Source organism: Brassica napus, chromosome C2 (genome assembly GCF_020379485.1).
Source record: "Brassica napus cultivar Da-Ae chromosome C2, Da-Ae, whole genome shotgun sequence".
NCBI lineage: Eukaryota > Viridiplantae > Streptophyta > Magnoliopsida > Brassicales > Brassicaceae > Brassica > Brassica napus.
The window spans coordinates 8,942,156-9,085,669 of NC_063445.1; the positions used below are offsets into that span (position 1 = coordinate 8,942,156).

General features: G+C 33.6%; 10 protein-coding genes, 3 non-coding genes and 7 pseudogenes across 15 annotated transcripts; 11 read left to right on the top strand and 9 right to left on the bottom strand.

Annotated features, from left to right (window-relative positions):
* Positions 1–9,007: 9,007 nt before the first annotated feature.
* Positions 9,008–12,072, top strand: LOC106429186 (annotated as a pseudogene).
* A 3,116-nt stretch (positions 12,073–15,188) lies between these two features.
* Positions 15,189–16,771, top strand: LOC106429155 (annotated as a pseudogene).
* A 5,987-nt stretch (positions 16,772–22,758) lies between these two features.
* Positions 22,759–28,228, top strand: LOC106429190 (putative FBD-associated F-box protein At5g56440). Its single transcript, XM_013869925.2, is given in 2 exon segments — positions 22,759–24,493; positions 27,262–28,228. Coding segments are annotated over 2 exon segments (1,278 nt in total). The 5' UTR covers positions 22,759–23,881; the 3' UTR covers positions 27,928–28,228.
* Positions 28,229–29,982: 1,754 nt separating this feature from the next.
* On the top strand, positions 29,983–32,013 carry LOC106429145 (F-box/FBD/LRR-repeat protein At5g56420). Of its 2 annotated transcripts, none has more exons than XM_013869884.3 (4): positions 29,983–30,136; positions 30,365–31,234; positions 31,312–31,446; positions 31,515–32,013. In XM_013869884.3, exons 2-4 carry the CDS (start codon positions 30,380–30,382, stop codon positions 31,788–31,790), a joined length of 1,266 nt encoding a protein of 421 aa, XP_013725338.1. In that variant the 5' UTR covers positions 29,983–30,136; positions 30,365–30,379; the 3' UTR covers positions 31,791–32,013. The 2 variants fall into 2 exon arrangements, with proteins under 2 accessions (XP_013725338.1, XP_013725339.1); XM_013869885.3 differs by having other exon boundaries at positions 30,120–30,264.
* A 150-nt stretch (positions 32,014–32,163) lies between these two features.
* Positions 32,164–34,094, top strand: LOC106429149 (F-box/FBD/LRR-repeat protein At5g56420-like). The gene is made up of 4 exons (XM_013869890.3): positions 32,164–32,285; positions 32,584–33,420; positions 33,508–33,636; positions 33,704–34,094. Exons 2-4 carry the CDS (start codon positions 32,584–32,586, stop codon positions 33,974–33,976), a joined length of 1,239 nt encoding a protein of 412 aa, XP_013725344.1. The 5' UTR covers positions 32,164–32,285; the 3' UTR covers positions 33,977–34,094.
* Positions 34,095–34,351: 257 nt separating this feature from the next.
* Positions 34,352–38,841, bottom strand: LOC106429158 (50S ribosomal protein L6, chloroplastic). The gene is made up of 3 exons (XM_022696404.2): positions 35,611–38,841; positions 34,833–35,135; positions 34,352–34,759 (listed from the first exon to the last, which is right to left on the bottom strand). Exons 1-3 carry the CDS (start codon positions 35,643–35,645, stop codon positions 34,387–34,389), a joined length of 711 nt encoding a protein of 236 aa, XP_022552125.1. The 5' UTR covers positions 35,646–38,841; the 3' UTR covers positions 34,352–34,386.
* Positions 38,842–38,907: 66 nt separating this feature from the next.
* LOC106429159 (probable FBD-associated F-box protein At1g32375) lies at positions 38,908–42,034 on the top strand. The gene is made up of 3 exons (XM_048747134.1): positions 38,908–40,341; positions 40,431–40,562; positions 40,663–42,034. The coding sequence occupies exons 1-3, from the start codon at positions 39,490–39,492 to the stop codon at positions 40,900–40,902; spliced, it is 1,224 nt and encodes a 407-aa protein (XP_048603091.1). The 5' UTR covers positions 38,908–39,489; the 3' UTR covers positions 40,903–42,034.
* Positions 41,092–47,559, top strand: LOC106429160 (annotated as a pseudogene).
* A 5,626-nt stretch (positions 47,560–53,185) lies between these two features.
* Positions 53,186–55,302, top strand: LOC106429173 (probable FBD-associated F-box protein At1g32375). The gene is made up of 4 exons (XM_013869911.3): positions 53,186–53,397; positions 53,499–54,463; positions 54,557–54,688; positions 54,773–55,302. The coding sequence occupies exons 2-4, from the start codon at positions 53,591–53,593 to the stop codon at positions 55,049–55,051; spliced, it is 1,284 nt and encodes a 427-aa protein (XP_013725365.1). The 5' UTR covers positions 53,186–53,397; positions 53,499–53,590; the 3' UTR covers positions 55,052–55,302.
* Positions 55,303–60,048: 4,746 nt separating this feature from the next.
* Positions 60,049–61,080, bottom strand: LOC125582148. Its single transcript, XM_048748691.1, has one exon. It carries the CDS (start codon positions 61,078–61,080, stop codon positions 60,049–60,051), a length of 1,032 nt encoding a protein of 343 aa, XP_048604648.1.
* A 634-nt stretch (positions 61,081–61,714) lies between these two features.
* LOC106429184 (probable FBD-associated F-box protein At1g32375) lies at positions 61,715–65,878 on the top strand. The gene is made up of 3 exons (XM_013869920.3): positions 61,715–63,869; positions 63,963–64,097; positions 64,197–65,878. Exons 1-3 carry the CDS (start codon positions 63,012–63,014, stop codon positions 64,473–64,475), a joined length of 1,272 nt encoding a protein of 423 aa, XP_013725374.1. The 5' UTR covers positions 61,715–63,011; the 3' UTR covers positions 64,476–65,878.
* Positions 65,879–69,907: 4,029 nt separating this feature from the next.
* On the top strand, positions 69,908–70,297 carry LOC106429191 (putative B3 domain-containing protein At4g12617). Its single transcript, XM_013869926.3, has one exon. The coding sequence runs from the start codon at positions 69,908–69,910 to the stop codon at positions 70,295–70,297; it is 390 nt and encodes a 129-aa protein (XP_013725380.1).
* Positions 70,298–74,262: 3,965 nt separating this feature from the next.
* On the top strand, positions 74,263–76,796 carry LOC106429185 (annotated as a pseudogene).
* Positions 76,797–81,309: 4,513 nt separating this feature from the next.
* Positions 81,310–81,393, bottom strand: LOC125582867. The gene has a single exon (XR_007320308.1). It is a non-coding gene; the product is annotated as a small nucleolar RNA SNORD24 (small nucleolar RNA).
* Positions 81,394–81,424: 31 nt separating this feature from the next.
* LOC125582813 lies at positions 81,425–81,493 on the bottom strand (annotated as a pseudogene).
* Positions 81,494–84,635: 3,142 nt separating this feature from the next.
* Positions 84,636–84,719, bottom strand: LOC125582866. Its single transcript, XR_007320307.1, has one exon. It is a non-coding gene; the product is annotated as a small nucleolar RNA SNORD24 (small nucleolar RNA).
* A 73-nt stretch (positions 84,720–84,792) lies between these two features.
* LOC125582812 lies at positions 84,793–84,869 on the bottom strand (annotated as a pseudogene).
* Positions 84,870–85,408: 539 nt separating this feature from the next.
* On the bottom strand, positions 85,409–85,482 carry TRNAI-AAU. Its single transcript has one exon. It is a non-coding gene; the product is annotated as a tRNA-Ile (tRNA).
* A 2,860-nt stretch (positions 85,483–88,342) lies between these two features.
* Positions 88,343–93,709, bottom strand: LOC106429177 (expansin-A14). 2 transcript variants are annotated; one of them, XM_013869916.3, is made up of 4 exons: positions 93,181–93,709; positions 92,897–93,063; positions 92,274–92,586; positions 88,343–91,731 (listed from the first exon to the last, which is right to left on the bottom strand). In XM_013869916.3, exons 2-4 carry the CDS (start codon positions 93,033–93,035, stop codon positions 91,422–91,424), a joined length of 762 nt encoding a protein of 253 aa, XP_013725370.1. In that variant the 5' UTR covers positions 93,036–93,063; positions 93,181–93,709; the 3' UTR covers positions 88,343–91,421. The 2 variants fall into 2 exon arrangements, with proteins under 2 accessions (XP_013725370.1, XP_013725369.1); XM_013869915.3 differs by having other exon boundaries at positions 92,897–93,050; positions 93,181–93,708.
* A 31,201-nt stretch (positions 93,710–124,910) lies between these two features.
* On the bottom strand, positions 124,911–140,461 carry LOC106429164 (annotated as a pseudogene).
* Positions 140,462–143,514: the final 3,053 nt, after the last annotated feature.

Here is a 143,514-nt window from a genome sequence, read left to right on the forward strand (position 1 = left end):
AAAATAAAATCAGAAACGTATTTGCCACTGAATAAATATTAAGCACCACAAAGATAGCTAGCATTTGGACCTGCAGCTACAGCACCGACATCACAGGTTACAAGAGCAAGATTAGGCTTCTTCCCTGACGCCCGTAATCCAGCATACATACCAGCAGCGGTAACTCCACCAGCTACCTAAACAAACAAGAAAGATTCAATCTTTCAAACTTGTAAGAGAATCAAGAAGATCTCTCTACCTGTTTCCACGAGCCTTCAGGTAGAGATATTGGAGCTGTCTTATATGTTACCAGACGCCTCTTCTGTGGTTGTTGCCACTGTGAACACTCTCAATTCTCGCCGATGAGACGCCATAAAGCTCCGAGACATGGAAAAAAACTCGAAAGTGTTAAACTTGATTGTTTATCGGTGACCAATCACGCGCAGAGGGTAAAGGGGTTGCTCGAAAGAGAGGGATAGAGAAAGAAGAGACCTTTGGAGTGAAGAAATGGGGAAGCTTGAGGACAGAGGAGTGGATATGATAACACAAATTCATCTTCTTTCTTGAGAACAGAGGAGGGAGAATGAGAGTGTGAATCTAGAGAAGATGGTGGTGAAGAGCGACAGAGGAAGGCGGAGTAGTAATTACAGAAGGCGGATTAGGGTTCCTAAGTTTCGATTTTGAACAAGGTGACGATGGTGTTTTCGATTAGAGAAGAACCCAGTTCGTTCATCTTTTACAAAAACTAGTCTGAGGTTTACAACTGAAGCAGATGGAAGAAGAAGGTAGATCGATTCAAGTAAAAACAAAAAAAATTGTGTCGTGAGTGAGAACAAAAAAAAAAAAAAAGCAGCCAAGTGTTTTACTCTAAAATAACTTTTCAGCTAAAGTATTGGTTTTCATGTTCCCGCTTAATGAAATTTTTTACTAGCGCGATTTTAATGCTACAATAGAGTTGTGATCCGATTTTAACATTTTTGGTAGCAGTTTGTGAAATCGTGCTATCGCAAACTGCTACTGATACTCATATTTCTTGTAGTGTATTGTAACCTCGCTTTGAAGTTGTTTTGCTGTTGTTGCGGATTATTTTCTTTATTAGCCCCGTCTTATCTCCATTCTGTCTGTTGGACTGATGGCCAGGACGTACTGTCGTGTTTTGACGGCGAAAGCCTCGTTGAGCATCTCCCCCCGAAGCTGAGCTTACAACCTTACAAAAAACTGTACTCTGCATCTTCAAAACCGCCAGCTTGTGGTCTGTCAAACTCACAAGTTCCTTCATGCGGATAACCTCCTTCATTTCAGATTTAAGACCGTTGAAGAACACCTTGATCAGATTATTCTCATCAATCCCTGTAACTTGGTTTCTCAAAGCCTCAAATTCGTTCACATAGTCGACAATATCACCCTCTTGCGTCAAACAGAATAGCCTCGCTGCTGGATCATTGTCAATGGGACCGCCAAACCTGTCTAACATCTGCTTGGTGAACTGCTCCCAACTCACAAAAGGATCACTGATAACTTCGCCGTTGAACCACTGTAGAACTGGTCCTTCTAGACTCAGAGAGACTAGATTCAGCTTCTCATCCTCGTTGTAGTTCCCAAATCTAAAAAAATCTTTCAACACGCGAGATCCAATCGAAAGGCAAAGGAGCAGAGAACTCAAGCATTTCAATCCTTCTCAACATCTTATCGCGATTTGCAAGAGTACCATGGATTCCCCGATAACCTAACTGTGTTGGAGATCTTTCCATTTCAGAGATAGGAATCGGTACCTGATCGATTTGAGGTTCCGACGTTGAAGCAATCTCCTTCCCCGGTCACTGATTGAATATCGCTGAATCCTCCAATCGAGTCAAGACGTCGGTGATATGGTTCATCTGCTTCTCGATTGCCTCGAATCTTGAAGTAGATTCGATCGCCATCGTTTCAATCTTCTTCTCCACCGAATCGAGCTTCTTCGTCGTCACTTGATCACTCTGAGCTAACTTCTCATAGTTGTGCTTGGCCAGCTCCAACTCATCTTGAATCTGATGGATATCCATCGATTTCGATGCATCTGTGGGTATCGTCTTCTCTCGATCCCCTCCGTTACACGTTTCCACCATTCCGTCACTTCGCGGTGGTTTCGATCCTCGCTCACCGCACCAATGATAGACTCTCGATCTATATAACTGAATAATATTGTACTTCTTATTGAATCAAAAGAGAGATACAACTTTGATTGTGGGAAGTACTCAAGCTCTCATAACGAACTAAGTACAAATCACCAGTCTCATAACAACTGTGAAGTAAAGACTCATAACGTCTAATACATTCAAGATCAAAGCATAATCAGCTCAGCTCAACTACCACTTCTATTTATACTTCTACTCTTCACCCAATAACCGTAACTGCAAAGACTCCACTTCAAATAGAAGTTTTCCCTTCCTTTCTTTATTCTTAATCTTCACTTCAATACTCCTTCTCTTCTACGTCTAACACTTCTTTGCCTCTCTTCTTTCGATAATAAACCTTCTTGAGTCTATCATTGATATGGTTAAAGAGGTTTTGTCTCAGAGCATCTTTAAAAAAACACTATCTGTTTTATTTTAGAGTTTGCAAAATTCTATATATGAAGTTTCAAAATATCTTTATATTTGTCATGATTAATATAAATTCATAAAACTTTATAAATCACTAGTATATATATATAAAAATATTACAGTAATATTAATTAATAAAATTTTACATTAAACTATAAAATTCTAAATAGTAATACATAATCTATATTATTAAAACTGAAGTACTTTTTGATACCGTTTGAAAACTTAGATAATAGATTAAATTAAAGTTGTTTGGAAACAAAGATAGCAGATTAAATATTTTTTTATTTACATATTTAGTCATTGTATTTCTTTCTCATTTACAGATTCTATCGTTTGGAAACTTGGATAGCAGATTAAATGAGAATTGTTTAGAAACACGGATAACAGATTAAATATTTTTTTTATTTACACATTTAGCCATTGCATTTCTTTCTTATTTACAAATCTGCCACTTCACTTAAAATCAAAAATTTAAATTAATTAATTGCAATGAATTGTTATTTCTTTTTCCTGAAAATAAAAACACAAACTGTAATATATAGTAAATATTATATATATTAATATGCTACAATACAATTTTCAAGAAAACCAAATATCATAAAATTAATAATTCATAAAAACCTACTGTAAAAAATTAAATCATTTTTAAATAAATAAACAAAAAAATCAGTAGGTTAATATATGAATATTACAATTACATCAAATTGAATCAAGTTATAAAATTATAAATATAATATTACGTACAGATAAAAAATTATTATCAAACATCTATATTATAATATAATATATTTTACTCTAAATATATTTTACAAAACATAAAAATATAAATGGACATTTTATAAAATCAATAGTTTATAAATTTACATTGAACACAATAAATCCACCACGCGGGTCAAGGTCTAGTTAGGTATTAAAGTACAAGCAAAATATCATATTATTCCATAAAATTATTTCAGTAATGATCCCCTTTCGATTAAACAAAATTTGTTTGAACAATATTTTAGAAGTTCCAAAGAAAATTTACTAGACTATTAGTGTCGTTGTAATATTTAATTTTGTGCAATAATTATGTTTTCATGGATCTTTTCAAAAAAACTTTTTTTACTAAGTTTTTTAATATTCGTGTTGTCTAATTCTAGTTTTATAATATTATAAATCTCTTTTTAAATTTTTTATTTAATTTTATGTGTAAAATCAATTTATAAAAATAAATTTGAAATATTTATGATATACAAAAATTTTAAAGATTAAAACGATAAATGAGAAAATATTTATGAATCATAAATGTGATGTGTAATTAATTATAAGAACCAAAATGCAAATAAAAAGATAAAACTTTAAATTTAGAGTTTTAAAAAGTGAAACTTCATATTTGAAGTTCCTTTTTATAGAGCAAAAAACTATATATTTGAAGTTATAGAGTGTTTTTTGGAGATGCTCCGAAGTTAAAGAGTTGACGTTGCGGAAGAGATGGGTTTTGGCTCAGGGTGTGACTACTTTTGCTGGTTTGGCTTCTTACCCGTTGGATACAGTTAGGAGGAGGATCATGATGCAGTCTGGGATTGAGAATCCGATGTATAGTAGCACGGTGGATTGTTGGAAGAAGATATATAGGAGTGAAGGGTTGGCTTCTACCATGGAGCGCTTTCGAATATGTGTAGGAGTATTGGTTCGGCTGCAATTTTGTTTTGTATGATGAAGTGAAGAAGTTCTTGAATTGGAGAGGGGATCTAAGAGGTAAGCTCTTATATATGAATCCAAGTTAGAAGTCAGGAGAAAGAATGATTTTATTTGTTTTGATACTGTTACACGTTAACAAGGAGACAACATGTAGAGAGAAAGATTTTAGGTGATAGTAAAATTTAGGATTTGGCTGGAACACTATGCGTCTTGATTCTTTTCTTTCTTGTTATAGACTTTTTTGTGTATGAGGAGTAAACAGAAGGAACGAATGCATTTTGTAAATAAAAGAGCATTTATTTTGATTTTTCATTATGGATAAGGTAATAATGAGAGTAATAAATTTACCATAATGAGATTTTACCTGATTGGCAACTTTACAGCATAACCAGGAGTAATAAATTTTCCGCCTATATTAGTTGCGCTAACGATGCCATCCAAATTGAAACTGCTTGGATGCTTTTTTTGTGCTGAAGCACTTGGAAGTTGCCTCCTGCAACTGACATTTGTTCCACTTTGACAAAGCCAATCATTACTCTTGTTCTCTCATTATCTTTTTGAACTCTCTGTATCATTGTGAAGTTGGATGGTTTATGATAGGTGTGTGTATATGTAAGGGACATGCCTTCAGCGAGTGCTGCTCTCAAAAATACAGCTTCATGATATAGGTTCATCCGACAATGATTGAAGTACTTGGTCAATCACTCTGTAAAATTTGTTATAATTACCTGAAACGAATCACGTTCAAACCTTTCTAGCTTAGTACTAATTTGTTGATATGCTCATGATAATAGACGCTATCAACTATGTGCCAATTTTGCTTTGATCTTACCCAACAACGGTTTATAATTCATCCGCAAGTTTCCTAAATCAGATGCCAATTGTGATAGAACATTCATGCAGATGACATAGAGGTAGAGAGACAGAGCATAACCTTGTCTTAAACCTCTTTTGCTTTAAAAGTATGCCGCAAGCTTATCAAGTTATCATTAACTTGAACCGAGAAAGATGGCACATATTTTTATGGGAAGTTTACTCAAATATACAATATTTTAGGACAATGGACTAGAACCATACAGATCTTTTTTTTATTACTGGCATTTTTTAAATACCAAACGTGCCCTTTTTTTACGTTATGAGAAAAAACGTATTTACAAAAATGTCATTACTTTTTAATGCCACGTAATAAAAAACCCGGCGCCACGTAGGAATTCGGTTCTGTGTTTTCATTAAGTCGGCCGTAAAGAGCTATATACGTCGTTACGGCTGAGTTATTGCTACGTTGCGCCTGAATTAAAAAACGCGGCTGACTTAAGAGAAAAAGGCTGACTTAAGAACATAAATCAGCTGTTAGTTACAGCTGATTACAGAAATCTGGTAGATTTATGGGATAACAGCTGACTTACGTACACAAGTTACGGCTGACTTATACATCGGCGGTTTGATTTCTGTAAAATTTGGCTGAGTTGTAGTTAAGACACGGCTGAGTTATGTTTCCACGGCTGAGTTAATGAACATCGACTGGCTGAGTTATTGAATTTACGGCCGACTTATGAGATGTTGATACGGCTGAGTTATATTTAATCAGCCGTCATTGGATGGATTAATAGTAAACTCAGCTTATTTACGGCTGACTTATTAGCGAAAGATTAATTACTAGAATATCATTTGTTTTACGGCTGATTTATTTGACGATATGGCTGACTTAAGATTTTTCATCCTAATTACAGCTGATTTATTAGCGAAAGATTAATTACTGAAATAGTATCCACGTTTCGGTTGACTTGCATTGTACATGAGGGCTGATTTATTTAGGCTGAGTTATATATTCGTTTGGCGGCTGATTAACCGATTTTCCATGTCATCCGCCATGTCATCAATTCGGATTTGCCATGTCATCACTAATGTTACAACAATAAAATAAGGGTCTATGTTATTCTTCATTCTTCATCTTCTTTATCTATCTTCTTCAACTTATTCTTTATCTTTCTCTGAGATCTTATGGTTCTGGTAATTATTGTTTCCGCAACTGGGTCTGAAAACATAGATTTTTTAAAATTGAAAATCTGAGACAGATCTACTACAGTCGTCGTCGTTTTCGATGATGATCGGTTAAAGAAGAAGCTTCCTCTCCTCCAGTTTCATGTATGGCGGTCCTATATCCTGCTGCTCCCTCTCTCATTGGATTTGTCGTCTTGCAGAAGAAAAAATACTCAAAGAGAGAGATGAAGAAGCTAAGTCCCGTAAATTGTAAGAAAAGAAGAGAGTTGAACAAAAAAAATAAGAAAGTGAGAGAAGACGAAGAAGATGATGAATTTGAAAACTGAGTTTACATGTTTGATGACTCAGATGGTGCGTCATCTGAATATGATAACTTTAGTTCATACATTAAGTCTCCAATACATACGTTATGGCTGAATTATCCTTACGTTACGGCTGAGTTATGCATATGTTACGGCTGAGTTTATAATTTTTATAACTTTATAGTTTTAGGGTTTGAAGTTCAAATTTAAGAAAAGATTTAAGTTTTAATATTGTTTTCAAATGATTAACTTTATCATTTTTATAACTTTATAATTATATAGTTTAGGGTTTGAGGTTCAAATTTAAGAAAATATTAAAGTTTTAATATTGTATCAGAGTTGAGGAATGAGTTTGTTTCCGCCCAAAATATTTTGTTCCCGTCCAAAATACGAAACATCGCGAAACAAATTACACTTGACGGCTGGCTTATAGCATTCAGATACGTTACGGCTGAGTTATGCATACTTTACAACTGACTTATGCATACGTTATGGCTAAGTTATAATCAAATTATGGCTGAGTTATGCATACGTTACGACTGAGTTTATAATTTTTATAACTTTATAGTTCTATAGTTTTGGGTTTGAGGTTCAAATTTAAGAAAAGATTAAAGTTTTAATATTGTGTTCAAAAGTTAAACTTTATAATTTTTATAACTTTATAGTTCTATAGTTTAGGGTTTGAGGTTTAAATTTAAGAAAATATTAAAGTTTTAATATTGTGTTCAGAGTTGAAGGAATGATTTTTTCCCGCCCAAAATACGAAATGTCGCGAAACATATTACACTTAACGGCTGAGTTATAGGAACATTACGACTGGCTTATACCATTCAGCTACGTTACGGCTGAATTATGCACATTTACAGCTGAGTTATGCATACCTTACGGCTGAGTTTAATTATAAACCAACCCGAATCTATAACCTAGAAACAAAAAAGCTTGCAGTCGTGTCGACAAAATCTAAACCTAACTAAACCACCGCGTGTTTCTTCCATATCACGAGAGCCGGGAGGTCAGGTCATTATTGTCTTCTTCCTTCGCCACCGCAGTCTCGTTACCACGAGAGCTCCGACGTCTTCAAGCCACACAACGGTTTTGTTATCTCCTCCACCATCAAGCTCATCTGCCTTATCCACCTTCTTCCAGTAACAATAACAAATTTAAAACACAGAGAAAGAGCGCGAGAGATTGAAAGAGAGAGAGGTGACCAGTTTGGTGACAAGCGGTGGTAGTGGCGACTACGGTGAAGATGGAGACCGGCAAAAATGGATCTGAGAAACAGAAACAAGGACGACGTTGGCAAGTATAGATGGCAACGAGCTCAATATCCGTGACGACGGCGAAGATCAGTCTTCTTCAACACTTTTTTTTTCTCCGACAATCTTCTTTTCTTCTTTGATGTTTCTTCTTCTCTCACTTCTAAGATTTACAAACCAAATATACTAAGGCATAAGAAATGAATGATAATGTATGAATCTCTCTTGTTTACAAGACAGAAAGTTAGAGAGATGAAGAAGATCTGGAACTGTAAAGAACTCTCGAAGGAAAGAGAAGAAGAGAAGGAGACGTCAAATAGAAGAGATAAAGTGAAGAAAAAATGCATTTTAAACCATTAGATCAAAACTAATCAATGGTCAAAAATTGTAATCATTGTACTAAAAAATCTAACCAATGAAAAAGAAGTTAGAAGATAAGCACTAGATGGATTTGTAGCCCTTAGATTTAAACAATCAATGGTTAATATTTTAATTTTGATGGTTAAAATTATATTTTATATTAAAGTGTATTTTTGATAAAGCTTTAAATTTTAAAACTTGGATTTTATGATTATATGATGATTTTTTGATGTATGGTTTAAATATGAAGTTTAAAGTTTAGGGTATATAACTGAATGAGTTTAGGGTTTGGTATATAGTGTTTTGGGTTTCGATTTAAGATTTAAGATTATATTTTTAAATAACAAAAATATTAGAGTTTTAACATTTGTAGTTTGAATTTAAGGTAGATGATTAATTATTTTTTAAAAAAGTTTGAAGTTTAATGTTTTATGGTATAGTTCAAAGTATGTGGTTCAAGGTTTAGGGTTAAAGGTTCGAAATAGATATGGTTTGAGATAATATTTTGAAAATATTTAGCTTTATAACTTTATATTTAATATTTTTAGTTTAAATTTTAATACATTATAAAATATTATAATTTTATATCGAAAATATTGAACCTTTAGACTAAAATCAATCAATGGTCATGAAAAAAGCAATATAATTTCTAATTTTAGTTATTTTCAATTTGTTTTAAAAATTGCTTAAACTTAAAAAATGTAGTTACGGGTTTAAATCAAAATTTAAAATGGAACTTTAAATTAAAGATTTTTTTTAAATGATTAAAATTTGAGTTTAACTCAAAACTACATAAACTTTAAACCTAAACCTTAAACTTTAAATAATAATAAAAATATTGGATTTAATGTTCAAAGATAAACTTAAAATTTTTATAACTTTATAATTCTATAATTTATGATTTGAGGTTTATATTTAAGAAAATATTAAAGTTAGAGTCTTGTAAGTCAAAATTGTATAAGTGATTGTAAGAGAACATATATCTCAAGATCAAGTTAAAGTCTCAACTTGAAGTTTAAGAAACTATACACATTCAGTTGATTTATATTCACTTGATATTGATAAGATGATCTTCAATATAACTTCTTAAAGTACTTGAATTCAGTTTTCCGATTTTAGGGTATGTTTGAGGTATTGCTGATTTATATAAACGATACGGCTGAATTATCTAAATGATACGACTGAGTTATCTAAACATTTTTTGATTTTAGGGTATGTTTGAGGTATGGATGAGTTATGTAAATGACACGGCTGAGTAGTGTAAACATTGCATAAATCAAACACACAATACATGGGTGAGTTATGTTTTTTACATAGAAAACCAAAAATACAGGTTTTCTGCACCATTCCGGTATTCGTCCATGTATCCAAGCTTCAATGAACTCCTCTGTGTCGTCTCTGCTGAATCTGTCACTTCTTTTCATCTCCTTCATTTTCTTTTTGTTCATTTTTCTCTCACTCAGATCTGAAAAAAAATTAGATTATCCAAATATGGGTATGAAATCACAAACAAACTTAATTAAATACATCCCACAATTGTCGATCTGGGTGTTTTTTTTTAATGTATTTGTCTTTTCTCCTCGGAATGCACACTTCTTATAGCTAGGTTTTCGGAGATTGGCGGAAAGTAACTCAGCCACAACTGCATATATAAACGAAACTGCATATATAAACCAGCCGTAAAAGAAAAGTAACTCAGCTACAACATAAATTAAAACTCAGCCACAAACTCGAAAAACGCAGCAGAGAAGATGATTTCGGGCGATTACAGCGAAAAGTATTTCGTAAAAACGATTGGAGACGACGATTTCGGGGAAGACGATATCGGAGAAGACAAGAGAGAGGGTTAGTTCGAGGAATACGGAGTAAACACAATGTCGATGACGATTTCAGAAAAGAGGCGGTTAGAGTTCCTTTAGTTATTCGACGATGTTGTGCTGTGTTGTTGTGTTTTTTTTTTTCAATGTTATGTAATTAAAGAGATGGTTGATTGTTTTCTATTACTGATGTGGATACTTAATTAGTGATGTGGATTTAATGTTTAAAAATAATTTCAATTAAAAAAAACTAACCAAAGGCCTTTATTGTCATTTACTAGGGGTATCCAAACACTCTAGTAATTTTTAAAAGATGTATACCACTTTAGTAATAAACCAACTTTTTTTATACATTTTAGTAATTTTCTCTATTTTTATTCATATGGTAATGCTTTATCAGCTTGTTTTCTACACACTTACCCCTAAACATATTTTTATCCATGTTTTATTTTTCTTTGGGTATTTATAATGACAATTTAAAAATTCTTTGGGTATTTTTGGATCAACGTTGTTCACATCTAAAGTTTGTGCTAAGTTATAAACGCCGTGGTATACGGTGATGGTTATATCTTTATTTTATTTTCAGTTATTAACTTATTATCTCTTCTAAAGAATAATGGGAAAAACATCAGTTAAGTTTAGTTTGATCGTGCGTTCTCATCATTACTAGGGTTTTCGACCTAGAGAAAAAGCGAGAAGCCTTAGCCATTTTCACCATCCGCAACAAAATTTAACGAAAACTTATTGAAGGGGCTAGGTTTAGCAATGGATAGGTTGAGTCTATTACCAGATGACTTGATCTTTAAGATACTCTCTTTTTTTCCATCGAAAGCTGTAGTGACCACAAGCCTTTTGTCAAAACGTTGGTGTTCACTCTGGAAACACGTCCCAAATCTCGGGTATTCCGATCCACATATCGAGAGTGAGTACTGGAGAGCTTCACGTTTTATAGACAAGTTTTTGCTACTACAAGACAACGCTCATGCTCTACAAACTTTGTATCTATGCGTTAATCGGTCCTGTCCTCCTGCAGACATTGAAACATGGGTTGGTGTTGCAGTTTCTCGCGGTGTGCGCGATATTCTGTTTTACCAATATAGTAGAACCTGGTACTGCCCCATACGGTTTCCTAGGAGCTTGTATACATGTGAAACCCTAGTGACTTTAAGTCTACTACACACCTTCATAGTTGATGTTCCTTTGAATATTTGCTTCCCGTCACTCAAGAGTTTGACACTTGAATCTGTGGACTTCCTTCTTAGCGATGATGATATCGTTCATCGCCTTCTATCTGGTTGCCGTGTCCTTGAAGACCTAAAAGTGGTTCGATGGGGCTATGACATATTGAAAACTTTCAAAATCATGGTTCCTTCGTTGCAAAGATTAACAGTCGAGGATGTTTTAATAAATGGTAATCCAGTTCCAGGACCTGATGCTGGGTTTGTGATCAAAGCTCCTTGTTTAAAGTCTTTAGCGATTACGAGCAAGTTTGGTTCGTTCCACTCACTAGTGAAAATGCCATACCTGGTGAAGGCTAACATAAAGCTTCAACATGGAGATTCTAAGAATCTTCTCGGATGTGTTACCTCAGCCAAACACCTATCCTTATGTTTAAAACAACGAATGGTAAAAAAAATAATATCTACTTTTGTTTGTGATTACATATCAATAATTATTTAGCACTTACTTATGATGCCACATGCAGGATTCGTATCCAATAGGCGACTTCAGTCAACTCGTGTCTCTTAAAGTCTGTACATGCTCTTTAGACTGGTATCGTCTTATACTCAGCCGTGCCCCTAAACTCCGAGTTCTCAGATTCCAAGGTCAAGCAAATTTGCTTCCATCTTCATACATAAATGATCTTAAGAAATGTTACAGCAGTTCCGAAGATGTCCAGACTCAGTGGGAGCGACCGAGTTCTGTTCCTGAATGTTTGATTTCGAGCCTCGAAACTATCGAGTGGATTGATTACAAAGGAACAGAAGCAGAGGACAATGAGGTTTTGTATTTGGTAGATAACTCTGGAGGACAGCTAAAGACAGTGGCTGTTACACTCTCATAGTCAGCCACCACTAGCGGAGAGAGCTGAAGTATTTGAGAGAGAACTCTAGAAGACTGCTAAAGACGATGACTGTTTCAAAATGCTGGTAGAGCCTACACGAAGGAGTTTTAACAAATGACGGTTTAGAGATATAGAATTCTACTCGTTTTTATTCTTGGAGAATTATTAGTACTTAGGTTGTTTTGATCATACTTCAAAAGTTTTGAATGATGGAGCGCAAACTCTGTTAATGAACATTTAAAAGAAAATTCTACTTTTAAATGTTTTGATCATAGTCTGTACACATTTGCATCTCTATCCCTAGTATCTTATGTCAGCTTGTACACTTGGAGCAATGCACATCTACAAGTGGGTTACTTTTGCACCTGCTCGAATGTATATGTTCTCTTTGTTTTGGTTCTCACTGATCCGATTAATATAATGCCTTTCCTTTTCACTCTAGTCTTAGAAACATTCTAACTAGCTAGTGGATGCGTCCATTGGATCGGTGGGACTTGCCGAGCACTAGTCCAGAATGTATGATGTCCTGAAGCATTGGGTGTGTTTGAGGACGGTGAAAATAACACCCATAATGAATCCAAGTGCGAGGAAGAGAAAGACATGCAAAATTGTGTTCGACTAATGAAGTTTTATGTGGGAATAGAATGTTCCATTTGCACTGAACTGCTACGAGTAAAGAAATATCCTAAGAAATGCTGAAATAACTTTCTTACTGATGTTGCTTTGAAGACTTTGTAACATTGTTAGCGATTCTTATGATACTGTAGTTTTTTTTGTATCGAGAGGTAATCCAAGCAGGAAGGTTATAACCAAAACAGAGGAGCTGTCTAGCGGATCAAGTCATCTCGTAGATAACACGGAAACCCAACCTATGTATTTAAATAACTGACTTTTTCAATCTCTTGTATTTTGTGTTTTTAGCAACTGACGCATTGAATGTCTGGAAACTTGAAATCTGATACGGGTGTATCTTGTTGGATCAAAAAACAGCCAAAAAAAGGTAGAAAACGTTTATTAATGATGAAATACTTGGTTACAAGCTGGAGAACGGTGGAGTCTCTCTCACCTCCCCTTCTTCTGATCATAATTATAAATGACTTCTTAGGGGTATTTCCAAGCCATGAGATTATGTTTGTTTTATTTTAAAATCTAGATTTGAGGTTTGGATTTGAAGGATGTGGTTTTGACCCGCACTTCGAAAATACTAGTTTTTCGAATATAAACAAAGTTTAATATGAATCAGTATTTTGAAATTATTATATATTTATGTTACAAAGTCGTATTATATTGAAAAAATGAATATGTTTAAAACTTTATAATTTATGAATTATTTTATTTAAGATTTTTGTATGTACACTTTTATGTAACTATTTTTAGACCTGACATATTATCCGGATCCGAAAAATCAAACTAAAATTGACTTAAAAATTTAGGTTTGGTTCAGATCCAGGTCCATGGTAAAATACCTATTTGGTATTATTTGGACCTGCAGATCTCGGTTTGAGTCTGGGTTGGATCTCGGGTCTCGGCTCAAGTGGGCCATACTCGAGATCCGACCGGGTACCACAGATCTCGGTTTGAGTCTGGGTTGGGTCTCGGTTCGAGTCTCGGTCGGGTCTCGGTTTGAGTGGGTCATGCTTTGGGTAAAATTTGGGGGGTGGGGGGAGTTTGATATTTGAATATTTTTGGGAATTTGTTTGAGTTTTTGGGTATTTTTGAGTTTTCACATATTTCGAATCTTTTTTGGGTCTTAAATATATGGACCTATTACGTATTTGAAAATTTTGAAATACTTAATTGAGTCTAAATGTCTAGGACCTAAAAGATCTAGATCCGAAAAAAAACAATTTGTACCCGACCCCAAGATCTGAATGCACATGTCTACTCACTCTCATTATATTTTGTGTGCATTTTATAAGAGTTATATTTGTTGAGTGGTGAGACATAAGATTTACTTGACAGATTTTTGACTAATTTAATAGTATAAATTTAAATTTATTTTAACTCATAATTTTTTATTATAAATACTCTTTATAAAATCGATTTAAAATATTTAGAGAAACATTATATCACATTTCATGAGGAGTAATAATATAATTCAGTTAAAAGTATTTAAAATATTATATGGTTAGCCCTAAATTATTTAATGATACGATGAAAAAATAATTATGCATGGATCGAGCATGAGATGACGTAGAAATATATATATGTGAAATGATAATTGATGATTAATTAAATAATAGAGACAAATTTATATTTAATTTGATAGATTATAAAATTATTTTGTTAGATACCAAAATTGTAGGAGTAAATAATAGGAACGATTATATTTTATTAATACTGATATTTTTTTTTGCTGATTAACGTAAATATTGTTATAGAAATATATGGTAATATATATTGTTAGTCTAAATTTAAGATAACTTCAAAATATTAGTAGTCTAATGAAATGGTATAACAATTTTTGTAAGTAGATATTTTAGGATGATTTTCTTTCAATAGTATAGATGAATAAATATTAAAATTTTGAAATAATTTTGAAATGAATTTTCAAATATTAAAACAATATTTCAAATTTTAAAACAAAATCTCAAGAATTTTTTTTATAAAAAACATTCTTGTTTAAAAATGTATAATCCGAAAACTATAAAGAGAAATTATTATTTTTTATTTATTTAAAATGGTATCGCTCAAAACAAATGTTTGGTCTACGAAGCCACACATTATTTTGAATATACGATTTCACTTTTGCTGATGTCTAAATGATGTGTATAAATGTAATAAGTTGGTTGGAATTTTATTTTTTTCTATTATGATGTGTAGTTTCTAGGTGATTGTGCACAGCTGTTCAAGAGCTTGGACATCTCATTGCAAGGAGGAAATAGAAGACTTATCTTCAATGAAGCAACAATGGTGATTCAAGATGTCCTTGTTTTAGCTAGACTGAACAATTTTACTTTTAAGCATGTTCCTAGAGACTATGTTCATCATGTTGATCAGTTAGCAAAAAGAACAAGGATAATGTCTCAACAATATGTAATATCCTGGCTTTAGACCATTGTAACTTTCAAGTAATGAATCAGTTGACAAAAAAAAAAAAAAATGAGGTGTGTCGTTCTCTTGAGAGACAGTTGTGCTGTGCTGTGCTGATTTGACGTCAAGAAACATTGTGCAAAATTTCATGTATTTTTTTCATTTGGAGAAATTCATGTATTGTGGAAAACTTGTTTGTGTAGTAGGCCCATAAAATTGTTTAACCGACCCTGGAAGGCTATTTCTCTTTCTTTTTTCAACTAGGATTTTTTATGGTTTGATTGTGCGTTCTCATCATCATTACTAATAAGATTTTCGACCTAGAGAAAAGCAAGAAGCCTTAAACCTGCATTCTTCATCATCGGCAACAAAATTAACGAAGATTTTGAAGGGGTTAATTAGGTTAGCAATGGATAGGATGAGTCTGTTGCCAGATGACTTGATCTTTAAGATACTCTCTTTAGTTCCATCGAAAGTTTCAGTGTCCACAAGCCTTTTGTCAAAACGTTGGTATTGTCTTTGGAAACGTGTCCCAAATCTTAGGTATTCCGATCCATATAGCGACAGCGGGTACTCGAGAGCTTCAGGTTTTATTGACAAGTTTGGCTGCTGCGAGACAACACTCATGCTATAGAAACTATGCGTCTATATGTTAATCGGTACTGTCCTCGTATAGACATTGAAACATGGTTTCGTGTTGCAGTTTCTCGAGGTGTGCGCGTTCTTCTGTTCAACGACTGTAGAACCTGGTACCAGCCCATACGGTTGCCTAGGATCCTGTATACATGTGAAACCCTTGCGACTTTAACCCTAGTTTCAGCTGTCATTGTGGATGTTCCTTTGAATATTTGCTTCATGTCACTCAAGAGCTTGAGTCTTATATATGTCGACTTCCCTAGCGATGAAAGTGTTCATCGGCTTCTATCCGGTTGCCGTGTCCTTGAAGACCTAAAAGTGATTCGAGACAACAATGAAAACGTGAAAACTTTCAAAATCATGGTTCCTTCATTGCAAAGGTTAACAGTCGATGATGTTTTTATATATGGAAATCCAGTTCCAGGACATGATGTTGGGTTTGTGATTAAAGCTCCTTATTTAAAGTCGTTAGCGATTACTGGCCAGTTTGGGTGGTTCCATTCACTAGTGAAAATGCCCTACCTGGTGAAGGCTAACATAAAGCTTCGACATGGAGATTCTAAGAATCTTCTCGGAAGTGTTACCTCAGCCAAAAACCTATCCTTATGTTTAAAACAACGAATGGTAAAAAAATATATATTTATTTTTGTTTGTGATTTCATATCAATATTTATTTAGCACTCACTTATGATGTCACATGCAGGATTCGTATCCAATAGGCGACTTCAGTCAACTCATCTCTCTTAAAGTCTGTACATGCTCTTTAGAGTGGTATCGTCTTATACTCAGACGTGCACCTAAACTCCGAGTTCTCAGATTCCAAGGTCAAGCAAATGATCTTAAGAAATGTTATGGGGATTTCCAGAGTGAGTGGGAGGGACCGAGTTCTGTTCCTGAATGTTTGATCGAGCATCGAAACTATCGATTGGATTTATAACAAAGGAACAGAAGCAGAGAACTCAGAGGTTTGTATTTAGTAGATAACTCTGGAGGACAGCTAAAGACAATGTCTGGTACACTTTCAAATTCAGCCACTAGGGGAGAGACATACATGTAGGGATGTTAATATGGGCTCAGCCTAATAGGGTTAGCCCTAACCCTGCAAACTCATTTGTAACCCTAACCCTCATTTTTTAAACAGGGTTTAAATAGGGTTGGCCTTAATAGGACCAGGGTTTAAAATCTAACCCTTTTATTTTGATTCATACAACTATTATACAATATTTAATAATGTTTTTCATCAAAAAAACTTAAAGTCGAGTTTTCTCACCAAAAACTGAACAACGAAATTTTCCGTCGAAACCGCAAAATCGAGTTTTCAACTAAAACAACAAAATCGAGTTTTCCTTCCAAAAACGCAAAATCGAGTTTTTCGTCAAAACTTCGAAATCGAGTTTTTCCGCCAAAAAATCAAAATCGAGTTTTTCGCCAAAACCTCAAAATCGAATTTTCCCGTGAAAACGTAAAATTAAGTTTTTCTGGAAAACCCGTACAACTCAATTTCACGGTTTTGGCGGGAAAACTCAATTTGCCGGTTTTGTAGGGAAAACTCGATATTCGGTTTTAGTTTTGGCGGAAAAACTCGATTTTGCGGTTTCGGCGGAAAAACTCGATTTTGCAGTTTTGGCGGGAAAACCTGATTTGCCGGTTTCGGCGGAAAACTCGTTTTTGCTATTTCGGCGGGAAAACACGATTTTGTAGTTTTCGGCGGGAAAACTCGATTTGCCGGTTTCGGCGGAAAAACTCGATTTGCCGGTTTCGGCGGAAAAACTCGTTTTTGTGGTTTTGGCGGGAAAACTCGATTTAGCGGTTTTGGCGGAAAAACTCGATTTTGCGGTTTTGGCGGAAAAACTAGATTTTACGGTTTCGGCGGGAAAACCCGATTTGCCGGTTTCGGAGGAAAACTTGATTTTGCTGTTTCGGCGGGAAAACGCGATTTTACAGTTTTGGGGGGAAAACTCGATTTGCCGGTTTTGATAGGAAAACTCGATTTTGCGGGTTTTGCGGTTTTTGCGGGAAAACTCGATTTTGCGGTTTTGGCGGGAAAACTTGATTTTGTGGTTTTGGTGGAAAAACTTAAATTAGGTTTTGGCGGAAAAAACCACAATTTTTTTTTGACGGAAAAACTTTATTCTTAGTTGTGGAGCAAAAACTCGATTTTGCGATTTTGGGAGAAAAACTTTTGATTTTGATGCTCAACAAATTGGAGGAAAGAATCATATCATACCTTAATTTTTTTAGTTTTATCTTTAAAATTTAAGAACAAAAATAAATGAAATATTTTTTTCAATTAAATGAGCTAACCCTGGTACCATCCCTAACCCTTGATTATAATAGAGTTAAAATATGGTTGGGTTAAAATAGGACTGAGCTTATAATAAACAAAAGAGGTATGGCCCTAACCCTGTAGTTAACATCCTTACATGCATGATACGGGTAGTTCTAACAAATGACGGCTCAGACAGAGATATAGAATTTTCTACTCGTTTTTTATTATTCTCGGAGGTTTATTAGTACATAGGTTGTTTTTTCTTACATAGGTTGTTTTGATCATAGTTTTACAAGTTTTGATTGAAGGAGCGCAAACTCTGTTTTCAGAATTCTGATGAACATTCTAAAAATATTCATTTTTTTTTTGTTTTGACCATGATCAATGGTTCTACTTTTAAATGTTTTGACCAAGCATGAAGGTTATAACAGAAACAGAAGAGCTGCCTTGCGAATCATAGATAACATATAAACCACATCTCTGTTTTTAAAAGACGACTTTTCTCATTCTCTTATTTGGTGTTTTTAGCAACTGAAGCATTGATCTTCTCCAACAACGGATTATAATCATCCGCTTTATTAAGAGAAATATTCTCAGATAACGTACCAGAAGTTTTCCTAAATCGATGCCAATTGTGATAGAACATTCATGCACATGACATAGAGGTTGGGAGAGAGAGCATAACCTTGTCTTAAACCTCTCGTTAGGTATATAATTATCACAATGTAAAACAAATAATATTTCTAAAGTTTGTAGATATTAAAAAAATTAATGGTATTAGATTAAAAAATTACAATTTTTTTTAAAAAAAAACTACACAAAATTTGAAAAAAAAAAATTAGTTATAAAAATTATAAATTATAAAAATATAATTAATTAATATTTCGAAAATTGTAAAGTATTACTATAATTTTATTCTACTATTATATTATTTGTTGTTATATTAATGATGATATAATCAATTATCATATTCTAAAAAACTTATCAAAACTAATAATCAACATTAAATGTAAATGTCACAATTAAGTTCAACTCATATCATCATTGTCATCATTTTTCATTCAATGGTCATAACACATGGCAAATCACTTGAGTTCCAAATAATGTTTAAGGGATGGTATATTCAACGATATAATGAAATAGTTTCAAGAGTTATCTATATATATTCAACGTTAATTTTAAAATTATAAGCTTTAAATTTAACAATATACAAGATTTTGATCCGCGCTTTAAAAGCGCGGGAGATGTTATTTAAAAGACCCCGATAAGAATGATTATATAGTTTCCAATTATTTTTATTTAATATAAACCGGATTTTATACAAATTATCGAGTTTATCGTTTAGACTGAGATGTTTTGGTTTCATTTTATTGTGTGTGTAGGTCAAAACAATTGTTAATAGTATTACTATGTGTTTTATTAATTTTTAACCTAATTAGTTAAAAAATTCTAGTAATTGTATTTTTTTTTGTAAAATAGATTTAATGTAATTAATATTTTAAACTATTTAATATTTGAGATTTAAATTCTATGATTGACCTTTGAATGATTTTGACCTTTTAATTTAGTTCAATGATTATAATATTGTTTTTAAAAAGCTTGAAATTAATTTAGTTTAATATAATTACATATAATGTTTAAAGAATAGTTTTCTATATTTATTTTGATAGTACCTAGGTTAACAATTCTATACAAGTTTATTTTTTTACAATGTATCATGTTTGTACAAATCAATACCTTATTGTGTTTGTATATATCTGAAGAGAATTTATATACCGGGTGTCAAATATATAGAGTTGAAATATGACTTAATGGAGACCTTATTATGTGTGTGTGTATATATAAGGTTGTGTGCTTTTCTAAATATGTCTACGTAGATAAACATGAAGTTATATTGTTGTAAACCAGTGTTTTTAAAACCGGACCGACCCGATGGTTGGACCGGATTCGACCATGAACCGGTTATATAGCCGGGTTGGTCTAGTAATTGGTTCGACCAAGAACCGGCCACATAGCCGGATTATATTTCAAATTTATTAAACCAATAAAAACCACTAAAACTATCAAAAATCTATAAAGCATCCATATAAACAAGAAACTAATTTATATTTATAATATTTTATGTTCAAAATTGATTAATATTTTAACTATGCATCATGTTTACTAATATTACTTTTATATTTAAATACTAAAAAAAAATTAAACCATATTATTGAACCAGGTTTGACCCGGTCGAACCATATTGAACCGTGACCCAAAATATTTCCGGTTCAGCTTCCGGTCCGGTTTTAAAAACACTGTTGTAAACTAATGTCATAAAGTATGAATAAATGGGCATAATGATTATATAATTTTAAATGGGCAGTAAACCCTTAAACATGCTTAATGAATATCTCGAATAGCTTTGGAAAAAAAATATTTTGTAGTTATAAATATCCTAACGGCACAGTTATAAGGGTTTAAGGGTTTTGTTTTATATTATGGAGATCTCAAAAGAGGATATTGTTTTAATGGTATCGATATATATTCATTTAAGTAAATAGCAATATTTGATTGGTAGTTAATACTAATTTTTATATATTTTAAATTAAAATAAAAAAAACAATGGCATGACATTGTAAATAATTTCAGAAACTAAGAAACTAATGGCAGAATCCTATTTTTAGTTTACTTGGATCATATTTAACCGTTCTATCAGAAGATCCTTGCTTATCATTAACTTGACCAGAGAAAGGTGGTATATACGGTCAGTTTTGCAGGGTCCATATGGTACATGCACGCGTCTTTTATCAGCTTGTTTTCTACACACTTATCCCTAAACTACTGCGTTTAGTCTAGTTTACTGTTGTCCCATCTTGTATTAAGGGTATGACTGGTTTTCCCGCTACCACCCGCAAACGCAGCTTTTGCGGTTGGTAGCGGTTGTTGGCGTTTTGCAACAATCGCTCAAACCGCTCCAAATCGCTCCAAATCGCTCTAAACCTCATAAATTCAAAAGCTGGTTCCAGCTAGCGTTTGCGGTTGCGGGCGGTTGCGGGAGGATAATTTTTTTTTCTAAAACAATTTAAATACAAAAATAAAAATATTCAATAAAAATTTAAATTAGAATTATAAAAATACTAAAATATATCTATTATATTTTAATTAATATTATAAAACTTTAAAATGAAAATTAATATTATAAAACTTTAAAATGAAAATATTTTCTATAATTTTTAAAAAGTTTAAACTATAACTTTCTAAATATAAATTTTATATTTATTATAATATTATTATTTTTGATATTTTATAATGATATAAAATGTAAATATTGTTAATTTATTATTTAACCGCTGTTGCGTTTGGTAGTTAACCAGTCATAAGTATCCTGCAAACGCACCAATTTCTAACCGCAGAACCAGTCGTATAAATCTCTTAAAACCGCTAGAAACCGCAACCACCCGCATCCGCAAACTCCCGCAGCCGCAACCGCAACCGCTGCGGTTGAACCAGTCAGGCCCTAAGTCTCAGTGCCACTAACACTCTTAACACAATGTGTTGTTTCTGATGATTTAGTCCAGAGTCTTATCTTTTAATCAGGAAAAGAAAATCATGAATTTTCTATTTCTAACTCAAAAACTTCAGATTAGAAAAAGAACGACAAATTGTTTCCCAGGTATTCTACAAACAACCCACCAGTAGGTGGCATAAAAATCTCAAAAGATCAAACCATATTGAAAGTTAAAGAATAAGCTGGCTGGGAGGTAGAAATCAGCAAACTGATTAATTGCGAGCAAGAAGAAATGCAACAAAACCTTCAAGCACCGGCTTCTTTACTTAACAAGTGATGGAGCCAAGATGGACCACGCTAAGCAATGTAAGATTGGAGACGATGGTTCCGGGACTTCCGGGTCACAAACTGCTCGGGATTTCCATTTTTTTTTTCTTTGGGTATCATAAACATTATTTGATAAATGATTTTTTTTTTTTAAATTGTCATGTGTTATCAATAGAAAAATATGACATGACTTAGTGAAAATAATGACGTGGCATGAAGCTAAATGTAATATGAATATTTACATTTGATTTATATTTTTGGTAATTTTTTTAGAATATGATAATATCTCATACATTCATATAATATTAAATAATATAATAGTACAAATAGAGTATAGCAATATTTACAATTTTTGAAATATTATGTAATTTTATCTTTTATAATTATAAAATTTTTATCACTAAAATTTTCTTCAAAAATTATCTCATCTTTTTAAAATATAATTTGAAATTGCAATACCATTAATTATTTTTAATATCTACAAATTGTAGAGATGCTATTTAGTTTTACATTTGGATAGTTATATACCTAACCAGATTTTCTCTTTTTTGTCATATCCAATTTTTCTCTTAATTATATACAATTTGATTTGATATATTGTAACCAAATATAGATAAAAAATCTATTCAAGAATATAATTTTAAAAATATACATATCTATTCATAGTATAAATTTAAAATATACAAAAATATTATTAATTTTATCATAATTTTTTCGTTTAATTATATCAAAAAATTAAATTTAAATATTGGTAAACAAATAATAAAATCTAAAAATTAACAAAATTTTATTTTTAAATATCATTTATTTTTATTTTTTTAAATAAAAAATCCACCATGCATATGGTGCAGGAAAACACATAGTTTATAATGAAAATTTTAAAAATTCTTTGGGTATTTTTTGGATTAACGTTGTCCACATCTAAAGTTTGTGCTAGTTATAAACGTCATGCAAAAATTCAGTGAAAAAAAAGTCATAACGCCGTGGTGTACGGTAACGGTTATAGCTTTATTTTATTTTCAGTTATTATCTCTTCTAAAGAATAATGGGAAAAGAATAATGGGAAAAGAATAATGGGAAAAACGATCAGTTAAGTTTAGTTTGATTGTGTTATATTTGGTTCATGTGTCCTCATGCAATGGCGATGTGGAGATGTTCAGGTATTTTACCATCTCATGTGTTTACTCTTAATGTGAAAGATAATTTACAGGCCTTATTTGGATCCATGGAGTCCTTACATGCGAATGAAAGCATAAGACAACTGGTGTTTTGGATCCTATGGCTATTATGGAAGTCAAGAAACGAATTCATTTTCCAGAAGAGAAACCTTCATCCTATAGAAGATCTTCGACGGGCTATCGATGCAAATACTGAATGGTATAGGAATGTTGTTCTCCCTAAATCTGGACCACAACAACAAATTGTGAAATCTTCAAAATGGGAACCTCCACCAATAGGTTGGCTTAAGTGTAATTTTGATTATAATTCTGCCTCTGAAGATACAATGGATGGGGTTGGTTGGATTTTAAGAGATGATTTAGGAAGATTCTTGGGTGCGGGAAGTGTTCAAGTACAAAAGATGCAGACATCTTTAGAAGGGGAAGCTTTAAGTTTTCTTATAGCTCTTCAACAAGTTTGGGTTCGTGGTTTGCGAAGAGTGTGGTTTGAAGGAGATAACCAAGAGCTGTGTACAGCTATTAATCAAGTTAAAGACCATGTGGAATTGGGGAATTTGCTATGTGATATACGTCATTGGTTACAACTTTTTCCGGAATGCTCACTGGACTTTGTAAATAGGGAAAAGAATTAGGCGGCTGATGCTATTGCTTAAAATGCTATTCATCAAAGTGTTTCTGCTCTATTTTATCATTTGCCTCCTGTTTGGCTAATTAATTTCTTGTATCAGCCTTTTACAATCTAATAAAATTTATGTGGTTAAAAAAAAAAGAGTTTAGTTTGATTGTGCGCGTTCTCATCATTACTAGGGTTTTCGACTTAGAGAAAAAGCAAGAAGCCTTAACCTTTTTCACTATCGGCAACAAAATTAACGAAAACTTATTGAAGGGGTGTTAGGTTTAGCGATGGATAGGTTGAGTATCTTACCAGATGACTTGATCTTTAAGATACTCTCTTTTGTTCAATCGATAGTTTCAGTGTCCACAAACCTTTTGTCAAAACGTTGGTGTTCACTTTGGAAACACGTCCCAAATCTTGTGTATTTGGATCCACATATTGAGTGTGAGTACTGGAGGGCTTCACGTTTTATCGACAAGTTTTTGCTACTACGTGACGCTCATGCGCTAGAAACTATGCATCTATATATTAGTCAAAACTGTCCTCCTACCGATATTGAAACATGGGTTGGTATTGCAGTTTCTCGTGGTGTGCGCGATCTTCTGGTTTTCCGGTGTAGACCATGTTTCAGGCCCATACGGTTGCCTAGGAGCTTGTATACATGTAAAACCATTGCGACTTTAAGCCTTCATCAAGCCTTCATAGTTGATGTTCCTTTGAATATTTGCTTCCCGTCACTCAAGAGTTTGTCTCTTGAATTTGTGGAGTTCCCTAGCGATGAAACCGTTCATCGGCTTCTATCTGGTCGTCGTGTTCTTGAAGACCTAAAAGTGGCTCGATGGAGCCATGACAATGTGAAAACTTTCAAAATCATGGTTCCTTCATTGCAAAGATTAACGGTCGATGATGTTTTTATAAACACTACTACAAGAAAACAGCGGCATACTGAGGGAAAAAATCGTCGGTATGTCGTCGGAATAACACTATTCCGACGACATACCGACGAAAAAAATCCTCGGAAATAACTCCTCGGAAATTCATATTTTCTCGGAAATTCCTCGGAAATTTCCGACGGAATTCCGAGAAAACCCTATTTCCTCGGAATTTCCGAGGACCACAAGTTCGTCGGAAATTCCTCGGAATATTCCGAGGAAGATGTCGTCGGAATATTCCGAGAGATAAATTTCCTCGGAATATTTCCGAAATTAAAAAAAAAAATTATAAATTTATTTTTTTAAATTGAAATTCGAAAATATAAAATTAAAATTGAAATAGAAAACATATTTAAAATACAAAAAATAATAAAATAGTTTTTATAAATAAAAAAAATGTTTTATAAATACAAAATTAGTTTTAATAAATATGAAATCATCTTTTTATAAATACAAAATAGTTTTTATAAATATAAAAAAATAAAATAGTGTTTATAAATCAAAAAATGTTTTATAAATACAAAATTAATTTTATAAATATAAATATTTTTATAGATATGAAATCATCTTTTTATGAATACAAAATAGATTTTATAAATACAAAAAATAATAAAATAGTGTTTATAAATCAAAAAAAACATTTTATAAATACAAAATTAATTTCAAAATGTGAAATCATCTTTTATAAATCCAAAAAACGAATTTATATACAAAGAACGGTTTGTATATTTAAAAATAGTTTTTATAAATACAAAAATAAAAAAATAGTGTTTATAAATCAAAAAAATGTTTTATAAATACAAAATTAGTATTAATAAATATAAATATTTTTATAAATATGAAATCATCTTTTATAAATCCAAAAATCGAATTTATATACAAAAAACGTTTTGTAAAATCGAATTTATATAGAAAAAACGTTTTGTAAATACAAAAATAATGAACAATTTATAAAAAAAGTTCTAAATCAATTCAACACAACCAAATCACAATTCTAAACCTATTACACAACAAATCACAATCCTACCCAATCACCCTAACAAAAATCTATCAAAAACCTTCTAAAATCATCAAATCTACTTAAAAACCTAACAAATAGGACCTAAGAGAGTGAGATATGGTCCTTACATGATTTGAAAGAGAATGGAAAGGATTCGCCGGAGAGATCGTCGCGAGAGAAGGTGGAGAACGCCGGAAGGAGAGAGAGATCGCCGGAGAGGAAGAAGAGAGAAATGGGGAAGAAGATGAGTTTCGAGTTTATAAAACCTTGGGTCCGACAGGTATTTTCCGTCAGAATTTCCTCAATATTTTCAATTTCAATTTTCGCGAAATATTTGGCGGCTTGTTTGCCCGGTTAAATGAAAATATTCCGAGGAAATTCCGACGGCCACTTAAATATCCGTCGGAATTTCCTCGGAATATTTTCATTAATTCGAGAAAAAAGAATATCATGTGCATGTATTTCTATTAATTTATATTGTTCCTCGGAATCTCCTCGGAATATTCCGAGGAAATACCGAGGAACTAGTGTTTGGGGTTTCAAAACATCAATTTTTTTTGCCGTATTTCATTTCTTATACAATTGTAATGCATACCATTGAGGATTCTTTGTATAGATGAGCATAAACCATGAAATAACAAATTTCAAAACGAATTGTAAGTATTCCCTTTACCGTTCATTAAAGTGTATAAGTGTTTCTCTTATGTTGTGGGGATTTCGTTCATACAATCGGAAAAGTGTTTATTATAGGGTAAGGAACAAATTTTTGACTTCAGAATGAACGTAAGAAACTTAATACGGGTTATATAGGTGTTATTCAAACCGCAAAACGTTGTTTTCGGTTTAAAAACCCTATTTCCTCGGAATTTCCTCGGAATATTTCGACGGAATTCCGAGGAAGAAAAGGGTTTCCTCGGAATTCACTCGGAATATTCTGAGGAAATTCCGAGGAACTAGTGTTTGGGGTTTCAAAACGTCAATTTTTTTTTAAAGATCGATCGATGGATATATGTCCAAAAACGCATCGATCGATCACTAAGATGGACCAAAGCGTAACAATGTGATCGATCGATGAGATTATCCCATCGATCGATCGAGGATATCAAGTGTTCCTCGGAATTTCCTCGGAATCCGAGGAACTAGTGTTTGGGGTTTCAAAATCTCGAATGTTTTTTTATAAACGGATCGATCGATGGATTTATGTCCAAAAACGCATCGATCAATCACTAAGATGGACCAAAGCGTAACAATGTGATCGATCGATGAGATTATCCCATCGATCGATCGAGGATATCAAGTGTTCCTCGGAATTTCCTCGGAATATTCCGAGGAAATTCCGAGGAACTAGTGTTTGGGGTTTCAAAATCTCGAATGCTTTTTTATAAACGGATCGATCGATGGATTTATGTCCAAAAACGCATCGATCGATCACTAAAATGGACCAAAGCGTAACAATGTGATCGATCGATGGGTATATGTCCAAAAACGCATCGATCGATCACTAGTTCGTCGGAATTTCCTCGGAATTTTGTAAAATCCCTATACTATTTCCTCGAAATTCATCGGTCTTTTCCGAGGAACACATTTTTCCTCGGAATTTCCTCGGAATATTCCGACGGATTGATATTTCCTCGGAATTTCCTCGGGAAATTCCGAATTTGGGTTTCCTCGGAATTTCCTCGGAAATTCCTCGGGAAATTCCGAGGATTTCATTTTCCGTCGGAATGTCCGTCAGAATACCGATGTTTTCTTGTAGTGAAATGGTAATCCAGTTCCAGGACCTGATGTTGGGTTTGTGATCGAGGCTCCTTGTTTAAAGTCGTTAGCTATTACTAGCAAGTTTGGTTGGTTCCACTCACTAGTGAAAATGCCATACCTGGTGAAGGCTAACATAATGCTTCGACATGGAGATTCTAAGAATATTCTCGGATGTGTTACCTCAGCCAAACACCTATCCTTATGTGTGAATCAGGATTTTTATCCAATAGGGGACTTCAATGAGCTCGTGTCTCTTAAAGTCTGTACTTGTTCTTTAGTGTTGTATCGTCTTATACTCAGACGTGCACCTAAACTCCGCTTTCTCAGATTCCAAGGTCAAGCAAACTTTATTCCAACTCCCTACCTAAATGATCTTCAGAAATGTTACAGCAGTTTTGGACAAGTCCAGAGTGAGTGGGAGGCACCGAGTTCTGTTCCTGAATGTTTGATTTCGAGCCTCGAAACTGTCGAGTGGAATGATTACAAAGGAACAGAAGCAGAGAACAAAGAGGTTTTGTATTTGGTAGATAACTCTGGAGGACAGCTAAAGACAGTGGCTGTTACACTCTCAAAGTCAGACACCACTAGGGGAAAAAGACACATGATACTGGTAGAGCCTAAACGAAGGAGTTCTAACAAATGACAGCTCTGAGATATATAATATTTTAGTCGTTTTTATTATTCTTGGAGCACTATTTCAGTATTTACGTTGTTTTGATTGATGGAGCGAACTCTGTTTCGCTATTTCGGATATTCTACTTTTAAATGTTTTGACCAAGCAGGAAGGTTATAACCGAAACAGAAGAGCTGCCTTGCGAATCAAGTCATCTCATAGATAACATATAGACCACATCTATGTTTTTTAAATAGCGAATTTTTCCATTCTCTTTTATTTGGTGTTTTTAGCAACTGAAGCATGAATATCCGAAAACTTGAGATCATACTATTATTGGTTTATATATTTTGATTGATTTAGAAATCCATATAATATTTATAAATCCAAGTAAAATATGCAAATCCGGAGGTTTCCCTCAGATTTGAGTCTTTGTATTTTTAACTAAAAAATCCAAACAAATCTATTCAAATCTATTATTAAATCAAATATATTAGTAAATATGTGCGATTGAATAACACTTGATTTGATATAGAATTTATGAATCATTAAACCAATAACACATGATTTTAATACAGATTTGAAAATCATAGAACCAATAACCCTAGATTTATTTCGGATTTTCAAATCCATTAAAATACAACAACCAATAACCCCTAAAAGACCCCAATAATGAGACTCCAATTGTAAACAGAAAAAAAGTGTTTCCAAGTGCAAAGCTAAGATATATGCTAGATAATCTACATATATTCTTATTTAAACAGAAGCTGAGACATTGGTGATACTCTAGACATAGATTTTAACTCCTTTACCAACTTACCTCTCACGCTTTGATATGGGTTTTAATGTGAATGTGGCTTTCTTTAAACACTCTGAGTTTGAAAAGATGTACCTCGCGAGTTCTCTTTCTTCTTCAGATCCTCTATAATCTTTCCACTTAATTATATGTAGATGGAACGACAAGCATCTGGGAACAAAACTCGGTTGGTTCCTTGACAATAAAAGCACCCCGGGTTCACATCCTGTGACCTTGATCCAAGCACATCAAATTCAAGAACTGGAATAAAAAATAAGTATAATGCAAATAGATATTGTATTGTTACTTACAGAAGTTATATGTAGAAACCTAAGGTTGGGAGACTTTTCGAGAATACGTAGAAGTTGATTCGACCAGCCAGTAGCTCAAATCGCTGAAGCCTAGAGATTAAAAATAAACCCGGTTTTATCTGGTTTATCCATTCAATAATGGTTTTTTCGATTTTTGACAGTTTGATATGATTGTTACCGGTTCAACTATTTTAGATTTTGTTATCAATCTAATTCAGATATACTTTTGGTTCATGATTTAATTTGGTCGACCACCAATCCGAGCCAAATTTAAAAATTTTGTTCAAAACTCAAAATAAACTGAATTAAATGACACAAAATACAAAAAAATAAAATAATAGAACCTAGATCTAGAAGACTACCAGGCCCGGCCTGAACTTGTAAAAAAACATTAGGCCGGAAGCTTAAAAAAATTTGGGCCGGAAAATGATTGTAATTACAAAGAAACGGAACCATGAACGGCAACTTGCATACTCTGCATGTTTGTCCGGTTGAACTAATGAAACTATTGAAAAAATGAAGGCCGATAATTTATGTATTTTAAAAACTGTCGAAAGCTGGTGCTTTCTGCTTCCTCCCAGGGCCGCTATTGAAGACTACTAATATTTCAAGATAATTTTAACAATTTAGAAATTGAAGTTGATGTGTTATTGTTCGGTGCTACGATATAACTTTTTTAAATTAATACTATATAAATTAATATACAATAAAAATCTCTATAAAATAATATAATTTTATAGTTTCATATTGAATTTTTTTGTTCAATTAGTATATCGCTAAATTTATATTTTTATAAATTAATAAAAAAAATTATAGTTCTGGTGTACTCTTTAACATTATTAATTTATAGAGATTTCACAAAATAATTTGGTTTGATTTCTCGCTTCCAAAACAGATCCAAAATCAAACCGGCCTGTGAACGGATCCAAAATAGATCCAAAATCAAAACCGGCCTGTCACTATTGCCTCTTTTACTTTTTATCGCACAACTTTGAGAAAGAGAGGAAAACTCCCACACAAAGATAAAAAAAAAAAAAAAAAAAAAAGGAAAGAAAGAGAGCGAGAGAGACTCTACACAATCTTGCAGGAATCCACACATTGGGTTACCAAAGCAACGATCTTACTGTAAATCGTAAGTTTTCTTCTTTTGCTATTTTCTTGTCATCCGTGTGGCGGTTTTGAACCAAAATGTTCCCTTTATTGGTTCTAAAGGTCCTCTAGGTCTCGAATCAATTGATAAAAATCGTACCTTTATCAAAGGTTGAATCTTTTGAAAGGTTTCTTCTTCCAATGTTTGGGATTGTGATAAAGTTGTCTTCTTTAAGATTACCCACAACTTCAATTTCATTTCTTTTTGCAGGTGATTCTGAAAAAAATGGATGATTACAGGGATAGGATCAGTCGGTTACCAGACGACTTCCTCTTACAGATACTCTCACGTCTCCCGACAAAAGATGTCGTGGCGATGAGCCTCTTGTCCAAACGGTGGCGGTTTCTCTGGACACTAGTCCCCAAACTCAACTTTGACCTCAGGCTTCACGACAATACATGTCCCAAGTTCACAAAGTTCGTAGACAGGTCTTTGCTGCTACACAAGGCTCCCACTTTAGAGAGTCTCCGTGTCAAGATTGGTTCCATCTGTCATAACGCAGATGTAGATGTAGGCGTGTGGGTTAGAATCGCCGTGGACCGTGGCGTGCGCGAGCTTGACATCAGTTACTGCCCTGCTGAAGAGCCTATAAGATTGCCTAAGTGCTTGTTCCCTTGCGCGACGCTTGTGGTGCTGAAACTAGAGAACATGAGCCTTGTTGATGCTTCTTCTTACGTCTGCTTTAAGTCGCTCAAGACTCTGCATCTTCTTGATGTGAAGTACTTTGATGAGCAGTCGCTTCCTCATCTTTTGTCCTCTTGCTCTGTCCTCGAAGATTTGGTTGTGCAGAGATGTCCTGGAGACAATGTTAAGATCGTCTCTGTTAACGCCGCGTGCTTGAAGACTCTCACTTTGCATAAGTCTTCGCAAGCTTTTGAAGGGGACGACGATGGGTTCTTGATCGCTGCGCCTAAGCTGAAGCGGCTTGACATTGAGGATTACTGGGGTGGGTTTTGTGATATTGAGAATATGCTTGAGGTTGTTGAGGCGAATGTTGATGTTATTTATAAAAACACTGAGAGGATTCTGGGGTCTCTCACCTCGGTTAAGCGTCTTGCGTTGTGTCTGATGACTTCAGATGTAATCTCTCTCTCACCTCACCTCGGTTGCTTAGTGATTTGATTTATTGGAGTTGATGTTCATCTTTCAAATTGCAGGCTGCTTATCCGACTGGTACAGTCTTCTCTCAGCTTGTTCATCTAGAGCTATGCACATGTGCGCCGCGGTGGTGGGATCTACTCACCAGAGTGATTGAAGATTCACCTAAACTACGAGTTCTCAAACTCCGCCAGGTACATATTAATTAACACAAAAAAACACAGTTTCAGTTTTTGTTTATTATTTATTTATTTTATATCAGAAACATATTCGGCGAACCTCTAGTCCCGGGGCTAGCTGGAAGCAGCCTGTGTCACTTCCCAAGGGGTTGTCTCTTGAGACTTTCAAGTGGGAGCTGTACGAAGGAACACAGATGCAGAAGGAAGTGGCGAAATTCATCTTAAAACACGGTATTCGATTGAAGAAAGTGATTGTCTCTCCCAAGCCAAGCAGTAGTCTGCTTGAGAAACATGAGATGCTCAAGGAGTTGTCATCTGCTCCGCGCGGTTCTAGTACATGCAAGCTCTTGTTCGACTGAATATAAGAAGAGAAGAAATGAAGTTAAAGTCTGTCCTGAGAAAAGCTTTGTTAGTATATGTTTACTTATCATCGTTTTGATTGTTGCCTTCATTAATCTGAATGTTATAACCTCTGAATGCCCTTTGTTAGTATGTGTTTAGTTAACATCGTTTGGATTGTTGCCTTAATTAATCTGAATGTTATAACCTCTGAATGCTTTTGCTCTGTATTTTGGTTTTATCCTTGTAAGAGTCTCAAAACTGCTAAGAACATTCCTAAGGTAAGATATATTACAACAAACAAAGTGTTTCTACTGATCAAAATCTTCTTCAACACCTGCACATGATAAAGTCAAAGTTTACTTCTAATATTCTCTTTATTTATTAATTAAATATGAAAATAATAATAAAAAAGGACTAACATGTAGTTTAAGATTCATATCAAGAAAGACCTCATCAATATCAAGATTCATAGATCAAGTCTGCAAATCTATCAAGATCGGATTATCATACGAGTTAAGTTTGTTTTTTTTTTCTTTTTTTCAGTTTTGTGAATCTTTAATCCAAATCTGTTAAGACCGGATTCAAGTTTAAGATCATATGAGTTTGAGATTGGTTTTGTTTTTTTTTCCCGTTCTGTAAATTCTATATCCAAATCTCATCTCATCTATGGTCATTTGTTTATTTCTGTAAAATATTCAGTTGCTATTCTCATCTACTAGTTTTTTTTTTAACCGGCTGATTCAAGCAAACTAATGCAGTGTTTGACTTTTTTTTTTTTTTTTTTTTTTTTTTTTTTGTTGAATTTTACAGATGGATAGGATCAGCGAGTTGCCTGATGCATTGCTCTTGCAGATACTGTCTTTGGTTAAAACCAAAGAACGTGTTGCCACGAGTCTTCTCTCAAAACGATGGGAGACTCTATGGATGCTGGTACCTAAACTTGACTTCCATCTTGAACGTGGAAGCGACTCAGAGTTCGTTAACAGGTCTTTGCTATTGCATAGAGCTCCGGTTCTTGAAAGCTTTTCTTTAAAAGTTGATACGTTTCAAGTTAGTCCTCTAGACATCGGATTATGGATTAGAACCGCGGTTGATCACGGTGTTCGTGAGCTAAAACTAGACTATACAGCTAATGAAGATCCTATCAGACTACCTAGGAGCTTTTATACTTGCCAAACACTCCTTGTCCTAAAGCTTAAAAACGCAAATCTTGTCGGTTTTTCTTACAACAACTCTTCCTCTGTTTGTTTTCAATCTCTCAAGATCTTACACCTTATGTCGGTGACATACTCAGATGAGAAGTCTCTTGAAACCATTTTATCAAGCTGCTCCAGTCTCAAAGATTTGGTGGTGGAATGTTGTCCTAACGACAATGTTTTCATTTTCACTATTAACGTTCCTTCGCTACAGAGTTTGTCTCTGAACAGATCAGCGAAATATTATCGAAAAAACTGTCTTGGGTTTGTGATTAATGCTCCTTGTTTGAAGTACTTGAACATCAGAGATTATCGCGGCTCCTTTTGTTTGGCTGAAGATATGCCTGAGCTTGTGGAAGCTAATGTTGAAGCTGGTTATGACAAACTTGATGAGCTTCTTGGATCTCTCACTTCAGTCAAGCGTCTTTCGATATGTTCAACCAAACTCAATGTAATCTAACTCTGGTCTCTTTAAAACATTCTCTCTTTCTGTTTAGCCAGGCAAAGAGATGAGACAGTTTCTCTGTGGTTTACGCAGGCTCCATGTCCTACTACCTTTCAACAACTTGTGCATCTAGAGATATGTACATGTAAACCAGAGTGGTGGAATCTACTAGTGTGTCTGCTCACAGCAACTCCTAAACTACGAGTTCTCAAGCTTAAACGGGTAAGTCTATAGTTCTCATGTTTCCTTGACTTGGTTCGACGATTTAATACCAAAATGTTTATTTCAGACACATAAGGATTGTAGCAAAGGGGGGTGTTGGAACGAACCGGGATCTGTACCGGATTGCCTGCTAACCAGTCTTGAAGATTTTGAGTGGAGACGTTACAAAGGAACCAAAGATCAGAGTGATCTCGTGACTTATATCTTGAGGAGTTCTTGTCATTTGAAAATGGTGAAAATCCTCACTGAGGCAGATGATCCTGAGGAGCAACTTGAGATGATTAAGAAGTTAGCATTCTCCCCTAGAGCATCAATTACATGTCAAGTTGATTTCGACTGAAAAAAACATTCTCTATCCCTAATCCATGTAATGAATGATCCAGTTCAGTCTTTTTATAGTCTGTATGCATGTGTGGATAAATGATTGATGTATCTTTGTTTATACTTGGTCTGTATCACAACATAGTGATTAATAAAGATTAAAGATTCTCACTCTCTAGCGCTTTGTTCCACTTTTTTTTTATTCTTTAGCTATGTTCTTGCCTTGGGAGTCAAGTCTCATAATGGAAGAGATGATCTCTGCTTTTAGATGCCCACAACTTTAGAAGAAATTTAATTAAACCAAAAAAGGCACCAGACATTGGAATAAACAGACAAATATATTCGTTTCGTCTTAACATTTTTCACACACCGAATCAGCATTGAGATAAGGAAACATACATATAGATAAGTAGCTAACAATATCAAAGATCACTTCAGTTTTCTATCTTTTCCTTTCTTCCTGTGAACAATCTCATCAGAATAGCACACTCCAATACGCTTGTATGGCTCTGCTGGCCTCCATTTCCTTACCGTAGCAGCAAACTGCCCAATCTTACACTTGTCATATCCACTCACTATGACTATCGTTATCTTAACTTTTTCACCTTTACCAAAAATTATAATCTTCTTATCCACTTTCACTTTGAGACTATCTGGTATCTCAATCTTAACCGGGTGAGAAAACCCAAGATTCAACACCAATTCTTTTCCTTGGACCATCGCACGATAACCAACACCTTTGAGCTCAAGTGTTTTCTCAAATCCCTTTGATACTCCCACAACCATGTTGTCAGTAAGCGTCCTAACATTAAAAAGGGATGTCAGCACTAAAATTAAAGTCTTTTTGGTTGAAAAAGGCTAAGAGTTTTTGTAACCTGAAAAGGCCATGCATTTCTTTGGCTCTTCTAATTTCCACGGTTTTTCTGACCCTCAAGAAACCGGAGTCTTCTTCGGTAAGCTCAACTTCTGGTGGGTAAGTTAAAGCGAGTTCTCCCAAAGGACCCTTCACTTTCAAGTCTTGACCTTGCAATGAAATGGTTACATTGGACGGTACAGCGATTGGCTGCATTCCTATCCTTGATTCTTTGCGCTTGGTGGTCTTAGCAGAGACACCCACTTGAGCAAATGGGGTGGTTGAGACATTGAGTAGACTTCTTCTGTCGCCTAAGAACCCTGACCTGAAAAACAAAGGGAGCTTATATATATCTTCAAAGAGATAACGTTCTTACAAAGTAATCGGACCACAAGATACTCAACTTACAAATATAAAATTCCAGAAAGAAAAAAATATCAAGAAAGTCAAAAGTGAGAACTGACATATGAACTCCATTCTAAATATATACTTGAGAAGCTTTTTTTTTTTAAACACTGAGATTATGTTAAAAATGAAGGATACATGGTGATATTCATGGATGAAATACAAGAAAGGGTAAAAGGAAATAACCCTAAAGACTAAGCCAAAACACAAAGGCCAAAGGACAACGAAGGTCCTTGGAGACAACAACAAGCCGGCGAACATAAACACATTCCCGGAAGCCAGATAAACCATAATATCTAATAAAGCAAAAACATACTAAACACAAGCTAAGTAAAGCAAACAAAACCCTAGTGAAAATCAAGAAACTATAGTAAAGATAAGGATTTATGGTATACCTTGGTAGAAAACAAGAGAGGAATGAGGAAGCCATTGCTTTCTAAAAAGATTGTCTGAGGAGTAAGGAGCTCTCTCTGATCTAGAAAGAGAATAGTGGAGAGAGTTTATGAGCCAGTTAAGGATTAGGCGAGAAGATATGTTGTGACGCGACGTGACGTGCATGTGTGGGAAAAGGAGACAACGTAAGACTGTGTCTCGATTAAGGAGACACAGCTGGTAAGCATATTAAAAAAAATTAAACAAACTAAATTAATAAATAAAACTAGGCATGGGCGTTCGGGTACCCGTTGGCGTCCGGATCGGGTTTTTCGGATTTTCGAGTTTTTAGATTTACGCTCCTAGGTTTCATACCAAAATTTTATTAATACAGATCGGGTTCGGATAATAACACTTCGGGTTCGGTTCAAAATTGTATTGCGTCTTAAAAACCTTAAAGTAATCATATATCGTAAGGATTTGGGTTATATTGGTTTGGTTCGAATATAACCGAAGTGGAAAAACAAAAAATTTGAAGCAAAACATAAAGAAAACATCTAAATTAAATAAAAATTAATCTATCACACATAAAATTGACAAAATAACAATAAAATGTTAAATCAAACACGAAAACAAATATTATTTGTAAACGATATGTATTGCATTATAGAGAGTAGACTTTTTATTTCAATGAGCAAATTATAATATACTTATTTATAACTAATTGTCTACTTAAATTATTTATTAAAATTTTAATATTTATTATTATATATCATATTACCACAAAATATTGAATTTAATAATTGAAATACTTATATATATTTCAAAATATTTATATTAACTATTAATTTTGGATTTTTCGGATTATCCGTTCGGGTTCGGTTAATAACATTTCGGGTTCGGATATTTTTATACCACCCTACAATACCCGTTCGGATATTTTTACATTTCAAGTTGGATAACGGATCGAGTTTTTCGGTTCGGGTTCGGTTTATTTTGGATTCCGGATTTTATGTCCGGCCCTAAATAAAACTACACTACTACACAATCCAGGTTTAAGCCCACCAGAAAATTAAAGATATGCAGCTCTGCTAATTAACAGGCCGTCAGAAAAATTAAAGATAAGTAGACGTCGTATTGTGAGCAGTAAAAGAAAAAGCGCAAGTAAGAAAAAGCAGTATTGGTGGAGATTAGTTAATAAACCACAAAAAGATATCCCGAGTTTGAATATTTCAGTCAGAATACTGTTAAATGTTTTAAATGTTCCATGACTTTTGTTCTGGCTCATCACATTGTTCTTTTTTTTTGGTGCTGATGATTCAGTATACTTTTAACTCTAAAAAGTAAAAACTTAAAAAATTTAAGCTGAATACGCGATTTAAGCTGAATACAGTGACTTGAAATTGTAAAACAGACCCCTAATGAATGAAACATCTTAATAAGTTATATCATTGTTTTTTTTATCAAGGTTTCTTATTTTCTCGGAAACTAAAACAGTCGGCATATTGTTAAAAATTTGCAAGTATATTTTGGTTTCAATTGGCATATGGATGAACATAACCGAATCTAAGGTTGAAGGACAATTTTTCAACAACTTGTTCATCTAGAGATATGTACATGTAAACCCCAGTGGTGGAATCTACTAGTGTGTCTGCTCACAGCGACTCCTAAACTACGAGTTCTCAAGCTTAAATGGGTATAAAACCGTTTCTGTAAACTTATCATCTCTCATGTTTCCTTGTCTTGGTTAGACGATCTAATACCAAAATGTTCATTTCAGACACATAAGGATTGTAGAAAAGGAGGGTGTTGGAACGAATTCGGTTCTGTACCGGATTGCCTGTTAACCAGTTTTGAAAAAATTGAGTGGAGACAAAGGAACTAAAGATCAAGAGTGATCTTGTGACTTATATATTGAGGAATTCTTGTCATTTGAAGATGGTGAAGATATTCACTGAGTCAGATGATCATGATGAGCAACTTGAGATGATAAGAAGTTAGCATTCTCACCTAGAGCATCAATTACATGTCAAGTTGATTTCGACTGAAAAACATTCTCTATCCCTAACCCATGTAAATATGTAATGAATGAAGAATGATCCAGTTCAGTTTTTTTTTTTATAGTATGTGTTCCTGTGTGGATAAATGATTGATGTATCTTGTTTATACTTGGTCTGTATCACAACAGTGGTTGATAAAGATTAAAGATTCTCACTCTCTAGCTTTGTTCCACAATGTTTTTATTCTTTAGATATGTTCTTGCCTTGGGTGTCAAGTCTCATAATGGAAGAGATGATCTCTACTTTTACATGCAGAGAACTTCAGAAGAAACGTTTAATTAAACAAAAAAAATTCTTATAGTCAAGATATTAAATTTTTATATTTAATTGTAATTTGGTTTATATTAAAATTTTATTTCATGATTATTTCTGTAGCAAATTTTAGTAACTAAATTTAACTATATTTGTAAAATTAGAAATTATAAATAACGAAACATATAGATTTAGTTATAGTTTTGTTTTTATAATGAACTCAATCGAATTTGGTCGAATCATATTTATCCATAAGCTTTTAGCCTTTTATGGTTCGGTTACCCATCCAAATTTAAAAACATTGTTTTGAATTAATGAAACTTCTTATTTCCGGTGCAGCCTTTTGGATTGATACTGATTCGCTTGAGTTGGGCAACCTTGATTCAAAATTTTGACAAATAAGAAAAAAAGAAGAAAAGAAATGAAACTGGGAAGTGGGAACTACTACACGTAGTTACGAAATACTCTCTCTCTTTCAAAATACTTGATGTTTTAGGTGAATACACAAGAATTAAAGTATACTCTTTTTCTTAAAAAGTAACATTAAAAATATAAAGTAAACCTAATTCAACCAATCATAAAAACCACTATAAAACATCATTGGTGACACAGTTTTCTGTAAAACTAAAACTAATATAAAAATATCAAAACATCAAATATTTTGAAACATTTTAATCTCTCCAAAATATTATCTATTTTGAAACGGAAGGAGTAGCTTCTGGACGGTTGGATCTATATGACTCAAAATTTTGAATTAACAACGCAGTTAAAAGTTAAAACATACTAATACTACATTCGTTCCCGAAAGTAAGATGTTTTAAATTTTTTTCTTGTTCCACAAAGATAGATTTTCTATATTGTTAAGGTACTTTTTTATACTTTTGAGGAACATTAATTGAGAATATTTGAATTGATTAAATTTTATTGGTGGAAAGTTATTGGAAAGTGTATAAGAAAGTAAAAAATAAATTAAATTATAAACATTTATTAAATTCTTAATAAGCCTGCATACTCTAGAAAATCTTACTTTCAGGAACAGAGGGAGTATTATGTTTCGTATGCTTTGTGTTCCCAATGGCCGCTAGAATTAAAAGTTTTTTATCTTTTCTCGAAGAGAAGCTAGAAGGCCTTTAGCCTTTAGGGGAATAGGTCACATTTAAAGAGTCGTTGATTCTCTCTTTTTTAATGGAAACTTGAATCAAATTAAAATATTTGAGCAACTTATCATTTTTTGGGAAATTGCACCATTCAAATTAAGGTTTTCCATATATTGTAAGAGGAAATGGTGTTCATAGCCATTACCGTCACCGGAGGGGTTTCTACTTTCCAGGTATTTTCCTATTCTATGAATATCCTGATTTAAAGAAGTAGCTTCGTCAACAAGCTGTCGATGAGTTTGGTTTTAGTTCCTTGTCTTTAAACTTTGGGGGGGTTTGTGTACCACGCAGCTAGGACTTGCTTCGACATTCTGTCGTTTCTCATGACTGAATTATCTGTTTGGTTTAACACACATACTCACAGTTTCACATCCCTGGTTCGTTTTTAATGTTTGTAGGCTTAGGTGTCTGGTTTGCGGCTTCTTGCTAAATCATGGATAGGATAAGTCAGTTGTCTGATACTCTTCTATTGCGAATACTGTCCGAATTGCCTACCGCTAAAGATGTTGTGGCGACTATGGTTTTGTCAAAACGTTGGCTTCCTCTGTGGAAGTCAGTGCCACATATTGACTTCGACGACGATAGCTATGAAGACACTGATACTGGAAGGTTTTCGCGCTTTGTTGACAGGTCTTTGATTCTGCACAAGGCACCGATTGAAACTTTGCATTTCGAACTTAGTCAAACTTCTACTGTCGCTGATATTGGAATATGGATTGAAATGGCTGTTCAACGCCATGTGCGAGACTTGAGTATCAATATCGACTGTACTTCCAGTACAACTCCAGTTACAGTTCCAAGGAGTTTATACACAGGCTGTGGAATGCTTGTGAACTTGAATTTAACGAGTGTGACTCTTACGGATGCTTCTACCTTGCCTTCTTTCTCAACCCTCAAATATTTGTACCTTGTATTTGTGAAGTACCCCGGTGAGGAGTTTGTCAGGAGGCTTTTATTCAGTTGTGGTGTTCTTGAACATTTGTATGTGGAACAATGCTTTGATGACAATGTTACCATTTTCACAGTTAAGGTTCCTTCCCTCAAGAGTGCAATTTTGCATAAAACACAAGACAGATACATTGATGATGAAGATGGATTTGTGATAGACGCTCCTTCTTTGGAGCTGTTGGATGTTTATAATATTACAGGCGGGTTTTGTACCATTGAGAGTGCTATGCCTAATATTGTTAAAGCAAATGTTATCGTTAATCATGGTCCTTCCGAAATTCTGAGTGCTATTACTTCAGTGAAGCGCCTTTATTTATGTTTACCATCATACTCAAAGGTAAAATATCTTCTCGACTACGACTAAAAGTATGTAATTTTCCATCATTGAAAACATGTCTGCTTAGCTCTTTTTTTTTTGTATTGCAGGATGCATATCCTGTTGGTAGTGTCTTCCACCGTCTTGTGTGTTTAAAAATATGCACATCTGAGATAGAATGGTTCAATCTACTTATGTGTGTACTCAAAGATTCCCCTAGTTTAAAAGCCCTCAAACTAGAGGTATATTATGTACATTTCATCCCAAAATATTCAGTTTTATTTATTATTATATCTGTTATGATCTACAATGCTGTGAATCTGTTCCGTCAATTCGTCCCAGCTTTTTTGCGTTCGTGATGAAGAACAGCGCTCCTGTTGGAATGAACCGAGTTCAGTTCCTGCATGTCTGTTATCGAGTCTTGAAACTTTTGAATGGGTAAACTATGAAGGAACCGAAGAAGAGAAAGAAGTAGTAGCATTCATATTAAGAAGTGGAAGATGTTTGAAGAAGGTGAATATCTCCTCGGAAACCACGACTCCGACTAGAAACCTGTCAGCTTGCACTCGTCTCAAGCCATGATCACAAGTCCGATCACATATATGCTTATTAATATTTTTGATATCTTTTTCTTATTCATATTATTTGAGGGTTTTGAATTTTTTATTGTTCTTGCTTTATTGATCTATGCCTATTAGAAAATTCTAATGATCCATGTCTTCTTCATCATATCCACATGATAAAGTCAAAGTCTACTTCTAAAGCATACACATGAAAACATGGACCCTGGTTCCTAAACTTGAGTTCGATCTTGAATGTGGAAGTGCCTCGGAGTTCGTTAACATGTCTTTGCTATTGCATAGGGCTCCTGTTCTTGAAGTCTTTTCTTTAAAAGTTGATATGTTTCAATTTTAATCCTCTAGACATTGGGGTTTGGGTTAGAACCGCGGTTGATTACGAACATGTTCGTGAGCTAAAACTTGACTATTCTGCCAGTGAAGATCCTATCAGACTACCTAGGAGCTTTTATACTTGCCAAACACTCCTTGTCCTAAAACTTAAAACGCAAGTATTGTCGGTTTTTCTTCCTCGGTTTGTTTCCAATCTCTCAAGATCTTACACCTTCTATTGGTGACATACTCAGATGAGAAGTCTCTTGAAATCATTTTATCAATCTGCTCTAGTCTCCAAGATTTGGTGGTGGAGTGTTGGCTTAACGACAATGTCTTCATTGCCACTATTAATGTACTCATACATGTCAAGTTGATTTCGACTGAAAACATTCTCTATCGAATGAACAATCATTTTCTAGCATGTGTACATGTGTAATGATTGATGTTCCTTTTTTATAGTTATCGCACATAGTGATTCATAAAGATTAAAGACTCTCGCTTTCTAGGGCTTTGTTCCACTACGTTTTTACTCTTTAGTTATGTTCTTGCTTGTCACTATTCTTCAGTTCTTGATTACTCAGAAAAGCTGGATTATTTGGATCCATTTGGTTGACTAAGTTTGGATTTGGTTTGTGGGTGTGAAATATGATCAATGCTTGGTTTATACAAAGTCCGGTAAAAAATTTCCTATACGTGAGCCTTGGGGGTCAAGTCTCATCGAGGAAGAGATCATGTCGGCTTATACATGCCTACTAGAAGAAACGTTTTAATAAGGTGACATTCTGTTGTTTGACGTTTCTATAAAGTCAATTTTTTTTACAAAAAAAGTATTGTCATTTTTTATTGATCAAAATCCTCCTCACCGACTCCACAATATTTCAATCACTTGTAGAGTCTTATAAAGTCGAAAAGGTATTAAAATGTAGTGATTATCTATTGATCAAAATCTTCCTCACCAACTCCACAATCAATCACTTTGTAGGGTCTTCTAAAGTCTACCTTAAAAAGAATAAGTATGAATTGAAGACACGGCTGCTTCCTCATCCTTCCGATAAAGTATTCCCTTCTTTGTTAACTTGCATCTTTTTTTTTTTTTTTTTTTTAAAAAAAAAAAAAAAAAAAAAAAAAAAAAAAAGATGCAAGTTAACAAAGAAAGGGAATACTTTATCGGAAGGATGAGGAAGCATCCAGCTATAAAAGAATAAAACACAGTCTAGTGTAACATCCAGCTATAAAATAAGCCCTTTATCAAAAAAAAAAAAAAAAACATCCAGCTATAAAAGAAACTCTCATCAAAAGTTCATGATTCATTAACCAAGTATGCAAATCTGTTAAAATTCTTTACCATCATGTGAGTTCAAATTTGGTTTAGCTTCTTTATCAGTTCTTCCAATTTCTAATCCAAATCACACCATTCAAGCAAACGTATAGAACTGGATTTGTCTTATTTTTCTTCTTTCTTTCTGAATTCTTAGTGTTAACACCCATCATGGTTTTGTTGGTTTTTTTATAGATGGATAGGATCAGGCAAAATATCTTGTGGCCACTAGTGTTCTGTCAAAACGATGGGAGACTCTCTGGATGTTGGTTCCTAAACTTAAGTATGATGTTGAATATGAAAGTGATTCACGGTTTGTTAGCAGGTTTTTGCTATTGCATAAGGCTCCGGTTCTGGAAAGTTTGTGTTCGAAGATTAATAAGTTTCATTATAGTCATTTAGATATTGGGATTTGGGTTAGAACCGCAGTTGATCGCAGAGTGCATACTCGAGAGATTGAATATCCCACTGGTGAAAATCCTATCAGCCTACCTAGGAGCTTATATACTGCGAAACACTGACTGTCCTAAACATTACTAATGCAAGTCTTGTGGACATTTTTTCTTCTTCTTCAGTTTATTTTTGATCTCTAAAGACCTTGCAACTTCTATCAGTGAAGTACTCAGATGACAAGTCTCTTGAAACCCTTTTGTGCAGTTGCTCTAGTCTTAAAGATTTGGTGGTGGAATGTTGTCCTGATGACAATTATTTCCATTTTCACCATTAAGATTCATTCCCTTGAAAGATTATCTCTGGATAAATCATCGAAAGAAGCTTCCGAGTAAATTGTCTAGGGTTTGTGATCAATGCTCCTTCTTTGAAGTACTTAAACCTCATAAGATTATCGCGGCTCTTTTTGTTTAACTGAAGACATGCCTGAGCTAGTTGAAGCAGATCTTGATATTGTTTATGAAAAACTTGATAAGCTTTTGGGATCTCTCATTTTCGTCAAGCATCTTTCAATATGTTCAACCTATTCCAGTGTAATCTTCTTTTCTCTTTAATCAAATATGGTTTTAAGTTTCTTTAGCACAATTGTAAAGCATCATAGGTAGAGAGATCACATGATCAAGTGACCCTCAGGATGAAACTAATATTATATATTGTAGTTTTTGGACTTATGGGAATAGGAGCTTTGGCCTAATAGTTAATGATACTTAAATTCAAAAGGATTCTTTTATTTGAGCAGGCTCCCATCGGTACAATCTTTCTTAAACTTGTTCATCTAGAGCTATGTACATGTGAACCAGAATGGCAGAGTCACTGGCGTGTATGCTCAAAGTTAACCTAAACTAAAATGGCGAAAATCCACGCTATGTCAGATGATCCTGAAGAGCAACTTGAGATGCTCGAGAAGCTATCATTCTCTCCCCGAGCTTCAGCTACTTGTGAAGTTGATTTCGGTTGAAACTGATACGTATGAGGGGATGAGGTGGCACTCACGTGAGCACATAACATTTCACATGGGGAGGATGCTGAGCTGGCTGCTCTCCAACTTGCTGAGCTGGCTGCTCTCCAACTTGCTGCTTACTCTTTCTATTTAAGCGGTAGTTTGCTAGAGAGAAAGGTTAACGAGAGTTTGAGTGAATAATCAGATAGAGAGATGTGATTAAGAGTGATTTGTGATTAGGTTTCTCTTGTAAAATCAGTATTTCTCTTTAGATCATTGTTTTTACATCTACACGTAACAAACTTGGTATCAGAGCAAGCTACGATCTGGAAATGATGGTACTAGCGAAGATGACTGAGATGGAGATTGACGAACGATTCACGGCGCTGGAATGGACGGTGCAGAGGATCGGTTCGTTTGAAGAAAAAATGGAGGAGATGAAGCGGCTTTGGGAAGAGAACGTGGAGCGTCTAGAGCGTCTCTGGACTAAGAAGGAAAAGTCGATAGGCATCAGTGAAGAGAAAGCTCAATCCCAGGAGATAATCACGAGCCAAATCAAGTGACGATCCCTCTACTTTTGCAATGGATCAAGTGATGGATCGATCACCACAGTGTGTGAGGAATCTGACACCGTTGGTTGTGGAGCAACAGCCGGAAAGGAACACAGTGAAGTTCCGAGAGCCGGCCATGGTTGTCCAAGAGCGGGTGAGCAGATCTTCATATCTGGGGTGTTTTGAGAAGCGTTTGATCGAAGTTGTTGGGGAGAGAGGTCTCTCAATGGAGAAGTTGGAGCAAATGAATCTACCGGAGGAGAAGATCTATCTCTCTAATGGTGATCGAATGGGGCTAAATAAGAAGGAAGATTCATTAACACAAAGTCACATCAACAGGAAAGAAGAAGAGCAGTACGAGGGAGAAGAACAAATGGATGCTGTGATGAACTCGTATGCACGCCACATGCTCGATAAAATGCACCTGAGAGGGAAGAAAGTTAAAATGAAGAAGGAGTTTACTCAGTCTAAGGGATGGAAATACCAAGATGAGAAGGATAACTTAGAGATGGCTGAATTTCAGAGGAAGAACAGGTCTAGGATTCAAAGAAAGAGTTCAATGAAGTGTTGGAAAAGAGAAAGATGTCTATTGCTGTCTACTCACCAAAGATGCAAGCTGTTGAAGTTCATAGAGGAGAAGAAAGGAGGAATGAGGATGGAGTGTGGTACGGAGATGATTAAGGACGTACATAGCTTAATGAATGCACAACTAGCAAGTAGATACATCATGGTTAAGAAAAAGCGTACCAAATGGAGGAAATGCAAGTTCAAACACAAGCAAAGGAAGCAAAGGAAAAATATTGAGGAAAGGTTTTTAGTCTACTGGAGTGGGAAAGTGATACAGCTAAATGGTCTTGTGAAGCTAGAAGGTGAGCTACGACCAGCTGCCATTATGAGAAAAGGAGCAAAGTTGAAATGTGTAGCTCGTGAGAAGCTTCTCTCGGGTAACCAAACTCTATTCTTCAGGAATATTAAACTGGTGTAGGGTTCCCTTAGAATGAACTTCAGAGTATGGTGTAAAATAAATCATTGTGGAAGAGTTCGCTTGAAGAACAGAAAATGGTTGAAGTTGAATGATCTTGAGAAGATGGGGTCTGAGCGGTTGCTGGCTACATATACAAGGAGGAGAGTCGAGTGGAAATACAAAACAGTGAAAGTTAATTCAAAAAGGCTAGGAAACCAGATAAAGAGTGTTCATGGCTGTGCACATACAAGTCGTAAGGTCTTCAACCGGAGAGGGAACTATCAGTGGATAACTACGGTCTGTGTGGTTGGAGGAAGGCTGTTACTGATGGATACAAAGGAGCAAGCTAAGACAGTAATGGAGTTGGGAAGGAAGGGTATCAAGTATAACCCCTTAAAGCAGATCAACAAGAGAGCTAATCTGACCGCTTGCCTATGGAACTCTAAGCTTGAGCATGCACTGTCTACGAAGATATTCAGGTGGTGTAAGAGAAGACATTGTAAGGAAGCCTGCTTGTGCTGTGTAAAACTGCCGCGGTTACAAAGTCTGTTGAAGCATGATGAAAAGTTTTTCTCCATCAAAATGGAAACGAGAGACAAGTCAAAGCAGGGGTGTGTCGGCCTTGAATTTGTGATGATGATTTATCTCAAGGGAATGATGTGTGCAGTGATGTTACTGTGTTATATGGACGTAGATAAGCAGTCCCGAGCGAGCAGAAAGAGAGAAAAGTCTCCAATTAAGTACATCGGAAGGAAAGTGAAATTTTGTGAGGTCATGAAGGAATGGTGGGCTCAACAGCTTCATGAGTTGCTAGTGTCTACTTTCAGAGGAAAGAAAGTCCCCAGGGAAGGGCCTCTGTGAGGAGCCAAGAGGAAATAAAAAGTTGCAAGTACAAGAGGAAGAAGGGTAGTGAAGTTCTTTGCGAGTATGCAACTGTTTTTAATGCAAAGGTGGTTGCAGTGGGTATGGAAGGAAAGGACAGGTCTGAAAGGCAAAAGAATACCAAGGAAGAGAGGAATGATAGCTGTCTTTGGGACCATAAGATATGGTTGCTCAAGGTCACTCAGCAGAAAAAGAAGAAGAAAATAATCAAGGCGAGGCTGTTTGCTGCTGTTACGAGGAGGACACCGGTGTCAAGATTTAAATATATGGGTCATGAAAAGTCTCTCTCACTGGTCACCATGGAACTGCCAGAGTTGGTGATAGGGAAGAAGGATCATAAGGCCAAATGCAACATGAGATATTCGTCAGTGAATTTCATCAAGAAAAAGTCTCTCACAAGCGGGAAGAGAGTTAAAGTCAGAAAGAAGCTGATCTATAATGAGCTATGTTTGGATGAGAGGCTGTCTCCACCAAGAATGTCAGGGAAGAAGGCGAGTTCTAAGAGCTTATGAAGTTTTGTGTTCTTGTTACACGTTCTTGAAAACCAGATTATGGAATCTGCTTCACCTCGAAGTGATGTTGAGCACAATGGTCTTGAGGCAGTGCACGGAAAAGGTAATCAGAGATCTTATTGGCAGATTTGGCATATGCTACAGCAACAGGGACAACACAAGTTCCTTCTAAGCGGCAAGAGAGTGAAGCTTCGAAGATAACAGAGAAAAACAAAGCTTTGTGAAAAAAAGGAGAAACGTGTTGAGCTGTTCTTTGAATTGCTGTCATCAACAGGCCAAAAGAACACCAAAAGAGGGTACCATGAGAAGATGGACAACCCCTTATCCTTGGTGTTGAACAATGCTTATGAGATGATAGGAAAACAGAAGCTTGAGACTTGGAGCAAGGAGGTCAGCTGGAAAGAGGTAACAAGGAAACGCCTAGAGGATTGGAAGGTGTTCGTTGTTTCAACCTTGAGGACAAGGTTGATTTCAAAGAGGGCGGTAATGATACGTATGAGGGGATGAGGTGGCATTCACGTGAACACATAACATTTCACATGGGGAGGATGCTGAGCTGGCTGCTCTCCAACTTGCTGTTTACTCTTTCTATTTAAGCTGTAGTTTGCTAGAGAGAAAGGTTATCGAGAGTTTGAGTGAATAATCAGATAGAGAGATGTGATTAAGAGTGATTTGTGATTAGGTTTCTCTTGTAAAATCAGTATTTCTCTTTAGATCATTGTTTTTACATCTACTCGTAACAGAAACCTACTCCCGTTTTCCAAATAAAATGTTATCAGCCCCTTGGATAAGTCACTGATGTTCCTTGTGAGTCAAGTTTACTAAAACAAAACAAAATAAAAAGCTCTGTTTTTGAAACCTATTTTCTTGTGCTCGATGATTCTCCACAACTAGAAATTCTCTAGCTCGACCAAGTCGGGTTAGACCATCTAAATACAATGAATTCATGAGCTTGAGCAGTACCGAATATAACATTGACATAAAGAGACAAAACATATATAGAAGTTGATAAAAATATTAAAATCACTTCTTTTTTCCATTTTTATATTTCTTCCTATGAACAATCTCATCTAAATACGAGACTCCATTACCCTTGTACGGCTCTACCGGCCTCCACTTCTTTACCATAGCAGCAAACTGCCCAATCTCTCACACTTATCATATCTACTCAATATGACCATTATTGTCTTAACTTCTTCACCTTTATCAAAAAAATTTAATCTTCTTATCCACTTTCACTTTGAGACTATCTGGTATCTCAATCTTAACCGGGTGACAAAACCCGAGATTTAAAATAATTCTTTTCCTTGGACTACCGCACGATAACCAGCATTTCGTTGGCTCTTCTATTTTCCAGTTTCCACGGTTTTTTGTCCCTCAAGGAACCGGATCTTTTTTTATCAAGGTTTCTATTTTTATAGGAAACTAAACAATCCGAAAAATATTGTGCAAAATTTGTAAGTATAGGTATTGGCTACCTGGCATATGGATGAACATATGATCGACATTAGATCTACGCTTCAAGGACAATTTTGTTTTACGAAGTTTGTCTATGAAGATCCGGTTATTCGGAACTGAAAAAAGGGCAAATCTCCAAAATAGCACATTTCTAAGTTTATATCACAAAAATAGCACTCAAAAACTAAAATGACCAAAATAGCACCTTTCTAAGTTTATTCTTTGAAAATTTTAATTTTTTTATTTTTCAAAATTTGAAATCTTATCCCCAAAACCTCAGTTCTCAACTCTAAACCCTAAACTCTAAACCCTAAACTCTAAACCCTAAACCCTAAACTCTAAACTCTAAACCCTAAACTCTAAACCCTAAACCCTAAACCCTAAACCCTAAACCCTAAACCCTAAACTCTAAACCCTAAACCCTAAACCCTAAATCCTAAACCCCACCCTTTAACTCTAAACCCTAAGTTTGTGACTTTTGATAAAACATTAAGTGCTATTTTTGTGACTTTTGACCTTGAGTGCTAGTTTGGGAACAAAAACTTGATTTAGTGCTATTTTTGTTTTTTTCTCCTGAAAAAATGTATGGAAGCATCTTTACTTAGATGAATATTATTAACAAGAGTCATGCTTAGTTTATGACTGGCGCGGTTTTACTGAATTATAGGAAATCATGAGAAAAAGAGAGGAACGGTAAAGAAAAAACTGGTGTCACAAATATGTTTTTTAATTGGTAATAAAAGTCATGGAACATTTAAAAAATTGTGTGCATTTTCTTGAAGTTTATCGTGTCCTTTTTTTTTGAAAGAATTTTAAATTTTATTCTAATAAAAAAAACTTATTACAGATTTTGCACTGCCTTATTCTCTAAACACAAAATCTATAAACTTCTATACAATATTCAAAACTCCATTAGCTTCTGCCAAACCAAAACTCCATTGCCTTCTCATATTTCTCACCCTTCTTCCTCCTCAAAGAAGTGATCCTGTTCCTGACCAACTTATCCAACCTAGCAACTAGACAAAGAGCGGGCAAAGAGGGATCGCTCACTCTTCTCACATTTCGTTCATGCCATAATGCGTATGCAACAACTTGAAAACAGTAGCGGAGAAGAAATGTCAGTCCTACCATGAAATCCATTCACCACCAATTGGACCACACTAGACCAATCATAAATCCTTCTGCTACCCGCTAGGTTCTTGATAGTCTCCAACCACACTTCTTGTGAATAATCACACTCAAAAAACAAATGGTCTCTGGTTTCAGGTGCCATTTTACACAACCAACAGGTAGATATAGCCTGAGGGTTCCACCTTAAAAGCATGTCTCCTGTCGCTAGTCTATTTTGTATTGCAATCCATACAAGAAAAGAGAGCTTTGGAGTAGCTCCAGAAAACCATGCACCTTTAAACCAAGAGACTCTCGACGACTGAGCTCTAATAATGTTCAAGGTTTGCGCCGTGGAGAAACCTTCTTTGAACTCCCCATATTCCCTCCTCCAAAATCAGACATCATCCTGTTGATTAAATCCTCTGTTTTTAAGCACCCTAACTTCTTTATCAATCATCTGAAGAATAGAATTTTTATGTCTCTTTGTTCGGTATAACTGTATAGCACTCTCCACCGTACTAATTATAGGAATACCCAGATCCATTGCACCTCATTCTCCTGTTAGCTCAATTAAACTTCCCAGCGATGACCAACTATCAAACCAGAAGGAAGTCATAGAGCCACTATTAACATCCATTCTCGACATCTGTTTAGCCAGAGGTCTTAGTTTCAATAACTTCTTCCACATCCAGGACCCTAATGAGCTCTTCTCTTTGACACTCCAATAAGATCCCTTCCTAATAAGATACTTCCAAATCCATTTTACCCATAACGAGGATTTTACAGATAGAATACGCCAAATTAACTTCAAACAGGACACTTTATTGGCTTCAGCTAGATTCTTTAGTCCTAAACCTCCCTCTTCTTTCGGTTTACAGACATCAACCCAAGCTATCTTAGCTTCTTGAGAAGATAGAACCGGCCCGGACCAGAGGAATGCTGAGCAGATACTATTAATCTCTTGAATACATTGGCTTGGTAATCTGAACGCTGACATCCAAAAGGCCGTGATACTGTAAAGTACAGATCCAATAAGTTGAAGCCTACCTGCGAAAGTCAGATGCCTCGCTGTCCAAGAAGAGATCATATTCCTTATTCTAGAGATGAGTGGACTGTAGTCATGAACATTCATTCTCTTAGTAAGCAGTGAGAGTCCAAGATAACGTACCGGAAGAGTACCAGCTTCAAAAGGTAATTGCTCCAAAATAGCCTCACTATCATCTGTTTTAACCCCAGCCATATACAGTGACGACTTCTCCAAACTGATATTAAGGCCAGATATCCTTGCAAACTCTTGAAACACAGCTAGAATACCCTCAATAGAAGACTTCTTCCCATCAGAGAAAATCAAAACATCATCCGCAAAGCAAGTGTGTGTCAAGCTTAACTCCTTGCAGTAAGGATGAAAACCTATTCACTTTTCTGCTGCAGCCTTATCTAAGAGCTTTGATAACACTTGCATACAGATTACGAAGAGATATTGAGATAAGGAGCAACCTTGGCGCAAGCCTATCTTACTGTTGAAATAACCGGCCAGTTCCCCATTAACCTGAACTGAGAAAGAAGCCAACTCGATGCACTTCTTGATCCATACTATAAACTTCTCCGGAAAGTTCAGAGCCGCAAGCACTGATAACAGAAAGACCCATTTCACCGAATCAAACGCCTTAGACACATCAATCTTCACTGCACATCGCTCTGTTACCGAATCTTTATGATAACTTTTCACAAGCTCCGATGCCAGAAGAACATTCTCCATAAGTAACCTGTCTTTGACAAACGCAGACTGATTCAAAGAAATGGATAAAGGGAGCAGACCTTTCATGCGATTTGCCAAGATTTTGGAGATGACTTTATAGATCACGTTACAGCAGGATATGGGGCGATAATCCTTCATAGATATAGCATCAGTCTTCTTAGGAATAAGAGCCAAGATGGTAGAGTTAATACCTTTTGGCAAGAAACCTTTATCAAAAAATGACTGGATCGCTACCACGAAATCCCCTCTAACAATACTCCAAGACGCCTTGAAAAACTCGCTTGTATACCCATCTGGCCCCGGAGATTTATCTACAGGCATGGAGAAAAGGACTCGCTTCACTTCCTCCTCTGTGACACCTCTCGTTAACATACTCCTATCTTCCTCAGAGCACTCATAGTTTAGAATCAACTTCAATTCCTCCACACTAGCTTCTCTGAAATCCAGAGGAGTGTGAGTTAAGAAGTTGTAGAAATGATCTACAGCTTCTTTTTTAATATCTTCTTGAGTATCTGCAATCGATCCATCCAACCTCTTTATCTCTCTTATCGAATTCCGAACCTCCCTCACTTTAGCAGCTCTGTGATAACTCTTATTGTTTCCATCTCCCACCTCTAACCAATGGATTTTGGCTCTCTGGCTAATTACTCTTTCTTCCAGAGTAGATAGAAATAACCATCTTCTATATGCAGCAGCCTCAGCCTGAATATTAATCTGATTAGGATCTGCCAGAGTCGTCTCTTGAGCTACACAAAGTGTTTGAAGAGCATCCCTTGTCTTCTTTATGATTTCTCCAACTTTCTCCTTACTTAGACTCTTCAGAACTGGTTTCAAAGCCTTAAGCTTCTTTGATAACCTGAATAATGCCGAAGTAGAATTAAACAGAGGTGCAGTCTCCATGTAAAAACCTTCAACCCGCTGAATAAAATTTGGCATATCAACCAGAGCATTTACAAATTTGAACGGCTTCTTCGGTTTCATTAGCTCTGACTTAATTATTATCCTGCATCTCTGGTGATCCGAGCAACCTCCAGCCTCAAATATGCAATATGATTGAGGGAACAACCTCATCCACACTTCATTCATCAATGTGCGATCCAACTTCTTACATATGACTCCATTTTCCCTTTTGTTGCACCATGTAAAACGTGGCCCTTGATACGACATGTCTATCAGAGAACAATACTTCACAGTGTCCTGAAACTCCTGCATTCCCAAAGAACTATGAGGAACATCCTCCACAGAATGCTCACATCCATTAAGAATCTCATTGAAATCCCCCTGCACTATCCAAGGAAATTTCCTTATCAAAGGAGAATTCTGGTGATCCTTAAGATCCTTCCAAAGCTCCCTTCTTTCTTCCTCCAGATTGAATCCATATACAAATGAACATAAAATCTCATCTACTGCTTCCTCCGATAAAACAGAACACGTTATTAACTGCGCACTCTGAAAACATGGAGTAATTCTCACCATTGGACTCCATACTACCCATAGTCTACCCCGACGATTGTACTAATAATTTGTAATGTAAGACCATCCAGGAAAAACATCCTCCAATATCCTCTTCGCTTTATTCTCCTTCACACGCGTTTCAATTAAACACTCAAACTGAAACCCACACTTCATTACCCATTCCTTAACTATCTTATGCTTAGAGAATTTATTAAAACCCCTAATATTCCAGTAGAAACCAGACATATATACACTTTCCGTTTCTAATTAGATGAATTTATAGAATGAGTATTTTATTTCGGTTGTTTTAGATTTTTAGTGTAAAAAACTAATAAAATAATTAATTAATTTTAAAAAATAAATTAATTGCTTTGTATTCACTCTTATGAATATCATTAATTTTTGGTAATTAAATACTTTGAATAAAAATAATATTTTCCTTAATATGTGTGTTTTAAACTAAAATTTCATTTAAATTGGAACGGAGGGAATATAATATTATTGAAAAATATATAAAAAATGAAAATTCGGTTGAATGGGTAGACCGGTCTGACCAGCCACCTAGAAACAGTACCAATCCGCGACGGTCCAGCTCTCAAAACATTGGGATTTTAGGGTTTGTTACAAAGACGTTCTTGGCTGTACAGCGAAAGACTAGTGTTATTTGTCTTCTGACTCTTCGTCTTAAATAATTTGTATTTGATCTGAAAAGAAATGAACCAGTTCGTGAACTGATTAGTGTTCGTACTAAGCATCTCCGGCGCGCGGCATTTCTACAGTATCCGGTGTGTTTCCATTTCTTTATCTACTCTTTAGGATTTTTGATTGTCTCCAGTGTTATTTGTTATTCTCGGCTGCTTACGACTTATATTTTTGTTGGTTCCAGCGAAAATTACAGAGAGATTCGGAAGCAAAAGCAGCTCAGTAATTTTTTATCCGTTTTTTTAATATCCATAAAGCTTTAGGATCTGAAGAAGAATGGCTCATAGGGATAGGATAAGTCAACTTCCTGAGGAGTTACTCTTGAGAATACTGTCCTCACTGCCTGCGAAAGATGTGGTAATCACAATGGTTTTGTCTAAACGATGGAAGTTTCTATGGATGTTAGTGCCAACACTTGAATACGATCACGCTACGTACCAAAACGCTCAAGGCACTAGATTCTCGCGGTTTGTTTACAGTTCTTTGCTCCTACACGAGGCTCCAGTTCTAGAAACTTTGCGTTTAAAACTTGATCGGGAGTCTGCTACTGCTGTAGACATTGGAGTATGGGTTAAAACCGCTGTTAAACGCTCTGTGCGCGAGTTAGATATCGACATTAACAGCCCTTCGATTTTGACTCCGGTCACACTTCCATGGAGCTTGTATGCCGGAGGATGTAAAACGCTCGTGGCGTTGAAACTAAGTAACATGACTCTTGTGGACGCTTCTTCGTCCTTGCCAGCTTCTTTCCCATCTCTTAAAAATTTGAGCCTCGTGAAGATGAAGTACCCGAGTGAGGAATTTATCAACAAGTTTTTAGCTAGTTGTCCTGTTCTTGGCGACTTGGCCGTGGAACAGTGTAGTGGTGACAGTGTGACCGTTCTCGCTGTTCAAATACCGTCTCTAAAGAGTTTATCATTGCGCAAACGACCAGACACGGATGATGACGAAGCTTATGGTTTTGTGATAGATACTCCTTCTCTGTTGAGCTTTGACATTGTTGATCATTGCGGTGAGCTTTGTGTCGTCGAAAGTAATATGCCTGAGATTGTGTATGTGAATCTCGACATTAATTATCGTCGTCCCTGGAAGATGTTGAGTTCTCTTTCTTCAGTCAAGGAGCTCGAGTTATGTTTAACATCCTCAAAGGTAAAATGATGTTTATATTGTTTCACCATCTTCATATCTCAGTTTGTTTTAGATATACTCAATCTGTTTGCATTATATTTCCTTATTATGCAGGAATATCCTGTTGGTATTGTCTTCCACAATCTTGTACATTTAACGATATGCTCATGTGAGACAGAGTGGTTGAATCTACTTTTGTGTGTGCTCAAAGATTCACCTAAGTTACAAGGCCTCAGGATTGAACAGGTATAAACTTGTATATCATAAAGCCAAAATAATTCAGTCCATTTATGATGAGATAATTAATGTGTTGTTCTTCTAACATCTCAGTACCATAACATTCGAACTGGGGAACAGCGGCCCTGCTGGAAGGAACCAAGCTCAGTTCCTGGATGTGTGTTAACGAGTCTTGAAACTCTGGAATGGGTTAAATACGAAGGAACAGAAGAAGAGAAAGAGGCAGCAGCATTTATTTTTAGAAACGCAAGATTTTTAAAGAAGGCAACTATTTCCTCTTCATCGACGGATCCGGTCAAGAAACTTGAGATGCTCAAAGGGTTGTCATTTCTATCAAGGTGTTCAAGTTCCTGTCATCTGACATTCGACTGAAGTCACTAGATCCTTAAGGGTAAATTAAGACATATTCAATAGTCTAAATAGAAATCTTTTCGTTTGGGTTCGTTTGCTTTGTGTTCCCAGTGGTCCACTGTTTCTGCTTTTTGAGAAACACAAATTAAATATGAAGATCAAATCCTTAAAAGAGTCTTTAATTAGGGGAAATTGCCATATTTAAAGTGTCTTTGGTTTTCCATTTTTTAATGTAAATTTGAATCAAATTAAATATTAATTGAGCATATATATTTAAAGAGTCCTTGATTTTTCTTTTTATTAAAACTAGTATTTTACTTTTTACTAAAACTAGGCGTTTCGTCCGCCTATGCGAACATAGTTATTTATTAATACATTATTTACTAATTAAAAGATTATAATGATAAATTATTATTTATGTTTACTTTTTTAATCAATTATTATTTATATTTTAATTTGAATGTTCTTACGTATAATTTTTTGAAAATTTCTCACTTATTTACTATTAATATGTAAATCTTAAAAATCACTCAACATTATATTTCTAATTATACAAAATTAAGAATTTTACTTCATTAATATTTAGTTATATATGCTTTCTGTTTTTCTTTATTTTTAACTTTTTATTAACTAATATTTTTCAGATAACAACACAATATATATGGATTATCTTTTTATTTAAAATATATATTTAGATTTTGGATAATTCTTATTATTATTAATTTTAACCACTTAACTAATCAAAATAATTTAAATTCATTTTTATTTTGTAGGTAATTTATATATTTTATACATTAAGGATATAAACGATATTAATCCCTATAACTTTTAACGGAGCTCAGATGCAAAAAAAAAAAATTTAAAGAGTCTTTGATTTTAATTTTTACTGGAAATCTGAATCAAATCAAATTAAAAAATTTTGTTTCTGTTGTGAATGAAGAGGGGAACTTGTGTGTATTATTAGGTCGACCAACTGGTCTTTATATACATATGGTAATGACGGTCTAAGTACTGGATCGACATGAGATCGTACTTATCCTTAACTAGATAATGACTAGCAATACGTAAGATAAACACCAACTATAATGTAGATAAACACAAGAGTAGATATGCGCCAATATGATCTTGCGGATGGGCTTGGCCCGTCTTGCTACACGGGCTGATAAATGGGTCGATCACTAAATGGTTTATAACACTCCCCCTTGATCGACACATCCGGTCAAGGTTCATTCATGCTTTGGATGTTGTCTCATTAAAACCTCTCTTGACAAACCCAAAACCCAATGTGGTAAAAGGGAAAACAAGACAGGAAAAAGAGTACAACACATGAACTCCCCCTGATGAATGCATCACCGAAGATCCTTCAGTCGACGCATGCCTATCTTCCATATGAGCTTCTTGAACGTTGAGGTTGGTAGTGACTTGGTGAAGAGGTCGGCTGAATTCTCACTCGAACGGACTTGCAATACTTGGACCTCTCCTGCCTTCTGAAGCTCGTGTGTAAAGAAGAACTTAGGAAGAATATGTTTCGTCCTATCTCCTTTAATGTATCCATCCCTAAGCTGTGCGATGCATGCTGTGTTATCCTCGTATAGGATGGTCGGTGGATCATTTCCTTTGATCATACCACAAGTGGTACGAATATGCTGTGTCATGGATCTCATCCATACACTCTCACGGCTGGCTTCATGCATGACTAATATTTCTGCGTGGTTAGAGGATGTGGCTGCCATGGTCTGCTTCATGGACCGCCAGGATATAGCTGTCCCACCGTGTGTAAAAACATAACCAGTCTGAGATCTAACATAATGTGGATCAGAGAGATAACCTGCATCAGCAAAACCAACTAAATTTTCCTTAGATTTGTCAGTAAACATAAGACCCAAGTCTTTCAGACCGAAGTATATGTTTAATCCCGTTCCAGTGCCTTTGGGTCGGACAGGAGCTGAACCTAGAAAGTAAGTTCACAGCAAAACAGATGTCTGGTCGTGTGTGGCCAGCTAAATACATCAGAGCTCCTATGGCACTGAGATAAGGCACTTCGGGACCAAGGACTTCCTCATTTTTCTTCTTCGGACCAAATGGGTCAGTGTCCGGACCAAGACTTCTCACGACCATGGAGCTAGTCAATGGGTGAGACTGGTCCATATTAAATATTTTGAGTACTTTTTCTGTATATGCCTTTTGATGCACAAGAATTTCATCTTTCATATACTCAAGTTGCAATCCCAAACAAAACTTTGTTTTTCCAAGATTTTTCATCTCGAATTCTTTCTTGAGATATTCAACAGTTTGGGAAATTTCTCCAGAGGTTCATAGAATATTTAAATCATCTACATATACTGCAATGATTACAAAACCCATTATTGAACTTCTTTATGAATATGCATGGGCAGATCTGGTCGTTTTTGTATCCTTCTTTCAGGAGATATTCGGACAGTCTATTGTACCACATTCGACCTGATTGCTTTAATCCATAAAGAGACTTGTTCAATCTGATACAATGTTGTTCTCGAGAACTCTCTTTGTTTTTCAATTCAATACCATCTGGAATTTTCATGTATATCTCATTATCCAGTGGACCATATAAGTAGGCAGTTACAACATCCATTAACCGCATATCAAGACCTTCTCTTACAGCCAGACTTATTAGAAATCTTAAGGTCGTAGCATCCACCACAGGGGAATAAGTTTCCTCATAATCTATTCCTGGTCTTTGTGAGAATCCTTGTGCAACAAGTCGTGCTTTATATCTCACAACTTCTCCTTTCTCATTTCTTTTTCTCACAAAAACCCATTTGTATCCCACTGGTTTTATGTTGTGAGGTGTCCGGATGATCTGTCCAAACACTCCTCTCTTTTTCAGTGATTCTAACTCCACATTAATGGCTTCTTTCCATTTCAACCAATCTGGTCGTTGCATACATTCTAGTATAGATGTGGGTTCTAGATCCTTATTATCCATCAATTCGACTGCTACATTATAAGCAAATATATCATTCATGTCGACATGTTTTCTGTTCCATTTCCTTCCAGACATGACATAATTTATTGAGATCTCATTATTGTCAGGAACTTCATTACCTTGATTCTTAGCGTCCCAAGTATCTTTTGGTGGTACATGAGTTTCCTTTTCCATGTCTAGAGTTTCCACTTTGTCGGATTTCTTTGCACTCTTTCTTTTCCGAACTTCTTTGTCTTTGGAACCTACTGGTCTACCACGTTTCAATTGTGGTTTAGACGTAGTAGCAGCCTGATTATGTCCATCACGGACATCAAGTCTTATTGGTGCATTTGCAGCTGGTATGTATGACTTGGTTACTCTATTTGGGTCAGCAAAGGAATCTGGCAATCTGTTAGCTAGCTCTTGAAGATGTATAATCTTCCGGACTTCTAGATCACAATCTCTAGTCCGAGGATCCTGCCATGTTAAGGATGTTTGATTCCATTTTATATCCTGTACCAGCTTACCATAATCTCCCCCTAATGCTGGATACTGGGATTCATCAAAATGACAATCCGCGAACCTGGCCTTAAACAAATCACCTGTTGTTGGCTCTAGGTACTTAATAATAGAAGGGGAATCGTATCCAACATATACTCCCATCCTCCTCTGAGGTCCCATCTTTGTTCTCTGTGGTGGTGCTATAGGCACTTGGACGGCACATCCAAAAACTCTTAGATGGGATATATCTGGCTCATGACCCGTTAGTAGTTGGGATGGCGAGTATTTGTGCTCACTAGATGGCCTGATGCGAATTAGCTCAGCTGCATGTAGTACTGCATGTCCCCAAGCTGATACTGGGAGTTTGGTATTCATTAAGAGTGGCCGGGCAATCAGCTGGATCCGTTTTATAAAGGATTCAGCCAGGCCATTCTGAGTATGGACATGTGCTACAGAATGCTCCACACTTACCCCCATGGACATACAATAGTCATTAAAAGCTTGGGAAGTGAATTCACTTGCATTGTCTAGACGTATAGTCTTTAATGGAAAATCTGGAAAATGTGCTCTCAGTCTTATTATCTGAGCCAGCAATCTTGCAAGTGCTAGATTACGAGTTGATAGGAGACAAACATGTGACCATCTTGTGGATGCGTCAATCAGGACCATAAAATATCTAAATGTCCCACAGGGTGGGTGTATTGGTCCACAAATATCAACTTGTATTCTTTCTAGGAAATTTGTCACTTCCTTATTCACTTTGGTACGTGATGGCTTAGTAATTAGTTTCCCTTGTGAGCATGCTTCACATGTGATATTCTTAGGGATAACTCTTTTTGTTTTCAAACTGTGACCATTTGAATTTGATATGAGTTTTCGCATCATGTTCGAACCGGGGTGTCCCAGCCGATTGTGCCAAAGAGTGAACTCTTCTTTGAATTCTTTATTCAAGACGGCATTAGCCTCAACAAGACTGGTCTGGGCATAATAAAGACCAGTCCCACACGCAGGTATAGTCTCAAAGACTTTCTTATTGCCTTGGGTGATTTTATAAATCTGTAGGAATTCTTTACTTCCTTCACCCATTGTTTCGATGTGGAAACCATTCAGTCTTATGTCTTTAAAGCTCAATAGACTTCTGTTTGAGCTAGGTGAGTACAAAGCATCTTCAATCTCAAGATGTGTACCTTTTGGCAATAAGATATTGGCGTGGCCATAGCCTTCAATTAAGCTAGCCGTGCCAGCTATAGTGGTGATGTTAGCTACCTTATGTGTGAGATGTATGAAAAATCGTTTGTCTCTCAAAATGGTGTGGCTGGTGCCACTGTCCACCACGATTGTATCCATTCCACTTTTCATTCTTCAAAAACAATAATCATAAAGTTAATGAACAATAATAAAATTTTCAGAGATGGTATCTTTAATGATCTAACTCTTAGGCATATGAGAAATGAAAAAAATTTATTCATTCATAAGGATAAAGTTAAATCCAAAGCCAAACACTGATAAACAATCTTAAAGAACACCAAATCCAGGAGAAAACAATAAAAAAAACGATATGAATTTTAATTCCTTATTTCAGTATGTCTGAAGTTTCAAACTCCATGTGATCAACTTTGTCTGACTCGTGCTGGTGATCATGGACGTCTTCCAAGTCATCATCATCATCATCATATCCCGGGTCTCGAACCATGTTAGCTTCCGGGTTTCTTTTTAAGCTCTCCATGTAAAGCTCACACAAATGCTTAGGAGTTCGGCAATTCTTTGCCCAATGATTACCCATACCACATCTGTGGCATCGATCAGCTTTGATCTGTGGTTTAAAAGACACACTACGGCCTCGGCCACGACCACGGCTAAAGCCGGGTGTGGTACCGCGACCACGTCCTCGCCCGTGTGCTTTAAAAGAACCACGACCTCGTCCTTGACTTCTTCCACGGTTTGGACCGGGATGGTCATTGTGTTGGACAAGGTTACTCTCTTTCTTTGGCTCTATAGCCAGCTTAGAGATGTCGGGTAATGGAGCTGTACCAGGAGGTCTCATCTCACTGTTTTTCAATAACAGTTCGTTGTTAGCTTCAGCCAACAAGAGACATTCTATCAACTCAGTATATGTGGCGAAATTCCTCTCTCTGTACTGCTGTTGCAATACCATGTTGGTTTGAGGAAACGTGGAGAGAGTTTTATTAAGCATCTCTTCCTCGGTTACTTTTTCACCACATAACCTTAACAAGGACACAATTCTGAACAGGACTGAGTTGTACTCGTCTACTGATTTGTAGTCCAAGAACCTTATGTGTTTCCAATCATATTGAGCCTTTGGAAGCAACACCGTTTTCTGGTGGTCATATCTTCGCTGTAAAGCGATCCAAAGGTCATATGGATTTTTCATGGTCATGTACTGAGTTTTCAAGTTCTCTTGGAGATGGTGGCGTATCATGTAGATAGCTCTATACTTGTCTTTGTCACTGGAATTGTTGTCTTTGGTGATTGTGTCACCAAGATCTTTTGATCGCAGCATGATCTTTGCATCAAGCGCCCATTCCAGGTAGTTGTCACCATTGCTTTTCAAAGCACTGAAATCAAGATTCGCAATCTTTGACATCTGAAAAATATTTGTAGTTTATCCTCATTAGTAAGAAAATAATCGGATCATTCACATACTCTTTCAGTCGGATACAAGCAATGCAAGTAAATAACAATATTTTTTTCAATGATCCAAACGATTTCATGTATATGCAGGAAGGTAAAGTTAAACCTATACATCTAGGATAAAGTTAAATCCATTGCATGAAATCTGATCAGTTTTATCAATTTTCGACATGAAAGTAAACTAATCAGTATGAATGATCTATCCTAATCAGATGATTTCATGTGATATGCAGGAAGGTAAAGTTAAACCTATACAAAATCGAGATAAAGTTAAATCCATGCATGAAATCAGATTAGTATACATTTTCAAAAAAAAATGCAATCATTTCTTACTTTTATTTGTTTTCGATATTTATCAGATTAAATATAATGATTTGATAATGCTAGTATATCAGTAATAATCTGAAATTTATTTATTTTCAGATAAATACTAGCAATTCCTATTCCTAGTAGGATTAGGAAAAAAAATAAATCGATATTTTTCTGATAAATGCTGAAAATCCTTTTTTTTTATTTAAGATAAAGATATAAGGTTTTTCAAAAAAAATAGGAAAATCGGATTAAAATATATAATATATTGTTTTCAGTCGGGTTTATAAAAAAAAATCGGATTTATCTTTAAAAAAATTCAGATTTATCTATAAGAAAAATCAGATTTATCTTAAAAATATTAAAAAAAAAATTCTTTCAAATTTGAGACAGGTTCTAGTCGATTTCAACATATCAGAGAAAGACTTTAAACATTCAAGAACAAGTTTCTAATGCAAGCAAACAATCAGATTAAGTTGATGCAGCGGTCGGATATGTAAAAAAAATTGGTGTAATTGTCAACCTAAAAGGTTCTAGCAATTAACTCACATCAGGAAGATTAAAAAAAATCAAACAAGCTTAAACAGGGTGAAACAAGACGAGACTTAAGCTTTGAAAAATAGATTAGGGTTTTAGATTTTATTCTGCAAAGTCATACGGCTAGATGTAGTTGTATGTATGCGGCTGAGGGTTTAAATCCTTTTTGGTTTTGTTTTGAATTTTCTGAAGATACCTGAACCTTTTGTGATGAGTTGAACGGTCTGTGAGGAGAGAGAGCTGCTGCTGGTTGCTGACAGAGAGAAAAGGAGGCGACTGGAAGAGCTTTAGGAGTCGCCGGAAAATAGCAAGAGATCGTTTGGTTTCTAATTTATGGGTGGTGGATTTTTGGAAGGGTTTAGAGACAAGGTCGTGCTGATAACGTGTTGTTAATGAAGAGTTAATGAAGAGGGGAACTTGTGTGTATTATTAGGTCGACCAACTGGTCTTTATATACATATGGTAATGACGGTCTAAGTACTGGATCGACATAAGATCGTACTTATCCTTAACTAGATAATGACTAGCAATACGTAAGATAAACACCAACTATAATATAGATAAACATAAGAGTAGAAAGGCGCCAGTATGATCCTGCGGATGGGCTTGGCCCGTACACGGGCTGATAAATGGGTCGATCACTAAATGGTTTATAACAGTTTCATATATATTTCAAGAGGAAGAAGGTGTCACGGGAGGTTTCCACTTTCTAGGTATTTACCTATTCTATGTATCTCTTCTGATTCCAAGTACAAGTACTTGTTCGATTTCAAAGAAGTCATATTGTGAACAATAGTCTGAAGCTTTTAGCTGTCGATGAGTTTGGTTTTGTTTTCTCTTTAATCTTTGTGGTTTGTGTACCACGCTAGGGTTTACTTCGACCTTTTTTTTCCAACCTTGTGCTGTTTCTTATGACTTATTTGTTAGTTTCATGAGAAATACACATACTTTACGATTTAACATTCCTTGTTTGTATTTTCAATGTTCTTAGGTTTTTCGTGTCTGGTTTGGGGCTTCTCTTGCTTTGACAGCTAAATCATGGATATGATAAGTAAATTGCCTGAAGATCTTCTCTTGAGAATACTGTCAGAACTGCCTACTGCTAAGGATGTTGTGGCCACTATGGTTTTGTCAAAACGTTGGCAGCCTCTTTGGAAGTCAGTGCCAAAACTTGTGTTCGACGACGACGACGATAGGTATCAAAATATCGATACTATAAGGTTTTCGCGCTTTGTTGACTATTTTTTGATTCTGCACGAGGCACCGATAGAAACTTTGCATTTCGAACTTACTCAAACTTTTGATGTCCTTGATATTGTATTATGGATTACAATTGCTGTTCAACGTCGTGTGCGTTACCTGAAAATCAATATCGACTGTGCTTCCAGTACAACTCCTGTTATACTCCCAAGGAGTTTATACACATGCTGTGGAATGCTTGTGACTTTGAATTTAACGAGTGTGACTCTTACGGATGCTTCTACCTTGCCTTCTTTCTCAACCCTCAAAACTTTGAGGCTTTTATCTGTGAAGTACCCCGGTGATGAGTTTGTCAGGAGGCTTTTATCCAGTTGTCATGTTCTTGAAGATTTGGAAGTGGAACAATGTAACGATGACAATGTTACGATTTTCACAGTTAAGGTTCTTTCCCTCAGGACTGCATCTTTGTATAAATCATCAGACAGATGTACAGAAGATGAAGATGGATTTGTGATATATGCTCCTTCTTTGGAGCTATTGGAACTTTATGATTATAGTGGCAGTTTTTGTATCGTTGAGAAAGATATGCCTAATATTGTAGACGCAGATGTTTTCGTTAATCATTACCCTTCTACGGAAATTCTGAGTTCTATTACTTCAGTGAAGCGTCTCGATTTATGTTTATCATACTCAAAGGTATTAATTATTCCATCATCAGAAAGAGTGTTCCTGTGAGAAAACATGTTGCCATTAATATTGCATGTTTTTAATTCTGTTTTCTTATTGCAGGATGCATATTCTGATGGTAGTGTCTTCCACCGTCTTGTGCATTTAAAGATATGCACATGTGCGACAGAATGGTTGAATCTACTTATGTGTGTACTCAGAGATTCCCCTAAGTTAAGGGCCATCAAACTCCGACAGGTACTTATATTTCATCTCAAATCATTCATTTTTTCTTCATTGGTTTTTCTGTTGTTATGATCTGTAACGCACTGCATCTGTCCCGTCATTTGATACCAGTGTCATGACATACGTGATGAACAACCGCGCCCCTGCTGGAATGAACCGAAATCAGTTCCTGAATGTTTGATATCGAGTCTTGAAACTCTTAAATGGGTAAAATATGAAGGAACAGAAGAACAAAAAGAAGTAGCAGCATTCATAATAAGGAATGGAAGATGTTTGAAAAAGGTGGCTATCTCCTCGGAAACCACTGCCTCCGACAAGAAACTTGAGATGCTCAAGGAGTTATCTTTGTTCTCTAGGCGTTCACCCAACTGCCATCTAGCATTCGACTGAAGCTTTACATCTTGTTGGTTCGTTTTGATCTGAATCTCATCAGATATGCTTATTACAGTTTTTGCTATTTTTCTTTTCCCTTTCTTTTCCTAATTATTTGAGGGTTATGAATTTCTTATGTTTCCTCTTTATTCTCTGCCTAGAAGAAAAATACATAAAAGCATCATCATCCCTAGTAGTCAAGAAGAATATATGCGTACGTTTTTTTTTTTTTGTGGCAATGACTGTCGGGTCCAAAGATGTTATTTAGCAATTTAACTATACACTAGACGTTGACTCGCTCGACGGCCCTGATGTTTGTAAGAATTTTAAAATTTAAATTTTTGGTCAGAATATTTTGAAATGAAAAAGATCAAACAAAAGCTAAAATGAAGATGTATGTTTTTTGGTTGTCAAACATAAACAAAATCTGATAAAGCGCTTGGAAGTTAACATAAGTTTGCACAATTTTAAAGGGCTAACATATTTTTCTAAGAACATAAATAATTAGTTACAAATTGTAACTGCAAGAATATATAATCGTACTGTTCTTTGCTGTTACACGAGGCTCCAGTTCTAGAATGTTTGCGTTTAAAACTTGATCGGGAGTCTGGTACTGCTGTAGATATTGGGTATGGGTTAGAACAGCTGTTAAACGCTCTGTGCATGAGTTAGATATCGACATTAATACCCCTTGCATTTTGACTCCGGTCATTACTTCCATGGAGCTGGTATGCCGGAGGATGTAGGATGCTTGTGACGTTGAAACTAAGTAACATGACTCTTGTCTTCCTTGCCAGCTTCTTTCCCATCTTTTAAAAATTTGAGCCTTGTAAAGATGAAATACCCGAGTGAGGAATTTATCAACAAGCTTTTAGCTAATTGTCCTGTTCTTGAGGACTTGGCAACATGTTTTCTCAAGAAAGTAAAATTTTGTCATTAGTATTTTTTCATATATATCCTCTTAGAAAAATCTAAGAAAGTAAAATTTTGTTGTTAGTGTTTTTTTCAACGATTTTCCTAGTTTTAACAATAAAGTATATAATTATTATATAAATTGTACTATTTATAATTATATCAAGGTTATAAATATATGTTTTAATACAATAAAACTAGGTGTTTCGCGCGCATGTGCGGGCATAGAGATTTTATAATTACTTATTAATACATGAATTACTAATTAAAAAATTACAATTTTAAATTATTATTTATGTTTTCATTGAAAATTCTTATCTATTAGAAATTTTTAAAATTCCTTTGTACACTATATTCATTATTAATAGATAATATATAAATCTTAGATATACTCTTTCAATTATATAGAATTAATAATTTTACTTAATATTTAGTTATGTATTTTCTGTTTTTAAACTTTTAACCATTTTATTAAAATATATATTTTGCATAACAACACAATATTGTTCCAAAAAAAGGATAACAACACAATATATATAAGAATTATCTTTTTACTTTAAATATATTTTTAAATTATGGATAATTTTTATTTTTATTAATTGTAAGAACTTATCTAATCAAATAAACACTAAATTCGTTTTTTATTTTATCTAATTTATTTAATTTATTCATTAAAGGTATAAACGATATTAACCGTGCTAACTTTTAACGTGAGAGCTTCGTTGTAAAAATTTACTTTGCAAATAATAGTACACATAAGTCACCAACCGATGTTTTGCAGGAAAAATAGATTTTTCTTTTTTCTTATTGTAGAAAGAATCAAGTAACTAATATAAATATTTTACCTTAGTAATTATACTATGTAAATGATAATATACCAAAATATACTTTACTATTACACATGTTAGGGCCGATTGAATAATAAAATATCTATATATATCACTAATACTGTATATGTAAAAATATTTAACTGAAACACTATAGAATATGTATGTAAATTTTGGATTCAAAAGTTGATAATAAAATAGATAATCTTCAATAAATGTGAATAAAATAAAAGGAAGAAAACCACAGCATTTTAAAGTCACAAACTCTTAATTACAATCACCCACGAAAATTATATATAACCTTCCTTCCTCTCCGCCTACATCGCATTGCAAGGTTTGTAACACTTTCGGTTTTTATCGGTCTGGAGAATCAAAACCATCAAATTACATAGATACAAACCTATGTAATCTCCTGTATATTAATTGAGGATCTTTTAAAAAGTTATAACTTAAATTTTGTAAAAATTTAAAAAAAAAATTCATCCTATGTGACACTTGTATATGTCTTCTAAATCATATTTCAAAGAATTCTATAGCATCTAATATAAACTATAGTTTAAAAATTATACTCTCTAGCAAAATAATATTTCGCAGGCTATAGTTGGTCACATATATCAAATCTTTATTGTTTCGCAGGCTTTTCTTAAATAAAACCTACGAAATTACCTAATGTGATTAAAATATATATATAGCAATTAATAATTTTAAACAATAAAAATTTGATAACAATCTGTATACTTTTTATCATTTTTGTTTATTTCTTTATTATTAAAATAAATTACATAATTACATTAATCATATAATAAAAATTCTAGATTTTTTTGTATATGTAGTATTTTGAATTTTTCAAAATGAGTATAAATTACTAAAACTGTTAAAAGTCTCACATAAACTTTTATGATCAAGGTTTAAATTTTTTCTATATTAAGATAGAATGATTTTAATTTTGAAAATGTATACTTATATATTTTCTATATTATGATTTTTAGGATGCCAACTTTTCTATATATTTCATATCATTTCAATTAAACTATACATCATATGAAAATGTATACTTATATTTTGATATTTACATTGAACGTATATTGAAAAGTTAATATTTTAATTTTGAAATCTTCATTGTTTTTTTAAATGATTATAAATTATTGACATTATCCCACATTAAAAAAAAATCATTGGCGTAAGCTTTTGTTACACAAATATGCAAATAATCATAAAATCATATGAGTATAAACTTCATTTAAGAAATATATGTATTAAAAGTGTACTATATATATGTTAATATCATTTAAATTTAATTATATATCATATACGATAGATAAGATTAATTTTTTGATTTATTTACCCTAAAATGATTGTGAATAAACAAGAGTGATAGTTTGATTTATATTCACACGCCAATTTATTACATAATAGTAACTGATTTCTCAGTTATTTAATATATATACTTATTATTTTATTATTTCATAATATGCAGAAAAACATTAAAAAATATATATAAAATATTTATTCTGCAAAAGGTGTAGATGTTAACCTAAGTATGTATCTCTTTAATTATTTTAAATCATAAGCATTTTCTAAATCTCATGTCAAAACAAACAAACGAAATGAGAATAAACTTCAAAATTAATATTAATATCGAACAATAACCAAAATGAAAAAAGAGAAAAATATAGAAGATATATAGGATTGACACGTGAACATAAACTTCTCATAACCATAATTAGTTTTTAAATTACTAAATCATGATATAAAACCGAGCTGACATAGTTTCATTGTAATCAAATAGACCCGAAATTTTTCGACCTAAACGTTAGGTTCTTATGCGGTAAGTGATTTTTTGACCTAAAATTTTATTAAAAATTGGATCAGCTCATCGCTAAACAAATTATGTAATTAACAAAAAGTTAGAAAAATTGTTTAAAGACCAAAATATTAATTCAATCAAGAATATAAATTTATCTTTCTGTATAATATTGTTTAAATAATTTTTATATAAATTTATCTATCCTAGTTGATTAATAAAACTTAACAGTATGATTATTTCAATCATATTTTATATCATGATTTACAAAAATCAAAACAATACGATTAAACCAGTAGCATGTATTTGGTTCAAAATCAAAACTTATCATTTATTAATTTCCTAAAATAATTGGCCTTCCACAATTTATTCCTATATTTTAGCAAATCATCATAACCCGTTTGATACCAAATCAAAAACGTTACTAGCACAAGATTTTTTTTTGGTTTTTAATCTTGCAATTCATGCTTATAATCATGTCATTTAAAGTGTATACTAGAATTAGATCCGCATGCTCGTGCTGGTGTTTGATTTAACTTTTATATAAATTGATATTTGTTTTGTATAAATGGTAGTATAGATATTTTAAACTTTTGTTTGTATTAAATCATTGTTTTAAATGGCATTTCTAAACATAATAATAGTTTATATTAAGTAATTTTATTTTTCTCTTAAATTGTCAACTAAATCACACATATTTTTTTGTCATATCTATTCCATTATTAAAACTGAAGTACAAATAGAACTAACCATATTTTCAACAGATTTATTATATCTTTTATTTCTTTATTTTCATTCATCTTGACTATTTGATTAATTACTATTTTCCAAATAATCTAACAGGATTTATTATATAATTACAAAACAGATCTTAACTATTTTAATTATTTAATTATATATTTTACATTCTTTTCTCACACTTCTTAACTACTTCATTTGTTTTACGTGTTAACTATAATAATTATAAATGTTTGGATAAATAAATTTTGTATATGTTTACATAATCAATTAGGTATTGGTATTCATGTATATGTTCTGTTAAGGATCAGTTCTTTTGGGTATCGAGTTTTTTTGGGTTTTGAAATTATATTCCGCTCGGATATTATAAATTTTTGGGTGGAGTTAAAGTCGGGTTTTCTAGGTCCGAGTGGATTTGGTTCTGATGTGTAAAAATCTAAAACTAAACAAAACAAAACTTATGTATTTAAAAGTGCTATTAAACCATTTATAAAAAATAAAATTAAAAACAACACCCGCACGTCAAGCTCTAGTAAACTTTAAAGCTTCAACCCCTTTTTCATTTGATTTGATATAGTGAATTGAGAAAAATCTAAGAAAACAAAATTTTGTTATTATTTTTTCAACAATTTTATTTTTCACAATAAAGTATATAATTATTACATAAATTGTAATATCTATAACTATATCAAGGTAATAAATATGTTTTAATACAATAAAATAAGTTACCAGCAGATATGTCTAACAAAAAAATGGATTTCTTTCTATATTTTCTCGGATATTGTAGAAATAATCAAGTATATAATATATAGTTTTTACCTTAGTAATTATACTATGTAAATGATAATATACCAAAATATTCTTTACTATTACACATGTTAGGGACAATTGAATAAGAAAATATCCATATCATTAATATCTGTCATAATATTAACTGAAATACTATAGAACAATATAAAATTTTGGGGATTTAATAGTTGGTACTAAAATATAAATGTTCAATAAATGTGAATAAAAGAAGTGGAAGAAAATCACATCATTTTAAAGTCACAAACTCTTAATTACAATCACCCACGAAAATTATTATTATTATATATCTCCCTACACCCATAAACAAATTCTTCAATACAAACCTTACATAGAGCTTTACGAGCAAAGAATAAAGAATCATGGCCAGAATTGTGGAGTGTCGAGACAAGCCGTTTGATCCAAACAACCAATTGAACATCCTGATAACGTTGAAAGAATCAGACACAGGCTCGAGTGTTACGATAACGATGCCCAAAGAGTTGGTAGAAGCCAACTTGTTTCCTTGGTGGAGTAAAGATCGTTGTGCAGCATTGTCACGACATAACGCGGTGCAGTTCGTTGATCTGTTCGATTACGATTCAAAGATCACAACAACTCATACCCCGAGAAGAGAACGTGATGGAAATTTCAAGTTTTGCGGTTGGGGTTCCATCCTCGCAAAAAGAAGTTTCAAGACTGGCGATATTATTGGGTTTTGGTGGGATAAATATCACGATAGACTCAATTTTGAACTACTCATGGTTGCTTAGTTGATGGACCGTATCTTCGCAACATCCTTTCTCGAATAATTTATTGTGTTCATTATATATACCTTCTTGTTTGTTTCTGAGTATTGAAGGTCTTGTAGTTCTTTTAGAGATATTCTTTAAGAGACCATGCATGGCTTTATAGATAATATATTATAAGAACTAAGAGCACCTCCAACCATAAAAATGATAATACGAGGTTTTTATTAATAAATTATTAGTATTTTTAATTTAAATTAGTTATGTTTTTTAAATTAAATTTATAAAAAACAACTGACCAATGATTGATAAACAAGTGTGTTGCACTATTTTTCATTTGGTTCTTAAAAGTGTATGTTTTAGAACTTCTCTAATTTCTCTTTCTTATTATTCATTTATTTTTATTTTTTTCTTGTGTTAGAGAACCCATCTAAATACCTCTAAATACCTCCAATAGAGGTGCTCTAATATCATTACTGATTGTAGATTTCCTTAACATTCAAACAGATTCTGTTTGTAATACATGATACATTATCTTACTTGTTTATGCATATGTACCATAAAGAAATCAACAGAACGGAAACATTAATATCTCCAACTATATGATATTTTGCAGTAACGAATAAGAATTAACCAACATGAAACATTAATATCATAATATATAAAACTATATGATATTTTCTAGAATATTATTATATATCTTTGTGATCATATGATCATTCGTTTCTGTTCTATATATACTGGAGTAATGCTCAAAGTTAGTTTTTTAGGAGTGTTTTCAACTCATCTCCATAATTCTCTTCGAATCACTTTTTCATAGAGATGAATTTTACTTTCACTGTAAGTATTTAATATTTATCTATTACAAAGATATACATTAGAACAATATTATATCTATGATAACATTTCTTATTTTCTTAAAAAAAATATATAGAAATGTATTGAGATGGTCTAACATCCTACGCAGTTGGTTAATAATGCTAAAAACTCAAAGAATAATCTTTATACAACTATGCAACTACTAAAGAATAATCTTTGAGTTATAAACGACAAATAAAAATAAAAATATTTTAATTATATTTTAATGTTAATAACTATTTAAATTGATTAATTTCAAAAATAAATCACAGAAAGATTTTAAAAATATTTTGTTTTTTTTTTTTTTTTTGTCGACTTTAAAAATATTTTGTTAGAAAGAATTATTCATTTCTATTTCAAGTTTAAAAATAAAAATATAAAATTAAAGATTTATTTTATGTGTGGTTTTTTAATTTACACAATCAACTTTAAATGCTTTTGTCATGTAACATTACAATTTATGTCACTCATTTTTAACACCAACCTAGTTTCCTTATTAATGGTTAAAGTTTTATTCACACCACTTTATAGATGAAAGTTTTGACCTCTTTATTCATATAGTATATGTAGCCAACTGTTAAAATTATTTTAAAACAAAATTCCAAAAAAGGTTGTAGTCTTTATCTTATTTTCAGATATTTTAATTTTAGAGATATATTCATGTCAAATAAGTTATATATAAGATCTTTAGTTTTCAAATATGCTTGATATCTACTAAATCAACAAACCACACCAAATCTGAATTACAAACTAACTAAATACCTCGAAATACGACCTTTACTATGAATTTATTTTGCAAGTATAATATATCATAGTTTCTTTTTAAAAATATTTTTCTCTTTTTAGCATTATCCCAAATAACTTATCTGTTATGTAGTTGCAAATAAATTAAATCTATATATTATATATATATTTGAAATTTAGAAATAAACAAAAAAATATGTAAAATAGTATTGTTACATAATAACGTTTTCAAAATAAATTTCATTACAAGAATACAAAATTTATAAAATGATGAAATTAAATAAAAATTATAAAATTAATCTATGCAGAATATAAACATTTTGGTTTAGCCATACGATATGTCATTAAAATATTGAGCTACCTAATTTTTACACCAATATAAATATCAGTAGTAAACTCATGACAAATAACAACTACCAGTGAAATGTATTACATATCATAAACATTATATAGAAATAATATTATAAGTCAGCTAAACATAAGTAGGATAGAGTTAGATAATACATAACACTAAATTATATAAATTATTGAAAGTTTTTGTTGTATAAACTAAAATATTTTAGTATAGAAAAAGGCAAAATCAAGTTAATTATTAAACTTAATGTTATAATAAGAATATTGGACTAAGATTTTTTGGAAGATTCTTCTCATGGATTTAGGAAATTCAAATAATAATATATAATTATTGTTAGAATATTATTAGGTTTATACAATAGTATATTGACAGTCCAATTTAAAAAACATATATTAAAAAATCACACCTGAAAAAAGTTGTGACTTTTATTTTAATATGTAACTAGATTTTGATCCGCGTTTTCAAAGCGCGGGATAATAATTCGGTGAAAACTTTATATAAGAGCATTTTTTCATAACATCTGTAACCCGAAATCCAAACCGAACCCAAACAAAAAAAAATTGATTCGTACCTAGACTAAAATGTAAGAATAAGTCTCGTAGGAAGGTAAAAAACATATCCATACCCAAAATATTATTAGCCAAACCCGAAGAAGTGCACCGAAGAGGTGGCCACTGAGAGGATAATTATCGAACCTATTTTCTTAAAAGTATAGATAGTTATATTAAAATTTACATGAATATATTTTGTGAAGATAAGATAATTCATTTACATAACTCGCTCCATATTAATTTTATTTATACTTTTATACTATTAAAACAGAAGTCATGACTTCTATCACTGTGTGATTTTTTTTTTAAATCGAAGTTCCCTAGAAAATCATATTTCATTTATTCCAATTAACATTTTCGCATCATTAAAATATCATATCTTATATGATCAACACATATAACAACTTCACTTTTTTAATTTTATTTTTAATTATTACAAATTTGCTGACAAAAAATCTAAAAAATCCTACAAAATATTTAAATATTTATGGGGAAATTTCATGTTTACCACTTTCATGGTGCCATTATTCATCTTTACACCACTAAAAGGACATTTTCAAAAATATTTTTTTATTAAGTGGCAAAAGACTTTTATACTCTTGTTCTATATATAATAAATAATTACTTTTAGAAAAAAATTATGTTTTCGAATTATACTTTTTCAAATTCGAACTTTTTATAAATTGTTTTTTGAATTTTTTTTTCGAATTTTTTTTTTTCAAAATTTCTTTTTAAAATCGAAAATTATGTTTGAAACTATTTTTTATTTTTTATATTTTTAAGTATTTATTTATATATTTATTAGAATCCTAAATTTCACATTCCGAAAAAGCATAGTAAGTTACGAACTTTGATAAATACAAATAACAATGTTTTTTATTTACATATTACTCATCAAATAAAAGAGAAACAAACACATCCACATGAGAAGATACAAGAGACAATCCCGACAGACACAAAGGCGGCAACAACATCTCCACCTGCTCGCTCCTCTTGTCATATGAAAATAACTTACATGTCCAATGTCAACATGTCAATGTTATTGTCTTCTTATGAGAAATACATAAATTCGTTTAAAACTCATTAAGGCTCAAATACTCAGAATTGTCACTCATTTTATAGTTATTTCTACAAGTCTTCATGTATTTGTTTTAAAGGTCCGGTAAAAGAACAAGTTTAAAAATAAAAAAAAAGATATGACAAACATAATAAGGATAATAAAAAATTATTACTTAATACACACAGTTTATACAACTAAACTGGAGAAAAAATATCCAGAAACAAAAGGTACTCTAAACAACTTTAATATAATTTATGTACTCTCAACAGTACAAAAAACAAATTAAAAGGACAAACAAACAATAAGTCTCAGTGACACAGCAAGCAACACTACGAACTATATCAATCACATTACTAACACAGTTTAGTCCTTCATAAGTGGAGAACAATGCATACACAGTTCATCATCACAACTCTAACTCTATAACAAAAAAAAAAATTGAAAAACAATGATCAACCCAAAACGCAAAATTCACAACTACAATAACCCTAGCAAATATTGAGATGAAACAAGAACTCTGTCCACAACTCCGCGCTTGCGCGGGGCAATGCCCCTAGTTGAATAAATATAATGGTCCAAGCTAGACTATTTGTGAGTAGATAAAAAGTGTTTTTGTTTTAATAGTATTGATATTTATTTTAAGGACCTTATCTTATATCATACCAGAATTATGTGGCCTATTATATTGGTTAATTCATGTTTATCACAACCATGTGAAAGTGTTTTTGATTCGAAACTCAAGTTCATTGGAAGCCTTTTCTTTTTCTTTTTAGCGAGGCCCAATTTGATCAAACAATAAGATGATGAGGTTAAAGTGAAATCCGAATATCTAATATGCCAAAAAAAAAAACTTGAGGGAACAAAAAGATTGCATCCATAACAAAATAGGGTTTCTTATACTACTTAGTTCAAAAAGTGTCTACCATCGGATGAGTTCATTTTGTTGTCGTGTAGTTTCAGTCTTTCTTTTCTGGCTTTGGTTTAATTTGATAGCTTTGTTGCTTAGGGCTTCGCGGTGAAATTGAGAAAGCTAATGGACAGGATCAGTTTCTTGCCAGATGATTTTCTTTTGCAGATACTTTCACTGCTTCCTACAAAAGATGTCTTGACCACAAGTGTTTTGTCTAGACGATGGCGATATCTTTGGAAGTTGGTTCATAAACTCGAGTACACCTATTGCGACAGGAACGCTGGCCATGGGAGATTTGTGAGTTTTGTGGACAGATATTTGCTGTTAAGCACAGCTCCTGTCTTAGAGAGTTTGCAGTTCAATATCCGTAGGAAATGCAGCGACATAGAGATCGGGTTTTGGATTAGAACTGCAGTGAAACGAGGTTTGCGTGAACTCAGTTTCGACTATTGGCCTCATAATACTATTAATGAGCCTAGCAAATTGCCTCAGAGTTTGTTTACTTGTGGAACACTCGTGGTACTTAAACTCACCGATGTATCGCTTGTGGATGTCACGTTCCCGGTTTGTTTTCAGCTCCTCAAGACATTGCAACTTAGTTGTGTGATTTACTTAGGCGACGAAACTCCTCAAAAGCTTTTATCAAGCTGCAAAATTCTTCAAGAGTTGGACGTGAACCGAGTAAAGAATGACAATGTGACAGTATTTTCTATAAAAGTGCCTTCTTTACAAAAGCTAATCTTCGATGGAAAATGGGGTACTCATGACGGCATTTCTGAGTTTGTGATGAATGCTCCTTCTTTGAAGTTCCTAGAGATCAATGATTGCAGTAACGAATGTATGGTGGAGAAAATGCCGGAGCTCGTGGCTGCAAATCCTGAAGCTATCTATTGGAATACCGACAATATACTCAGTTCTTTCACATCAGTTAAACGTCTCTCGTTATGTTTAGCCGAAGAGGTAAAATTACTTTTATTTGAAAGTAGAAATAAAAAAGTGTAACAATTTACGTAGCTTTTTTTAATAGTCGTTTGTGATATTATTGTAGTCTCCTTTTCCTACTGGTGAGATCTTCCACCAGCTTGTGGACTTGGAGTTTTGCACATGTGAAACGGAATGGGATTTACTTATGTATTTTCTCAAACATTCTCCGAAACTGCGAGCTCTCAAACTCAACGAGGTAAAGAAAACTTAACATTTACAACTTTTTGGGTTTTTGGCGATATCATCTCATAGTATATAATACTGGTTGGTTTATTGTATATTCGGAGATATGGTGGTATTTTTGGAGCACGAATAGATCATTGGGATGAGCCAAAGTTCTATTCCTGAATCGTTGATGTTCAGTCTTGAAACTTTGGAGTGGACAACTTACAGAGGATGGCAGGTAGAGAAAGAACTCGCAACGTTTCTCTTGAAATATTCAAGGCGTCTAAAGACAGCGACTATCTCACCACAACCCACCAGTTTGGAGAATAAACATCGAATGCTCACGGAGTTGGCACTTTTGTCTAGAGGTTCGACGACATGCCAGCTTGTGTTTGGATGAAAGTCTGAAACCATCTCATTTTAAAAGCAGTTTGTTTGCATCTCTTAAACCATTTGCTCTGTTTATCTCATTTGTCTTCTCTATATTTCATAGTTAGAATGATTAGTCGACATTCACTGAGTTTTTTCTGAAGTTTTTTTTCTTCTTTTTGACTTGACATAGATAGAGTTGCACCAATAATACAACAGTCAAAATGTCCAAGTGCTTAAGGACACGGATTTGAAATTTGTTGGGCTTCGCCCGCGCAGGTTTGAACCCTGCTTTGATGAAAGTTTTTCTCGACAAGCCAAACAATGGGGACGGAAAGGATACGAGAAAGCAATGACTGTATGAATTGTTTCTAAAAGAATGTCATGACCACTGTGCACATGTTATCTAAGTTTCTGTGATTTGCGTTACGGATATCTAAGTTTTTTATTTGCTTTGCTTTGAAAAAATACGGATATCCGAAAAATAAATAGATATTTGTGGATATTTACGAATACTTACGGATATCTCATCCGTTTAGACTAATACAAATAATATTAAAAGTTTGATACAAAATTGTTTTGTAAAATATATTTTTTGCATGATATATAATATAAAAATTAAAAAATAGTGAATCTACATATTTTGTAAAAAAATTAAATTTAGTTAACAATTATAATAACACAAAATTTAAGAAAAAAATTATAATTGTCATAAATCTTTTCTCTTCTTTTTATGTAATAATTTTATATAAGTAATTATGTGAATATAATTTGTCAAATCATATGTTAGAATAATAATTTTATATTTTTTTACATTTAAAACTTTAAATATAATCAAGCTATACATGTATTTATATATTGTCGAATCAGAGCTGATATCCGTTTTCCAAAATTTTAATATTTGTGATTTGCTTTGATTTTAACGAATTTTGATTTTTAGTAGTTGGTTTACTTCGAAAGTTTACAGATATCCAGAATTTTTGGATCGAATCGAAACGAATACTGAATCGAATCAAATTTAACGGATAAAATGTCCAGTCTTAATCAATTGTGGGTGTTAATTTCCCGGTTAGTTTTCAGCTCCTCAAAACATTGGATCTTAGTTGGATGTAAAATGCTTTCCTACCAAAGTTCATTCGTTACAAAAGTTAATATATGATGATATGCCACTCATGATATGTGGACTGAGTTTGTATAGAATGTTTCTTTAGAGCATCTTTTAATTAGTGATGAGTTTTTCACCCAACATCTATACTATTATTTATTAAGTGATTTTGCTGATTTGTCACATTCTCCTTGATTTTAGCTAATTTTACTTATTTATCATATTCTGATTAGTTTTTAGATTAAATAATCAGTTTCTTAATTTAGATAATATAAATATTTCAAACTTTCTAATTAATTCATTAATTTGAATAATATAAATATTTCAAAATTTCTAATTGGAATATGATTATAATTATTTTAACTTTCACGAGAATTTTATTAGTTTTTAGCATAAATCATTAATTTATTAATTTAAATAATATAAAACTATTTTAAATTTTCAAACTGGAATTACAATTATAATTATTTTACACAAGTTAGGACCAATTCTTATTTTCATATGATGTAAGATGTTTTAAAATTCTATAGTTTCATTTTTCTCATTCATTCTAAATTGTCTCGATTATAGTTTTTAACATATATATTTATGTGCTTTTGATATATTTTTTTTAGTTGGAATTCTATATTTTTTTTTCTTTCTTTGACTTTGAAAGACTAGGAGCAAATCGGTTTTGTTACATGGAGTTTAGAATTATGAATTAAGTATTCTGAATTACTTATGTAGTTATTTCCCGTGTATGTTTAATTATTGTTTAATCTATAAGAAAAATATGCTTTGATATTAAGTTTAGAGATTTGCAAATGTAATCATGTTATGAAACGGCTAAAATAGATATATTTTTAATTAATAATTAGATTTATCATTATATAATTTACCATAATTTAACTTTAATAATAAAACTATCATTATCTATTTTTTCTTTTATTAAAAGTAAACTTATGAAATATTAAGATAAGTCAATGTATATATATTGATCAACTAAACCAATGAAATATTGTCATTTTCTCAATTCGTTTTAAGAAAAAAAGTTTTCTTCTAGATCATCATCGAACTTTACTTTTTATTTATTTTGTTCTTGCTTGGATTTTGTGTGTTTTAGTGTTTTTTTTGGTAATTTAATACATGTTTCTGATTCAAAAATATAAAGTAGATTAACATTCTTAATTTATTTTATTGTGTAGAATATTTGATATGTAATTATGCTCTTATAGTCTCATACTTTTATAGCTTTTTTGTGTTAGGGAAACGTAGACCAAAATAAAAATCGAAGAAAATTAAAATGATTAATAATAAATTATTTTCATGTTTAAATCATAATACATATATTAATAACTATTAGTAAAATGATTATGCCCGCATGTGCAATGATAAAAAAACTAAAAAGATCAGAAAAGTAAGAAAGAGTAAATTGAAAAAGTAAAAGAAACGCTCGAAGCTTCTGAAATGGAAAGAGAATCTGAAGCCAGCTATTAATAATTGTTTTTAATTGATATTTAATTCTATAATATACTTATATTATAATATGTTATTATATACAGAGAGATACCGCGAGGCAAACTTTCACGTAAAATAGTGCTCTAAAGTACTAAAGATTGCAAGTATATTTTTAAACCTTACTTATCTCCTAAGCAAAATAAATGCAAAAATCCTAAACCGTTGGCTCAGTTACAATTATAAGTTTATAACTATCAAGGATTAAATTGAAATCAAAATCAATTCATAAAAAAAAATTGAAATCAAAGATTCATTGAAGTTTAAACTTGAACCAGATCGGATGATTTTCAAGTTTTACTGGACTAATTTTTAGTTGATGGTTATCTTGATAAAAAAAGATGAAATATGTATCCGTTAAGTTCCAGATTTTTCAGAATCATATTGGTATTAAAAATATATGTTATTTCTCTATTTATTGAGGATCTATAGAACTAAAAGAGGACCACACACATCGTTAGAATGTTTCAGCTGGGCGTGAACATATTAACCAAAACCCGAATCCGAATCCGAACCGATCTGAAAAACCCGAACCGAAAACCGAACCGAAGTTAAAAAAAAATCCGAACGGGTTTAGGATTCAACCAGTCCGGATACCCGTACATGATTGGTTATATCAGATATCCGAACCAATCACTCGATATATATATATATATATATATATATATATATATATATATATATATATATTACTAACCCTAAACTTACATCTTCCATTCTCATTCATCTTTCCGTCTTTTCCTTCTTCAACGTATATGTTCAGTACATACTTAAACTCATTTTATGACCGATTACATGTATGAATCACTATACTTTGCGATTTTGATTTATGTTCGATTACAAGTAGGATTTACGGTTTGTTTTCTCTTTGTTTTTTACACATGCATGAGCTCAAACATTCATGAGGTTTGATTTATGTTTGATTTTGATGTCTCTTTGATTTTGATTTATGAATAGATGGATTTTTTACCATTTTCTATTCAAGATAATACAAATATAAATTACACAAAGAAAAAGAATAGATATTCATAAATCTTATATTAAGTTGTTCAATCTTCTAACTTCAACAGTATTGTTTCTCACAAAGTCAAATCAAGGAAACATAAAAAAAAATTATTTGTTACACAGTTCGGTTATATCCGAAATAACCCGAACCCAAACCTTAAAAACCCGATCCGAAGTATAAAATAACCCGAACGGTTTTTGTACCTCTCCATCCGAAAACCCGAAGCACCCGATCCGAATCCGAACGAGTACCTGAATGTCCATGTCTAGTTTCAGCGATGACCAGGCCCGGGCTTGACCTCATACACGTGAAACAATCGTATGGGGCCCATGATTTATCAAAAACAAACAAGGTCTACTTTTTCTATGGTTGTTACTTAAATGGATATTGTAGTAAAGTTAAAAAAAAAGTGACGAGACAACTTTTATATACAAACACGATTAAATCGTACATATCCTTTTATGTTATTTAATATGAATGGATTAAAAAAAACATGGCTGAATTTGTTTGGGTCAAAAAATAACATAACTGATTAAGAATAATTATTTTTCAGTCTAAATTACTCTTTTACCATAGGAAATTGTATTTCACTTTTTTTCTACTACCTCCTCTTACGAGTCCCAAGACAAAAATTTAAAAAGAGTTATCAAAATATATAGATTGTCTATAATACAATGTTTACAATCCCGGTTTCAGATGCTCCAACCGAAAGAAGCTTTTCAAAACTGCAATTGTAAAAATATTATTCACGATTAACTATATTACAATAAATATTTAATGGTTTGGCTATGTTATCAACTAAGAAAAATATGATCAGAAAAACCTTGATTCTAAAAGTTTGATAGATAATTTTTAGAAAAAAATTAAGATGTGTTATTTTACAAAAAAAATCAAATTTTAATAGTTTTGAAGATGTTGTAAATTTTTTATTATAAAATTAATTTTTTATCGAAAAACTTTTTATGTAAAGGCCTCGGTTTTGTATTTACTATTGGACCCTCGATATATCAGGACGGGCACTCGCGATGACATCATGTGTTCCGCATCAATGTTGCAAAAACATTTCTTTGGGCGGCAAGTGATTGTCGTACAGTCACGTAGGTCCGACGTAATAGCGATGTTCCACCATATATTTAATATTTTTTCGCAATCGTTTCGTTTACGTAAACAAAACACGAAACCAAAATCATTTCCAAAACACCAGCCCATCCAAAAATTACTTAGATAAATGTCTGGAAGGACTGGGGCTGTCGAAACAATTTTTGTTCGTTTCTTTACAGTTTTGATTTTATAATTTATTGACTTTAATTTCATTTTATTCTAGTTTACATGTGATAAACTAAACCTTGTAAGTGTTTCAAAAAAAAAAAAAAAAACTAAACCTTGTAATGCGAGGTTTGTAAAAGATGTAATATCGAAAAGAAAAAAACAACGAGGCCTCAGAGATCTTGGTGGTACAGAATCATCAAATGAATTTCTTCATCAAGAAGTAGCAAATATATTTATAACATCACTGGCCAAAATCCAAAAAAAAAAAAGATTGATGATGAATGAGTCAAAAGTAGCTGATAATGATCACATATTTTATCATTGGGAATCCTAGTGATTTGTTCCATCATATAGACAATTAACAAGTTTTAAAAGATATTAATAATAGAAAAAAAAATAGAAAAGGACGAATTATAAAAAACGATTGGGAGAGTGGTAGATGTATCTGCCTACTCAAGGAAGATTCTTTATAAAAGAAAACAAAGAATCTTCGGAGGTTAAGATGCAGAGAAAGCTTACGAAGGTGTACGTAAGCATGCAGGATACAAAATAATCCATAATCTCTTTAGACTAACAATAGATTCCTTGATCCATTCACAGGAATCAAGTAATTGCAAATTAAAAAAAAAAATTGCAAATTAGACTCTTCTTTCCAAACCAAATGTGAAGAAAACAAGAAAAAAGATTTAAAAAAAAAAACCATAAAACACATTCGCCAAGTAAGAAACAATTTCTATTTGATATGACAGAGCAGAGCAGAGCAGAGAAGTTAAGTATATATATATGCAGTGATGAAGATATTATGAGATGCCTCAGTTAATTTATAAAATAAAGGTAGAAGTAGGTGAGAGAAGGAAAAGTAAGAGGAGAGATAGAGAATCGAATGTTCGCAGAGGTTACTTAACTGAAAGTTGTTCATTTATAATTGGCCTTGGGCTTTTATATTTAAATGTAAATTAAAAATGTAAATTATATAAATATGGGATTTTTAGTAATTAAACCTCCCCCCACTAAAGATGAATCGTAAAAAAAACATCAACTAAAAATCATGTGAAATAAACCTTTAACTTTAATTTCGTTAACATATGTTACCCTCCGTCTAAAAAACCGTGACTGAAGGTGACATATGTTAACGGTTTATAAGTTGAAGGTTTATAATGTTGAAAACTTTGTTGAGGATTTTTTTAACGATTCAAAAATAGTTGAGGGGTTTTATCACTAAAATTTATTAAATATTATTAAATTATTTATTATCATTTATACATTGTTTTAGATTGATTTATAAGCCTTTAAAACTAATTTATAAATTTTAATACATTAATCTACTGTAAAATTAATTTATACATCTTAAATTAATAATTTTCAACACTACTTACAACTTATTATAACTTCAAAATATTTAATTATTTAATATTTAGCAATAGTGATATAAAAAAATTTGTGTGTTTATATCGCCATTGTTAAATATCAAATAATTTAAAGTTTCTAAGTTATATTAAGTTTTAACTAGTGTCGAGGATAACTCATCCATGAAGTCAATCTTTCTATTTAGAATAGGACGCACTTTTTCCTATTTTTATGATTTCTATCATCCGGCTCATATTTTTCTCCTCCCCTCTAAAATAATGCATGATTATTTTTATTCTCATTTATTTCTGAATAAATACGTTATATTTTTATTTTCTTGATCAGTAATATATTTGAAACATAAAGTAATACAATAAATCAAGAACAATATAGGAAAATAGGAAAGTATGAGTCTGATGACGAAAATCATGAAAATATAAAAAAGGGTGTCCTACTCTAAATAGAAATATTGACTTCATGAATGAATTATCCTCGACACTACTTAAGACTTAATATAACTTAGAAACTTTAAATTATTTGATATTTGACAATGACGATATAAACACAATTTTTTTTATATCACTATTGCCAAATATCAAATAATTTAATATTTTGAAATTATAATAAATTAAGTAGTGTTGAAAATTATTAATTTAAAATGTATAAATTAATTTTATAATAGATTAATGAATTAAAATTTATAAATTAGTTTAAAAGTCTTATAAATCAATATAAAATAATGTATAAATAATAATAAATAATTTAATAATATTTAATGACTTTTAGTGACAAAATCAACTATTTTTGAATCGTAAAAAAACTCTCAACAAAGTTTTTAACATTATAAACCCTCAATTTATAAACCGTTAACATATATCACCCTCCGTCACGGTTTTTTAGACGGAGGGTAATATATGTTAACGGAGTTAAAGTTGAGAGTTTATTTCATAAGATATTTAGTTGAAGGTTCTTTTTTACGATTCATCTTTAGTTAGAGGTTTAATTACTAAACACCCTATAAATTTAATACAGCAAAGAAACTTCCGTGAGAGATGACACCACTGCCGATGCTAACTAGTAAGGCATACTGTTATAAGCCCATTATTAATAAGCCCGTAAATCAGGAGTTGATTGGTAGGCTAGACGGCTCCAACGGCGTTCTATAAAACAACTGCAACAAAAAATAATAATGGGCCCATGCAGGTTTCGAAGACCTTGGCATGTTCGAAATGTAGAGTCGAAAACTACATCGTTTTGATTACTCTTCCCCCGTGGCCAAATCTGTTTCAATCTCAAAGAATATGAAAGTATTAGCACATTCCTGTGTCTCCATTTCTTGTTACCTATCCATTATTCTTCTACATCAAGATCTTATCCATCGAACGATCAGTTTCTCCTCAACCTTGGCATACTCTGCAAATTAGACTAGATCTTCCCCAATAATACACCGATATGGTTCTCTCTGCTACTTAATCGTCCCCAACAATACACCGATATGGTCTTCACATTGATACTGTTTCTCGTTTGGTTTGTTTCGTTACCGTTGGATATGTATATGCTGACATAAACTAAGCATATACTAAGGATGGAACAATTATGTTTCACTAGAGTTCGCAATTGTGCAGACGAAACTGACGAGCAAATTGTGTAAAAGATTGTAGTACATATGATACATCATCTGCTGACTATGGTACCTAAGCTAGTCCGAATAGAAAGTTCAAATGTCGGAAAGCAGGACATTCGACTTCAGTTTTGTTTTCTTCCAGAGAGTATCTGTGGTATGCTACTCATTCTCCAGAATGAAAGTAACCCGGCAACTTTATTAAAGTATAGTATATGCTTATTTTAACTAAGCAGTAACATAAAATCAAATCAGGTATCTATCGGGACGTACTATTTATTCTGTACGAATAGATAGTTGCTGTCCAATCTTCGTCGACCTCCTGGAGTTCGCAGAAACAACAGACTGTCAAAACATTCAATCAATCTCAAACAAAATAATAGATAAACCCAAGTAATTGAAGGTCTTGACATACTCTTGTTATGTCATTACTTGGTTTTGTCTATTCTTTTGTTTTAGAATGTGACATCTAAAAATCGATAATGAGACAAATCATTATTGGAGATCAGGACACGATAAAAACAGGCCTCAGAGATCTTGGTGGTTAAAGAATCATCATATGAATTTCTTCATCAAGAGTAGCAAATATTTTGATTACATCACTGGCCAAATCCGGAAAAAAAAAACAAATTATAAAAGTTAAAAATTAAAAACAAATCAAAAACAATTGATTGATGATGGATGAGTCAAAAGTAGCTGGTAAATAATCACATTTTTTATTCATTGGGAATCCGAATGATTTTTTTCATCACCCTCACCATCATCAAATATTTAACGTTATTTGGTAATCAAAGAATAATAAAAATTCAACAGGGGAGATTGATAGATGTATCTGCGTATTCACCAAAGATCCTTTGTAAGAGAAACAAAGAAGCTTCGGAGAATAAGAGGCAGATCAAGCTCACGGAGGTACGTAAGCTTACAGGATAGAGAAACGTATCCAACATCTATTTAGCCTAACGATAGATTCCTTGACCCATTCACATGAATCAAGTAATTGCAAATTAGGCTTTTTCCTTCCAAATTAGATTAAAGAAAACGAAAAAAGACGATTTTAGTATAATAAATAAAAAATCGAAAATAGATGCGCCGGAGAAGAAACAATTGGATTGAATATGTTACAGAGCAAAGAAGATGAATATATATACAGTGGTGAAGAGATAAATACTTCGTAAACCCTAGAAGCGACTTAATTGTTAGGTCTGGGCTTATTCTGTTATGTAATGAGCCCATGACTTATAGCTTTGTATAACCATGATCCGACGACGTTTTAATAAGGAATGCAACAAAAAAAAGTTGGCCCATGCAGGTTTCGAACCTGCGACCTTCGCGTTATTAGCACGACGCTCTAACCAACTGAGCTAATGGGCCAATTTGTTTGGAAATAACTATACAGATTTCTAAAATACTAGTGTCTAGTGAAACTGCACCCAAACCTCTCCAGGTACGTCAGCTTGTCCAAATGGAAAATTCAATTGTCACAGGCCAATCTCCTTTTAGTTTTGTTTTCTTCTAGAGTCAATGATGGTATCTGTGGTATGTAGCTATGTTCTTTCCAATGCTACACAGAAGAAGAAAACGTTGAAGGATTCCAATGGTTTGCTCAGATTGCTGTGATGGAAATGATGAGTATGATGGTAATGTGACATGCTGGGAAAGCTTCTCGTGACATTCTAAAGCAAAAAAAAAAAAAAAATCGAAATATATAATCAAGGGCTTGTGATAAGGCAAAAGTGGGCTTGGTGAAAGATAGAAGCTGAGAAATTTTTGAAAGGACTTGGTCCAACAGCTGAAAGGTTTGCTCTTAATCTCTCTTTTAATGATGCTAATGGCATGAGAGTTAGAGATTTTAGTTTTCATCTCAGAGAAACTTATATGGACATATGGTAGAGTGTGTTTGGATTTTTATTGGAAGGTGAAAGCAGAACCCTGTATATAAGTCTAGTTAGATGCCTGATAATTCCTTGGCTATCTTGAATTCCTTCACGTGACTATGATGTCAATACTTTCAGCGCTTTTTAAACATCCAAAGAAACTTCCAACGTTTTGACATAACCATTGTTGCTACAACATCCTTAGCGTAGGGCGTAATGACAATATTTTAAGAGAAGCTCATCGTGCAACTGACTTATAATGTCCATAATTCAGAACTAACCCTTCTAGCTCCCGCGGAAGTCCAAATTCAGAGGGTACAAAAGGCTGACAAAAAACATGAAGAACAAGGGATATGAGATTCAGAATCTCAGGAACCAAACAAATTGTCATAAGCAACGATGTAGGGTCAAAGCAAAACCCTAGCCAGGTACAGAACAAACAACAGAGAGAAAGAGAAGCACATGAAATCTAAACTCACCGAGGTCAAAGTAATACAGGCGAGATTATTTATGAATTTTTTTTTAATAATTACTGTTTCTATGTCATATGAGACAACGCGAATCTACGTTATAATAGGGCAGTTGCATCACTCCTAATGCGACACTGTGATTCGAATTTGGATTATTGAGATCTAAACAACAACATTTATACCAGTGAGCTAAAAGATTCTTTGTACATTGATGGCTGAAACAAATATATATTTATGAAAGTCGGAAACCTTTGCTTCTTCGGTTTTCTCTGTGGGACCCACACTTATTTATTTTATCTAATGATTTAATAAATACTTTATAGCTCACGTTTTGAAATGAGATTCGTTAAAAAAAAAGACCCAATAAATCTCTTTGGTCTGTAAGCGTTCTCTTCAATGGAAGTTTAGGGTTTTCAATTTTTAATCATCGGTTCATGACTCATCTAAGAAACACAGATTGGCTCTTTGAGTTTCATGAATCAGTTTTTCTTCTTTAGTCTCTACATCTCCCCAGCTTTAATAAATTCATCATCGGTTCTTTTATTTTGCTTGATAAATCATGATTGTGTGGTTTTAATTTTCTTTGGTCATCCTTAACTTGCACCCTTTGATCTAACCAAGAAGAAGAAGAAGACATTTGTCGTTCAGGATGCCATCAAAGACTCAGCTGAGTCACACGGGAGACATACTATCTGTTGCCTGATTGTTCAAGAAGAGTTTATGTGCTGTAAAACATATTTGTTTCTTTTCATCAATTGCTTTGTTTAATCTTTTTTCTTGCAAATAATGATGGCTTTGACAGTTCATTCACGGGAGCTAAGAAGTAAAAGAAGAAGAAGCCAGTGAGTGTTTGACATTTTCTGTCTTCCTGAGTTTTTTTTCCATTCATTAAACTTGGATTTTGAAGATTATGTGCCTCATATTCTTTTTATTTTGATGGTTGTTATGTTGAATGAAGATCATTGAATAAAAAAATGTCGATGCTCCTGAAGATTTGGAGGGTACTTTATATTTCTTTCTCTGATAATTCTAGCGACATAAATTTGAACCTTACAGAGGGTATATTGCAGAGCATCCTAATGATGAGGAAGAAGTGGAGGGAATTGATCTGCACCAGCAACGTTACCCGTGGGAGGGAAAAGACATGGATTACTTATACGACGAGGTAAGCATATCATTAGATGGTTTGCGGTCCATCTTTGAGAGCCGTCGATTGTAAGTGTCTATCGTTTTGAAGTTGTACGACACTAAGATGTAAAGAATTACTAATCACGATTACCTTACTAGCAGCGTTCTTTTGCACAGCTATTGTCAATGGAATTAACACTAGAAATTGATGGTGCTATATTTCATGTTTCAAATGCTAACGCAAGCTCCAATGTTGATTCTCAGCTTTAACATGCCAAAATCACAATGCAGTGGGTGTTGTAAGGTAATTCAGTAGGCACAAATGTTCAGTTGAAAACAATTTTAAACTGTATTTATGCATCAAACTTATCATCCGTAACATAATAATATGTTTTTTCTGTGCTAGGAACCGTTTGTAAATAAATGTCTCGGATGTATATGACTCCTTAGTTTGTTGCTTTTGACAGTGAAATCACTAAGCTTGTAATGTGTCAGGACATCAAAAGCATCCCAGCTGATGGTTAGCTTTACAATTTCGTTGGTTTCTTTTTCCTAATATGTTGGATGGATTATTTTAGCTAACAAATATCGCAACAGAGCGCTGGCAATGACTCTAATAGATTTATATATACATGTAGAATTGGAAGTTTGGTGAGAAAAGGAACAAGTACTTATGTCACGCTATTGGACAGTTATACGCCATTTCAAGAGAATTGATTTCTTATACTTCCCATAATCAGTAAGATTTTAACTGTTTTGTCTACTTTGCATTCATACCTCATTCTCCATCTAACTTTTCGGTGCTACTATATAATGATCAAGTCATTTTCTGCACAAATAGGCAAGTGGGGATGTTACGTTGGGTGCTTGGTTTATTGGGCTTGGCTATACAAAGTCTGTTGTGACTCTAAAACTTTTACCTCATTTAACATTGATTCTGGTTCTTGGGAGAATTGCAGATTGTGAATGAAAGGCACAAGCAGGGAACATATGTGTAGCTGCGTTCGACTCGACATGTAGCGGTATCTGCAGATCCGTTGATCCCATTGTGGAGGTTAACATGCAATGTATTGACCTGGAAATCATTATTTGGAAGCTACATTTCGAGGCATTTCCTCAACATATAAATAGACCATAGACAGAGTTTGATATTTATAATACTCAATGATCATGGAGTCTGCAGAAAACAATCATTTTACATATTCTATATGGAACCAAGAGATATGTCATTTATTTGATGATTGTATTATGATAGCTACTAACATAGGAGATGACTAGAGAAAGAGAAATGAGTATGAAACTCTTATATGGGTAGCTTTTGTAAACACATTTGGGTTTATTAACAGTTGTGACAAGCAATTATGTTTATAGTAAAGGAAACCCGCCGCAGCGTCAATAACAAATGCGCCTGTTTTTTGGTTGTTTGGGATTGAAATAGCTTATGGGTTTTCTAAATCAATATAATTGATTTGACTAAAGCTATCTTGGATGAAAAAAAAAGAATTGCAAGTTTAATAACTTCTATTTTAGACTTTAATTTCAACTAAATTATAATCAGTCTTTTATCCATATCATCTTAGTTATAATCGTAAGAATTTATTAGAATAAATAAACAGTTTCAACAATATTTAATATGTGATTTAATAAACAAAAGAACGTGTAGGATTTTTAGGATTTAAAGAGATTGGAGACAATAGTTAATGAATATGAAAAGAATACGAAGCAGATGATGAAAAATGATTCGAGCAAATTAGTGGCAACACAGAGCTAAGCGAGATAAAAATATCAATCAATAAAGAATGAAAGAAGAATGAGCAGGGTTAAGTTATTACATAAGCCAAAACTAAGACAAATCAAACGACAGAACGTGAAAACAAATGTAAACAAGACAAGAGGAGATGATGAAGATAAAATGCATTGAAAAACTGAATGCTAGATTAGTAAGCAAGAGACAAAAATAGATTAAAATGCAAAAATCCCGCGTCTTGGCGCGGATAACAATCCCTAGTCATGAAAAATAAGAGAATAAGCAAATAGCTAGCTAGATAGAGAATCTGTCCGAAGGTTTATTTTAACACCAAAGAAAATATCTAAAAAGTGTTACTATTATCTTTGATTTTCTGGTTATATACTTTTGGAATTTAATTATTATTATTTAGTGTGTGACATACTAAATATGATCATATGTAACATTTTTGTGATATCCGTAACAAACAGAGCCATGCGAGCGTTTATGGTTGCCTGAAGCGAATCATTCAAAAAATTTCAATAAAAATAATAATAATATTACAATAGAGAATAAACGTATAGATAATATAACTTCCAAAAATATTAATTATATAAGAAGTTTATTTTTGTAAAAAAATTATTGATCAAGTATTTATCATTCAATTTTGTAACAATTTTTTAAGATAAGATAAAACAAATTACTCAATATTTTTTCATAATTAAATAAAGATAAATTTTCTAACTTCAGTTTTTTAATATTTAAAAATGCATTCAAAACTATAATCGCCAATATCTAATTACTCTAATTCTTTAACAATTAAAAATTATCTACATTGTTTGTTACTTAGGAAATCCATGTTTTCATTATAAACCGAACTTTTTAATCCTAATTATCATAGTGTTTTCATGTATAAACTCAAGTTCTTATAATTATATTATGCCTCTAAAATAATAGATGATGCCCTTGATCTTTAAATATTTTTTGATGCCCAAAGCGAAGGTTTCATTTTTATGTACTGTGGCACGGCACTGGTCACAAGACATTTTTTGATAAGGCGGATGGAGTTTTGAATCCCTAAAGGTCCCATTCTTTCATCCAGAAACAGAGCACAAGCTAACCGAGCTAGCCAAACGGTTTGGTTTCACTCTTGTCTTCACTTGACTCTTCATTATTCAACCCACTGTAGAATGGGTAAGCAGGCATGAAATAAATGTAGAAAAACCATGTGAAAGAACAAGATTATTAACAGACTGGAAGATGGAAAAATGATAATTGGAGGCTCTAGTCTTTAGTTTGGTAGTGTCTACAAAAAGATGAAGACTTGACAATAACATTGGCTTGAGTAGTTGATAAAAACGACCTGGTTGTAGTAGTTTAGTCAGTACATCATCATCATCTTGATTACCATACTTGTCCACATCATTTTCTTTTAGCAGACGAATATCTTTTCCTATATCGGTCTTTACACTGGCCGTATTGCCACAGAATTATTTACCGATGGAACAGAAGATTTTAAAACGTAAATTTGATGAAGTATCTCTCTGTTACAACATGACATTTTCTAGGCGTAAAATTTCATATTAGATCATATGACATTTACATATCGTGAGTTAACAACAGCAAATCAAAGAAATAAAGGATAAGACTATAAAACTAGCGTAATAATTTGTGATAATGATGTTGGTCTCTCATGATTAAAGAAGAACAAGAAAAACTAAGCATAAAAAACTATAAAATTACTTTTAGTTCAATAGACAATGCCTTACAGAAACATACCATCGAACATCTTAAAGCCAAATAAAAAAATAAAAAAAAACATATATTAAAAAAAAAAGAAATCTCAAATGCTCAGGCGGCGGGTGAAAACACAAAGCTCTTTTTCTCCCTTTCTGTTCACCTCAGACTCACCGGCAAATTACAAAAGCTGCCGGTGAAAAAAACTTGTTTTTCCGCCATTTAATTATTTATTTTAGTTTCTCTTTTGGGTTAATTAGATAAATTCCGAAACATTTTTTAAAAACCTATGCAAACTCTAAGAAATTCCAAAATCAGTAATAAGTAAAAACGTTTTTTTAATCATCATAAAGTGTTCAGTCCACGTCATCACCTCTAACCTCGGAACTGTTTTCCTGTATAAGTCTGTCCGAAGCTCCAGTTACGAGGAGTAGCGTTGTTAGAGACGACTGTACGGCCATCACTAGTTGTTACTTTGAAGGAAAGAGCCTGGCCGTCAAGATTTGCGTTGCTTTGCCAGTTCTGTCCCCAGTTTCTCGACATGCTTTGCCAACCTGTCCTTGTCCCTTTAACGGAGACGGAAACTACATCCCCGGCACCGGCGACGTTAGTTATGAGTACGAGGTTGAAGTATGAGTGGCCGTTGATCGTGAATCTCATTCCTCCTCTTCTCCGGCAAACCACTCTGTTTCATACGAAGATAAATATTACACACTAATTAGAAAGCTTTTTTTATGATTAAGCTCAGATTAAATTTCTTATTATTACTTTGAAAAACTATCATTAAATATTTAGTTAGTTATAATTCAACTAGTAATAATAAAATAGACGGTATAATATATACTTCCTCCGTCTCATTTTAATTGTTGTTCTAGATTTATGCACACAGATTAAGAAAAGATATGATTTTGTATATTTTCAAAACAAAACACAATTACATATACACCTAACCATATTTCAACCAATGGAAAAATAAAATGGAGAATCTTATTAATAAATTTTGCATTGAAACTCTAAAACGACACATATTTTGAAACGAAATTTTTTCCCTACAACGACAATTAAATCGAAACGGGAGGGAGTATAGTTTATATAACATAAAAATTAAAAAAAATTACGTTAAAACTTAAAAAAACTTTACCCAATTTGAAAAAAAAAAAAATTCTTCTAAAACATCAAATTTTAAAAAGTAGTATTTGATTTCACCGAGGTAAACCGGAAACGCACCTTCGGTATTGGACGGGGACGACACCAGCTTTGTATTGAGCTATGCGGAGAAAGATGGGCTGAGCTAAGTCAAAGTGATGTTGGGGAGGGTTACACCAACCTCCGGCGTCGTTGGCTTGAGCAAAGTTAGGTGGACAAAAGTTTGTTCCGGTGACGGTGATTGTTCCCCGGCGACACCATTTTGGGTCGTTTACACATTTGATCTGGAAACAAGCGCCGCAGCTTTGGCCGCCGTTGAATAGAGCCGTGCTTAGCGCCGCTGTGTTCGTGTTGTATCCTTGACTGTATAGGTTACCGTACCCACACGCACCGCCTGATCCCCCCCGAAAAAAATATCATCAATACAAAATGATTCTTAAGAGTTGAGACGTTTAGAAATTCGTAATACATGTAAATAAAAAAATTATCAGAAGATTACAAAGCTTTTTGTCATATAAAAGTAGGTAGTCTACTTAGTTTCCACACGTTCAAATTATTTAGAAAACAAAAAATATTTTAACTAGTCAAAAATATTATACTAAGTAAAATTTTTTTTTAAATCCTTAAAGGGTTTAAAGTTCGTTACAAAAAGGTTTGATGTTCCAACTTTGAAGTAAGTTGGAGAAAAGAGTAAGTAAAATTACCCATGGTGCCAGAAGCATCAGCACCTCCATAGAATGTGGCTCGAGCATTGACCCAACCGCTACTATAACCATCCACACTCTTGCACATCACCATCATCATCAGACTCATCAATGACATCATTTTCCAGAAAAACTCCATATGTTCGCCTTTTTTCTGCACAAGAAAACTTAATGATGATTGATAAGTTAAATAGAAGCAAAAATATATCCCGATGTGTATGTGAGTGAGTGTGCGTGCGCATGTAAAAAAATTGAGGAGAAGAAGATGTGAGATTGGAGCTTACAATGGCTTGGAGAAAAAGAGGGAACCACAAAAAACTGTAGTGAGGTTACAGGAGAGGAAATGGGTTTTAATGTGGTAGGTTGAGTTCTGAGGAGATGGGATGGTTATATATAGAAATTTCTTCGACCCTATAAGTAACTATATTAATATTTGTTACTTTTGATGTTGTTCTTGTATAACACTTGCCATTGATTTTTGTCAGCTAACTATTTTTTTATCAAGTCAGCTAACTATTTAAACCGCATATTGTTTTTTATGGATATAATAAACTCCAATTTTACATGGAGGAGTATATATGATTGTGATCCAATTTGACTAAAATAAAGCACTTTGGCAGCACAAGTAGAACTAAATATAGAGTGATTAAGTTTCCAGTAATTATTTTAAATATCATTTTCTATATAGGTTGACTGTACACCGTTTCCAAATAATATTCTAGTCCTCTCTACTGGCTATAGTATATTTAATTAAAATAAGTATCAAATTCTCTCTATTTTCATTTAAAACATAACTACTCATGTAATCTCCCGCTTCCATTATTAAATGTATCATTTTCTGTAACTTTCAATTTTCAATAATTTTTAACCAATAGTAATTCATTAAAGTTAATTAATTTTTTTGAAAATCACATTTTTTCATAGAAAATGAAAAAGTCTATCTTTGTAAAACATTTTTTTTTAAAAACATCTAACTTAATAAAACGGAAACAATATTTCAAAATACTAAAGCGATATTTATATAGTTCCGCATGTGGGATAATTTACTACAATTGCCATTTTATGAAACTTTAGTGCTTTGTATGTTATGTTTAACAATTGAAAAGTTGGACAAGTCTTCATATCAAATGCTTCAGTGAAAAAATCTAACTTGATTAAAAACACATATCTCAATGGAAATTGATTTACTCTATATATTTTTAAAAATTGATATTCTTAGGTTTTAGTCTATATGTTTCATTTTAATTGTCGTTTGAATCTTGAACACACAAATTTTTTTAAAAATTAATTTTGTATATTTACTAAATAAAAATATCATTAACAATACACTTAACCACATTTCAACCACTAGAAAAAATAGATTAAAATAAAAGGTTAATAAATTTTGTATTGAAAATTATAAAACGACACTTATTTTGGAACAAATTTTTTTACTCTATAATGACAAGGAAACTGAAACGAAGGAAATATTACATATTAAAAATATATTGATGTATTTTATTGTATTTAAAATTAAAATAAAATAATATTTATTTATAAATAAATAAAATTATATTATTTTTATTTTGCATTTGTATTTATGTATAAGTGTTAAATTAAATGTATTATTTGAATTTTAAAACATAAATTTTAAATAGAAAAAAAATCTAAAACATTAAAATTGAATAACTATAGACGGAAGGAGTAACTAGTTGCTTGCAATTTGATTTGGTGAAATCTGAATAATTTTAACTCTGGTTTTCTTTAAAGCTCGATTTTTTTCAATGAGTTAATCAGCATCGAAATTCGAAAGTACCAACTTTCTCGTTACCTTATAAATAGAGACCTATATCATGGGGGTTAAGTTGACCATTTGACCTTCTATATTTCTAATTCCAAAGTCCACAGATATTGATACAACGAAAAATACAAAATATAAATATTATTCTCCCTCTGTTTCATTATAAATATCGTTTTAGATTTCGGCACATAGATTAAGGAAACAATTAATTTTGTACATTTCTTATAAAAAAAATTATTATATATACACCTAACCATATTTCAACCAATAGAAAAAATAAATTTTGCATAAAATTAATAAATTTTGCATTGAAAATCAAAAACAACACTTATTTTGTAACGAAAAAAATTTTCTAAAACGACATTTAATATGAAACGGAAGGAGTATATGATCAGAAACTTTGTGGAAATCAAGCATTCAAGCCTTTTACTTTGGATTTTACAACAGTTGCGTTTACTTTATAGATTCTTTTTTTTTTTTTTTTTTTTTTTTTTTACTTTATAGATACTTTATAGATTCTGAAATGTGTTTTTAACGAAGATCGATATGTTTTCTAGAGCAACCTAGTGATGAATTGATGACCATTTCATCTAGAGTATAATTTTTTATCCAACATTTTATTAATCCTAACAATGTATTTGAATGTACGAATGTATTGCATTTTAATGAAAATTATATCCAATAAATTTTTACCAAAAATCCAATAATTTGACATAAGGTTCGTGATATTTTACGCAAACTTATGCCATGCCGGCATAAAAATATATGACAATTACTAAAGGGAAATTGCATGATGTAACACCAAAAAAATCTAAAATTCACTTACTAACCAAAATAACACTCTCTCACCTCTTTTTTCTTCCTATCTCTCTCTATCTTTTTTCTAAAAAACCAATTTCCTTTTTTTTTGCTATTTCACAAATATGCCCATTACTAAATGCATCCATAGTTTAGCGATGCATCCATAGTTTAGTGGTGTGCAATATTGCGGACTGAAATTATGTCTATCTTTTGTGACATTGCTATGAAATATCGACTTATCCAATTAAAGAAAAAATATTGAGTTATCTCTCAGAAGAAATTTCTTTGAGACTAAAACTTATGTTAAACAATGTCTTAGTAATAACTAATATGTTTCTGTGGAGATAAAATATAGTATGATTTTCGATGGTCAGAGATGGTTACCATTTATAAAAGGCAAAAAAAAAAAAATTATTGGTGCTAAATCTTTTTTTTCTTGTCTTCTACATTTTCGTAATTTATAATGTTCAGTTGGCAGAGAGTAATAAAACACTCAAATTAATCTCCAGATTATAAAGAGAACTAGTATAGAAATGTCCAAATTATGCTAAATTTTTAACTATAACTAGATCCGATCCGCGCAAACGCGCGGATTTTTGTTTTCATTTATTTTTATATAAATATTTTGTTTTCAATTCTAAATTGGTCTATATTATAATATATATGTGTCTATCAATTTTTAAAACATAATAAGTTTACTATATATTTTTTCATTGAATAAATTGTTTCAAATTTTCACATGTATTTGTATCTTCTTCTATATATATATTTTTGGATTATTATCTTATATATTAAAACAGAAGTCACAACCTTGATTCAAGTGTGATTTTTTAATAAAATGGACCTAATGGACTTATTCATAGAAAGTCATGTTACATTTAATCTTTAATATTATCATTTAAATTTTGGCCTACCAGAAATTTTTATTGGGCTATCAATAATTGGATTTAAAGAATTGATGATCCATTTGATTTATAAATAGTATAAATTAAATAGATATAATTTAATGTTATAATACTATACCTCTATATGTTAAATATTTAAATATTTGTCGATGTTGACTTTTAAAATTCTAAGAATTATTTTTTAAATAACAAAAATCATATTATCTAACAATGATTAATTTTTACTACCTTAAACCAATGAAAACAATTTTTAAACTATATAGTTTATTTAAGAAATTAAACAAAAACTAAAAGTTTAATTATTTACTCGATAATATAAATCTATGAAGCAGAAACAACTTTCTAAATTTGTGAAATGTTACAATATCTTTGAATATGAAAAAAACAATATTTTACTAATATTTATATATATAGTTACGATTTTAATAATGAAATAATAATCCGAAAATATATATATAAGAAGATACAAATACATGTGAAAGTTTAAAACAATCTATTCAATGAAAAAATATACCGTAAACTTATTATATCTTAAAAATTGATAGACACATATATTATAATATATGCCAATTTAAAATTGAAAAAAAATATTTATATAAAAATAAATGAAAACAAAAACCCGCGCGGTTGCGCGGATCGAGATCTAGTTTCATTATTTAGATCGTAACTATATATATAAAGATTAGTAAAATATTTTTTTTATTGTCATATTCAAAGATATTGTAATATTTCACTAATTTAGAAAGTTTTTAAAAAATTAAATTTTTCGCTTCATAGATTTATATTATCGAGTGAATAATTAAAAATTTAGTTTTTGTTTAATTTTTAAAATAAGCTATATAGTTTAGAATTTGTTTTCATTGGTTTAAGGTAGTAAAGATTAATCATTGTTAGATAATATGATTTTTGTTATTTTAAAAAAATCTTTATAATTTTAAAAGTTAATATCGACAAATATTTAAATATTTAGTATATAGAGGTATAGTATTACAACATTAAATTATATCTATTTAATTTATATTATCTATAAATCTAATAGATCATCTATTGTTTAAATCCAATTATTGATAGCCCAATAAAAATTTATGGTATGCCCAAAATTTAAATTATAAGATTAGATATTAAATGTAATATGACTTTCTAGGAATAGGTCCATTAGGTTCATTTTTTAAAAAATCACACATGAATCAAGGTTGTGACTTCTGTTTTAATATATACTAGATAGATATTAACCCTCTCCGTGAGGGTATATTTATATTTTTAAATTAATATTTGAAATATAAAATATGTTATAAAGATATATATCTAATAGTAATATCAATTTTATGTATATAATTTTTATTTTGAAAATTTTTATTTGTTGAAATTTGTTTGATGATATTTTACAAATCATATATTAATGAATTAATTTTGTTTATTTATTAAAAATGCGACATCAATATTAATAGTTTAATTTTAAACATTAGTTTTATATGAATTAATAAAAAAAATTATCAGCTTCTTTGTTTAGAAATTTTTATTCTCGAAATTTTTTTATGTGAATAAATTAAATTATTTTTGTTATATTTTAAAATATTATTTTATTTAATATATTATATTCAGTTTAATGTTTTTATTTTTATTAAAAATATCAAACATAAAATGTTACATCAAATAAAATATTATTTATTTTGTTTTATATAAAAAATGAATTTGATAATTTAAAAAGAATTGGGCTATACTATTTAATTTCAAAATTAGTTACTGAAATATATAAAATATGATAAACAGTCAAATGATAATTACCTAATGACAATATATTTATCTTTTCTTAGAAATGTTAATGTTTAGATGTATATTGTTTTTGTTAGGAGAATATCATATATGAGTAATTTTAGGAAGTTTAGTTAAATTTCTAATGAATTGGTCTAACATAGACTTGTGTATGGTAGATAAAAAATAGGATTCTATTTTAATAGAGTAGAAGATATTAAATGTAATATGATTTTCTAGAAATAGGTCCATTAGATCCATTTTTTATAAAATCACACATGAATCAAGGTTGCGACTTCTGTTTTAATATATAAGAAGATTTACTTTAAAATAATTTTAGCCTTCTAAATTTACGGTCAGGCCCGAGCATGGACCCCTATCAGACCATGATTAAATCCTAGCCGTGCTGTGATAACAACACCAATGGCATACTCTGACTGAGAAAATTCTTTTTTTTCTTTCACAAAGAAGCGATATAGTGTACTTTTTTTTTTTTGAAAAATCGATATAATGTATTTTTATTTTAATTTTGGGAATATTCCAAATTCATGGAGAGGTCCAGACTAATCTTTAAAAAGGTGAATCGGCTTACAAATGGACTCTTACTCCGGATATTCAAATGGACTATAAGACCATAAGTTAACGTGTAATGGAGTACTTTCAAACCTAGATTGCTTAGCGCTCGAGAGCCTGCCTATCACTAGACCACCATCTTGTGGTCGATGTAGTGTACTCCTTTTTTGAAAAAAAAATGATAATAGTATACTCTTACTAATTGGTTTTTGGTCATCAATTCAAACCCAATCGAAGAATGCTCAAATTATGAGAATGATCATGTTAGAACATCATTACATTGCATATATTATATTTGGCCGTCACACTATATATTGCGAAATGCATCTTCGTTATCACATTTGCATCTAAATATCAACATTGTTAGGCCAGTTTAAAAAAAACAATATCAAAATTGTTTGATATAATCAACGACATATATATAATATATTCGATTAAATTGCATATTGCAAAAGTTGACTAAGCCCTAAAGAAGGTAATGTCTTTCTTCAAAAACAAGGTTCGAGACTTTGACTGGTTGTTTCAATTTTCGTTTAAAGTTATTAACTGAAAACCGCAGGAACATAACATATGCTTTTTGACATCACATTCAACTACCTTTTCCAAAGTAAACAGAAAAAGAAAAGAAGAACAAAGCATTCGCACATTCCTTTACAGGTAGTAAAATACAAAGAAATACAGGATCAACAAATAAAGCAAAAAGTTCAAAGAACACCTACTGAGACTATTTTTAAGTCTTTTACAAATTGATCTCTAGTTCACGAATTTTTCATCCAATCTATCAATTTAATTAAAATTATTCAGGATGTACAAAAATGAATATCCAGTATATATCATTCTGTAGAAATAATAGTCTAAAACCATGTAATATATACTATTAAAAGGAAAAGAGTCCTAAAAAATCTATTTAAACAAGATTGTTTGACCATTTCATTAGATTTAACTATTTATTTGGTCTTGCCTTATATTTCTCTAACTATATAAATATCTTACATAATTTAAATAAACTCATTTATTATTCTCCCATAATCTATTATATAATTATTTTAACAATAAATCTCCATGAATATATGATATATTATTCAAACATGTTTGCACATGACGTGATCATTACCGCATATAGTTCAGTATAATTTTTTAATGGTTTCGTTATGTTTAATAGATATATAATTTGTATTTTAAAAATTTAAGTACTCATTTGGTCTTTAGTTCGGTTTCTATTTTTCGGTTCTAAAAATATAGGATATGTTCGGTTATTTATGAAATTCAACTTACTTTTGGGTGTTTTTCAGTTTGGTATGGTTCAGTGTACCCTGGTAAATGTACCCAAATCTATACATTATCTTATATAGAAATTATATAAGAAGAATTTATTTAATTTTAAAAATAAATCTGCGCTTTCTAAGCGCGGATCAAAATCTAGTATAAAGTTAAAAGGAAAAAAACTATTTAATTGAATTTACCTTCGTTATATAATTTTTGTTTTTAAAATAAACTTTTGGTTTTGTCATAAGAAAATTTGTTGTTTGCAAAAAACATACTATGGTGCTCCAGAATGCAAATAGAGTAATCCATTCACCTATTTTTACCATTCCAAATTGTTTTTTTTACGGCACCATTCGAAATAGTTACAATAGTACTACATATTTGGCACTTTTGTATTTGTTATCATAAAATCTATATTATAATAGAAGAGTTTTTGCTCACTACTCAGCGCGTCACGTCAACGTTTTGTGGACCTAACTTTTAAAAAGTGTGAAAAAATGTCAAGACCATGGCTCGAACCCGGGTTATTGAGATATAAACACCAACATTTATACCACTAAGCTAAATGATATTTTGTACATTGATGGTCGAACCTAATATATATTTATGATGGTCGGAAGCTCTTGTTTCTTCGGCTTCCTCTGAGAGTCGGGCCTACAAGTGCGTTATGGGTTTCATTTTTAAATGAGATTCATCACGTTATATGAAAAAAAGCTCAAGTTTGCAACAATTATAGTTTTCTCATATTGTAAACGGTTGTCGTTTAACATGAGTTTGAGTTCTTTTCATCACTGTCTCAAACAAGTCTGGGTTACAGAGTTGCGCCATGTGTCTGTTCGTAATCTATTTTTTCACCGGTGAACTCTTAATGTCAACATCTTAAATCGCTTGATCATAAATGTTCCTGATTTGTAGCCCTATATAAACCTTATATATATGATTCTCATCTTTGATGAACCCAATCTGCATCTCCACAAAACTCATTGATTCCTCTTAGATTTAACCAACTTCTAGAAAATGTTTCTCTCTGCCTCTCCAATTCGTCAAACCGGCGTCTCGGCGTCCGTCACTCAACCTTCAAATCTCTCCGTCTTGGTCGTAATAGTCAGAGCATAGCCTCTGGCTTCCTCGCTTATGGGATTCCCCGAACTTCAAGAAAGATAGAGAGTTTGTGGAAATCACGGTTCTCTTCTTTGATGAAAAGGTAAGTTAATCTTCGATCTATAACACTTATTTAACATAATTGTTTTAATTTATTTCCTGATTCTTTGTTGAATAATATTATTTGCAGATTCCGTGATTCATGGGTTTACTCCCGTCGGACGTGCTAATCATTACATGCCATCTTTGAAAGCTGGTTCCATTGTGAAAGTTGATCGTTTTGAGGTTTCTAGGTGCTCAAGCATGTACAAGATAACTGTTCATCCATTCCTCATTCGTTTCATCTCACTAACCATTATTGATGAAGTCATCACGGGTGCTCCTGGGATCAATCTTCAGTCAAGATTAGACTGTTCGACAATCTCCAAGTGATTGCGAACACAAACCTATAACTTCCAGGTATATTATCATATTGCATCTGGGTTTATATTATGTTTTGATATCATAACTGATATTTAAACTCACAGATGTGGTTGGGCAAATCCGTTCGGTCCAGGGCTCTGGCCTCACCAAAGAAACAACTCGAATCGTTATGCGTCTCCTCATTGATCCGTAAGAAACAGTCAACACATAATTCCCTTTATATTACTATCTATATTGTGCTAACATCAATAATCAAAAATATTTCATACCCAAGATTTGTGGCCGTCTATTTATTTTCCTTACTTATCAATCTAATTTTACAAAAATCTTTATTTTACTGTTTAAAAGAAACCACAATAACCCAAACAATCAAAACACCAAAAACTAAAATCCCCAAAAAGACGAATCATTAATTATCACCTCTCTTTTTGTCTAATCATACAAATAAACTTCAAAACAAATATACCAAACCAATCAACTCAACTAAAACTCAACGACACATACATTGAGCCAGCTAAACAAATATAAACTACTCGGCCAAATATTTAACAATTTACAAACTTACTTTCACATATGCGTACGAAGAAGACGAAGACGACAACCAAGATCAGTGAAATTACCTAAACAAAAAAGAAGAGTAAGTTACAAACTCTGATAAATACAACTAACAAGGATTTTTTTTACATATTACCCATCAAATAAAAGAGAAACAAGCACAGCCACACCAGGAGATACAAGAGACAATCCCAACATATACAAAGGCGGCAACAACATCTTCACCTGCTGACTCCTCTTGTCTTATAAAAATAGCTTATATGCTCAATGTCAACTTGCCAACGCTATTGTCTTCTTATGAGAAATACATATATTCGTTTAAAACCCATTAAGATCCAAATACTAATTGTCACTCATTTTTAAGTTATTTCTACAAGTTTTTAAATATTTTTATAAAGGTCAGGTAAAAACAACAAGTTTAAAAGTAAAAAAACATATAACCAACATAATAAGAATAAAAAAAAATTATTACTGAATACACACAACTTACACAACTAAACTAGAGAAAAAAATATCCAGAAACAAAAGGTACTCTCAACAACCTTAATATAATTTATGTAATCACAACAATACAAGTAACAAATTAAAAAGACAAACAAACAATAAGTCTCAGTGACACAGCAAGCAACAACACGAACTATATCAATCACATTACTAACACAGTTTAGTCTTTCATGAGTGGAGAACAGTGCATACACAGTATATTATCACAACTCTAACCCTATAACAATAAAAAACTTAAAAAACAATGATCAACCCAAAACGTAAAATTCACAGCTACAATAACCCTAACAAATATTGAGATGAAACAAGAAATATGTCTATATTATAATAGTTGAGTTTTTGCTCACTCCTCAGCGCACCACATCAGCGTTGTGTGGGACCCACTTTTAAAATGAGTAAAAAGTGTCAAGTCCATGGCTCGAACCCGGGTTATTGAGATATAAACACCAACATTTATACCACTAAGCTAAATGATACTTTGTACATTGATGACCGAACCTAATATATATTTATGAAGGTCGGAAACCCTTGCTTCTTCGGGTTCCTTTAAGGGTCGGACCTACAAGTGTATTATGGGTTTCATTTTTAAATGAGATTCATCACGTTATATGGAAAAAAACTCAAGTTTGCAACAATTATAGTTTTTCCATATTATAAATTGTTGTCGTTTAACATGAGTTTGAGTTCTTTTCATCATTGCCTCAAACAATTCTGAGTTACAGAGTTGCACCGCGTGTCTGTTCGTAATCTATTTTTTCACCGGTGAACTCTTCATGTCCCCATCTTAAATCGCTTGATCATAAATGTTTCTGATTTGTAGCCCCTCTATAAACCTTATATATATGATTCTCATCTTTGATGAACCCAACCTGCATCTCCACAAAACTCATTGATTTCTCTTAGCTTTAACCATCTTCTAGAAAATGTTTCTCTCTACCTCTCCAGTTCCTCAAACCATCGTCCCGACGTCCGTCACTCAACATTCGAGTCTCTCCGTCTTGGTCGTAGTAGTCAGAGCATAGCCTCTGGCTTCCTCCGCTCACTACAAGAAAACATAATCTTAACGAGGGCGGTTTTCCTCGCTAATTCGTCGCAAAAGAGGCTTTACGACGAATTAGCGAGGAAACGTGTTTGATCGTTACACGTCCGTCGTAACACATATTTCCTCGCTAATTCGTCGTAACTTAGCGACGAATATATTTCGTCGTAAAGACGAAGTAGAACGATTCGTCGTAAAGACGTCGCTACAATTCCTCGTAAGGACGTCGCTACAATTCCTCGTAAATAACTCGAAAACAGTTCCTCGTAATCTACACGTAAATACCTTGAAATATTTTCCTCGCAAAATACACGTAACAACCACGAAATTATTTCCTCGTAAAATAGTCGTAAACATTTCCTCGTTATTTCCTCGTAAAGAATTCCTCGTAAAATACTCGTAAACTGTTTCTCGTCATTTCCTCGTAAGATTTCCACGTAAAGAGGTCGTACTTTAGCTACGAATTTACTTCGTTTTTATTATTTTACAGAATTTTAAAATATAATTAAAAAATAATTAAAATTATTTAATTTAATAATAAATTAAAATTCAAAATAAAAATAAATTCATATGAAAATATTTTATAAATAAATAAGTTTTGAATTTATATAATACAACAACAAAAAAAAAACTAAGGGTCGTTCATCGCCCGGTAGAATTCATCACTCCTCCTCGTAACATCCGCCTCGTTATGTACGTCGTCGGATGACTCGCCATGAATGGGATGTTGTTGTCGCATGTTCCTCAACATGGACTCCCATTCCGGATTTGTGGCCGCAATAACGTCCAAGAAGCCCTCGACTCCACCCATACGAGATTTTGTCGCGGTCAACTCGTTACGCAGCTGAGCGGACTCTCTACGCAGCTCCGTGACTTCATCATCCCGTCGCTGACCATAAGACGATGTCGCTCTCGGAACATCATTGACTGAACCAATACCCAACGTCCGTCCCTTTTTTTTAGGGACAACCTTAAAAACAAAAAATAAATATTGTAAGTAAATATTTAAAGTTAAATTAAATGAATAATTAAAAGTTAATTTTTTTGAAAATTTACCTCCTCGTAAATCTTATCCACTTCAAGTGTGGATAAGGTGACGGGTAATCCGTCGGTAGACTGCTGGGTCAGCTGAGTCTGGCGGTCTTCAACCCGAGCAACTACGTCGTTGTAGATTTGCTCGGACTTGCCATCTACAAATACGCCCGCCTTGTTCTTGTGGGTCCTCTCGTAAAGTTCCATAAGAGACGGGAGATGTCCCGTCTCTTTGGCCTAAAAAACAGTTAAGAAAGTTAGAATAAATTAATATAATTATTAAAAAATTATTTAATAAAATATTTAATTACCATTTCCAAACGGACACCGGCGTGGGGTTTTTGGCCCGTAGTGTGAAGCATCGGCCCGTTCCCGTGCTCATCGACCGTGTTACGGGAGTTAGAGCAAGCCTGGGCGATTCTAATCGAATCAGGAAGGCGCCAATAACGGATGAGGCCATCCCACACCTCCGTGGTGAGCTCAGCGGGTTTGCCACGCTCATACCCCTTCACGATCCAGTCACCCTTCCAGTTGGAGACCGTGTCCAACAAGCGAACTTTCGCTTTCGCGTTAAACTTCTTCCTCACCCTCTCAGTGATCCCCAAAGCCCAATTATATTTTTGCTGTTGGAAAAAATAAATTAACAATTAGTTTTTTAGAAAGTATATATATAAATCATGAAAAAATTAAAATATATATAATTAATTAATAGAAACTTACAGCGTAAATTTTGAACCACGTCTTTCTGACGTAGTGAGGCGTCTTACTCCAGTTTGGATGTGGCATGGAGAAGTAACCCTTGATCGTGTCGGTTACGTCCGATGCAAGACATCCGTCAACCCCCCACCTGGAAAATACAAATTTAAAATATAAATTATTTTTTAATGTTATAAAAGATATTTAAACGAATTAAAAAAATTAATGCAACATACCACAACGTTCCGTCCGGTCGGTCTGGGTCGATGACTGGTAAACCTTCTCTGCCTGGCAGACTGAGAATGTCCTCTACCGTGTACTGCGAGTAAGGAGCACTCGGAGGCACCATCAGATCAGGATGAATATCAGCGACCATCGGAGGTGCCATCGGAGGAGGCACAGGAGGAGGCATCGGAGGAGGCACATGAGGAGCCGATGGTGCACTAGAAGAAGTAGACCCAGAGACTCTCTGAGTGTACTGAGTCTCGGGGACAGTCTCCTGGCCCGAAGAACTGGGAGCGGAAGAAGAGGCCGGGTCTAAACGACTACCCGGCTCACCGAAGATCTCTCTATAATGGGCAGTAAGTCTTCCTTTTCGAACCTGGAAAAAAAAATGAAATTTTTGAAATTAACATCAACAATATATTTTCCAACATTATCCACCTAATCAACACTAAATAACATAAAATCCGCAAACCTATCTAAATTCCCTATACTAACCACCTAATGTATCCTAAACTAACCAAATTAGAGAGGAATCAGGCTTACCATTGCTACGAAATGGAGAGGAAGTAGAGAGGAAGTAGAGAGGAAAGAAAGAGTGAGCGGTCAGGTGTATATATAAGATTACATATCGTCGCAAATTCGTCGTAAATTTACGACTAAATAGCGAGCAGTTACAAAGGCCCGTCTTTTTTTTTACGAGGAAATTGCGAGTAATCACAAAGGCCCGTGTTTTTTTATACGTGGTATTAACGACGATTTACTTTACGAGGAATTAACGAGGCTTACTTTCCTATAAATATACCCACAACTCTCACTCTCAAACCACACCCAAACTCCCAAATTAAACTTTATCTCAAATCACAATCCTCAAAAAAATCCTATTCAAATTATAAATATTTGAAAAAAATAGGAAAAGGAGAAGATATTAGAATTCATGTGGGCGAGACTTACGTATTATAATTGCTGGAAGTCTTGCCACATGTTAATCTGGTATTTTTCTCCTTTTCTTTTTTTTTTCAAGTTTGTACACAACGAGATATTTACGACGATTTGTGCTTACGTGGAATTAACGGGTTTATGTATAAATCCGTTTACGTGGTCTTTACGACGATTTGTGCTTACGTGGAATTAACGAGTGTTTTTTTTACGTGGACTTTACGACGATTTTTCTTACGTGGAATTAATGTGATTTATGTTTAAATCTTTTTACGTGGTCTTTACGACGATTTCATCCTACGTGGAATTAACGAGTGTTATGTTTAAATCCCTAGAACCCCAAACCCGAAACCCGAAACCCCAAACCCCAAACCCCAAACCCCAAACCCGAAACCCCAACCCCGAAACCCCAAACCCCAAACCCCAAACCCCAGATTCCTTATTTTCTACTTCATATATTCCAAACCCCCATCTTTAATTTTCTACTTCATATATTCCAACCCCAAACCCGAAACCCGAAACCCGAAACCCCAACCCCAAAACCCGAAACCCGAAATCCGAAACCCGAAACCCCAAACCCGAAACCCGAAACTCGAAACCCCAAACCCGAAACCCCAACCCCGAAACCCGAAACCTCAAACCCGAAACCACAAACCCCAAACCCGAAACCCCAAACCCGAAACCCGAAACCCGAAACCCAAACCCCCATCTTTAATTTTCTACTTCATATATTCCAAACCCCCATCTTTAATTTTCTACTTCATATATTCCAAACCCCCATCTTTAATTTTCTACTTCATATATCCCTAGAACCCCAAACCTGAAACCTGAAACCCGAAACCCCATACCCCAAACCCGAAACCCCAAACCCGAAACCCGAAACCCCATATTCCTTATTTTCTACTTCATATATTCCAAACCCCCATCTTTAATTTTCTACTTCATATATTCCAAACCTCATATTTAATTTTAAGTTTCGTCGTTATTTCCTCGTTGTCTTACGTGGTTTTTACGACGATTTAACCCTACGTGGACTTTACGACGATTTTATTCTACGTGGACTTTACGACGATTTCATCCTACGTGTACTTTACGACGATTTCATCCTGCGTGGACTTTACGACGATTTCATCCTACGTGGACTTTACGACGATTTGTGCTTACGTGGAATTAACGAGTGTTATGTTTAAATCCCTAGAATCAGAAACCCGAAACCCGAAACCCCAACCCCCAAACCCCATACCCTAAACCCGAAACCCCAAACCCGAAACCCCATACCCTAAACCCCAAACCCGAAACCCCAACCCCCAAACCCCATACCCTAAACCCGAAACCCCAAACCCGAAACCCCAAACCCGAAACCCGAAACCCGAAACCCCAACCCCCATCTTTAATTTTCTACTTCATATATTCCAAACCCCCATCTTTAATTTTCTACTTCATATATCCCTAGAACCCCAAACCCCGAAACCCGAAAGCCCAAACCCGAAACCCAAAACCCAAAACCCGAAATCCGAAACCAAAAACCCGAAACCCCATATTCCTTATTTTCTACTTCATATATTCCAAACTCCATCTTTATTTCCATTCCAAACCACAATATCCCACATTTGCTTATTCATAAAACAAACTCCCAGCATTCCCTTATTCATAAAACAAACCTCACATTATCTTATTCATAAAACAAACTCCCTCATCTTATTCATAGAACAAAAATACATCAATCGGATACATCGACATTCTCGTCATCACTAGAAACATCATCATTTTCATTAAACTCGTCCTCAACAGCTTCGTCTGTGGCATCATCGGTAAGATCTTCGTACTCGTGATTATGCGGATCAATGAGAAGGATGTCATCAATTTCTTGTTCAGGTTCCTCGACTTCATTTATCTGTTCTTCTTGCAATGGTGGTTCTTCTCCACTGATGATTCGTCCTCGAGGTGTAACTTTGATCACTGCTAACCAATTTATACCTGAATCTCTCATCCGAGGGTATGGAAGGAAGCTAACTTGGTCTGCTTGTGAAGCTAAGATGAAAGGCTCGAATTTGTTGTACCTTCGTCCACCGTTGACATCAACTACACCGAATTTGTTAGACCGAACACCTCTGTTGACGACGGGGTCGAACCATTCACATTTGAAGAGGACGCATTTCAGCTTCAGTATCCCTGGAAATTCGACTTCAATAATCTCCGTCAAGATCCCGTAGAAATCTGTTTCCCCTTTCACACATATTCCATAGTTACTGGTCGCCCGCTGTCTACCATAGTCATATGTATGAAAAGTATAGCCCCGTGTGAAATACATCTGTGATGTGGTGACCTTTACAAGTGGAGATTGAATTACTTCGTGTAACCACTTAGGATAATCTGCATCGTCGTCGTCATAATCAACCTGCAAAAATAAAGAGAATGTTAATGAAATACAGATAATGTATGAAAAAAAAGTTTTAGTTAATACCTGATTCCGCAACCACTTAATGAAGTGTTGATCTTTCCTTTTGTCTACGTCACTTGTGGATATACCAGGAAATGTTTCTTCGACTTGAGAAACAAATAGGCTGTAAAATCACATTTTATAGGAATGAATCTCTCGCAATTATACAATTAATTATAGTTATATGTGTTTCGAAGTGTCAATATATGTTACCTTTCAAAATAACGCATCAATGGATCTTCGCAATTGAGTAGAATATAGGTGTGTGCACTATGAGCGTCTTCTTCACTCGACCACCAAACCTCTTTACACTTCCCACCGAGTCGCCCAATCTGGCTAAAGATGTCTGGAACACCAGCAACTGCATATGTTGGCGCAACACCACCATCATCATATCTTCTTGGAGCTCTTCTCCGTGTACGTACTTTTGACGCAAAGTAGTACGATGTGAAGTGAGAAACTTCTTCCGTCAAACTTCCAGCAATTATAGAACCTTCAACTTTGGCGAGGTTCTTTGCTTTTCCCTTCAAATATTTCATGGCTCGCTCATACTGATACATCCATCCGTAATGTACAGGTCCACGAAGCAATGCCTCATATGGGAGGTGGACAGCTAGATGCTCCATGACGTCAAAAAATCCGGGAGGAAATATCTTCTCCAAGTTGCACAATAAGATGGGAATGTTCTCTTGAAGCTGTTCCACAACTTCTTCTTTAAGAGTGCGTGTGCTCAGATCCCTGAAAAATGCTCCAATGCCTTTTATATTCAAAAAAATTAAACACATTGTTAGTCATATATTATTTTGTAAATTATTGTGATATAATACACTACGTACCTGCAAGTGCTTCATGTACGTTTGTTGGAAGTAGCTCCGCAAATGCAAAGGGCAGTAGTCGTTGCATAAATACATGACAATCATGACTCTTCATCCCGGAGAACTTTTGACCCTTTTCAACACATCTAGAGAGATTCGAAACATACCCATCGGGGAACTTCACTTCTGATGCCACCCAGTTGAACAACACCGACTTTTTTTCTGAAGATAATCTGAATATCGGAACGGGAACTTGTCCATTGCTTTTAATATGTAACTCGCTTCTTGAGCAAATATCCGGCAAGTCCAACCTCGATTTTATGTTGTCTTTTGTCTTCCCTGGGACATTCAATATTGTATTCATGATGTTCTCAAAGAAATTCTTCTCTATATGCATCACATCGAGGTTGTGGCGCAGAAGAAGATCCTTCCAATATGGCAACTCCCAAAATATACTCTTCTTGTGCCAGTTGTGATGAACACCGTAAGAATCTGGCATATTACGAGGGACATGCCAATTACCACCCCAACGAACTGTTTCGTTAGCTCCGTAGTAGTCGATTTGCGCTTCAATTTGTTCTCCAGTTAGATATGGAGGAGGAGTGTCTCTCACAACCCTTTTGTGCCTAAACAAATTCTTGTTTCTTCGGTAAGGATGGCCAATGGGAAGAAATCGACGGTGACAATCAAACCAACTTGTCTTCCTACCATTCTTCAGTTGAAACGCATCTGTCGTTCCATTACAATATGGACAAGCTAATCTCCCATGTGTAGTCCATCCAGACAACATCCCATAGGCAGGGAAATCACTTATGGTCCACAAAAGCATCGCTCGCATCGTAAAATTCGTCTTCGTTGAACAGTCATACGTCCTCACCCCTGTTGACCACAAATCCTTCAACTCTTTTATCAGTGGTTGTAGGAAAACATCCAGGGACCTTTTTGGATGGTTCGGACCAGGTATTAATATGGTCAAGAATAGTAACTCCCGTTGCATGCACATCTCCGGTGGCAGGTTGTATGGAGTAAGAAAGACTGGCCACAATGAATATTGTCTCCCTGACATTCCGAACGGACTAAATCCATCTGTGCATAATCCGAGATACACATTCCGGATATTGCTAGCGAAATCTGGATGTACTTTGTTGAAATGTTTCCAGGCTCTTGCATCTGATGGATGAGTCATCTCACCATCCGTCTGAGTATGCTCGGCATGCCATCTCATCTTTCCAGCAGTCTGCTCTGATTGATACAATCTTTTCAATCTGTCTGTAATTGGTAGGTACCACATCCTTTGGTACGGTACCCTATTACGTCCCCGTCCTTGCGGCTTGAATCGTGGCTTCTTGCAGAATCGACATTCTTCTAGCTTCTCATCATCTCCCCAATAGATCATGCAGTTGTCGATGCAAACATCTATCATCTCCGAAGGCAACCCAAGACTATAAACCAGTTTCTGAATCTCATAATAAGAATCAGCAGACACATTGTCTTCCGGCAAATACTCTTTAAACAAGTCCGCCCATTCGTTCATGCAACTTTCAGGTAGATTGTGATCAGTTTTAATATTCATCATTCTAGCAGCTAACGACAATTTAGAGAGACCTTCTCTACAACCACTGTAAAGTGGTTGATTCGCCGCGCTTAACATTTCGTAAAACTTTTTTGCATCTATATTAGGTTCTTCATCTCCATCATGAGCTACGAATGCATCAGCTACCATATCATGAACCCTATCATAATCTACCATCTCCTCCTGCTGGTAACTATGTTCATTATGCAAATGATGATCAACCGGTTCTTTTTCCTGAAAATTGCTATTACTACTACTAGCTTCATTCTGATCATAATTAAAACCTTCTCCATGTTGAAACCAGATATAGTAATTTGCCGTGAAACCTCTATTTATTAAATGCTTCCAAACATTTTCACGGTTTGCCAGTTTCGAATTGTTGCATTTCCGACAAGGACAGAACATCTTACCACTTTCTTGGGCGAGCGGTGTTGAATCTGCTTGATGCATAAATGTCTCCAGACCCGCAAGGTATTCTTTCGTCACTCTCCCGTTAGCATCTCTATGCATATACATCCACTTCCGCAACTCGTAAATATTCCCGGAGCCAGCCATTTTTTTTCTTTCACGTTTTTTGTTGTTGGTGTGTTTAAAATGATGTTTAAACATCCATATTTATAGGAAAATTCGAATCTGGTAGTTGTAATTTTGCTATGAATTTACGACGAAAATTAATTAGGTGGGCAAAAAAAACGGGTAACACCTATAAAGTTGGTGGATTCAAAAATTTCCTCGCTAAATACACGTAAACTATTTCCTCGTAAATACCACGCAAAGTTTACGTCGTATTTACGAGGAAATATTTTTTCCTCGTAAAATACTCGTAAAGTTACATCCACTTTACGACGAAATATTTTTGTCGTTACGTTACGAGGAAATAACGATGACTTTAGTTTTTCACGTAAATTCGTCGTAAACTCGACGCAAATTTACGAGGATTGTTTTTCCTCGTTAATTTTCGTCGTTAACCATGTGTTTTCTTGTAGTGGCTTCTAAGATTCCCTGAACTTCAAGAAAGACAGGGAGTTTGTGGGAATCATGGTTTTCTTCATTGATGAAAAGGTAAGTTAATCTTTCATCTATCACACTTATTTAACATAATTGTTTTCATCGATTTCCTGATTCTTTGTTGAATAATATTATTTGCAGATTCTGTGATTCATGGGTTTACTCCCGTCAGACGTGCAAATCATTACATGTCATCTTTGAAAGCAAATTCCAATGTGAAAGTCGATTGTTTTCTATATTATAATAGTTGAGTTTTTGCTCACTCCTCAGCGCGCCACGTCAGCGTTGTGTGGGCCCTACTTTTAAAATGAGTAAAAAGTGTCAAGTCCATGGCTTGAACCCAGGTTATTGAGATATAAACACCAACATTTATACCACTAAGCTAAATGATACTTTGTACATTGATGACCGAACCTAATATATATTTATGAAGGTCGGAAACCCTTGTTTCTTCAGCTTTCTTTGAGGGTCGGGCCTACAAGTGTATTATGAGTTTCATTTTTAAATGAGATTCATTACGTTATATGAAAAAAAAGCTCAAGTTTGAAACAATTATAGTTTTTTCCATATTATAAATTGTTGTCGTTTAACATGAGTTTGAGTTCTTTTCATCATTGTCTTAAACAATTCTGAGTTACAGAGTTGCGCTGTGTGTCTGTTCGTAATCTATTTTTTCACCGGTGAACTCTTCATGTCCCCATCTTAAATCGCTTGATCATAAATGTTCCTGATTTGTAGCCCCTCTGTAAACCCTATATATATGATTCTCATCTTTGATGAACCCAATCTGCATCTCCACAAAACTCATTGATTCCTCTTAGCTTTAACCATCTTCTAGAAAATATTTCTCTCTAACTCTCCAGTTCCTCAAACCGTCGTCCCGGCGTCCGTCACTCAACCTTCGAGTCTCTCCGTCTTGGTCGTAGTAGTCAGAGCATAGCCTCTGGCTTCCTCTGCTTCTGGGATTCCCTGAACTTCAAGAAAGACAGGGAGTTTGTGGGAATCACGGTTCTCTTCCTTGATGAAAAGGTAAGTTAATCTTTGATCTATCACACTTATTTAACATAATTTTTTTCATCGATTTCCTGATTCTTTGTTGAATAATATTATTTGCAGATTATGTGATTCATGGGTTTACTCCCGTCAAACGTGCTAACCATTACATGCCATCTTTGAAAGCAGATTCCATTGTGAAAGTCGATCGTTTTGAGGTTGCTAGGTGCTCAAGCATGTACAAGATAACTGATCATCCATTCCTCATTCGTTTCATCTCACTAACCATTATTGATGAAGTCATCACAGGTGCTCCTGAGATCAATTTCCAGTCAAGATTAGACTGTTCGACAATCTCTAAGTGAATGCGAACCTAGAACTCATAGGTATATTATCATATTGTATCTGGGTTTATATTATGCTTCGATATCATAACTGATATTTAAACTCGCAGATGTAGTTGGGTAAATCCGTTCTGTCCAGGGCTCTGACCTCACCAAAGAAACAACTCGAGTCGTTATTCGTCTCCTCATTGATCCGTAAGAAAAAATCAACACATAATTCCCTTTATATTATTGTCTATATTGCGCTAACATCAATCATCACAAATATTTCATACCCAAGATTTGTGGTCGTCTATTTATCTCTCTTACTTATCAATCTAATTTTATACAAATCTTTATTTTACGGCTTAAAAGAAACGACAATAACCCAAACATACAAAACACCAAAAACTAGAATCCCAAAAAAGACGAATCATTAATGATCATCTCTCTTCTTGTCTAATCTTACTAATAAACTTCAAAACAAATATACCAAACCAATCAACTCAACTAAAACTCAGCGACACATACATTGAGCGAGCTAAACAAATACAAACTACACGACCAGCTATTTAACAGGTTACAAACTTACTTTCGCAGATGCTTACGAAGAAGACACAACCAAGATTAGTGAAATTACCTAAACAAAAAAGAAAAATAAGTTACAAACTCTGATAAATACAACTAACAATGATTTTTGTTTACATATTACCCATCAAATAAAAGAGAAACAAACACAACCACATCAGAAGATACAAGAAACAATCCCAACATACACAAAGGCGGCAACAACATCTCCACCTACTCACTCCTCTTGTCTTATGAAAATAGTTTACATGTTCAATGTCAACATGCCAATGCTATTGTCTTCTAATGAGAAATACATATATTCGTTTAAAACCCATTAAGACTCAAATACTAATTGTCACTCATTTTATAGTTATTTTTATAAGTCTTCATGTATTTGTTTTAAAGGTCCAGTAAAAGCAACAAGTTTAAAAATAAAAAAACATATAACCAACATAATAAGAATAAAAAAAATTATTACTTAATACACACAACTTATACAACTAAATTGGAGAAAAAATATCGAAAAACAAAAGGTACTTTCAACAACCTTAATATAATTTATGTAATCTTAACAATACATGTAACAAATTAAAAGGACAAACAAACAATAACTCTCAGTGACACAACAAGCAACACCACGAACTATATCAATTACATTAAAAAGATAGTTTAGTCCTTTATGAGTTGAGAACAGTGCATACACAGTTCATCATCACAACTCTAACCTTATAACAATAAAAAACTTGAAAAACAATGATCAACCGAAAACGTAAAATTCGCAGTTACGATGAAGCAAAAAAATATCGAGAAGAAATAAGAAATCTGTCCACGACAATGCCCCAAGTGGAATCAATGCCTGACTTTCGGCTACTGTTCCGTGCAACAAGAAATTATATTTTTCAGTACAAAAATTAATTAAAAAGCAAATATACACATGGAAAAATTGACCACCTCAATTTCAGGATCTACAATGACATTCATGTGACACAAATCGTCTAACTTAAGATTTGCACTGATCATTTATTATTAAACCATCACTAACAATTAAATTAGTTCCCACGTTATAATAAATGAAACTACACAAAATAAGTAGTGGAATTTTAGAAGCAACAAATTTGTTAAAACAACCAATATAACTAGTTAGTAAACGCACTGCAGTACTAATATGTTTTTGTTTTTGTTAAATCATATATTATCAAAATGTTGATTTAACTATAGACTATGCGTGTTCTTAGTATGAGCCATTATGATATATAAGTTATAATATTAATATAACATGAAGCAGGTGTATAGACTGAAACTTGACAAAAGAGGATTGCAAAATGGAATGAGTCGTTTTTATCAATTACATTTCTAACCAAAAACATTTTCAATTTCCAAGTGACAGTTGAACTTCGAGATTACAATATGATTTAGACCCGTTATAGTCGATAAAATTACATGCGCTTTTTTAGATCCTTTAGGATAGTGTATATAGTTAACTTTTTTTTGATCAAATTGTATAGTTAACTAATAATGAAATCTTTTCTGTTGCAAAAATATCACAAATATTTCATGTTATTTGTCAATATATACAAAAGATAGCGTTGCAGACAATAAAGTAATTATATATAAAGTGAAGCAAGTTATTAATCATACGACAGTTCTTCCCTTTACAGCATAAATCATCAAAAGCTCAGTACTTTACAGCTTCAATATCACAACTTGACGACAAAACTAAGCTCAATTCATGATAATTTTATCCTTCAACAACCAAAAGATTAATGGAAATAAAAAGATCGCTTTCTTATTGGTTGTAATGATATAATCTCTATATGGTTCGTTTGGTTCTCTATTATTGTGTCTTGATAAAGAGAAGCTACAAAAAAAGTTGCTTTTAGTCCCACACGCATGTAACATTTGTTAGTCATCCATGAGATAGTTCAGAAAAAAAGTTCAATTACAAGATATAAGATAGAGCGACTAGGTCATGCATTTTTATGTTTACATCGGCTTGAAAATATGCAAATGTATTATTTTGAGAATTTTCAGGTATGTAAATGAGTAAATCGATAGTCTACATGCAGGGGCACTATTTGCCGATAATAATAATGAGCAGTGCGGTGAATGTTCGTAAGAAGTTAGTGCTGCACATATTATCCACCAAGTAGATGAACTCGTGGATGGGTCGCTAATAGCAATAGTCTAACATGTATCACATATTTATCTTAGTCGGTGATTTTCCCGTGCTCATGCACGGATATAAATATTTACAAAATAAATTCATTATAATAATTTATTTACATTATAATAATTTATCAGTATTTTGTTTTAATTTTTAAATTATTATGTTATTTATTTGTAATCAATATGCATGGTTTATTTTAAATAACATTATGTCATTTTAATTAGACGTACACTTTTGAATATATAATATCTTGACTGTTTGGTTATTATTTGGATATATCAGATAACATTACTTTTTAGATTCAACTAAGATATCTTTTTATAGAGATTAAAATTTTGATTACTTTTGTTATTTTCATGTAGTTTGATTCTTGTCTTAGATTTGTATATATATATTTTTAGTAAGATTATGTATAATTTAATATATGTTGTTTCGAGAATCAAATAGTTAAAGTAAACTAAAGTGTTGATCGATTCAAAGTTACATAAATAAATATAACAATAATACTTAATTGTAATAGTTGGTTAAAACATTTATAATATTATTTGAGAATTTCATATTTATTTAGTAATATGTTGAGTCGTTCTATAATTTACATGTATAAAAATATTATTATACATGATATTATTTGTATTTAATGTTTGACTTTATATACAATTTTTGGATTTGTCTAGTTACTCATTTTATGGATATATTGTGTTACATATATTCCGTCAAATTCAAGTATAACTATTTCTAACCTAATTCAACCAAATCATATTTATTATATTCGTTGCATTAGTTTGGTTTTCATCTTAGATGTGTATATATATTAATGAAGGCTAGTTGTAAATAGCCCCATGACTATGTTAATTTTATACGATTTAGTAATTTGGTATATGTTAATTTTCAAAAATAAAATTATAAAAATGAAGTGATGATAGGTACAAAATTGCATCAAAACATAACCGATACATTCTAAAAGAGAAGATTAATTCTTTACTTTAATATCAAAATTATTCTTCTAAACTTTCCTTTTTATGAGATCACATTATGTATAAAAAATATTTTTGTTTAAAGTTTTATAAATATTTTCTTTATCATATATGTTATTTGAAAAATATATAAGAGAACATAAAAAGATTAAATTAAATTTTAATCATTAAAAATATCTTAGTTTATGTGATTTAAATTATTTTTAAAGAATTTGAGAAATAGATTGATTAAAATAAAATGCATAATACTTTTAAAATATATATTATCTTTTTTAATATTATTTTTTTAAAAGGGGATATTATTTTTACTTCAAAATCAAGATGATTTTTTTGAACTTTCCTTATTATTAATTACACTACAATAAAAGATATTTTCATTTTTTAAATTTATGAAAACAAATTATTATATAGGTTATTTGAAAAAAAAAATTCTAAATAAAAAAATAAAAATAATATAAAATAAATATTTAATAATGATAATTAGTTATATTTAATTCATTAAGGGTATCATCGTAATCAACCACCGTGAGAGTTAACGTGAACGTGACACATAAGAAACTGACTTCTCAAACAATATTATAGAGATATAATCGTATACCATTGGTATTATACTTAGCCCTGGGACGGATCCGGATATCCGGGAAATTTAGGGTATCCGGATTCGTGGTTTCCGCATATTCGGATTTCGGATATCCGTCTCGATATTCTATTATCCGCGGATATCCGGATCCGTCAAAATAATTAAAAATAATTTTTTTAACAAAAAATACTAATTTTTTAAACAAAAAATACTAATTTTTTTAATATAATACATAAATTAATTATTTATAAATATATTTATATATGTTTATAATATTGTAAAAACTAAAATATAATATTATAAGATTAATTCATGTATAAATATTAATATATCAAATATAAATATTAATAAAATTTAAAAATTTAATGTGTTTTAAAAATACGGATCCGGATCCGGATATCCGGACCTAAAAATTAAGATATCCGGATCCGGATTCGGTTTGCACGGATCCAAGATTTTACTATCCGGATTCGGATCCGGCCACCCCGGATATCATATTTTCGGAGCGGATCCGGAGCGGATCTGGGATCGAATCCGGATCTCGGATAATAAGTCCCATGCCTAATTATACTGATGTTTTAACATGTTTTAAATTATGTACAATAACCAAAACAATATTGATTATTAATATAAATAATTATTCAATAATAGTAGAATAAACAGAGGTAATCGTTCATATCTTAGAGAATCAACTCGTTTGGTACGATCTGATTTTTTGTTGGATTTAAAATGTAATTTAATGATCATTTTCTTGAATGAATTGAAGATTTAATAATACTATCTGTTTTTGCATGATTTCTTGCCGGGAAAGTAGCATGAAGTTACAAACCAAACCTTTTAATTAATCAAATATAACCACGTGGCCACTCATTGCTCCGCATCTCTCTCCCCGTCTCTTCCTGAGCAATTTTTTTCTCCGACAAAAATAAAATAAATGTAAATACAGTATAGTTTTAAGTTTTTTTGTTGGGTTTTGAGTATTCCAATGACTGCAGCTAAAATTAACTAGAGTTTAATTTTGGGGTTTGGACATTAAATGTGCCCAAGTTTGGACAAACCCACCCCACCCACGTATTACCGTAAATGACCCGTATATTTCGGATCCATAACTTTATTCCACTCTACTGTATAAAATTACTCATTTCTCTTTATTTTTACTCTCTTTTGTCGACTTCTCTTTATTTTTACTCATGTAAACTTTATAACAAAGTTGTGAACAAAAAAAACTTTATAACAAAGTAAATAAACATCGTAATTTTATTGGATTAACGACTACAAAAGATAAATTCTGTCGAAGTTAGGTCCAATATCTCATTAACCTTGAAATCCCACCAGTTTTATCTGTAAAGAAAATTCTAATCAGACCAAATTTCGGGCCCTTAAGGCCTCTTCTGTATTGTGCGGATCTAAACATTTGCTTTTAATTAATGAAATATCCAGTTGTTCAAAAAAAAGGAAAAATCAGACCAAATTTCGGTTAAAAAGGCCGGTTTACTAGAAACATAATAGCAATGATAAATAGGTATGAGCACATTTATTCAAAACCTAAGAACCAAACCAAAACAAGGTTCAGTTCAGATTTGGATTCTATTATTTATTCGAGTGGATCATATATCACTAAAACAAAAAAAAAACAAAACCGAATTAGAACTTAACTGAAAACCAAATATATAGTAAAATTTATATAATATAATTTATATATTTATAAATAATAAATATATTTAATTTTTTAAAAATCAAATAATTTTAAAATATTATTTATGAATCGAAATACCCAAAAAATACCTACAATAATATTTTATCCAAATTATCTTGCAAATTTTAATTAGAAAAAACTCAAATTTTATGATTTTTAATCTAAATTAACCAAAAATACAGAACCGAACCGGAACTGAATAGAATTCAAATATTAATTAGTTGGTTCTTAATTTTACTATCCAAACCGAATTGAAAACCAAAATAACCAAATAAAAACTGAACCAAAATTTCTAAATATCCAAACATATTAAAACTTTTGGGCATCAGATGCCCAGGGCTGGGGACAAAGATCAGATTTACGAACTTTCGGATCACCAACTGGAAATAATATATGTTGTCGAAGAATTATTATTAGCATCTATGTTATTAAAGCTAAAGTACACATTGAAAATGTTTGGAAATGATGATAGTAGACTAAATGAAAACTGTTTGTAAACAAGGATAATTAATGTCCCTTTGTAATTTCATTAACATAAGCTTTTAACCAAAATCAAAATAAAAAATTTACAACAGTTACCGGTTAACTTTACCCCGACTATCGGCTTACCAAGTGGATATTAATTAATCAAACAACTAAAGTAACATAATATTACTTTATTCCTGAAAATATCTTTAAAATATATAGAGTTTGGAAAATTATGTTAGACGTAATTGTCTCGATTCTCGGTGAAATCTTTGCAATAAATTATTAGCTAAATTTTCTAAATTAAACTTCATTCCCACGTCTTTTATTTCTCCAAGCTAAATATCTCCAAACCTTCTTTATATTGCTTCCCAGATGCCGTAGAGAACAAAGAAGTCGGAATATTACCTTTGTTTTGATAGAAAAAAAGTTTGTTTTTGTGAATAAAATAATAAATTAAATTAAAATAATAAAAATGAATTACATTTATTGTCACTTTTCACTCCATATAATTATTTTAGTAAATATTGAACTCTTTCTATTTCATTTAATTTAGCCAAACAAAAAAAAAATCTTTTTTATTAGTTTATAAAACCAGCTATGTATGAAAATTGGCTATTCATTTAGGTACGAGTTGTTCTTTCTGGATATACATGTCAATTAGGACCGAAGCCTGCAACCCGAGCCTGCCCAGCCCTAAAAATTACCGAGCTTGGGCTTAGTTTTACAAGCCCAAAAAAGATTGGGTCTTTTGGGCTTTGGGTATTTTGGACCTAAGCCTGTTTGGGCTAAGACCGGCCCGAAAACCCAAAATTTTATAATATAGCTTCAAATATTATCGTTCTTAAAACTATTATTAGTATTGACATATTTTTTTTTTAATATTTTTATTCAGACTCTAATAAAAAAAAAGCTGTTAATATACTTTATTGTTTGATCATTACAAGTGTCACATTGAAACTTTTGCAAATGTACCTTCTTCTTTTATGTACAACATGTTTTTAAATTTCAAAATACAAAATTATGAAATTTTTGACCATGTTTATCATAAATTTTGTTCTATTATATACTTAGTTTTAATTTATATTTGATTATTTAAATCTTATTAAATTTGGTTTGTTTATAATATGTTTTTAAAGCATACGAAAAAGTAAAACATTTGATAAAGAAGAAAAGTTTAAACTCAATTTATATTAAAAAAAAAGAAACTATTTTTTATGAAAAATTTAAATGTATTAAAAGGATGAAAGTGACAATGACAAATTATTTTTCAAAAAGCTCGAAAATGCCTGAAAAGCCCTATAGCTCTATAAGAGCCGTGCTTTAAATTATAGGCCCAAAATATTTATGGACCAGGTGAGGTTCAAATATTTACGGGCTTAGCAGGGTTGGGCCGGGCCGGGCCAGCCCAAATTGACACTCCTATTTTCGGGTATCGTTTTTTCTGAAATTAGGTCCGCTTGAATATTATAAATTTATGTGTGGGTTTTGAGTTGGATCCTTCTAGGTCTGGATGAGTTCGGTTATGATGTATAGGAACCTAAAAATATCTAAATAACAATTGTATCTGAAACAGGTTCAGATATTTGTACAAAAAATAACTATATTATCTGATTCGGTATAGGTCTTTTGAATACAATTGACTATATTACGACCCATATAAAATATATAACACTAATTATGAAAAATAAATATCAATGTATAAAAATATAAGAACCAATACCCGCACGGATGCGCGGATCAATCTCTAGTGACTAATTATCTTTAATAATCCCCTATATATTATTTGAAAAGCATTACAACTTCTTTTTGTAGTCACGTGTCATCACTAGGATGATTCTTAGAATCATTAAAGAAATATGTTGGTCCATCTAATTATATAATAAACTTTTTATTACCATAAATTCATTATTAATGTTCTTTATAATTTCCTTAAATACAAAAATATGGAATTGCCTAATGCGGCTAAACTATATATGACAATTAATGATTTTGAATAATAAAGATTTAGTAAAAATATAGTGTATCTTCTATCATACTTGTTTAATTTTAAACTATTAAAATAAATTAAACAACCACAATAACCATATAATAAAAATTTAGATTTTTCTGTATATGCTATATTTTGAATTTTTAAAAATGACTATAAATTACTAAAACTGTTATAAGTCTCACATCCAAATTTGTGATCCATGGTTTAAAATTTTTGTAATGATAAAATTCAAATGATTACAAAATCATATAAGTAAAAATTCTAATTTAAATAATTATTAAGATTAATATATATATATATATATATATCATTTTAAATTAAATCATAAATATATCAAATACATAAATATTTTAGTTTTGAAATTTAATATGAACAATTTTTTTGATAAAAGATTTGAATGAACATTGACAACTTAATTTAAAAAATATATAAATTACTAAAACTATTAATCCCATGAAAATTTTATTATCAGTAATTTAAAGTTTTTTCACTATAAAAAATACAAATGATCAAAAAATCATATGAGTAGAAAGCTTCATTTAATAGACATTATAATATTAAAAATAAAATATGTATATTAATATCATTTAAAAGTTAATTACATATCCTATCAAATAGATAAAAAAAATATTGTTTGGATTAATAAAATTGATTTAATTATATGTTCGCACCAATTTAATTATATATGTAATAGTTAATGACTTTTAATTATTCAATATATATTTATTATTTCATGTAAAAACATATAATATATATAATTATTTTTATATATAATGTTCATCCCGCGCAAGGCGCGGATCTTAACCTAGTTTCGTGTTATACATTTACCTCTACATAGATAATGTATTGGTATATAACTATATACAGTATCTACCAAATTACGAGTGTAATAGTAACTAGAGATTGATCCGCGCGGATATTGGTTCTTACATTTTTATACGATATTTGTTTTTCATAATTAGTGTTATATATTTTAGATGTGTCGTAATATAACTAATTGTATTCAAAAGACCTGGACCGAATCGGGTAATATTGTTATTTTGGTACAAATATCTGAATCTGTTTCAGATACACTTGTTATTTAGATACTTTTAGGTTCATATACATCAGAACCGAACTCATCTAGATCCAGAATGACCCAACTCAAAATCCACACATAAATTTATAATATTCAATATGGGCCTTATTTAAAAAAAACGATACCTCGAAAAGAACAATCCGTACCTAAATGGATAGCCAATGTTCATGCCTAATTGATTTTATAAACAAATAAAAATAACTATTTTTACGTGTTTGGCTAAATTAAGTGAAATAAAAAGAGTTTTCTATTTAGTAAAATAATTATATGGAATGAAAAATTAAGTGACAATAAATGTAATACATTTTTATTATTTTGATTTAAATTATTATTTTAGTCATAAAACATGTCTTTGAATTATGTTTTGGCTACGTAATTTTCCACCGATCGAAACTAAAATAAAAAAAAGTTTTAGTAAAACAAATTAAACCGAACATTTAACATCCATTGACACAAATCGTTCATGTGAGGGGGTTCCTCCGCTGCTGCATTTGGTAGTTAACCAGTAATAAGTATCCCGCAAATACACCAATTTCTAACCGCAGAACCAGTCGTACAAATCTCTTAAAACCGTTAGAAACCGCAACCATCCATATCCGTAAATTCCCGCAACCGCAGCCGCTGCGTTTGAACCAATCATGCCCTGAGTAAAATATGGAAATATAATTAATGTAATTATATTAATGAAATTACTAAAATGACACTATATTATTTTTTATATTGATATCTATGTTTCCAAACACTACTCATTTATACTGCTATCCATGTTTGCAAACAGTATCAAAAGGTACTTCAGTTTTAATAATATAGACAAGAGATTGATCCGCGCATCCGCACGGGTATTGGTTCTTACATTTATATACATTGATATTTGTTTTTCATAATTAGTGTTATATATTTTAGATGGATCGTAATATAACTAATTGTATTCAAAAACCTTGACCGAATCTGGTAATATGATTATTGTTGTTATAAATATCCGAACCTATTTCAGATACATTTATTATTTTGATATTTTTAGGTTTCCATACATTAGAAATCAGAACCGAACTCATCCAAACTCATAATGACCCAACTCAAAACCCACACATAAATTTATAATATTTAAGTGAGGCCTAATTAAAAAAAATGATACACGAAAAGAACAATTCGTACCTTAATGGACAACTAATGTTCATGCCTAACTGATTTTATAAACTAATAAAAATGACAATTTCTATGTGTTTGGCTAACTTAAATGAAATAGAAAGAATTTTTTTTATTTAGTAAAATAATTATATAGAGTGAAAGTTAAGTGACAATAAATGTAATAAATTTTTATTATTTTGATTTAAGTTATTATTTTATTCATAAAATATTTCTTTGAATAATATTTTTGGCTACGTAATTTTCACCGATTGAAACTAAAATAAATAAAAATGTTTTAGTCAAACAACTAAACGTTTAACCATATGCAAAACCCAGTTTTTTTACATTTTTTATTGTATAATTGGCACAAAGTTAATGTTGATTAACTAATAAATAAAAATCTGCACTATTATTATTATGGTAATATAATTAATGATGTGATTTATTGTTAAAGTAATGTAATTAATAAAATTGTTAAACTGAGTAAAATATGAAAAACAATTAATGTAATTATATTAATAAAATTACTAAAATGATACTAAATATATTTCTTTTTTATACTGATGCTATCTTTTTAAACGTTTCTCATTTATACTGATATCCATACTTTTGGGTTGCCTGCTTGATAGGTTTATGCTTTTTGATCGTCTTTGTTTTACTCACTGATGTAGCTTCTAATTTTATCTTCATGGTAAGATTTGCAACTGCCCGTAAAACAAATCGATCTGGGTAAGGACCACTCGGAATTTAGGGTTTGAATCGCATAGCTTCTCTACTACTCACAGAGGGAATTCTTTCTGCAAGACATCGAGGTTCCTTGCCTCACAAGCTTGGATTAGGTTTTGTCTTGAGGCACAGCTACGGAAAGTTAGCAAAGTTAAGAAAACTTGAGGGATTTAATTGAACTTTTCTTGTTCACAAACCATAACGAGAGCCACCACCTCAAGTTTGAGTAATAGAATAACCGTTTGCCGTAAAAAAAAAAAAAACCTTAACGAGAGCCTCAAGTATTGCCAAGCGTTATCGGCTTTAGGATTCATCGCAAGGGCACGAACATAATAAGGGATTGATTCTTTGTACATCCCCTGTCACACAATAGCATAATACAATATTTAAGTAAGAAAATCATTAAACATCAGATATTTGCTTGTAACACAAGGAAATAAATAAACAAGAACCCTATCCTGGTTTGCATAACTGATTCCCATATTTGCCAAAGCACGAACATAATTAGGTTTCAAATCTAGCGCCTGCCGGTAACAAAACAGTCAAGACAGTAACAGAGACAATGGAAACTTAGGCAAGTTTTCTGATTAAACAGTTTATACCTGTTGATAAGCAGATATGGCATCAGCACTCTGGACACTATTGGCTTGTTGCACCAAGCTTATTCCAAAGCGAATAATCCTTTGGTTTTAATTTTAAAGCTGTTTGGAAGGAAGTAAGGGATCGAAATGACCAAAATTTTCATTAAATAGATAAATATACACTTATACCCCTAGGGTTAAGTAATCCAAACTTTAGTGTTTAGAGTTGAGGAGTGGGGATTTGGAATTGAGATTTAAAAGTTTATAAAATAAAAAATAAATATTAAAAATTTGAAAATAAAAAATTTAAAAATAGTTTCAAAAAGTATTTTCTAATTACAAAAAGAAAATTTGAAAAAAAAAATTCAAAAAAAAAAATAATAAAAAAAGTTCGGATTTGAAAACATAGAATCTAAAACTATTTTTTATTTTTTTCTATTTTTTCTATTTTTTATTTTTTTTATTTTATTATTTTATTTTTTATCTTTTTTTTTATTATTTTTTTTATTTTTTTTTATATATCTAAGATCTTTTTACCTATTAAATAAAAAAAAATAGGTCATTTTCCTCGGTCTATTTTTGTGATCAAATGGTCTATTTACTGGAAGTAATTGCTCTATCGAATTCCCTTGACAGGTTGTACAGAACGCCTAACACTATATGCACATCAGCGTCCTCAGGATTCATCTAAGAAGCTTCAGTGAATAATCTAGCAATCTGGTTTATACATGGACAAGGAACAGTGTCTATGAGATGAGATTCACCTACCGAGAATTTACAAGAGGAAGGGCACGGCACTTACATCAGCATGGTATAGGGAATCAGCAAGCTCTGGAGGAGCGATTGTTCCATACTTGGGGTGACTCCGCAACCATCCGTATAAATACTTCAAGGCAGTTGCTTGCTCCAACTCTGTATTATTTACAGAGGACAAATAAATAGTCACATATTTAATTCCAAAAACAAACACATATTGCTAGATTTTCAGGCACTGACCGCTGGTATGGCTCACACCAAGAGCAAGAAGCACCTCTAGATTAGAGGGATCGGCCTCCTGTGCCCGCATCATTGCAGCTATTGCCTGCATCCACTATATTAAAAGATTTTTTTAGTAATCTCTTCTGGTTTTTATCAAGTCATGGGGTAATTAATGATTAATCTGAGTAACCTGTTGATCATCATCGTTCTCAGCGTGTGTGACCCCAAGTAACCTCCAGCCTTCAGCATTCTCAGGGTTTTTTCATAACCTCGGCTTCTAGGGCAAGCGCTGCTTCACTGTTGGGGGTGGATCTTGATCCTCTAGCAAGGCCCATAAGACAAGGAACTAGGTCCATTTGGTTATAAAACCCTAGATATATCTTTGTATAAATAAGGGGACACCTCTCTTTAGCAAATGATCTTTTTTTCTCCATTTTAGACTTAGAACACTTCTTACAAAGTGGTTTATGGATTACTAGATTTATTTATACTTGTAATCCTACATATAATACAATCTTAAATCAATAAACTCTTTTGATGTTCATTTCTCATTTGATTCTTTTAAGATTTCTCTTAAACCTCAAGAATCTAAGCTTTTATTTTTAGATTCTTTATTTGATTGATTCCAACAAACATCACAAAGATAAACACCATTTTTGGATCAAACATTCACTAAGAAGTCCTTTGCGGAACAATTCGAGCCCTTCTTTCATAGGTTCAGGGTGACCCACGTAAGGATTCATGTCAGAGAAGACGTAGACACCACTAGCATGTTTTTCAGAATTTCTTTCCGTGAGAAACCTAAAGAGGCAGAGATTTTTATTAGATGGACTTGAAATTCAAAAATGTCTATTGGTTAAACATTGTTCATGTCTCCATAGATAAAATGAAACATTAAGGAACCAGACAATATTGCACAGGAAAGAAATAGCAAAGGAGTTTAAACGATGAAGGAATAGAAATGAAATTTACTTGGTTCTGAAAATTTGTGAACACACAAAGCACAATGAAAAAAAAAAGAAGTTATGATAGATCAGTTAAATAATCATGGACTTACTCATCATAAGCATTCCCCCATGCATCAGCTGAACTCCCACCCACGGGCCCTTCAGCAAATTCATCTACCCAGTCATCAACATTCAACTTCGAAAACTCATTAACCCATTTGTCCTCAGCCGATTCTTGCTGTCCTTTTCCAGAAGCAAACTCATCAGCCCACTGTTCTGGTCCATGTGAAAGCTACATACAACAAAATCAAAAACTTGTCACTAAACATGTCAGAGACTTTATAATCAGTAAGTATAAGGGACCATTTCACTGAGAAAATACACACAGTGAAAGCTATGCTGACGCCTTTCCACTGTGGAGGCATTTCTAAGACAGAAAATGCAGGAGAGCCACTACAACAGCTAAACCTATCACCAGAAGCTTCAATTGCGAAATAATGGCTATTCGAGAAAGGCATAACAGTAAATCAATCTGCACTAGCATGCTATCAGTACCCTGAAGCGAAAACATACTTTAATAACCAGTACATACTTGCTCATTTGCAAATTGATTAGCCCAACTTGGTGGCCCCAGATACTGCTGCTCATATTCAGTAGCCCATTCCCCAGAGGCTGGTCCTGGCTTCATCTCATTCTCATCAATAATGAGTTCACCACGATATTTTGACAATTATTATTTTTCATTTCTCTTGAGCAACTTAGGCAAATTTTAAGCTCATCTTTGAAACAAATTGGAGAAATCTTGAATTCTGCATTCACCAATCAATTTGCCAAGCTTTTAGATAAATCTCAAGAGAACAGCTCAGCATAACATCTTTAAATGGAAAAGAAAACCTTGTGATAAAAAAGATTCGGAGATCTTCAAATTCTATTTTATAAACCAACACAATGTGCAGTGAAAATTCTCTGCAATAGAGAAAAGGGGTTAGAACAGCCTAGAAAAAGAAATGTGGTCCAACAGTGCAATTTACTGCGAACTTTCTTTACTAAAACTACGATCAAAGGCTGTTTATTATTGGTACGTAACACCAACCTGAAATATAGGATTGCCATCCTGAGACAGTGTATGTGCAAGCTTACGAGTCTGCTCCATTGCAGCTAAATGTTGCATGTCCATACTTCTCATTTGGTTTGACATCAATTGAGATTGACCCTTCGACAAAATCACAGAAAACTCGCAATAGATTCAGGCTATTGAATGATATAACTCCACAGGGTTTAGAACATATTTTATAGCTGGATTTGACCCTACAACCCCCTACAACCCAAGTTGAAGGCATACAAGACAATGAGTCAGCTACAGAAAACTATCAGACAACGAGCAAACCTGAGAATTGATAAACTCCTCTCCCCTATCGGGAAAAAAAATGCCGGGCCATTATGCTACTACGATCACGTATGCATTGTTTGTCACTTTGTGACAATCCCAGCACAGGGACAGGTGCTGGACGAAAGGGAATGCCACCACAACAAACGAATGCAGAAAGTTTGACAAGACTCTCTGTGGGGGTCCTGCAACGGGTAAAAAATAGTTCAAACAAGCACAAGAGAACACCTCACACTGACATATATGCAATAAACAAAGACCGGCCTATTACTTAATATACACGAAACCACCATCTGGGGAAAACTGAAGGAACGCATGGTGAAGAAGTTGCTTCAACTATGACTGAGCTGCTTAGTTCATGTAGCTATACTATTCAATGTTCTAAAAATCGCGGTTAGAGGTCTGATAGAGGATTATTGTTTATACGGGTGCCTAGGCCTATTTTTTTGAACGCCTAGACCGATTTAAAAGAAAATCGGGTCGAAAAAAAATCTTTTTATTCATATCCGATTTGCCGACCAGGCTGTCTAAACCGATCTTTAGAACACTGATACTATTTAGCACCTACACTGCTTTTCTTCCAACAATTTTTTTTTTGTTTACTTTGTGATTGAAGATGTTACCATTGATTCAACATCAAAACCCCATTATCTATCCATTTGGTACTGCCACTAGATCACACAGACACAAACCTTCAAATGTGGGCTCATACATAGCACTACAAGAAAACAGCGGTATTCTGACGGACATTCCGACGGAAAATGAAATCCTCGGAATATACCGAGCAATTTTTGAGGAAATTCCGAGGAAACACAAAATTGGGGTTCCTCGGAATATACCGACGGAATTCCGAGGAAACCTCAGTCCGTCGGAATATTCCGAGGAAATTCCGAGGAACAATGTGTTCCTCGGAAAAAACCGATGAATTCCGAGGAAATATTATAGCCGTTGGAGAGCCGTTGGGGGATTTTACAAAATTCCGAGGAAATTCCGACGAACTAGCATTTTCCGTCGGAATTCCGTCGGAATTTCCTCGATATGTCGGCAGGATTTAATCTATATATACAAGCACTCCTCTTCCTCTTCATTCACTCCATATCTTCATCCTCCCTCTTACTCTATTTACACACGAATTTGATTCATAAAAAATATGTCTTCTTCAAATTATTTTCGTTCTTGGATCGATCGACCTCATTTGGATCCGAACACGAGATTGCTTACGGAAGAATACCAACGAGGTATAACCGAATTCATGGGGTTAGTTCACCGACAACCGGAAGCAAAAACAGGTATGTTAAGATGTCCTTGCTCTAATTGTAAAAATAGAAAGGTTATTAAAGAGTGGGATGTTTGGACTCATCTATATTTGAGTGGGTTTACACGAAGTTACAAAATTTGGTATCATCATGGGGAAACTGATTATGAACATGGTAGTACTAGCGAACCTCAGCCAGCGGTTAGATTAGAAGAACCAATTAGAACGGATGTAGATTATGGTGTAGGTACTGAGCAGATGGTAAATGATCATTTTAGAGGGGAAGATTTACCCAATGCAGAAGCTAGGAGATTTTATGATATGTTGGATGCTGGAAAGCAACCATTGTACGAAGGTTGCAGAGATGGTCATTCAGCTTTATCATCTGCTACAAGATTGATGGGCATTAAAACAGATTATAATTTGGCTGAAGACTGTGTGGATGCGATTGCTGATTTTGTAAAAGGTATTCTACCCGAGGATAATGTAGCTCCTGGTTCATACTACGAGGTTCAGAAACTCGTAGCTGGTCTTGGTTTATCGTATCAGGTAATAGATGTATGCAGCGACAACTGCATGATTTATTGGAGGGCGGATGAACAGCGGGTTACATGCAAATTTTGTGGAAAGCCTCGTTATAAAGATACGAGTGGAAGAGTTCCAGTGCCATATAAAAGGATGTGGTATTTACCTTTGACGGAAAGGTTGCAGAGGTTGTATCTGTCTGAACGCACAGCGCAACCAATGAGATGGCATGCGGAGCACTCAACAGATGGTGAGATCAGACATCCTTCAGATGCAAAAGCGTGGAAGCATTTCCAATCAAAGTATCCCGACTTTGCGTATGAGAGAAGAAATGTCTACCTTGGATTATGTACTGATGGTTTCAGTCCGTTTGGCAAGAGTGGAAGACAGTATTCTCTATGGCCCGTCATTCTTACACCATACAACCTCCCCCCAAACTTGTGCTTGCGACGAGAGTTTTTGTTTCTCTCGATTCTCGTTCCCGGACCAGAGCATCCTAAGAGATCACTTGATGTGTTTCTTCAGCCACTAATATATGAGTTGCAACAACTATGGGCTCAAGGTGCTGAAACATACGATGTTTCGTGTAAAGAAAACTTTCAAATGCGGGCAGTACTAATGTGGACAATAAGTGATTTTCCAGCATATGGTATGTTGTCTGGATGGACAACGCATGGAAGGCTATCATGTCCATATTGTCAAGATAACACTGATGCTTTCCAACTAAAACACGGAAGGAAAACGTGTTGGTTTGACTGTCACAGGAGATTCCTACCACCTGATCATCCATATCGTAGGAGTAGGAATTTGTTTACGAAGAACAAGAGGGTGTTTGACAGTCCACCTCCGGAAATTTGTGGGAAAGATTTGAAGATACAACTAAGAGATTTTGGTGCAGAAAGGACGCCAGAAGTCGGTGGACATGAGCGTTTTCCGGTAGATGCTGTTGGAGAACTACATAACTGGCACAAAAAAAGTATTTTCTGGGATCTGCCATACTGGGAGGATCATCTGCTAAGGCATAATTTAGATGTCATGCATATTGAGAAGAACTTTTTTGACAATCTCATGAACACGATCCTTAATGTTCAAGGTAAAACAAAGGATAATTTGAAGTCAAGACTGGATTTAGTCGATATATGTGCTCGTTCAGAACTTCATGTTGATGAAAATGGTAGGGCTCCTTTTCCCATATACCGACTTGATGCAGCGGGAAAAGATGCGTTCTTTGATTGGATTTCAAACGATGTGGAATTTCCAGACGGTTACGCATCAAATTTGCGTAACTGTATCGACAGAAAGGAAGGAAAGTTTACTGGCTTGAAAAGCCACGATTGCCATGTAATGATGCAGCGCCTCCTTCCGTTCGCCTTCAAGGAACTATTACCACGAAATGTTCATGAAGCAATTGCAGGGATAAGTGGTTTCTTCCGCGATTTATGCACGAGATCAGTGACTCTTGAAGGTATTGAAAATTTGAAGACTAACATAGCCGTGATTCAGTGCAACCTTGAGAAGATATTTCCTCCCTCATTTTTTGATGTTATGGAGCATCTTGTTATTCACCTGGCAAGAGAATTGGAACTTGGTGGTCCTGTGCAGTATAGATGGATGTATCTGTATGAGCGGTATATGTTCCATTTGAAGAAGATGGTGAAAAATTTAAGTAGGGTGGAAGGTTCTATAGTCGCACAGATGATCAATGAAGAAACTTCAAACTTTGCCGAGTACTACTTTCCAGCAGAAGTTCAGACCAAAAACAGAAGACCTGCTCGGCATGATGATAGAGGCGAACGGGCAACATATCATGTTACGGTTCCAGACATTTTCACAGATGTTGGACGACTTAGCGGAAAACCAAAGGACCGTCGACTTACTGAGCAGGAGCGCAGTCATTTGCAAACATATTTGCTCACCAACTGCGAAGACGTTCTTCAATATGAGAGGTAAATAAATGAGCTTACAAATTTTTATTTTAACAAGTTGAAATTTAAATCTTAATTAATTACATTATTGTCATCATATACAGGATTTTCATGGCAGAAAAGCGGTTCGAGTATAGATACGCCACAGAGGACGAACTAGAAGAAATGAAGCAGAGAGAATTTAGTGGATGGATGTTTACTTATGTGAGTGCTTTAAACAAATTAAAATATATTTTATCACATATTTATACTAATTCACATTTATTGATATAATATATATATATGTGCTATTAATAGGTGTCTGCTGGTTTGGCCAGAGGTGAAACATTTGACGATTGGATACGTGAGATGGTCGTTGGACCAAACTTTGTTGTGAAGTCATATCCGAGATTTTGTACTCGAGGATATGCATTCACAACTCAGAAGAGGAGACGTTCGAGTACGACTTATGATGCTGGCGTTTGTTCTGCATCAGGAGATGATGTATACTACGGACACATACATGAGATTTTGGAAATTAAGTATTTGGGCATGGTTGGATTGCGCTGTACTGTTTTCTATTGTGATTGGCACGACAACACCCCAGATCGAGGTGTGAGAACAGATGCATTTGGTGTTACATCAGTAAATTCGAGGCGAAAGCTGCAATATTATGATCCTTTCATTCTTGCTTCTCAGGCCGATCAGGTAATTAAATGTTAATTATTCAGAATGATTCATCATCATGTGTATTAATTTATAATTTTTCTAAATGTTACAGGTTTGTTATATCAAGTACCCCCGGGTAAGGAACAGAGATGATCCATGGGTTACTGTTACAAGACTCAACCCGAGAGGCCGAGTTCAGGGAAGTTCTGAGCTGGAAGACCCACTACAACCAAGCACATCCGGCAACTTAAGTGCAGCAGAAGATTTAGCTGGAGTTGGCCTTGTAGTCGATTTAACCGACTTTGGAGAGGAAGCCGTCGTTCACGTAGAGGATGAACCAGTGATTGGAGAGTTTCACCAAGATCCAGATTCAGATTCATCTGGTGATGATGACTCGGAAACAGACTACCATTGAACTTATTTATTTTTTTTTTAAAGAAATACCGAGGAAATTCCGAGGAACACTTGATATAACCTCTTTCCTCGGATAATAGTTATTTGGTTTATCTAGCAAGGCAAAGCTGAATACGAATTAAAAACTACTCAGAACACAACCAAATAAAACGAAGAAACCATGTAAAAGAAATACGAACTCATAATTAAGAAACCCAAAAAAAAACTCAGTTCAAAATTAACAGAAAATAAGACCATAAAACGTTAGAATAGAAAAGAAAATAAAATAGCCGGTGATAGCTCCTACTCCTCGTCTCCTGCTCCAGATGTTCCTGCATCGTTGGGTCTCTTGGACCTCTTTCTTACCCTGTGTGTACCACTCGAACCCGAACCAGAGGTGGATGGAGAGTTGTCCCGATGAACTACATCATCCTTTTGGCAACGACACGGCCTGATACGTGAAATGGCAGCCCAGATCTTGTGTAGCATGTCGTTGTTTGTCTTTATGCTCTGATCTCTCCAATGTTGTTGCTGGCGCGAAGTGGCGTTCGGTGGAAGCTCTTGCAGCTTGTACTGGCTGGAGTCTGATGGGAGTAGCTGATGGGGTTGTGAATCATCTGGAATGGCTTGTGCAGCCTCATCTTCTCCTTCTTCATCAACCACGCCCTTGCCTTTGGTCTGATATTTTGGCGTGAAGAAGGATGGCTTGTCTACTAGTGCGGTAGCAGGGGGTAGGAACTCAACTGCAGCCTCTGAAAGTAGAGAAGTGAGACCGATCTGAGGTAGGTGGCAGTAGAGTGTTTTCTTCGCTCGGTCCTGGAATACGTAGACGTAAGGACCATCCCGATGGATCCTCGAGTGGGGACCAGCTATGAACTCCTTACTTACTAGAGAAATGACATCCAGGTAGTTCCAAGCAATGTTGTTCGATCTGTCCAGTGCTACCTCCTGGTTCTTGCAGTCTACACCCACATGTCTAAGGATCCGAGTAATCACTGCACCAAATCCACATGCATTGCTCTTTTTTTTGGTTACTTTCCCCTTGTATCCTGCTAAGTTTGCGGCCAGCACCGCTCCCATGTTGAAGGCAGTAGCAGGTGGGAATGTAGAGTTTCCAAATGCCGGTAGCAAATGCCTCACACCTTGGTACAGGAGGCACAACTCCCATTGCGTGACTGATGCGGCTGTGGTTGTCCCGTATAGCAATGAGCCAATGAGGCGTGTGGCATATCTCAGTACTGGGCTCCGGATAAGTGACTCCTTTGCCTGAGAAGATCTATAAACCCCTGTGCCAATCGTTTCCCAGAAGTTCAACAGCTCTGAAGTCCAATAAAGACCAGATGTCCTCTCCCCTGCACTCAATCCAAATAGTCTGCAGAGGTCTGTGAAAGATACCTCATAGTATACTTTCTGCACTACGAATGCCAGAAAACCTTCCTGATGGCTATCATCGGGACGGGTGACGTATGCGGATGCTATGAACTGGCGTACCAACTCCGGATAAGTGGGTTCGTTGAGGTTGCATAGTTGGCCTAGACCCATGTTCTGGAACAGTCCTTCAATGTCTGCTTGGATTCCCAATATTGTCATCGTCTCAGGACATGCTAGTTGTGTAGCCGGAACGGCTACCTTCTTCATGTTGTTGTAGTGGGTGGTATCAGACTTATCCCACTTCTTTGGCCTTTGCTTCTCTCGCTGAGACGAACCCTCTTCTTGTGTGTTCTTCTTTGCTGACATTTTCGTGCGCTTCATTCTCTACAAAATAGAATCATTGCTCTCAACATGGTTATAATCAATTAAGAACTCAAAGCAACATGAAAATGAAAAGCGAAATCGAGTTGTGATAAAAAAAAACCAAATTGAAAAAAATTCTCAATCCCTAAATCATCTCAAATCCTGTTCCAAACTCGTTGATCACAGACAATTGTGTTCTATTCCATGTTTAAACATCTGTTTCATGCATATTTGATCAAGGAATCAACACGGAAATAAGAAATTCACAAAACCCAAAAAATTGCTCAAGAACACGATTTCAGAATGTGGAGATTCGCGGAGTATACCTGTCTTAGGGTGAAGACGAGTGTAGGAATCAGGTAGAGCTCGAAAAATCAAGTGGAATGGAGCCCAAAATTGTTCAAATCGGATGATTATAGAGAGAGAAAGGGGGGGGGCGAATTATAGGGGAAATCGGAGGGGATGAGAGTTCTAAGGTTTAGATCCAGAAAAGGTCGGGTTTTGCCTTATAATTCTGTTTTCCGAACACGCATCGATCGATGCGTTTTTGTTCTATAACGCATCGATCGATCACAATCTTACGGCCCGGTCCATCTTTGTAATCGATCGATTTGTTTTTGTTCAGAAACGCATCGATCGATGCGTTTTTAAAAAAACATACAAGATTTTCCGAGGACATTCCGAGGAAAAATTGAGATTCTCGATCGATCGATGGGATACTCTCATCGATCGATCACAATCTTACGGCCCGGTCCATCTTTGTAATCGATCGATTTGTTTTTGTTCTATAACGCATCGATCGATGCGTTTTAAAAAAAACATACAAGATTTTCCGAGGACATTCCGAGGAACAATTGAGATTCTCGATCGATCGATGGGATACTCTCATCGATCGATCACAATCTTACGGCCCGGTCCATCTTTGTAATCGATCGATTTGTTTTTGTTCAAAAACGCATCGATCGATGCGTTTTTAAAAAAACATACAAGATTTTCCGAGGACATTCCGAGGAACAATTGAGATTCTCGATCGATCGATGGGATTCTCTCATCGATCGATCACAATCTTACGGCCCGGTCCATCTTTGTAATCGATCGATTTGTTTTTGTTCAAAAACGCATCGATCGATGCGTTTTTTAAAAAAAATTACGTTTTGAAACCCCAAACACTAGTTCCTCGGAATTTCCTCGGAATATTCCGAGGATATTCCGAGGAAGAAGAGGGTTTCCTCGGAGTTCCCTCGGAATAATCCGAGGAAATTCCGAGGAAATAGGGTTTTTAAACTGAAAACAACGTTTTGCCGTTTGAATAACACCTATATAACCCTTATTAAGTGTCTTACGTTCATTATGAAGTCAAAAATTTGTTCCTTACCGTATAATTAACACTTTTCCGATTGTATGAACGAAATCTCGCAACATAAGACAAACACTTATACCTTTTAATGAACGGTAAAGGGAATACTTTCAATTAGTTTTGAAATTTTTTATTTCATGGTTTATGCTCATCTATACAAAGAATCCTCAATGGTATGCATTACAATTGTATAAGAAATGAAATACGGCAAAAAAAATTGATGTTTTGAAACCCCAAACACTAGTTCCTCGGTATTTCCTCGGAATATTCCGAGGAAATTCCGACGGATATTTTACTATCCGTCGGAATTTCCTCGGAATATTTTCATTTTACCGGGCAAATATTTCGCGAAAATTGAAATTAGAATTCCGACGGAATTCCGACGGATAATATCCGTCGGACCCTAGGTTTTATAACCACGAGCCACTTCTTCTTCCCCATTTCTTTCTTCTTCCTCTGCGCAAATCCTCTCTTCTCTCCGGCGATTTCCCCCTGAAATCCGACGATATCTCCGGCGATCTCCCTCTTCTCTTACACAAATCATGTAAGGACCCTATCCCACTCTCTTAGGTTCTATTTGTTAGGTTTTTGTGTGGTTTTGATAGATTTTTTTAGGGTGATTGGTTAGGATTGTGATTTGGTTGTATAATAGGTTTAGAATTGTGATTTGGTTGAATGATTTGTTTTGTTGAATTGATTTAGAATTTTTGTATAATTTTTTTTTTCTATTTATAAAATCGATTTTTGTATATAAAATCGATTTTTGTATTTTACAAAACGATTTTTCTATATAAATTCGATTTTTTGGACTTTACAAAAAAAAAATTTCTATATAAATTCAATTTTTTGGATTTTACAAAACATTTTAAATATCTATAAAACTTTTTTTGTGATTAAAAACTATTATTTGGGATTTAAAAATATTTTTAATATATATATATTATTAAAACTATTTTTTTGTAATTATTAAACTATTTTTATTTATTACAACTATTTTTTGTTTATTAGAATTATTTTTATATATTTATTAAAAATTTTAAATATATATAAATCTTTTTTTGTGATTAAATATATTTTTTAAATTTACAGGTCTCATGATGATCAGACCCGGCCTCGACAGCGTCGTGGTCGTGGTGGTACGGGGAGCCAGTCTCGGGATTCCAGCCATTTTCAGGATTCCCCTTCGCCCCACAGCTCCAACCATACATCTCCCTCTGCTGCACCCGCTCCTGCTCCTCTCGCTCCCGCTGCTGCATCTGCTCCTGTTCATCCGGGTCCTCCGGGAGTGATGCGTGTTGCGGAGTTGGTTCAACAGCCCGGTCGTGACCATCTTCCGTATCTCACTCCGTATCCACATGGACGGGGTCAAACATGGTAATTAAACATTTTTTTTTCTTTAAATTTGGATTCATTATTAACCGTTTGTTCTTTTACTAAGGTTCAACCGATCCGGGAACGGGATCAGCGCATGGATCAACCGTATGATGTACTCGGCCCTCGACAGTGGACATCCGACTTTCACTCACTTCCCAACCGACAAGCAGGTTCTGTGGTTTCGTCAGTTTGCGGTAAGTATTCTAATTTTTTACTTATATTTTTAATCTTTAATATAAATTTTCTACTAATTGTGTTTTTTTTCAGCAAGAGTTCAACTGGAATTCCGATGAGACGCTCTTTATCTATCACCACTTCGTCCATAAAGTAATGGACAACTATGGGAAGCAGATCCACGAGTGGAAGAAGAAGTGGGAAATCAATAAGGTTCGATTTAATTTATTAAACCATTTTTTAATTTATTAAACTATTTTTTAATTTATTAAATTTTTCTTTTTTTTTTATTAAAAGGTCCCAAAGTCGATGAACGACACGGTCTGGAAGGAGTTGTGTGCGCATTGGGATAAGGAAGAGACGAAAGAAACTTCTTCCACCAACTCCACCAACCGCAAGAGCGACCGTAAAGGGAAGGGCATCTACAAGCATAACTTGGGTGCTCAATCTATTGCCACTCTCGGAGATCGCATGGTAAGTTCAACCGCTTTTTTTTCAATTATTTGAGTTTCAGAATTTAAATTTATTGTGCATTTCTTCTAATTTCAAATGTTTCTTTAATTTATGTTTTTTTCAAGGCGGAAGAAAATGATGGCGAGCCGGTTGATGATCTCGCCCTAATGAGGAGGGCGTATACCAACAAGAAGACCGGCCAGATTGATGACGGTCTTGTGAGGGACGTGGTCGACCTGGTCCAAACTCAGGTGGTAGACGAAGTGTCTCAGCTTCAAACCGAGGATGACGCTTCGACGGCTTCGACCAACTTGTCCCGGTTTCGAATCAACGAAATCGTTGAATCCGTAAGTTCTTTGTTTTTAAAAGTTCAATTCATTTATTTCTTGGTTTAAATTTCTAAATTTGGCTTTTTTCTATTCAGTCGGTTCCAAAGAAGAAGGGACGTTTGGTCGGTTTGGGTCGTCGCACCCGGTCGGTTCCCCCTTCTTCTGCACCACCGCCCTTCGTTGATCCAGAAGTACTTACGGCCCAGTTGAAGGACAAAGATGATCGTATATCTTTGTTAGAGACCCAGATGGCGGCTCAACAGGCGGGCTATGAGGCACAGAGGAGGCTGAACCAGCAAATGATGGAGATGATGCAGAGGATGTACCCGAACGAGGTGTTCCCGGACGTGCCAGACCCGTAGTTTTTTTTTTTCCACAAACTCGGAATGTTTTATTTTTATTTGTGAAACTTTGAATATTAATTAATATGATTTCAATTTTACTTTTAATTTCATATTTTCGAATTTAAATTTCAGAAATTTTATTTTTTTAAAAAAATTAATATTTTTTACATTCCGAGGAAATTAATTATATTTTTCACTTGATCGATCGATGCGTTTTTGTTCAAAAACGCATCGATCGATGCGTTTTTTAAAAAACGTTCGGGCTATACCGAGGGACAGGTTCCTCTGTTTATTCTGAGGAACTTTTCCCTCGGTATATTCCGAGGGAGCCGTCCCTCGGAAAATTCCGAGGAACTGGTCCCTCGGTATATACCGAGGGAAAAGTTCCTCGGAATAAACCGAGGAAAATGTCCGTCGGTATACTCCTATCGATCGATGAACTTCCGAGGAATTATACCGACGAAGTTCTCCCTCGGTATATTTCGAGGACATTTCCGACAAACTAGTGATCCTCGGAATTTCCTCGGAAATTTATTTCCTCGGAATTCCGACGGAAAATTCCGAGGGATTTCCGAGGAAAAAATAAATTCCGAGGAATTATTTCCGACGACGTGTTTCGTCGGTATGTCGTCGGAATAACGATATTCCGACGAAATTCCGACGATTTTTTCCCTCAGAATCCTTGATGTTTTCTTGTAGTGTAGGTCCCATTGGAGGCATAGTAGGTCCATCACGCTGCACTTCGTCCCAAGCTGCACCGAGACCATTCTGATCTAACTCAGACCCTGGAAGTGACCTATATTCAGAGTAAAACTGTGGCCCGGGACCTGAAGGAGTAGCATTAGGTATCTCCTTCAGCCTTTCCTGCTCAGCAAATTAGAATCATAAAATTGTGATTATGATACCAAGTCCAGGTTACGCATGCTTTTAAGCGATTCGAGTCGAACCTGAGTTTTGGAAGAGGAGCCAAGTAGGGCGTTGGTGAGAGCTCCGAGAAGAGGAAGAAGAAGAGCCGGGAATCGGGCAGGCGGCTCCGCCGTTGTGTTAGTTAGTTAGTTAGTTATTGTTTCTTTGTTCTCTGATATTGTTGATCATCTCCTCCAAAATTCCAATCTATAGTTCTCTCGTGGCTGTTATGTTTGGCCACAGCTTCGTAAAAACGATTTACTATCTGGTTTTTTATATCCCCTATATATTAATCGAGAAACATTACGAAAGTTATAAACTCAAGTTTGTATTAATTAAAAAAGAATCTTGCTCAAGTGTCACTTAATTAGAATGTCAATTTTGCTTACGTGGCGATTTGAGAATCAATTGAGAATTTTGTTAGTCAAAAATTAAATTGCTAGAGAATGTTATATTATATAGTATGTTCATTATAGATTATTTATTGATCAAATTGAAATTTATTATATATTATTTCCGTAAATAAAACCTATGGAATTACCTAATGTGGTTAAGATATATATGACAATTAATGATTTTAAATAATAAAGATTTGCTAACAATTTAATTACTTTTTATCATTTTTGTTTAATTATTTATTATTAAAATAAATTACACAATTACATTAATCATATAATAAAAATTTAGATTTTTTTGCACGTGAACGTAAACTCCTCGTAACCATAATTAACTTTTAAATTGGTAAATAATGATATAACACCAAGCTTGTTATGAACCAAATTGTAAATGGCTCATAACCAAGAGATTATACCATCAGCGGCCCAAGAAAGAGAGAGTCGACCAGCTTTTCCTTTTCCTTATGTCTTTATGTTTTCCTTTTTCCTAGTTGGATTATGATTTGTACTCTTTCCATTTATCTATGACGGTGTAATCTCCTATATAAGGAACCTCTATGTTATGAAAATAAAGATAGACTTTTCTATTACTTTCACAACACGTTATCAGCACGATTGATCTCTAAAACCCTAAGCTAAAATATCGACCATAAACCCTAAATCTCTCTCTATTGCTAAAACCCTAATCTCTATCGATCACCTCTCTTTGATCATGACCCTGATCTGTATTCGACCACTGATCTCAACAAGATCGATCTGTGGACTGATCTCTGCAAGTTTCAGTACGCCTCAACTATTCCAGATTGTACGATCAGCCTGTTCCAGTCCGTGATCAAACTGTTCCAGATCTACGAGTTCTTTGACTGCAAGTACCAGCTCGCGTACCAACGATCCTGATCAGCTCAACCTAAGCTAAGTTTTTGATCTCTATCTGAATCTCCATCGATCTCTCTCTCTCTCTATCGATAAACCCTAATCACTTTCGATCTCAACTTGTACCCGATCTCAGCTCGCGGACTGCAAAGAAACAGTTTGGACCAGTCCGCATAAGGTTCCAGTTTGTATCAGTCCACGTAAGCTCATTCTCTTGGTGGTCCATTCAACCCATCAAAGGTTTAAGGTATACCTAAACTCTAAGAACCCAGAATCGAATGCACTAATGTTCTAAGCGAAACCCTAAAATCTGTAAACCCTAAATTACATGTGCATGGATTGTTTTATTTGATCGATTGAATGTTTCTTTGAGGTTTAAATCCGTGTGAGTTAGGATTGATAGTTTTTATAACCTGATTGAATGATTTGAGGTTTAATATTGCATGTTAGAATTTGTTATAATATAAACCCTAATTCGAATTGATAACCCCTAAAATAGAATCCGCGTATTGCATAATCCGAATTGAATGTTTTGAGGTTTCATATTATACTAGGTTGATAATTTCATGATATAATCAATTGTTCTGAGGTTTAAGATTATTTGCTAGAAGTTGATTGATTGATAAAACCCTAATTTCGAATTGAAACCCTAAACCCTAATTTGCGTATTCCTAAAATCAGATTACTTGATTCCATCTTGCTAATATCAGCCTTGAAACTGATAAATATCAGCCTTGAAACTGATTAACAAAATTGATAGAATCAGCCTTGAAACTGATTGTTTTGGTTTTTCATGATTAAAACCCTATTTTTGGATCGAAACCCTAAATTGTGTAATGCTTGAATCCGTTTGATTATTTTTGATTATTTATCCAATTGCTAGTCTTAATAAAACCTAATTGAATCTGATTGTTAGTCTAGCTAAATCTCATACCTGAAACTGATTGATTAATTGCTAAACCTTGATTGAATGTTTTAATATTACCCTTGCACATATAGAATCCGATTGCTAAGAATGAGTGCATCATATCTACTTGGCCGTGTGGCCAGTTTGCATCATATATCATCCTGACCAACATGTTTATGTTATGCGCATGTCTGATTATTATCACCTGTGCATGATCTGATTGTTTTAAATTGACTGTACATATAGAATCAGTATGCTAGGTTTGTATTATAACCATATGGCCGCATGAAAACATATAGAAATTGCTTGTTCGGTCGATACCCTTGCTTGATAAATCTGTGTGACTTATTATGCATCATATGTCACTTTGGCCGTGTGACCTTATTGCATTATATCACCTTTGGCCGTGTGGCTTGTTTGCTTATTAGAAATGTATTGACTTGATAGCATGTCTTGTTTATGGACGTATGTTAAATATTTTATGAGATCTAAAATTGATTGATATATGATTTGAGATGTCGAAAATCAACTTGGATTTTACTGCCCTAAATCTCTCAGGAGATAATTATTTGAAATGGGCACTGGATACTGAGTTTATCCTAAAGTCAAAGGACTTGGTGAATGAATCACAAAAGGCGATAATGCCAAATGAGAAAGATTGATACATGAAAATATTAATTATTAGTCATCATCTTATTAAGAGTCTCAAAGATCAGTATCTGACTATAGAGAATCCTCTAGATCTTTGGACAGAGTTAAAAAAAAAATCGAGATATGATCACCAAAGAACGGTGTTATTACCAAAGGCCCTATTTTATTGGAGGAATCCCAGAATCCAGGACTATAAGTCCGTGGATGAGTCTATTGCTAGCTTGGAAAAATAATGGATTACTGATAAGAAACAGTGAATTGGGACCTCCTGAATTAACCCCATTACCTGATACCAATAAGGCCGCATAAGAAAAAAAAAAGGTAACTACGTCCAGAATGATAGACCACACGGCCATGGCCGTGGA

Bases quoted from the DNA above. Each gene is read 5' to 3' on its own strand.
- LOC106429145 (XM_013869884.3), top strand. From the start codon at position 30,380: ATGGATGATTACAGGGATAGGATCAGTCGGTTACCAGACGACTTCCTC. The intron at 31,235-31,311 runs GTAATCTCTCTC...TTCAAATTGCAG, and splicing joins TGTGTCTGATGACTTCAGAT to GCTGCTTATCCGACTGGTAC. The intron at 31,447-31,514 runs GTACATATTAAT...ATTTTATATCAG, and splicing joins GAGTTCTCAAACTCCGCCAG to AAACATATTCGGCGAACCTC.
- LOC106429149 (XM_013869890.3), top strand. From the start codon at position 32,584: ATGGATAGGATCAGCGAGTTGCCTGATGCATTGCTCTTGCAGATACTG. The intron at 33,421-33,507 runs GTAATCTAACTC...TGGTTTACGCAG, and splicing joins TATGTTCAACCAAACTCAAT to GCTCCATGTCCTACTACCTT. The intron at 33,637-33,703 runs GTAAGTCTATAG...TGTTTATTTCAG, and splicing joins GAGTTCTCAAGCTTAAACGG to ACACATAAGGATTGTAGCAA.
- LOC106429158 (XM_022696404.2), bottom strand. From the start codon at position 35,645: ATGGCTTCCTCATTCCTCTCTTGTTTTCTACCAAG. The intron at 35,136-35,610 runs GTATACCATAAA...TTTGTTTTTCAG, and splicing joins CTCTCTTGTTTTCTACCAAG to GTCAGGGTTCTTAGGCGACA. The intron at 34,760-34,832 runs GTTACAAAAACT...TTTTAATGTTAG, and splicing joins GAAATGCATGGCCTTTTCAG to GACGCTTACTGACAACATGG.
- LOC106429159 (XM_048747134.1), top strand. From the start codon at position 39,490: ATGGATAGGATAAGTCAGTTGTCTGATACTCTTCTATTGCGAATACTG. The intron at 40,342-40,430 runs GTAAAATATCTT...TTTGTATTGCAG, and splicing joins GTTTACCATCATACTCAAAG to GATGCATATCCTGTTGGTAG. The intron at 40,563-40,662 runs GTATATTATGTA...AATTCGTCCCAG, and splicing joins TAAAAGCCCTCAAACTAGAG to CTTTTTTGCGTTCGTGATGA.
- LOC106429173 (XM_013869911.3), top strand. From the start codon at position 53,591: ATGGCTCATAGGGATAGGATAAGTCAACTTCCTGAGGAGTTACTCTTG. The intron at 54,464-54,556 runs GTAAAATGATGT...CTTATTATGCAG, and splicing joins TATGTTTAACATCCTCAAAG to GAATATCCTGTTGGTATTGT. The intron at 54,689-54,772 runs GTATAAACTTGT...CTAACATCTCAG, and splicing joins AAGGCCTCAGGATTGAACAG to TACCATAACATTCGAACTGG.
- LOC125582148 (XM_048748691.1), bottom strand. From the start codon at position 61,080: ATGTCAAAGATTGCGAATCTTGATTTCAGTGCTTTGAAAAGCAATGGT.
- LOC106429184 (XM_013869920.3), top strand. From the start codon at position 63,012: ATGGATATGATAAGTAAATTGCCTGAAGATCTTCTCTTGAGAATACTG. The intron at 63,870-63,962 runs GTATTAATTATT...TTCTTATTGCAG, and splicing joins TATGTTTATCATACTCAAAG to GATGCATATTCTGATGGTAG. The intron at 64,098-64,196 runs GTACTTATATTT...ATTTGATACCAG, and splicing joins GGGCCATCAAACTCCGACAG to TGTCATGACATACGTGATGA.
- LOC106429191 (XM_013869926.3), top strand. From the start codon at position 69,908: ATGGCCAGAATTGTGGAGTGTCGAGACAAGCCGTTTGATCCAAACAAC.
- LOC106429177 (XM_013869916.3), bottom strand. From the start codon at position 93,035: ATGGAGTTTTTCTGGAAAATGATGTCATTGATGAGTCTGATGATGATG. The intron at 92,587-92,896 runs GTAATTTTACTT...GGGGGGGATCAG, and splicing joins TGATGCTTCTGGCACCATGG to GCGGTGCGTGTGGGTACGGT. The intron at 91,732-92,273 runs GTGCGTTTCCGG...CGTATGAAACAG, and splicing joins GTCCCCGTCCAATACCGAAG to AGTGGTTTGCCGGAGAAGAG.